This window comes from Cuculus canorus, chromosome 1 (assembly GCF_017976375.1).
Source record: "Cuculus canorus isolate bCucCan1 chromosome 1, bCucCan1.pri, whole genome shotgun sequence".
Taxonomy (NCBI): domain Eukaryota; kingdom Metazoa; phylum Chordata; class Aves; order Cuculiformes; family Cuculidae; genus Cuculus; species Cuculus canorus.
Window position 1 is genome coordinate 132,163,174 of NC_071401.1, and position 140,222 is coordinate 132,303,395.

At 42.2% G+C, this 140,222-nt stretch overlaps 8 protein-coding genes across 10 annotated transcripts; 4 read left to right on the plus strand and 4 right to left on the minus strand.

The window, feature by feature from the left end:
* The first annotated feature begins 1,323 nt into the window (after nucleotides 1-1,323).
* YBX3 (Y-box binding protein 3) lies at nucleotides 1,324-27,929 on the plus strand. The gene is made up of 9 exons (XM_054069124.1): nucleotides 1,324-1,616; nucleotides 5,929-5,992; nucleotides 7,472-7,505; nucleotides 12,421-12,510; nucleotides 13,192-13,314; nucleotides 19,033-19,127; nucleotides 26,051-26,222; nucleotides 26,872-26,972; nucleotides 27,386-27,929. Exons 1-8 carry the CDS (start codon nucleotides 1,406-1,408, stop codon nucleotides 26,935-26,937), a joined length of 855 nt encoding a protein of 284 aa, XP_053925099.1. The 5' UTR covers nucleotides 1,324-1,405; the 3' UTR covers nucleotides 26,938-26,972; nucleotides 27,386-27,929.
* Nucleotides 27,930-33,086: 5,157 nt separating this feature from the next.
* On the minus strand, nucleotides 33,087-34,314 carry SYCE3 (synaptonemal complex central element protein 3). The gene is made up of 2 exons (XM_009562462.2): nucleotides 34,206-34,314; nucleotides 33,087-33,256 (listed from the first exon to the last, which is right to left on the minus strand). Exons 1-2 carry the CDS (start codon nucleotides 34,312-34,314, stop codon nucleotides 33,087-33,089), a joined length of 279 nt encoding a protein of 92 aa, XP_009560757.2.
* Nucleotides 34,315-35,975: 1,661 nt separating this feature from the next.
* On the plus strand, nucleotides 35,976-59,359 carry STYK1 (serine/threonine/tyrosine kinase 1). 3 transcript variants are annotated; one of them, XM_054056461.1, is made up of 11 exons: nucleotides 35,976-36,111; nucleotides 42,035-42,437; nucleotides 50,449-50,553; nucleotides 51,057-51,197; nucleotides 52,164-52,412; nucleotides 52,691-52,872; nucleotides 54,588-54,671; nucleotides 54,928-55,136; nucleotides 55,382-55,422; nucleotides 55,689-55,785; nucleotides 56,192-59,359. In XM_054056461.1, the coding sequence occupies exons 3-11, from the start codon at nucleotides 50,487-50,489 to the stop codon at nucleotides 56,394-56,396; spliced, it is 1,275 nt and encodes a 424-aa protein (XP_053912436.1). In that variant the 5' UTR covers nucleotides 35,976-36,111; nucleotides 42,035-42,437; nucleotides 50,449-50,486; the 3' UTR covers nucleotides 56,397-59,359. The 3 variants fall into 3 exon arrangements, with proteins under 3 accessions (XP_053912436.1, XP_009560728.2, XP_053912435.1); XM_009562433.2 differs by having other exon boundaries at nucleotides 35,978-36,111; nucleotides 41,900-42,437; XM_054056460.1 differs by lacking the exon at nucleotides 35,976-36,111 and adding an exon at nucleotides 36,316-36,333 and having other exon boundaries at nucleotides 41,900-42,437.
* A 23,088-nt stretch (nucleotides 59,360-82,447) lies between these two features.
* Nucleotides 82,448-91,454, minus strand: LOC104060625 (gamma-aminobutyric acid receptor-associated protein-like 1). The gene is made up of 4 exons (XM_009562434.2): nucleotides 91,261-91,454; nucleotides 87,552-87,630; nucleotides 86,456-86,574; nucleotides 82,448-85,018 (listed from the first exon to the last, which is right to left on the minus strand). Exons 1-4 carry the CDS (start codon nucleotides 91,348-91,350, stop codon nucleotides 84,953-84,955), a joined length of 354 nt encoding a protein of 117 aa, XP_009560729.1. The 5' UTR covers nucleotides 91,351-91,454; the 3' UTR covers nucleotides 82,448-84,952.
* A 7,058-nt stretch (nucleotides 91,455-98,512) lies between these two features.
* On the minus strand, nucleotides 98,513-104,751 carry TMEM52B (transmembrane protein 52B). The gene is made up of 5 exons (XM_009562435.2): nucleotides 104,242-104,751; nucleotides 103,555-103,598; nucleotides 102,631-102,669; nucleotides 101,509-101,675; nucleotides 98,513-101,078 (listed from the first exon to the last, which is right to left on the minus strand). The coding sequence occupies exons 1-5, from the start codon at nucleotides 104,287-104,289 to the stop codon at nucleotides 100,828-100,830; spliced, it is 549 nt and encodes a 182-aa protein (XP_009560730.2). The 5' UTR covers nucleotides 104,290-104,751; the 3' UTR covers nucleotides 98,513-100,827.
* Nucleotides 104,752-109,266: 4,515 nt separating this feature from the next.
* Nucleotides 109,267-113,182, plus strand: LOC128851859 (C-type lectin domain family 7 member A-like). The gene is given in 7 exon segments (XM_054063952.1): nucleotides 109,267-109,388; nucleotides 110,739-110,845; nucleotides 110,848-110,967; nucleotides 111,280-111,439; nucleotides 111,604-111,619; nucleotides 111,920-112,038; nucleotides 112,318-113,182. Coding segments are annotated over 7 exon segments (807 nt in total). The 3' UTR covers nucleotides 112,481-113,182.
* A 4,993-nt stretch (nucleotides 113,183-118,175) lies between these two features.
* On the minus strand, nucleotides 118,176-127,474 carry LOC104060652 (natural killer cells antigen CD94). Its single transcript, XM_009562463.2, has 6 exons — nucleotides 127,209-127,474; nucleotides 124,655-124,753; nucleotides 122,947-123,033; nucleotides 122,508-122,662; nucleotides 120,610-120,722; nucleotides 118,176-120,288 (listed from the first exon to the last, which is right to left on the minus strand). Exons 1-6 carry the CDS (start codon nucleotides 127,333-127,335, stop codon nucleotides 120,168-120,170), a joined length of 702 nt encoding a protein of 233 aa, XP_009560758.1. The 5' UTR covers nucleotides 127,336-127,474; the 3' UTR covers nucleotides 118,176-120,167.
* Nucleotides 127,475-132,378: 4,904 nt separating this feature from the next.
* On the plus strand, nucleotides 132,379-134,401 carry LOC128850980 (histone H2A-beta, sperm-like). Its single transcript, XM_054056786.1, has one exon. It carries the CDS (start codon nucleotides 133,798-133,800, stop codon nucleotides 134,299-134,301), a length of 504 nt encoding a protein of 167 aa, XP_053912761.1. The 5' UTR covers nucleotides 132,379-133,797; the 3' UTR covers nucleotides 134,302-134,401.
* Nucleotides 134,402-140,222: the final 5,821 nt, after the last annotated feature.

Genomic DNA, 140,222 nt, shown 5'->3' on the forward strand with positions numbered 1-140,222 from the left:
CACACAGGCACATTCCCATGCCAAGCTCTGACCACCTCACACAGGTGTGGGCGTGCAAAGCACTGCATGAAAGCTGTGTTCACGCACATGGGGACTGGTGGGCAGCTCAGGCCTCTCAGGCTCCTGTGCGTCGTTTTGCCAGGGCGTACAGATATATCTATACGTCCCCACAGTGACAGGCCTATGCATAGGAGTACGCCTGTGCACACACACACAAAGCCCCGACCCCAGCTCTGCTCCTGCCACAGATGCGGATGTGCATGCACATGTGGCGCTCTGTCCTGTGCCCCACACACATACACACAGTGCTGTATACACACAAGCACATACATATCTGCACAGACATGCATGCACAAATGGCTAGAGTGCATGCATGCATGCATCCATATACCCATCCATCCATCCATGCATCTATGCATTCATTCATCCATTCATCCATCCACTTACCCAGCCACTCGCCTCTCATGCCATGCTCAGCTGGACCGAGCCTCCATGGCCCCAGTGCCACCATCCCATGCATGTACACGCAGTCTTGTATATACACAGAGGCACAGATATATCTGCACAAATATGTAGGGTACATCCACACATGCATCCATCCATGCACGCACCCATATATCCATCCACGCATCCACCCGTTCATGCATGCATCCATGCGTCCATTCATCCATCTATGCATCCACCCATGCACCCATGCATCCATCCATTCACGCATACATGCATGCATACATGAATCCATATGTCCAAACATCCATCCATCCATCCACACATCCATCCATCCACACATCCATGCACACATACATGCATGCATCCATCTATGCTTCCGTTCATTCACCCACCTATGCATTCATCCATCCATCCACCCACCCATGCACGCATACATGCATCCATGTGTCCATTCATCCATCTATGCATCCACCCATGCATGCACATCCATCCATTCACACATACATGCACGCATACATGCATCCACACGTCCAAACACTCATTCATCCATGCACCCACCCATGCACGCATGCATCCATCCATTCACACATACATGCATCTGCCCCTTCCTTCCTTCCTTCCTTCCTTCCTTCCTTCCTTCCTTCCTTCCTTCCTTCCTTCCTTCCTTCCTTCCTTCCTTCCTTCCTTCCTTCCTTCCTTCCTTCCTTCCTTCCTTCCTTCCTTCCTTCCTTCCTTCCCCCGCCTCTCTCGCCTCGCCTCGCCCCGCTCCGCCGGGCTGCCCCCCCCCCCCCCCCCCCCGCTCTGCCGCGTCCCCTTTAAATGCGAACGGGGCGGTGCGCTGCCCGGCGCCGGCCCCCGCTGACTGTGTTAAAACTTCGGCGGGGCCATTTTGGGGGCAGTAAGACCCAGCCGCGGGCCCGAAGGAGACGCACCCGCCCTTCCATCCTGCCCAGGCACCATGAGCGAGGCGGCGGAGACCAGCACCGCCACCACGGCCACCATCTCTGCCACCACCACCTCTGCCACCACCACCACCGCGGCAGCAGCAGCAGCACCCGCCGCCCCGGACACCAACGCTAAAAGCCCCACCATCTCCGCGGATGCAGGAGAAGCCGCAGCCGGTGCTGCTGCTGCTTCCACCGCGCCCGAGACGGAGAAGAAAGTGCTGGGTGAGTGCAGAGCATCCCCGGGATGGGGGGCGCCTGTGGTGGGAGGGGATGGAGGAGAGGTGGGGGGCGATGGATGGAGCACATGGCCACCGCCCAGCCTGGCTGCTTCCAATTCCCCCGCCGCGCTGTGAGTCAGGCTGTGCCTCCTCCTCCCTGGACGGGGGGAGCCCAGAGGCTCGGAGTTGGCACCTGTGTGCGGTAGCCACTGCCCCGCACGGACCCGGAGAAGCTCCCGGGGCCGCGGGAGCTTGTCCGGGTCCATGCGGGGATAATAAAGCGTGGGAATGCATCCATGTTTATGGATTCGCGTCCTGCTGGGGCATCTCCTTTGGGAACAGGGTGCTGGTCGACCTTCCGTGCCCCTCGTTAATCATAAAGTCTTGGCACATCTTCTCCGTGAATAAAAAAAAAAAAAAAAAATGCTGCCGGAACGCCGCTAGGATCGTGTTTTGCTTTAGTTTCCACTCTGTCAAAATGCTGAGTGGCCATCGCGGTGCTCAAGCCCAGTGCGTAGCTCGCGGCTTTTTGTTGTGGTTAAATGGGATCAGACTCTTAAAAGGGCAGATTTCAGACTTTGCTTCTGCTTTTTATGGCCGCGTGGCTTTAGGAGGTTGGGAAGGAAAAGCTGGGGCTGGCTTCATTACTCCGCTCTACTAGCGCGGAGTCCTGAACTTCACTAAGGAAAGACAGCGTCTTCTCTTCTATCTTGTAGCAGGCAGAGGAGCTGGGTAGAGGATTTCTCTGGAGCTGAGGTAGGAAGGATTCTAGTAAAACGTCACAAGGAGCACGAGCAGCAGGTCGAGAGAGGTGGTTCTGCCCCTCTGCTCTGCTTTCTTGAGACCTCACCTGGAGTATGGTGTTCAGTTCTGGAGTCCTCAGCACAGGAAGTACGTGGACCTGTTAGAGTCTACAGGAGGCCATGAAGATGATTAGAGGGCGGGAGCACCTCCCATATGAGGACAGGCTGAGATAGTTGGGCTTGTTCAGCCTGGAGAGGAAAAGGCTTCGTGGGAGAACTTTATAGCAGCACTCGAGTACTGAAAGGGGCTACAGGAAAGCTGAGGAGGGGCTCCTTTTCCGGGAGCACAGTGACAGGTCCAAGGGGTAATGGGTTTAAGCTGAACGAGGGGAGATTAGGTTAGACATTAGGAAGAAGCTTTTTACTGTGTGGTGGTGAGGCACTTGCACACATTGCCCAGAGAAGTAGTGGAAGCCCCATCCCCGGAGGTGTTCAAGGCCAGGTTTGATCAACCTCATGTAGTGGAAGGTGTCTCTGCTGATGGCAGGGGGTTGGAACTAGATGATCTACTTGGAACTAGATACCTTCCAACCCAAACCATTTTATGAGAACAGAAATGGGAGCTATGGTTTATGTGGTTTCCCCCTTTCCTGGTATCTGATTCATCAGTAGTCAGTGAAGACACACCCATATCTGTTATTATGTCTGTCTGGTTCTTGCCTTAACATGGCTTGCTTCATTCTTGGTAATGGTTTAATCTTGTTCACCTCTTGCTATTGCTTGAAGAACGGGGGAGGGAGTGAAGGCACAAGAGCCTTTCCTGGTCTAGCAGGAAAAAGAAAGTCACCATGGTGATGGTTCTGCATGCTGGCCTTATTGTTAGACAAAGTTAGAAGGAGTTGTGAGAAAAATGATCATTGAAAATAGTACTTGAAAATGGACTTGCATTCAAGTCCACCTTAAATGTCCCTGTTAATGATCTTGTAATTATGTTCACTTGAGTCTTGTCTTATGAAGGTCCCATTAGAAGCGAGGTTTGAGGATTGCCCAGGGCATCCAAATGTCTGACTTCTAGGAATAAGAGTAAAGGTTAGTCAACTTTTTTTCTGTTTTGGTCACAGGAGGCCTTGACTTTCCTTGTTAGAACTAGTGAAAAGATATTTTGTCATGGGTGTCATGGGTGGGAGTGGCTGATGATTGTTTCCTCTGATGACATCAGAGTATAGTGTCTTGTAGAAATATGTGGGCTTTCACTTTGTGATGGTATGGGTATCATCACATCCACTACCTTCTCTGTCTCATCAGTAAAACTGGTTATGATGGTTTCCTCTGGGCTTGTCTTCCTCCTTGCCCGATCTCCTTGCTGTGACAGCTCAGGCTTAACAGTGGCCGCTCCATGGCATGTGTAATGGCATGGCACATTTGGTGTAATGCTATTGTGATTGACGATCTTCCTTCCACAGTGATGATTACAGAGACTGTAAGAGTGATCTGGATAGGGAATGGTATTTCCTTGGAACACTGTCTTAGGGAATATATTGGAAAATCCTCTGGCAGCTTGTGTAAAAGGAGTGCTGTTGCTCTGAAGCTGTGTGTGGACTTCATTTATCAGCAGTCTGCTGGACATGTGGAGTGAGTTTTGACTACCTCTCCTTCCACCATCTTTGACTCCTGAGAGATTTTTTTGGGCTTGCTAGGTTTCTCATCCTTTTCCTAACCTGATTGAAGCAGGCCAACAGATTCAATTGCTCTTTTGAGGGGGAAGGAAAGGATGGTGGTGAGGGAATCGGTGGTATTAGGCTTGTTTCTTAAGGCAGGCTAAAAACTTGTATGTGCCACTGGCACCTGCTTCAGTGCTTTTTAACACCCCTCTTCTTACCCTGTTATTTATCTTAGTGCGGTGAGCTCTTGCATGTAGCCAGTACCTTTGTGGGAGCAATAAGAATCTGTACCTAGTTATGTCCCCAAAGCCTTCACCTATCAATGTGAAGGCTGTTATTGTTACTGAATCGGTACTAGGCAGTGAAACCTTGGGGTCTGACCTTTTGTAAACAAGATTCCTTGGAATGGATGCTGTAGTAGTTAGACAGCCCTTTTCTCTAATAACTGTCTCAGTCTTAACATTGTTTTACTTCTTTTAAATAAGAACACTTTCTGCTAAAAAGTTGTATTAAAGAAAATGAAAACCTTCTTAAAGCGCAATGGGAAATGGCCTGTTATTACTTTCAATAACAGCAACCATACTACAGTGGACTGCTGTCAATGAACACTCCTATTTCAGCTTTGTATTCAGGAGACGAGGAAGAGGTTGTTTTGTCAGAGGGGTATACAAGAATAGTAAGACTGTGAGACTAAAGGTCTGTCTAGCTCTGTCATCTCCTAGTGGATGTTTAGGCAAGAATGTAGTTGTAGAGCATATGATAGTAACGATTATTGAATCACTTAATGGTTTGGGTCCAACTCCCCTGCTATGGGCAGGGACACCGTACACTAGATCTGCGATGTGGTCTTTTTGCCTCAAGAAGACTGGCTTGGACTTTTTAACTGGAGACTGTATCTAGACTCTTTCCCTTTTAATTGCCTCTTGGGTTTCTCTCCACCCCTCAAACACGTCAGATTTTTAGCAAGCAGTCATATGTTGGCGACTAGACCCTTTTCAAATAAGCACTATGTAGACTGCTTAGATAGCTGTGGTCGTGCTGTGTAATAAGTAGCATCTGTTAAAGTCTAGAGTCCCGAATTCTCACTTTACTACAGGCTTAAAAAGTATAAGTTTGTGGTCTCCACCCAGTTGCCACGAGGGAAGGAGAGGTTGAACTACCTCTGTCACAGAGTTCCTCCCACATGTTCCTATGTGTTGGAGGAACAGGTTTTGCCGGATCCTATAAGACACTGCAGTATGGCTTCTAAGAAAGATGATGTTTTGGTGTTGTGTGAGACAGTACCTTGTCTTGATCTAGAAGCTTTGTAATGTAAAGTTGCTCTGTTTGTAGATAGTAAATCATGGATCATCTCTAGGAGCAGGAATATAAGAAGAACAACATCTTGCAGTGTCTTGCTTGGTTAGGGTGATGTTGACAATGCAAGTGATGTGCTACAAGGATGTGCTGCTTCTCCACTTGAGAGTTGCATGGCTTCCTTGGTCAGTCCTAATTTCCAAGGAAGAAAGAAAGGATGAGTCTGAGTGAAAGGACACTTTCAAACAGCTTTCTAATATGTTTTGTATCTAGCTACTAAGCTGAAGGGAACTGATGAATGGCTATGGGATTTTTTGGCTTCACTGCTCATTTCTGGGATAAGAAATTTAAAAAGAAGGGATGGTTGGCCAGTTCTGAAAATAAAGCTGGACTTCGTTATAAATGCTGTGTGGTAAATTCCTGGCTGAAGGAACAGCAAGTTAAAGCACTGCTTCCTGCTACTGTGTTAGTGTAAACTGAAGCAGAGATGATGGTAATACTTAGAGAGGGAACAGAGTAGGTCTGGTTGTGACTTCATGTGCAGGTATAAAAGTATTTTTGTAACATTCTTGTACTTCATTGTGTTAGAGTAACAATTCTAACTTCTTCTTCCCAGCCACCAAGGTTCTTGGAACAGTCAAGTGGTTCAATGTCAGAAATGGATATGGCTTTATCAACAGGTATGTTTAAATTATGATAGTCATATTTATACTGTACAAAGACTCACAGTACAGATAATGTTCCATACATTTAGTAATTGGAACAGAGACCAAGGACCTGACTACAAGTTCATGCCGTTGATAGCCAGATTTGACCAGGCTTTCAACAAACTCTGCTATAATCTCAGGGGACCTTCCATTTCTTACTTCCGCTCCTTGCGACCACTTCCCTTAAGTTTTGTGTATATGGGGAGAAAAGAGAGGGTGAAATTTGTTCTGCAACTTGTTTCTCATCTTTGAATAATCATAAACTATAAAACCGTGATTGTAATGAGCTGTACATTCTTTCATGACTGCCTTCCTTTTTTAAAGGTGGGAAATACTTCTGGATAAAAATTCAAGTGTTAACCAATTGGTAAACATACCTATCATAAATGCACGTTGAGTTTCTCAGGTATCATCTGACTGAAGATATTCCAGGCCCAGGTTCACAGAAATTCTATCTTTGTTTCTTCTCCTCTGAATGTGCCTCTGAATGGCATCGTTAAACCAAGTAGCTGTAAGTGATATGGATCACAGACTAACCTTAGATGCATAAGACCCATGCTCCCATGTTACTAGAGGAAACTCTGTTTTTTAAGACTGAAATACTTGTGGGGGTTGAGGGGCTTAAATGTCTTCTGTGCTTGATTAAAAACAAAGAAAATCTTGAATTGGGAAGTACGCTTAAAGTTTTTCTTAGCAGTTGATGCAAGAGCCTCCAGCTGCATTTGGTGTAATAACTTGTTAGCCTTCTTGTTAAACTGAAGTCTGTTATTACTGTAGTTCAGCATAACCAGTTTTGGATTATGCATTATCTTCACAAACCCTGACTCACTTGTTCCCTCTGCAGAGACGGAATTGAGTGAATGTATGGCCCAATCCAGGCTCTTTGTTTGGGAACACAGAACTAAGGTCTTGGGCTTGTCTTCGTGCTTTGTATGTAAAAGCCTGAACTGGCTGGCCTAATCCAGTCTGGGTTCCCCTCCAGTGGATCTCCTAACACCTCTTGTGCATGGTTGCCTTGAGTTTCACTGAAAGGAGAGCTCTATTAACAGCTGTGGCCAGTCCTGTTGATAGTCTTGCTTGACCTCTGGAGTAACAGCTCAGGTTGCAGCCCCTGTGGAGGTCTTTTTGGGGAGTGGAATAGTGAAAGGCAAGCAGTCCAGTCATTAGCCCTGTCCTGTGTCAAAATAAAATATTGAATGTTTGCCAGAAGATGACAGGGAACATCCCCTTGACCCCCACCCTTCTTAAGAGGGGGGTGTCCTTTCTGCTGTCAGGTATATACGATCCTGGAAATTCAAAGTAGAATCTTGGTAGCATAAGCTTGCACAGAATGTATGGAATCCAGGAGATGTACCACAGAGTGGGGGAAGGAGGGTTTCAGTTGTGAAGTCAGGGATTTCTATTTAAGTCTCTTAGTCTAAACTCTTATGACTTCTCACTTTCTTTTCACAGAAATGATACTAAAGAAGATGTATTTGTTCATCAGGTAAGACAGCAGTAACTGTACTTAGAGATGTGCACTATGATAGACTTCTAATGCAACTTCCTGGAATAGCCACCCAACCTTGTCCTGGCTTCTCCTTAGAATACTTAACTGCAAAGACTTTCAATAGAGATATATGTTGAAACTTTCAGGGGGAAGTATCAGGCTGTTTTCCCTCTCTCTAGAGTTATAACTGAATGAGAAGCTGTTGTAACCCTTCATGTTTTCTTTTGTATGCTCTGATTTGAACACTAAGGGTTTTCTTTGTGTGTTTTTGTTTTCATTTTGGTTGTCACTTTCCTGGGGGGAAGTGGCTCTTCTATTTTATAACAAATAGCTTGCTACTTGTTGTCTGTCCTTTCCCTCCTCTCCCTGCCCCCCCTAACTTCCTTATGTTCCTTGTGCCTCCTGTTTTTTCCTACCGTCTTTGTTTGCAAGTCTGTTCTGCCTGCCCTCCCTGGTATTGGAGAGAAAGTGATCTAGTCTGGCCCTTGACCAGCCTGGATTGCTGTCAGCTGTTGCTGCATGAGGCAGCTGCACTTCGGAAGAAGAGGAGGAAGGCTGTGTGCCAAGTGTGCCCAAGCAGAGAAAGGTTGCCCAGTGGCTTGTCATTGGTTAACTCTCCTTGAGCTGTCAGTAGGCTGTTCTAAGTTTATACTGCAACTCTTAGGTTGCAGGCAACTAATGGGAAGATGGAGGCTGCTGTCTCCATGCAATGTAAACCGATTAGTTGGCTTAGAACTGGTTTTGCATCATCTGACACTCTTACTTCACCAGAAAATGAGATACTGCCCCTGTAGCTTGTCACATATGAAATGTCCAGAGGCGCATGTGATCCTTAAAAGCACAAGTTTTCTCTGGCATAAGTTAAAGTATTTCCATCAAATGTAACCAGGAAACTGAGTTCATCACAGAGGATGATATGTGCATATGCAGCTGTGTTAAACATGCTGGTTGGTGTTGAGAGTTTAGTTCCTGTGGCTTCATGACTAAATAGCTTGTGATAATTGTTTCTCTGGGTCAAGAGGTATAGGCTGATTAACCATAAATGAGTAAAGCTAGGGGGGAATAAGTCTAGTACTTGCAATGAGTGAAGATGATATTGAGAAGTGTGTAGAACACATTCCTGACTCAGTTAGCAAACTTGGAGCAAGAGCTCTCACTGCATGTATTGACTTGTAATGGTCACTCCTTCCTTATTGGCAGAGTGCTGTGTGTGTGCTGATAGATGCTGCCTCTGCAGCTTGATAGGAATGTGTCTGGAGAAAGGTTGGAAGAGTTCTAGTAGCAGAAGCATGTTCTGGATAGGCAGCGCTATAGCAGTGCCTTGAAGATGAATGAGGTCTCCTTGAGACCTGTGAGAAGGTATTCTGGAAAACGGTTGTACTGATGACAGAGATAAGAACAACATCAATCCATATAGGGAAAGCTGCCTCTGTGGGGACTCTTAAGAGTGAAGGGCCACAGCAAGCTAATGTTAACTCTCCTGATTTTTTTTCTTTCCTTTGCCTGTGGAGAAGACTACTCACCTAAATGTAAACTGGAAGGGGAGGGGACTGTATTTCCAATCTCCTGTGGCTGGAATGCCCTCAGAGTGAGCACTTAGTAAAACTGGCTTGGCATTTCAGAAATGCCACATCACATGAAAGTGTGCATCTGATTAACCCTGTGGGTGGGCAGTGCATGGCAGAGTAGATGGTTCCAGCATCTGGCATGGGTTGGTTGCAGTTAGATGTTCTTCAGCTCTTCCCATCTGAAGCTGTTCCTGTGTGTGAATGTGCTTTTTCTGGAGTTCCTCCCTGAGTGCTTGGCTTGGCAGGGCCAGCGGATGGGACCTGCCCAGTGAGGGCGGCAAATCCCCTGTGTAAGCAAACATCCTGCTGCTAGTTCCCTTTCCATGGTTAGTGCTGGTTCTGCCCCTCCTCCCTGTGCCTGTTCTGGGAGGGGCTGGATTACATGCCTAATCCCTTCAGAATAAGGCTGACCTAGTTGAATAGATACAGCCTCCTCCCTGCCTCCGCAGCAAGCTCCCAGCAGGGAGGGAACAGGCTGATCTCCTGATTGGAATGGGGGTTAACGCTCTCTGTGTCTGGCTATTGGATGCTATTTATAAACCTAGTACAGATTAAAATGCTTTTCTCCTTAGGGCATGCATGGCTTGCTTTGAATTAACCCTTTGTCTTGTGAGGGACTCAAGCAGTGTTTCAGGGAAGGGAAATTCTTCACTTGCTTTGTCTTGCTTGCACCCTTGCCCAGTTGGTTCATGCAAGGTGCTTTCTAGGGCACTGTCTGTTAGAGGTGGTGTGAACAATAGGGATAGATCCGCCTTGTAGGGTGAGTGTCTGAGGTGGGGAACGAAGGGTCTTGCAATTTAACACTATTAAAAGTGTCACTAACCAGGGAAGTCTGATTTAGTTAGGCATAGCTTGAATCAACAGTCTGTAAGGAGGAGGTAGTATCTTCTGTTGCACGTCTGTCTCTTTCTTCACTGGATTATATTGATTGTACTTGGCCTGGTGTATGTGCACCAGTAACTGGTGTAATAAATCTTGGCTATTGCTATGACAGGGCTGGATGTGCCCATGATGTCATATAAGAACTCTTCCAAACAAAGTATTGAAATACCTCTGAAGACTCTTACAGCTGTCTGTTCATCAGTGTCCCCTTGGGAAAAGAAAGGCTCTGTGTTAATTGTTGAGTGCTGTCTGTGTTAGCACAAAACATTTGTCTTCTGAATTAAAGAAGCTGAAGCCTGCAGGATGCTGGTGAACAGTAATGGGGATGATAATGTTTTCTCCCCTCTGGATATACAGAGTAAAAGTCTTTTCATCAAGCTTAGAGCTTAGGCTTGTTAGAGGTTTATTTCAGCAATGTTTACCTGCAGCTGAAGTAGTAAGTAGTAAAGCCATATAGAGTTTGGTCTGAATTCTATGACTTACTCAAAACTGTTCCTGGTTGCATTTTAAAACAGATTGCAGCCTCTGTCTCCTTTTGGCAGGTTATTAATTTGCAAGTATGGATTTTTGAAGTTTCTGTCCATAAATCTGGAACAGAACATGTGGAATCCTGTTGAATTAATCTTCCATCACCCTTCTTGGAGGATGTTTGAGGAGCTTAAGTAGCTTTAAGTACACTCTCTGCTGAAAAGATATGAGGTAGCCTTTTTTTCCTCTGCACTTAAAAGGAAGGGGAAGGAGTTTGAAATAGTTTGACATCTCAGTCATATGCAAAGCGAAAGTCTTATGAGTTTGTCAGTTGTGTCAGTACAAGTAGCAGTGACAGAATTAAACCCTTAATCTGAGTGATGATAATTATTTTAGTATTAGTATATAGCATTTACAGAAAAACTAGTACTTCCAGCTGATTTTGGAGACGGGGCAGTTACACTAATAGATCAGCAGAGAGCAAACAAAGCTGTCTCAGCTGATAGTGGGAGTCTGTTTGCTGAGGCAATTCCCAGAGGAATTCAATTGAGCAACTCATTCTCTTCCTGTAATAAAAAAAGAAAAACAACGAACCTCTTGGGTTGTTTTTGCTTTGGTATCAATAATATGTACATTCTTATATTCTTCCTTAAGCTATTCAGGGACACTGCAGGGTACAGGGAAAGATGTGGCTAGATCTGTGGCTGGAAGGACACGCTGGCCTGTTGCCTGAAACACAAAAGGGACTGTATTCTGCAACAACGAGAATACTTTTCCTAAACTGGTCAAGCTCAACTTTAGACTGATTAGAACTTTCCTTCAGTGGGAATTGTTTTAGGCTATTGTTGACTGAACTAATATAGTTGCCACACACGGGCAGCAACTCAACTGACTTTCATTCTGCCTGTTTTTCTTGAACTACCGATACGACAACTGTCTCTTCTGTTTCTATCCTGCTTCCTATTTCTTAAGCCAGACTTGTGCCCCATGTTTTCTTGTGTGCTTGTATCAACTGGATCTGCACCTGCCTCCTTCATGCTAACAACATATACTTGTATCGGGAAACTTAAAGTGAATTGGTATTTAATAATGTAGGAACATTAAAAGTAAAAAGCTGGGTCCTAGATTGGCTTGTATAGTGTGTGTGTTTGGTGTTTGGTTGGGTTTTTTCCCTCCCCCTGCATCATCCAGACTGTGAACCCTTAACTAATGAACAGAGAGTCTTACTAACTGCCTTTTGTGGGACCCTAGAATACTCCACAATGAAAGGCATCTGTAGTTGACTGGGTGAAAATCATTCCAGGAGGTTTCAGTGTTCCTCTCTGAGAAGGTTTTCAGTTGGTTTTGATCCAAAGCCAAGTTGTTAATAGTATTTTGGGGTCTCAACTAGGAGATGACTGTGATTGTCCATTCTGGTACTACTCCTCTGTTCTTCAGGGACTCACGTAAGTTTTGTAGTACAGTGCTTGGGTAGAATGCTTATTTGTTACACCAGGGTTATAAGAATTCTTCTCTGTTACTGTGAGTTGCAATGATAACTTGTAGCTAATCCCATCTTCTACAAAAATGCTTCTGGTCTTAAGATCTCTGGAGATGGTCTATAGGTCTTATAATGACTGAAAGCATGGATCATACTTGTTGCTAGAGCTTCCTGGATACAGCTTGCAGGAGATCAACAACTCTCTGTGCACTGTTCATACAGAAATATATAATTATCTGGATATTTAGTAGACTTGACAGGGGATCCTGAGGGAACAGCTGATCTGTAGACTTGAGTACTGAGAAATGAGTAAACCTTGACTGAGTATTGCAGAGCCTGTGCGATAAGAGTATTTGAAACGTCTATGTATTTGAAATATCGTAGTGTGGCAACTGATGTGGTATTAGAATTGAGATCGTAGCAGAATACTGTCCTTCCGTCATCTACTGGTCTGTGAATGTGTAAGATGAATAAGATAAACTAATGTGTTTTTCTTTATCTTCTTTCTTTAAAGACGGCAATAAAGAAAAACAATCCACGGAAATATCTGCGCAGCGTTGGTGATGGAGAGACTGTAGAATTTGATGTGGTCGAGGGAGAGAAGGTGAGAGGTTATGGAGCCTTAAGGATGTGGTCCAATAGTTAACATGGCTCTAGTAATGAGTAACATGGAGCTTTAGCTGGCTTAGCATCTGGTTGTTTTGTCTGCTGTGTTAATCCCTGGAGTGGGTGGCATTCATACAGCTTTCCTGTGGTAGATCTGTTTTTTAAAGGCTTCATTATGAAGTGCTTCCAGACATACACCAAAACTCTGCTTTAACTACATCCCAGTGCTCCTAGAACTTGTGATTATTTACTTAATAGAGCATTTGAAACTTGCAGTCTGCCCAGTAAGCATTAAGTGATGCATGTATTGCCCTGAAGAACTTGTCTTGGAGTCTGGCAGCTTAACTGTAAGAACACTCAAGTTCTTTGTCCTTCTACTTTCTCAAAAAGTTTTTGACTTTTTTTCTGAGCTTTTTTAATTTTTTTTTTAATTAATTGTTTGCTACTTCCTTTTTTTTTTCTCTGAACTGTCTGGCTGAAGTGGGTCTTTACTGTTGTGTTATAGGGTTGAAAATGACAGACCTGATTTTCCACTCCTTTAAGAAAGGAGTCTCTGTAGCTTGGAACTGATGCAAACAAGCCTCTTTGTCTGATCTTCAGTCTACTCCCTTTCCTTTCTTCTTCCACCTGGTGGTTCTTTTCTCACACCATTCTGGCTTACTTTCTTTTGGCCTTTCAGGGTGCAGAAGCAGCTAATGTCACTGGTCCAGATGGAGTCCCTGTAGAAGGCAGCCGCTATGCTGCAGACCGGCGCCGCTATCGACGTGGCTATTTCGGCCGACGCCGTGGACCTCCTCGAAGTGTGAGTTTAGCCTTTTTTAGTGGTGGTCATTCTACCTCCTCAGCAGTCTTATAACCCCCTCAGGAGAGAACTACAGGTTCAGCACTGGCATATAGTAAAACTGTCATTGCTTAACTACGTTGTGAGCGTTCTTAGTAATAGTCAGGGTTCCTCCAGCACATCATTGATGTTGATACAGATATTTTCTATCATTGGGTGTCCTGTAGGTCCTTCCTTAGCATGTCTTTCTGGAATGTTAGAAGCATGTTTTTGGGTATTAATAGTGTCTGTTTGAAGTGTAAACACAAAGGAGTGAGACACTTAAGTCATTCACCATGCCCTTTAGCTGAAGCAAGGGGAAGTATTTATACTGCCTTAAGTAATACTACCTTAATTTGGAAGGGCTACTTGGAGAACCAGATTTGTTTAGAAGTTTGTCACTTTCGTATGGCATGGTCGTAGTTTGACCAACTAGATGAAACCTCCATATATCATCCCTTCATAGGCCTCTGCCTACAGCAGTACAGTGTGAAGGTAATGTAATTTTATCTTTAAATGAACTGTGCACCACTGTTTGTAACATCTGCCAGCCTTCCTAAGCAGCTTTACTGCAAGTTTTTGCAGAAGAAGTATGAAGTACATGGCTCTGACTGTAGCAGTTTTGACTCCTTATGCACGTCATGCTTGTGCTAACCTGGTGACTGGAATGAACCAAGAAACTGGAGCGTGCAGCAGGCTTGACTGTCTTTCCTTTAATAGTTGAACCTGTGTTCATCACTTGCAGGAATGTATGAATGATCCAATTATGAGAGCCTTGGTGGTAGTCTCACCCAAGCACCATAACTCTCATCTTGTTCTACAGACTTGACAGCATGGAAGCAAACAGAACAAGTGTTGTCAAGTGCTTTCTTAAAGCCTAGCTGCTCGTGCTAGCAATCATGAGGTCTTTTCTTTAATCTGCTGGACACCACTGAGCCTTAAACACGTCAAAAGTGTTCTTTCCAAGTCCCTTGGAGACTGCTAGAATTCGGTGCTAGTAATTGATGGCTTATTACTGAGTGTGTCTTTGTTTTTGTGGTGATACTGTTTGCAGCTTCAGCTTTTGTGCCAAGTGGCAAAGAACTAGGATGCCTGGTTTTGTTCAGGTTTTTGAAGTTTCCGGTCTTATGTTAGCTCATTCGCCAACTCTACTACAGTGTTGATTCCACTTGCTATCCTGAGATTAAAGTCTTCCTCAATGGTCTTTAGTCAGAGTGAATGCTTTAGCTGATAGTATTGGTGTTGTGTTGGAGCTGCTCCGGATTTTAAATGAGCAGACATGCCAAGGCTTAGACAACACTGTACTGCTGAGTATGGAGAGCAGCTGTTTCATTCTAATTGAATGATAATGTGAGACCTATCTTGGACATGGGAGACCTTCAGTCTCAGGGGACTTGTGCTAGGAAGTGTTTTCATGGATGCCTAATGCATGCTCATGCAGCTAAAAATCAGACTTGCATATGATGCTTTAACACACTTGGATCCTGGTACTTGAAGATGTTCCTTGAAGGGGAACAAATTGTGATGTTGCACTGTTCCTTTTGGCTTGCTTAGCTGAGTCCTTGGATTGATTTGGTGTGGGTATCAGACCTTTGCTGTTGTGACTGATGCCTGGTGTCCTGTGAAGTCATCTCTCACTTTATAACCTAAAATATATTGCTCTTTCTCTGGGATCACGGGCTCCAGAAGAACTGCAGGTATTCAAACATTGTGAATAATTTACAAAAGGACGTGAACCTGGGTGTTTGATTACCACCGTTCATGAGGTTTGGCCCTTTTCTTTAGCTTGTAGAGCGTCTTCTGAATGTCTGGCCTTCCCATCAATGGATTGACTGTTTGTCTGGATTTCATGGAATTGCAGAGTGGTTTGAGTTGGAAGGAACCTCAGACTATCCAGTTCCAACTCCACTGCAATGGACAAGAATTCCTGCTAGATCAGGTTACTCAAAGCTCCACCCAGCCTGGCCTTTAATGACACCAGGGATGGGTTATCCACAGCTCCTCTGGGCAGCCTGTTCCAGTGTTTCACCACCTTTGTCATAAACAATTTCTCCCCTGCATCTAGCATAAATCTACCCTCTTTTAGTTTAAAACAGTTACTCTTTGTCCTATTGCAACAGGTTCTGCTAAAAACCTTGTCCCCACCTTTATCAGTCATCTTTACATATTGAAAGGCTGCAGGTAAGGTCTTCATGAAGCCTATCTTCTCCAGGCCGAACAATCCCAGCTCTCAGCCTTTCCTCATAGGAGAAGTTTTCCATCCCTGTAATCATCTTGGACATCCTGTGGATCCATTCCAACAGGTCCATGTCTTTCTGGTGCCGAGGGTTCCAGAGCTGGACTCAGGACTCCAGGTGGTCTGATGAGAGCACAGCATAAGGGCAGAATTGCCTCCTTTGACCTGCTGGCCTTCTGGGCTGTGAGTGCATGTCGGCCCATGCTGAGCTTTTTATCCACTAGTACCCCAAGTCCTTGGCAGGGCTGCTCTCAATCACTTCATTTTCCAGCCTATATTGATAGCCTGTATTGCCCCAACCAAGATGCAGGGCCTCAGTATCATGATTTGGTTTGGTATCATCTATTAAAATTAAGTGTAAATTCTGTTCCATGCAAGGGTGATGGTGACCTTAAGTATCATTCCCTTAGCATGCCACTCTAACAGGTAGCAAAGTGAACTCCATGGTTGCTATTACCTTTCAAAGATGGTGCTGGCCAGGCGGTGACATTGGCTAGCTCCTTCTGTGCTATCAAATGTGTCCTGTATAGTCTCAGACTTATGTGTAAGACTTGTTTAAGTGATATTTCCCTTTCATCTTCTAGCACAGTCAGGAGCTCCTAGTGCAGGCACAGCTCATGTTCTGCTACGCCTGCTGAATTTTCTGTGTGTTTCAGTGGACCTTAAGTGTGTTCTGCACTAGTTTGAGGTGCAACTAGTTGTACTGGGCCTTCTTGCCTGCCTGTTAGTTGTCTGAACAAGTCAAAGCTCCCCTTCAAGGATGTCTTTGCGGGACTGTCCCTGGAGCTGTCCTAGTGTAGGTCAGGGAAACAGCTAAAACTTGTCCAGATATTCTTGTCACTTCCTTTTTGCTTGCTGTGATACATGAATTGACCTAATCTTTTGTTAAAAGATACTATACTGAGTTGGAAGGTTCCTGTGGAGGAGGTTGAGTGAACAGGATCATGTGTGTGCTAGACATGGTGTGGTGCTTTTAAGAGTGTGAATAAAGCTTTCTTAATAAATGAATCTAATACATTTGCTATTGCTATAGTCAAACAAGACCTTAAGGCTCAAGTTTTGTTTTCTGGTCAAATTGCATCTGTTTCAGTGACTTCTAGCAGTATTCTGGAGCCACGCTTGACTTCTGGCTGGTAGACCTAGGTCCTTTGACAGGGATATTAATGTAATGTGTTAATTGATTTTTTTTTTTTTTGTAATACTATAGAAGATGCAGGAAATTATCAGGACTTCTGGGGTAAGCAATTTGGTTGCTTTGCTGCTCGGTTTTCAACTGATTGTTTAAGCCAAACCCATTTAAAATACTGACATAGCAACATTCAGTTCAAGATGAATAGGATAATGTTTGTATTGTTTCAGAGCAATGCTTTATCAGGTTTAGTCATCCTTTCACTACAGGAGATGGAGTCTTTTATCTGAGATTCCAATGCAGGCCTCTGTAGGGAGGAGTGGGCTTGAGCTGTGCCATTAAAAACATGTAGAAATTCAATACTGATTTTGGAGAGCTGTGAATGTGATGCTGATCATAAAGCACTACAGGAGAGCTTTGGCTGATTAAAATACTGCTGTGTGCCCTTCCCTACAGTTGGCTGGCTGATGCCTTGTTAGCTTCTGGCATTGTCCCTCAGACAAGATCTTCTAGGTCTTTGTGGTTCTGTAACTGTGGTGTTGCGCTGCTAGAACCGAGCACTGGTTCCACACATGCTTGCTTGAAAATCCTGGAGAAGTGGTGCTTAGGCTGAAGCACATTCAGGATTGCTTTAGCTTTGCTTCTTGTCTTCCCTTCAACATGTTGCTGCACTTTTCGCCTGTTCCTGAGCTTTGCCAGTACTCGCATCAGGAAGAGAGTAACAGCAGGAGCAGCATTAAGTCCTTCCTTCATAAAAGGCAAATTCTGAGACCTCTGAATCACTATTGCCATGCATAATTCTACTGCTGGTGTTGCTCACCTTACTCTGAGACACTTCTGACCACCCATCATGGGTATATTAAACTGTAAGGCTATGTATTACCAAACATCTTGATATAAACATGACAGATTGGTGTTGCAGGATAGGTATAAGTAGTGTAATGTTGCTGTAAACTAGTAAGTGTAACTTCCCTTTTTTGAGTATCTCAAATACTTCTCAAATACTATCTCAATTACATCTTCTGATCTCAGGGATCAGATGCTACTTGTAACTACACGCTTAGTCAGTGGGAGTTCCTTTTCATATTTAGTTATCCTGATCAGTTTTAAACATGAGAGAACAAAACAGTGTTATTTATGATTATGGATTTTTTAATCGAATTGATTTCTGTGCTCACCTCAGCAGCTGATCCTGTCATGTTGTTCAGAATAGCTGGAATAGCCATCTTTAGGTACAGCATGTGAAATATTCCAATTGCCTTTAGGCTATGCCTTTGTGTTTCTTGGAAAGCTACAAAAACATTTGAAATCCTTAATGCATTTGGTGGGTATTTTACTGTGTTGTGAGGAGAAGATTGCCCAGGTTGGTGAGTAAGGTTCGTTCAGTTCCTTAAGATTTCTTGTTACAATCTACAACACTCCAACCTTTCTAACTGTTAATCATCATGTTATCGTAGCTAAGGAAAAGTTCACTGCCCATGCAGTTACTAGTGATTGCCAGTTAAAATGGAGTAAAATATGATGGCGATGGTTAAAATAACTGTGTGGAGTTTGAAGGAGACCTGTCAGACTTAGGTCTGAAGGCTGTCAAGAAGCAATAATTATTGTTTCCTGCTGGATCCGAACCAGAAGACGTGGAAAAGGAAGCCCATATCTTGTTAAAGCCCTCTTTGTAAAGGGAAGAGTAGTTTAAAAAAAAAAAAAAAACCACCAACAAAAAACCTCAAAACAAAGCACAAACCAAAAAAAAAAAACAACAAAATACCAAAACTGAAATACAGCTTTATCAGCTTTATCAGTGAACGACTAAAGGGGAAAGATGACCACTTTGTGTCTGGAAAGCTGAAAATGTTGGGTAAAGCAGAGTATTTGACATGTTTTTCTACCTTTAAATTTCTTGGTTTTGTGGGAGTTCTCTGTGAAATGGGGCTTTGTGTAGAATGTCTTTTGATTAGCTTTCAAAATTCAGAAGTAAAGTGTCTCAATCAATAGCACTCTTTCCATAACATGCTTAACACAATGTGTGCTGTGTGTTGAAGTGTCTCCATACGCAATGGAGGTTCTCTGCCTTTCTTGACAGACAGATGGGGAGGTATTGGCAGGTGGCTTAGTCTGTTACTGTGAGGAGCAAGGGCAGCATTATTCCTCTTGTTCTGTCCTACTTTTATCTTTGCCCAAATTGAAACCTTCTGAGTATCTGCTGTTTACCTCATATCTGTGTGTTTCTGTACTGATATGCTGGTTTTGAACTTGTATTCATATCCTTGGGCTTAGTATACTGCCCGTTAAGTAAGAACATTTCATCTTTGACTTCTCTCTTTTCTTTTGATTGTAGGGTGGTGAGGGAGAGATCAAAGATGGGGTTGCGGAAGGAGGACAACTTAATCAACAAGTCCATAGGAATCCTACTTATCGTCCCCGCTATCGCAGGTTTGTTCTATTTGGTCATTGTTATATTTCAATGCTCTTGTGATCTATGTAGGTTTCACAAAGGTGAGGAAGCTGTATTCCTTGGTATTAATGTGTGTGCAAATAAGGACAATGAGAAGTACTTTAATTACAGGGAGAAACGTGGGCCACAGGAGTTGTCTGATGTGCTTATATGTTGCTTGGAGCTAGGAGGAGGTCAAGAAAGGGCAAAGAATTCTTTGCATCCTGTTACTTCTCACAACTCAGCACCATACTGAAGTGAGTTTTGGAGGATCTGGTCTTCCCAGCTGAACTCTTATGCTTTTCTCAAGTAATGAATCCAAATCGCCCTTGATCTGGACAGGTGGGACAACCATCTGCAGGGATAGGGTGTGCTTTGACTGTGGTCAGTAGCTTGCAGTTCAGCACAGGACTAGTAGCTTCTGCACATCCAGCTCAGTCTGACCTGTTATGTAGGCTTGGTTTTAAGCACTGGTGCTACTTGTAGGTACAGACAAAAGCCTGTAGTTCAGTAACGTGTCTTATCTGTTACAGATCATTAGGTTCTGTTGTAGTGTTACAGTTACCTTGTAGTGTCCTGGACTGGTGGAGAAATTGCTGTCAGTCAGAACTTAAACTCTGAGTTCTGTGAGGGCTTCCAAAGAGAAAGTAACAAAATAGGATTATTAGTTATTCTTGCTAGAACTTTTGGGGAATGGGAATGCTAAAGAGTCTGGAGAGCTTCCATAATGTGATAAAATTCATCAAAATTATTGAAGGGGAAAAAGTGTGTGAATGGTGGAAGTAGCTGAGGACTCTGAGACTGGGAGAAGAGACAAATAAAGACAGGTTTTAGAGGTCCTCAGAATAATAAGTGGCATGGGAAGAATGGATGCATTTTTTTGTTGTGTTCCTTTTTTTCCCCTGTAATTACACTGTGAGGAGCCTTCAAATTAAGGGAGTGGGGCACATGCTGAAAAGCAGGGAGGTTTATAGAACTGTCCAGGTTGAAAGGGAACTCAAAAAATAATCTAGCTGAGCCTTTTGTGGGAAGGGGAGGCTAGGTAATATTGTCTAGCACCTTGTCCAGTTGCATCTTAAAAATCTTCAGTGATGGGGACTCTGCCACGTTCCTGGAGAGTCTTTTCCAGTAAATTATTGTTCTCACTGTAAATCTTTCTTATATCAAGACAGAACCTCTCCTAGTGCTACATGTACCTGTTGCACCTTCTCTTCTCTTGTGAAGAGAGAGCCTCTGTCTTCTTTGTATTTGCCTTTTAAGTACTGGAATACTGTGAGTTCCATCCCACAAGCCTTTTCAGTCCCAGCTCCTTCAGACTTTTCTTGTAGGGCTGGTTCTTCAGCCCTTTTATTATGGCTCTCTTGACTATATGCCATCTGTATATCTCTTTCTGAATTGCAGGGACCAGAACTGGACACTGCACTCTACCCAGCACTTATCAGTACACACCTAGAGTGGGATCATAAAATCATAGAATGGTTTAAATTGGAAGGGACCTTAAAGATCATCCAGTTCCAACCTCCCTGCCCTGGATCAGGAGGCACATCCCAAACATCCCACTAGATCAGGATGCTCAAGGCCCCATCCAACCTGGCCTTGAACACTTCCAGGGATGGGGCATCCACAGCTTCCCTGGGCAACCTGTGTTAGTGCCTCACTACTCTCATCGTAAAGAATTTCCTTCTAAGGTCTAGTCTAAGTCTGCCCCTCTCCAATTTAAAGCCATTCCCCTCTGTCCTATGACTCCATGCCCCTAGTAAAAAGTCCCTCCCCAGCTTTCCTGTAGCCTTTTCAGGTAACGGAAGGTTGCTGTAAGATCTCCTCGGAGCCTTCTCTTCTCCAGGCTGAACAACCCCAACTCTCTCTGCCTGTCCTCATAGCAGGAGTGCTCCCTCAACCTGCTGGCCATGCTGCTTTTGATGCAGCCCAGGATATGGTTGGCCTTCTGTGCTGTGAGCACACATTACTGACTCACCTTGAGCTCCTCATCAGTCAGTACCCCCAGGTCCTCTACAGGACTACTCTTAATCACACCATCCCCTATACTGTATTGAAACTGCAAATTGCCCAGGTGTAGGACCCTGCACTTGGCCTTATCGAGCCTCATGAGGTTTGCACAGGCCCACTTCTCCAGCTTGTCCAGATCCCTCTGGGTGATATCCTGTCCTTCTGGTGTGGCAACTGCACCACTCAGCTTGGCGTCATCTACAAACTTGCTGAGGGTGCACTCGATCTCACTGTCTGTATCATTGATGAAGATACTCAGCAGCACTGGTCCCAGTACAGACCCCCTCAGGGATACCACTTGTCGCAGATCTCTATCTGGACATCGAGCCGTTGACCACTACGCTCTGGATATGATCATCCAACCAATTTTTTATCCACTGAACAGTGCACCCATCAAATCCATGTCTCTGCAATTTAGAGAGAAGGATGTTGTGGGGGACCATGTCAAAGGCTTTACAGAAGTCCAGACAGATCACATTCCTTGGTTTTCCCGTGTCTGCTGCTGTGGTTGCCCCATCATAAAAAGCCACTGGGTTGGTCATACAGGACTTGATTAGTGGCAGCCAGCATGGCTTCACCAGGGGCACCTCCCCATCCTCCATGTGCTTTAGCATAGCTTCTATGATCTGTTCCATGATGTTTCCAGGCACAGAGGTGAGACTGACAGGTCAGTAGTTTCCAGGGTCTTCTTTTCTACCCTTTTTAAAAATGGGCACAACGTTACCCTTCTAGTCACCAGGCACTTCTCCTGATTGCCAGGACTTTTCAAATCTTATGGAGAGAGCTTGGCAACCACATCAACCAATTCCCTCAGGACTCTGGTATGTGTCTCATCAGATCCCATACTTATATGTGTTCAGGTTCCTCAGGTGGTCATGAAACTGATGCCCCTCTACAGTGGGAGGTGTTTTACTGCCCCTCATCTCCATCTTGTTATCTGACCCAGGAGGGGTGAAGGATAGTGGTTGTCAGTGAAGACTGAGGCAAAAAAGTTGAGTTCCTCTGCCTTCTTGTCTGTCAATATGAGGTCACTGTTTTCATCTCAGTGTGGCTATGCTTTCTTTAACCTTCCTTTTCCGATCAACGTACCTATAGAAGCCCTTCTTGTTGGTCTTCACTTCCTTTGCCAAGGTCAGCTCTAGCTGCGCCTTGGCCTTCCTGCCCCCATCCCTACACAGCCAGACAGCGTCCCTATACTCTTCTCAGGTTACCTGTCCCTGCTTGCTCTGCCTGTGCAATTCCTTCTTCTTGAGTTCGACCAGCAGGTCTTGACTCAGCCACACTGGTGTCTTCCCTTCCCTGTCTGACTTCCTATATCTGGGGACTGAGCACTCTTGTGCCTCATGGAAAGCATCCTTAAATATTTTCCAGCTCTGTTCTGCTCCTTTCTCACAGGGTGTCCTACTGACTAGCTCCTTGAAGAGCTGAAAGTCTGCTTTCCTGAAGTTTAGGGTCCTGTCTGTACCCTTTGCCTATTCCATATCCCTCAGGACCTTGAACTCCATCAGCATGTGATCACTGCAGCCCTGTCTGCCTTCGATTTTGATGTCACTGATGAGCTCCCTTGTATTGGTGATCATCAGGTCCAGTATTGCATCGCCTTGGCTGGGGGTGGCTATTAGTTGGGTTAAGAAATTATCTTTGTGCTCGAGGACTCTGCTGGATTGCTTTACAGCTTGCTGTGCTACTTTTCCAGCATGTGTCAGCGTGGTTGAGGTCCCCGAGTAGGATGAGAACTTGAGAGCATGAAGCCTCCTGTAGCTGGAGGAAGAAGGCTTCATCGGCTGGCTGTCCTTGACCAGGTGGCCTGTAGTATACAACAAGGTTCCTGTTGGTTCCTTGGTCATTTATTCTAACCCACAAGCTTTCAGCCTGTTCATGGCTACTCTTCAATGACAGCTCTTCACATTCTATCCCTTTCCTGAGATAGAGGGCAATGCCTCCACCCCTCCTACCCAGTCTGTCCCTTCTGAACAGTCTGCAGCCATCAATAGCCACACTCCAGTCATGGAATTTGTCCCACCAAGTATCAATGATGGCAACCAGATCATAGCTTCGTAGTAGCACAGTAGCTTCCAGCTCCATTTGTTACGCAAGATTTCAGTGTTTGTGCAGAGGCACTTCAGCCAGGCTGTTGGCCACATTGGCGCCTTAGTGAGAGACCCTGTATTTCCCTTAAGGTGTTCTGTAGAAGTTTCATTCCTGGCACCTGCTGCCTCAGGAGCGTCTCTCCTGCCCATCGCAGCAGGACAACCGTGCTGTGGCATCCCTACTGTGCCCTGGGGCAGCAGGTGGAGGGCCCATACCAGCACCCCATCCCTCCAGCCATTGTGTGTCCTCCCACTTCTTGTCACAGGCAAGCCTGAGATTATCCCCCTCCCACTTTGCATCCAGTTTAAAGCCTTATCAATGAGTCTTGCAAGCTCCTGAGCCGACCCTCTCCCCCTTTGAGAAAGGTGGCTCCCATCTGATACCTGTGAACCTGGTGCTGTGTAGGTTATCCCATTGTCAAAAAACAATGGATGTTCTCAGGCAGCCAGGGATCTGATGTGCCTTTGCTGCAGCAACATGCTGGCTCGTGCTCGGGTTGCTGACTCGGGTTATTAAGCACACAGCAGATCGCTGGAGCTTTTTGCCATAGGATGTTGGCAATGTTAAAAGCTTGCATGAGCTCTGGGGAGACTGGTCAAATAATAACCACTTTTGTGATATCTCTAAATGGGTGAACTCTGTCTCGCTCAGGAAATCCCCAGCATGGAAAACAATTGGAGACTGAGAAGACTTTGCCCTTAATTTTTCCCTAGGGATCCATAGAACTGGGGAATGGATGCTTGAAGCCCCAGTAGGCTATTCTTAGAGTCTTAGTAAGATCACTTGGAGTTCACATGAACACTGCTTTCCAGTGGGATATGTGGAGTAAGCTGACGAGTCATCTATGTTAGTCATACTTTAAACTGGACAGTGTAGGATTGTTTCCTTCATTTTCCAGCATTAGTTCTGACACAATCAATCCAGCTTCCAGCCTCTACACCAAGGGAACAATTCCATAGCTGAGGAATTTGGTACAGTTAAAACTATCAGCATAAAACTGTCTGACTGCCATATCTTCTGAGAGGTTGCATCACTTTTAATTCCTTTAAGTGGAAAAGCTTCTTCACATTCTTGACTTGTTGTGCCTTGTTTTATCGTGGAGTGACAGGCTAAATAAAACACTGGATTATTTTCAGTGGTGTTCTTAGTAAAGCATTGTGGTACAGTCCCCCACAGCATCCTTATGTCTAAATTGGATACATCCATATCTCAGGTGTGATGGGTGGTCTGCTCAGTGGATGAGGAATTGGTTGGATGGTTGCATCGAGAGGGTAGTGGTCAACAGATGAATGTCCTGGTGGAGATTGGTGGCAAGCAGTGTCCCTCAGCTGCCTGTGTTGGGACCAGTGCTGTTCAGTTCTTCATCAATTACACAGACAGTGGGATTGAGTGCACCATCAGCAAACTTGCAGACAGCACCAAACTAAGCGCTGTGGTTGCCAATTGTGAGGGATGGAATGCCATCCAGAGGGACCTGGACAAGCTTCAGAACTAGGTCTATGTCAACATCCTGAGGTTCAACAAGGGCAAGTGCAAGGTCCTGTGCCTGGGTCAGGACAATCCCTGATATCAGTACAGACTGAAAGGTGAGGGGCTTGGGGAGTGCTGATTGATGAAAAGCTGAGCATGAACTCACAGCCCAGAAAACTAGCTGCATCAAAACTGTGGCCAGCAGGTCCAGGGAGGTGATTCTGCCCTTTATGCTGTGCTCTCATAAGACCCCACTTGGAATCCTTAGCACAGGAAAGACATACACCTGTTGGAGTGGGTCCACAGGATGTCCAAGAAGGTGATCAGAGGGCTGAACACCTCTCCTATGAAGAAAGGCTGAGAGTTGGTGTTTTTCACCCTGGAGGAGAGAAGGCTCTGGGGAGACGTTATTGCAACCTTTCAATACTTAAAGGGGGCTGATAAGAAATATGGGGACAAGCTTTTTAGCAGGGCCTGTTGCAATATTATAGGGAGGAGTGGTTTTAAACTAAGAGGGTAGGTTTAGGCTAGATGGAAAGAAGACATTTTTTTGAGGGTGGTAAAACACTGGAATAGGGGCACCCATCACCACTGTGGGCAACGATTCCTGGAAACATTGAAGGTCAGGTTGGATGAGGCTATAAGATACCTAATCTTGTTGAAGCTGTCCCTGCTTATTGCCTTCCACCTCTACTCTGAGCTCTTCTGTCTGTGCATGTTTGTTAAAGGTAAAAACCCTCTTATCTAGATTGCAGGAAATAGGGTGATACTGCTGCTGCTTGTAGGGATCTAAGCAGAATAAATTTTGATTCTTGAAAGTCTTCATTAGCACTTGGAAGTCAGGAATAGCACCGTACCAAGCACAGTGAGGCGCCTGAGCTTTTATATCCCTTGTGGGTGAATCACAAGGTGGATAACTTACTTCCCCATGGCAAACATAAGGCGGAGGAAAGATCCAGGTATAACTTACAGGTGGAATTGTAGTTCTTGGGGATCGCACCATTAATTATGAAGAGGACTGGACTGGCATATAGCTGGCAAGGCAAGCTTGGGAGAGTCAGTCAGTATGGCGTCCAATGGCTTGTTTCTTCTAGCCAGCAGCTCTACAACAGACAGTAGAATATGCTGATGTAGATTTAGCAGTGAAGAGACACCCAGACTGCTTCTCTAACTGAATGAAGTGGGTCTTTCTCTTTCAGCTGTATTCCAGATAAACTCCAAAGCGGTGCTTTGCTAGCATTCAAAATTGTTACAGGTAGTTAGAGACAGAGAGATTTTAGCTGGGCTAATATTATAGTAGTTTAATTTTCTTGGGCTTCTGTCATACTTAATGCATATTTCTTCCTTGCTTCAGAGGTCCTCCACGTCCACGCCCTGCCCCAGTGGCTGGAGAGGCTGAAAACAAAGAGAACCATCATGAGGCCAATGCTATGAGTCAACAGCCGCTTCGCCGTGGCTATAGGCGCCCATACAACTACCGGCGTCGACCTCGTCCACCCAATGCTCCAGCTCAGGATGGGAAGGAGGTAAGCATGGTCCTGGCAAACTCTGGTAGAGACTGGGTTTTGATGGAGTGAATGCTCAAGACTTTCTGTCCTGTAGGGATTTTAACAAGTATATTGTTGGTGTGCTGAAAGAATCTGATGGCAAAGTCCAAACTGGTGGTGCTTGAAGGTAGCTAGTTTCATTGCCTGCTTCTTGTGAACTTTGAGAAAAAGCATCCTGTCTTAAATGGAACCACCAGCAGCATAGGCGTTGCCTCTGGATAGTAGTTAATTGGGGTTGGACTGCAACAGATATTTTTGAAATGGAGAGAAGTAATTGTGCTTTCTAGCTTCCTCAAACCTTCAGTCTTTATGTAGTATGAAAGATAAATTTGAAAGCTCAGGGTCCATTTCCTGAACTGCTTGATACAGGTGATTTCAGGGAACTGTTTGTAAACACAGATTTTACTTTCCTGAGGAAAGAGTTTCTCATTCTATATCTGCGTGAGGTGTTCCCCTGACAGAGAATGCCGTATAATACTTAGTTTAGCATATTTCCTTTTGTTAATATCGTCTGAGGATCCAGCTTCCTCAATTATTTTAAAACCTGGGTTATGCTGGCCCTGCCACTGAGCAAAGGAAAAGTCTGGAGATCAGTCTTTGCCTATAATGAAAGTTTATTGTGTCTCAGACAAAGGTTACTGAAATGCCTGCTGAAAACCCTGCTCCAGTGACCGAGCAGAGTGGTGCTGAGTAATGTCCGGCTCCCCAGGCACCTTTACCATCCCTCAGGTAAGGACTAATTCCTGTTTTCCAGCTAAAGCAGTGTTGTGTATACTTTTTGGGCTCTGGCCATGTCCCCTTATGCATTGGCCAGATATTTGTGATAACTTCTGAGAATGCAAACCTTAGGCAAATCAAGGAACTGCTTGCTGCTTACTCCTCTTTCTCTACTCTACCTCTGTATTTGTCACGAAGTAAATTTTTGCTTTATCAGCCTGATTTTTCAGGAGGATATATCTGGTCTATATAGCATCTTCTGTGTTTTGCTTTAGGAAGATAATGTACTCTCAGCTTACAGACAGGATAAACCAGTCATGCTTATCCTGTCTGTTAAGGATAAGTTCCTCTCCACCTGACATTTCGCTTCTTGAACAGGAAAATGAAACTTAAACTGCATTTTTTTAAATGTGGCTTTTCAACAGGTGTCTTAAATACAACTCAAAAGTAACACCAAAGAAACACACAAGCAATAAATTTTCAACAGTGATGCTGAAAGCAAAGATTTGAAACATCGTAACTTAAAAGAAAAAAGATATACCAGCAGCTGAGATCCACGGAACGCCTGCAAGTTGATGCATGAAGAGAGAAAAAGAGAGCGAGATTCAGAAAGAGCAACCTCCCCAGTTTCAACAGCAACTGTGGGTGTTTGGGTTTGGTTTTTTTTTTTTGAATTTCACTGTTTCGCTAGTATTGAATTTGAATTTTTGAATTTTTCAATTTTTTTTTTTGGTATCAAACTGATAAGGGAAAAAAACCCAACCAAAGAACTGAAATTGAAATCAGATGCTTTTTTTATTGGATGCTGGTGCTAAACCTCCCAAGTGTGATGAGGTTTTTTTTTTCTGTGCCAGTCCTGTACACTGCAGGACGTGGGGAGGAGAAACCGCTTTCCTTGGTAAGATCTATTTGAAACTGTGCAGCATGGATGACGTTCCTCACAAATAAAAGTGATTTCAACTACTAAAATCTGGTTTAGTGTGTTTGTTCGTGTTTACCCTCTAAAATCCTTCCTAATTTTAATCTTACCGCTTCAGCACTTATTTGTGAGAATGAGAGCTGCCTCTCTGTTGAATGATGTATCTTGTCCAAAGTTGTGTGCAAGAATGTGGCTAGGTTAGGTAGATCAACTTTAATTTAAAGTAACTTCTGCAAAGAAATTGTACAACAGAGTTATAACCTACACTGTTCTCTCTGCTTTTCTGGCTGAAGTGGCATTAATGGTTAGGTGTTTCTTTTATGATCTTGTGGCAGGAGTGTTAGGAATTTGGAGTGGGTTACTAGGATATTATTTTCCCCATCCATTTTGCTAGGCTTCTGTTTTCTGTAAATGGCAGAATCTGAGCTTTGAGACTCCTCTGCTCAAAAAGATGAAGAGTGCTTAGTAACTGCTCCTTTATTCTTTTCCAAATAATGGCAAATAATTAGCCTCTCTACTTTTCCTTACTTGAAACCAGTGAAATCTTTGTACCTGTATCATCTTGTTTTAGTGAGCAAAGTACTTAACTTTACCAATGTGTATTTTGAATGTTCCTCCCTAAAACTTGGCTGTCTTGCACATGTTATCTGTCTACTTCCATCTGTTCAATATGGGTGTGTTTCTTCATTTATCTTGCTGTGTTCTTAGTTCACTAGTTCAACATTCCTCCTGGTCCTGTCTAACAGTGCTGTTATCCAAACCTTAATGTATTTGTTACCTTAAAACATCTCTTTCTGTTCTTAGCTATGCAACCTTTACCCAGCCTTTACTGAATAACATTTTGGGTAAAACTCCTTGGTCTAGAGCAATGCTAACTGTTCACGTGTAGGACTCAATGAGAGCAGAGATTCTTGGTAGGTGCTTTTTGTTCTTGTCTCCTCTGGCTTCTCTGTTCTTGCACGCTAATAAATGTACGAGGTTCTCTAGAAATGAAGAACAGGAGTGTAGGGGGTAATTGTGCTCCAAAGCTTCTGGGAAGGTGGGGAATTGCCTTGGCTAGGGACAGTAGGGTAAGTTTGTGGCAAACTGTGGTAGGTATTTCCTGCTTGTTTTTGCAATGAATTCGGAAGTCTTATTAAGAGATGTAAAACAGGCTTGGCTCTGGAAGGAAGTTGCTTCTGACTCCCTTAAGTATAAACACTGCAGCATTCCTTGCAAGCTCATGTAGTGTAACCTGCTATTGCAGCACTGGATCACTTACCCAGCAGTTACAATATTACATTGATTATAGGAAGGATTACTGTGAGGCTTAGTTTTGCATCAAATCTAGTAAGCTGTGGACTGGGAAAGTTGTTGAGGTGGCCAATGTTATTCTAACATTTTTCCTTGTAAAATGAAGAGTATGGCTGTTGTCACAAAAAAAAATCTAATAAGCTCAAGAAGACTTATGGACCTTTTTCAAATTCTTAAGTAGGTTAATCAGTCATAGATTTTTAGACTTGTTGAGAACTAAATCTTTTTGGGCTGATTAGGGCAAGCTTTGCTGTAATATAAACAGATGTAAGATAGTATTGAAAAGTAACTACAGTATAAAAACTACTTGAGCTGCCTTCAGTTGTTTAAAATCGGGTGTCTTTTCTCTTAAGTGAGGTTTGACAGGCCAAATAGAATTTTTTTTTTTTACTCTCTGCAGAAACTAGATGCAAGTAGTACCCTAGTGTCTTGCTTTTTTGTTACTTCAGTCCTGCCTTTATGATAAGAAGCTACATATTATACTTAGTAATAAGTCCCATCTCTTTCTTGGGAAGAAACTGTTAATGGAAACTAAACAGTGTAAAGAATCCAGGCAGTTGTGATGAGTGCAGTAGCACCTGAGCTACTAGGAAAAGAGGCCACAGGACACCTTACACACTTATGTGTTATAGGAAAGATAGATGTTTACATTCAGAAGAGCAATGTGGTTTGAACTACTGGCATTGCAGGTTGTTTGGATCAGACAACATATGACTCTTGGGTAGTTTGTGCTTAGACATCCAACTCTTGCCTTGCAGATAGGTTAAGTACATAACTTGGATCACTAAATGTTGTTGTGATAAGGACAGTAAAAGCATTGTAGTGTTAAACACCAGAGCATCTATCACTCTTAAGAGGTGATTAAGGGTCAAGACTGTAACCTCTTTGCTAAGCTTCACTCACTTGTTCATTAAAGCTGATATCAACAGTGGAAAGAAGACTTGGCCTATTTATTCATGTAAAATGAAACAGGGTCAATAAAGATTCCAGTACCTGTGCAGGTATCAGCAGAACAGTAGAGGAAAAAAAAAACAAAACAAAAACAACAAAACAACAACAACAAAAAAAAAACTGAAAAAAAACCAAACCCAAAACATTTCAACTGGTCTATGACATGCTTATTAAGTGTTACTTAAGCAGTTAAGAAATCAGTAACTGAGGAGACAGAATTCCTTACTGCTGTGATTGGGAATACAGGTTGGCAGTACGGCGGTGCCAACTTCTCTTGCTTCTGTAGCTGTTTTGCAGAAGCGTGCTTTGCCTTAAATGCAGTACAGGTAGCACTTGTGATCTGAACCTGTACAGCAGTTACTCACCGAAGTGGAGTTTGCTGAGAGTGAACATAAAGCTAAGCTGCTGCTGCTGCTTTTCGTTACAGGAACCTTCATTGGTGGGTGATTAAGACCCAGAAATCCAGGTTACTGTTACAGTTTGAAGTTATGTAGGCACTAGATGGGGCTGTCTCTCCACATTCGTTGTGCGTTACCTGGTTTCTGTTGCAAGGCTAAATCATGTAGCTGGACTGAAGTGTGGTAGGTGATGAGATGCATTAAACGAAACTAAAAGAAGAAAACCAACTTAAAATAAACATGAATTATTTTAATATTAAAGGAAAAGTATAATAGTCTTGCTGTACATTATTTTAAGGAACTTGTGCTGTTCCTATGCTGGTGCACATCCCTAACTCTCCTCTGGTAATCATCACACAGCTGGGAAGAAAATCCTGAGGAGAAAGAGGCAGACACGGTATACTTAGCCAGCCAGATTCCCTAGTACGTGCTGTGCTTCCAGCCGCAATCTGTGGTTCTGTCTCTCCAACTTCTGTCACTACCACTCGTCACCAGTAGGTGTTTGTGGTCACGTGTGAGAAAAAGGGTGGCAGAGATGATGGATGTTCACAGGTATTCCGCAACACCCCTCCTGCAAGCTCATCCTGTCACTTCACAACAGTGTAACCACCTGCCTGTGAGAATAAATCGGTGCCCTGTGGTTAATAGCCTATTGTTTGTTTGCTTTTGGATGAGGAGGAAATTAACACGTTCTTAATGCTTTCTGTTCATGGTGCTGTAATGCCTTCTGCCTTGGTGGCTATACAGAAAAAATAATCCATTTTCCAAAATTCAGGAAGGAAAAGTTGTAAAGTGATGAGACTTAAGGACTGAAAAAAAATGTTACCAGATGCCTCCTCTCCTTACAGTCTCTGATTGTGGCCTTTTGCTCTGGAGAAATACAATATTCTGTGAGACTCGCTTATTGCAGCCTTTCAATCACTGGAAATAGGATTCAACCTCACATAAAAAGATACAGTTTCACTGAATGACACATTTAATTACTTGGAAGCTTAGAGTATTCTCTGTTCTTAGTGGGACTCTGATTCAAACCAAATGTGTCTGTTTTTTTTTTTGTTCAACACTGGCCACTTGGTTTAAATGGAAACTGAGCTTTCTGGAAAATCTACAGTCAACTTATACTTAGCACTTTATAGCCAAAATGCCACACAAAATCACAAAATTCAGTACATTCCTACACAAGCTGTTAAACACAGTGCCCCTTCAAAGTGTTCAGTTTTTAAAACACTGAAAAAATGAAGACAATGTAATCCTAGATACCAAAGTGACAACATGCCATAATCAAAGTGAAGTTTTCTCATGCTGCTCTGTCGTTTTGCCCTCCCTGGGCTAGAATGAAGACCTACCTGCTGGAAAATGAAAAGCAGATTTCAAAGCTTATGTTCTTAATCATTTCTGTCTCTAGAAACTCTTGGTAGCAATAAAAAAAAAAAGTGAAATTACGCACACGTGTTTCCCTTCAGAAGGATAAACATTCTGAATTGAGATCGATTAGTCTCGAGAGAATACTAAGTCTAAAACTTAGCATACTTATGACAGATCATTGAGATGTGATCTAAATCATTAAATGCCTCTTCAGAGGAGCTGGAGATGCTCTTATTTGCTACATAGTGCTGACTTTCTAAAGAGACTGCTTTAAATGACAGGGAAGTTCCTTCTCAAAACTTGCACTGACTTCTATCTAATTTATTGTATTTTCCCTTCCATTTATGCATTAACTGCAAGCCACAAGGCAATGCTTTTAATCTATATATTGACTACAATAGAAAAGTAATTTTGTTTTTCTCCTTTTTTAATATTGCGCAGTAGGAACAAAGCAAGTTTTATGACTTGGTTAATTTGGTTTCTGCGGCAATCCCACAGAATACACCACACACATTGCAGTCTATAATGGCAAACAATTTTTTCTTAAACTAGGCATGCTACCTTCAGGGGGTTTGAGAATAATAATCTTTCTGGGAGAACCAGTCCAAAGAAATGGATAAAATCCAAGGAAACAAAATGAAACAACTACATATGAGCTATCTGAATAATAAAATTCTGTAACTGAACAGCTAGTTGGCAATCCAACACCAAACTAACCCAATCTGTCTGCAACTCTCCAATGTCACCTGTTTTTCATTTGGAAAAAAACCCAATTTCTCAATTTTTGTTGAAAAGTATGTGCTGGTGCAATCCCAATATGATGGGCCACTGAACACACACCCACTCCCCTTTGTTCAGGTGTCAAAGAATTCCGTGTATATTGACAATTAAGTGAGTATGAGCTTCCAGGAAGAAAGACACAGAAAGCATGTAAGTTGTGTATGTACACACACAACAAGAATTACCAATGAATGTAATAAAAATAGACACAGTTACATTTTACCTTCAACAATATAAATACATAAATATATGTATAATCTCATTATAATTCTTCCATAGGTGTGTACACATAAATAGTTCTTAGCAAGATGAAAGCCAAACCATTTCCCATAACATTTGTGAAACCCCCATGCCTGGAGAACAAAAAGACTGGCCTGATTTTTTGAAGGATGTAGTTCTGCCAGCATGACTTAATTACATTTATCCCTTTTTTTGCTCTTCACCTTCAGATTCCGTTAGCACCTCTTGCCATTTCTTCTTTATCTCTTCTTTGCAACTCAGGAAGGCATCTTCCAAATGCCTTATGGAGTTGGCCAGGTCTGGGTTGGTACGCAGGACTACCATGTCATATGCCATCCAGGCTGCCTGCACTACAAACCCAACAGATGGTGCTAAGCCAGGAATTTTGGCTAAATAAATCAACAGTAGATTCACCAAACAAATGAAGGACATGAATTATTATTGGTTCAGATCTTATTTCAGAGAATGTAAATTACAAAAAGATAGGTGCTTTTACCTAAAAATTACAACAAAATGGGTAATAAAAAAGTTCAATCAAAGAACCCTCTCAACAGGCCAGTTACAGTTAGGAGGCCTGTGTTTGGTGAAAGGCAGTAAGATCAAGGAGGCAGCAGGACAGAGATCAAAGGTTTTAAGAACAATTTAAATAATTAAATTGATTTCAAAATAATGAGTATCTAGTAAAGCAAATAGTTTTAGCACTTATTTCATACTTTCCCTTTTGTTTCACCATAAATTGACTGTACTTTTCTCAATGGCAGTTGTAAATTGTGTTTAATTACAAGTAGCTTAATTAACAATTTCCTTCTAGTCTTGTTAGTTGCACATGGTTTCTGATAGAATTTTTGGAGAACATGGAGAGGAATATGCAGTTCTTTCCACACACACAGGACTAAGATTAAATTTGCAGACAAGTCTTTATTCTAGCTGGGGTATTAAAGCCCCCACGCACTGACTTGAAGGTACTACTTATCCCACCATTTTTCACAATTAAATCTCATTTTATGTACTATATTTTAACAGTTAATAATTAAATATCTTAGAATTATTTCTGTTTTCTACCACCACTTTGAACTGAGCATCCACCACCTATTAGTTTTCGCTTCTGAGCTACCTCAGACCTCCTAGAGTATTTGCATGCTTTCTCCCAATTATAAACATTAGGGCATTAGTTGATGGTGATTATTTCCACTTACATTTCTAGCACACAGAAGTTTACAGTGATAAATATAAATAATAAATCTTCAATGCCTTCACTCTAGTAGACAAATCCGTGTCATTCTTGATAAAGACCTATACCTGTTAGTTTTTCCATTTCCTCCAGAAGTTTTTCTAAGTCCCTGTTCAGGTCCTCTACCACCTTTAGCATGTTATCATAATTTTCTTCCTGAGGTTCTGATTCAGCCATCTACAAGGAAAACAGGAATTTCATGCTTTATTTTACTTTGAAGTGGTTGAATTGCACAGTTAAGAGGAAGTAACTGTCATATAAGTTTTTAAAAAACAATATGCATCTAAATGTTCAATTTACAGGTGAATTTACTAACAATGTGACCTTAAAGTTACTGCATACTACTTTCAATTTATTTTGAAATTAACTTAACTAGAACAAATCACATTCAAATATGCCGTGTTTGTAGCAAATAAAGCTTTTGTGTTAGTAATAGATCACTGCGCTGAACACTTCATTAGAAAATTTCATGTGTTATCCTGTTGCAGTTGTCCTTAAGCTTCTTTCCCAAATACTCTGATGTAGGGCAATTCTGAATTTTCGAAGTTAGTTGTAAAATCCCATTTGTATTCCGTATTTCACACATGCATGCTACCACTGTGTAACTACATACACTAAGTTCTGTCACCATATTATAGGGTGCAGCTAAGTGCTTGTGGTTTCCTAACCTTGCTTAAGCTGAGGCAGTAAAATTTCAGGAAGTAAAAATGCTTGGGGCAAAAAACCAATGCAATTAGAAGTTTCAAAACCTCGTTATTAAGTAATTGGTTAATTACAATTATTAACCAATTGGTTAATATCAATACCAATTACTTTAAATCAATACCAAATTAACCAAATCAATTAACCAAATGTAGTTAATATCAAAGTTATGAAATATCTAATTGGACATCTTAATTGCATACCAAAAATAGTATCAAGCACACATCCTTGCCTTTTGCCTACCAAACATACAGCCTGGCCTTTAATTTCCTTTCCTGAATACCACCGGTGTATGGGACAAAACTATGAGGAAGGAGCCCAAAGAGCTTCGCTGTATGCATGCAGCCATCATGCAGCTGGCATAGCTTTAGCCGGCTCTCCTTTTTTTAACAGATGATTTCTCAAACTCAGTGGCTATCAATTTTACATTTCTTATTGCCAATAAATGTGGAGGGAATGACGGGATTTCTTTACAGCACAAGGAATGCAAGGACTTATAACCCCTCTACAGCATTTCTAAAGGAATGCAAGGATATATAACACCTTTACAGTGTTTTTTTTAAAGGAATACAGGGATTTATGGCGCCTTTACAGCGTTTTTAAGGGAATGCAAGGATTTGTAATGCCTTTACAGCATTTTTTAAAGGAATGCAAGGATTTATAACACATTACAGCATTTTTAAAGGAATGAAAGGATTTATAATGTCTTTACAGCAATTCTAAAGGAACGCAAGGATTTAGAACGCCTTTACAGCGTTTTTAATGGAATAGAAGGATTTATATTGCCTTTACAGCGTTTCTAAAGGAACAGGCGGCTTTATAATGCCTTTTCAGCGTTCTTAAGGGAACACGGATTTGTAACGCCTTTACAGAGCTTTTAAAGCAACGCCGAGCCCCGTGACGACCCTAGGCGTTCCGGGGTTCGTTCATGGTTCCCCCAGGTGAGCCTTTACCCCGCAGGCCCGAACAAGCCCAATCTCGCCCAGACACCGCAGCCCTGAGGGGCACCCGCCAGCAGGGGCAGAGAGCGGAGCGGGCGGGGACGGGAAACGCTAAAACCGGCGCTCTGGCCTCCCGCACCTCCCCCCTCGCCTCGTCCCGCCCACTCTGCCGCCGGGCTGGCGGAGCCGATTGATTCTGTGTTTCGCGAAAACAAGTGCTTGTGCGCGAGGCCGGTGAAGGCGGAAGGGCTGGTTTGCCAGCGCTCCCGAGCTCAGCTCTGCCCGGGTCCCTCCCGGCCGCGGTGCCTACACGGAGGCTGCAGAACAGGAGGTAACCCCGTCCCCTGATCGCAGCCCCCCAGGACAAGGAGTGCCTACTGCTACAAGAAGTGGAATAGTTTTAATTTAAGCTAAAGGAGAGTTCAGTTGCACCCAAGTAATTGTTTGGGGTTTTTTTAAAAGTTAGGTAGAATATCTCTCTGATAGCATGCCTTTTTTTTTTATTTTTTCTTCAGTCATTGTTTCTCCAGCCAATGTTCGCTGTTTGGAGATGGTAATGTCTTGTGTTCAGTGTGGTCTGTGCTGAGCAGAGGTGTCTGCTCCTGTGATGCCCTCTTTTTGCAGCTTTTTCGTCTCTCAAATGCAAGGTCAGGCAGAGCTGGCTGCAGAGCTCCAATCAGGGAGAGATTTGGCTGTTGTGAAGTTCATAGCAACATGCTAATCAGTCCTTGGAAAGTAATGGAGTACGCATAAGATTTCTGGGAGAATTTGTCCACATACATGTAAGTGGGAAATCTGTCCCAGCTCTTGTCTCGCTGCACAGAATGGATGGAGATCGCTCCTTCGTATTGACCAGCCCTGATAAAGGATGCTTGCTTTCTAAAACTCCAAAATGAGCCTTAGAAAGTTTACTTGCTGGCATCTTCAGTATCACCCTTGCCCTCCAGCAGGCTGTGTCACAACCTGTTGTTTCGGGAATTGGTCTGAAAGTAACCCAAAAATTACATCTTGAGCCCAAAGTAGTGGGTGATGATTCTGCTGCTTTTCTTTGAGGGTTCATCTCCCTGCATGCATGATGGAGAGGGACTCCATAGTGACAAGACAAGCAGCGACAGATTTAAAACTAGAAGAGATGAGTTTTGGATTGGATATAAGGAAGAAATTCTTAAACTAGAAGACACATGGTTTAGATTGTGTATAAGGAAGAAATTCTTTACCGTGAGGGTGATGAGACACTGGTACAGGTTGGCCAGAGAGGTTGTAGATGCCCCGTCACTGGAAGTGTTCAAGGTCAGGTTGGATGAAGCTCTTGAGCAACCTGATGTAGTGGAAGGTGTCCTTGTCCATGGCATTGATATTTCAAGACTTTCCTAACCCAAACTGTGATTCTGTGGGAAACTGTTATTTAGCAAAATGTGCTGTGATTCTATGATCTTTGTCTTCATGTAAAAAAAAAAAAACAACCCAAACAGAGAAGTTGTAAGTTTGGCAGTTCGTAAGAGTAGGCAAAGAAGGGTTAGAATTTTTCTCATGACTGGGCAACAAGACTCAAAGTTTGTCAAGAGTTTGTTGATAGTAGGATTGGTGAGAACCAAGTATCTTCTCTGAATTGTTCATGCCCCAGACTGTGTACCATTCCAGATCAACATCCAAATCTTAAATAGTTTGGGCTGTCTCTTGATCTCCTCTATCAGACACACAAACTCATACTTCATCCTGTTTTTAAGTGATTGAGTACACTACTATTCTTAATATGCACGAACCTTACTATCTTGCTATCACCACTCATTTCACTGCCAACTGAGGAGCTGGTTTGAAGATGGCAGTCCACCTTCAAAACAAACAAAATGAAGTATTTACTCACCCAAGTTATATCAGTGCTGCAGAATTTATCACAGAACATTGTGTTGCTAAAGTTTTGTGGGAGTTCAAAAGCAGTTGAACAAAATCCTTCAAGGTGTATGAAAGAAAAAGTCATGTTTGACTAAATAAATCTTGAACCACGGGCTGCTGGAGGCTTGGGGAATGTTAAGGGAAGCATCATTCTATGTTGTTAAGAGTCTTTCATTTCGCTAGGCACTTTCACTGCCAGCTGCCTGAGGCATAGTATTAGGCTGATGGACCCGTGGTTTGAGGTGACACAGTCATTTTCTCACGTAATACCCAGCTCCTAAATTCTGTGCCTTTAAGCTGTCTCTCAGGTGGTGCCTTCTGCTGTACCTGTGTGATTATGTGGTTAGAAGGCTGATTCTTGGTCTAGAGGTTTTTTTTGTTGATACTGGTCCATTACTGTATGAAAACCTGGGCAGGAAATACCATGTGTTTATCCATGTAATTCCAATAGCTTAGCAGCCACTATGCTACTGCATAATAATAAATGTGTTAAAATTAATTTCCAGTGACACTGGCAGACAGGAGCATGTTTTGTTACAACATATCTTGGCTTATTTGTGATTCTTCTCTACTGTAATTAAGACGTAGCAATATGTTTGAGGGTGAACTACAGATGTAAAAATTATATTATTAAATAGAATAGTTCTCAAATACACTTCTATGTAACGGTGTTACAGGTCTTGGTGATAACATACAGTTGTGACTCAAACCACAGAATTAGTCCAACATATGTACTTTCAAGTTCTAAGGTCTCTGTGGGCATCCATTCCAGGGATTAGCTGGCTTCTCTGCTTCTTTTTGTGTGAAGCCCCATGATTTACTCCATACTGAAACTGGATGTTTCAGCTCTGTTCACCATTTTCTAGGTTTTGCCAAGAGGAGCTGTTGGGTTCTCACTGAAAAATGTGAACAGTGTAAAAACATGGTAGCAAAGAGCAGGAACTCAAAAGGAAAGGATATATTTAACAAAAAGAATATAAGAAACTGAAAGAGAAAAGCTAAATGTAACAGAGTAGTATACAGACATATTGTGCTCAGGATAAAGCACTTGGGAACTTGACAGAGTGGAACTGAATGCATGTGATATGTGCCGCATCTGACTTGCAGTCTAACAGTTCATCTGTCAACCCTGGAGTTCTGGGAGATCCTGTGGCCAAGCTACCTAGTCACGCTGTTGATAAGTACTGATTTGAGGACCCCCAAAAAGCTGCCATTCAGGGAAGTTATTTCTTTGAAGAAGAGGAAGACAGTGGAAATTAGCCCAAATGCATGACATCTAACTTCTGACATTTGAGCAAAACGTGTCGGTCAGGAACTAGGTTACCGTTTATAGCTGTGATGTCGATGTTAGGGAGAGAAGATTTTAGTATTTCAGTCACTTTACAGAAGTTCTTATGACATTGTATTACTTAGACAGAGAACACAGAGCAACCAGTTTCATTCAGGTGTGTTGAATGAATCCCAGTTTCTGCACCGGGAAAATCTGCAAAAGAAACCAAAGGGGAAAATAGTGCTGTAGCCTACCTTCAGGATTTTTCCTGAGCATCTGGTTTGATAAGGCAGGGCTGATCAGGCCAGTGTATGCATGAAACAGTGCAAATGAAATTTCCATTTAGATTTAAGAAAGGGGCTGGGTATGATAAGGTTTGGCAGGAATGGGGGCGGAAAAGGCTGCTATTGGATGTGCCCAGCTCTGAGTAGAGGAAGTGCTAGCAATTTCCTGGACCTTCACCTGGCTGAAGAAGATTGATGCATAGTCATTCTATTTATTTCATTTCCATAAGAAGATTTTTTTTTTTTTTATTTCCCTTTCATGTAATGCTAGCCCCTCCTAGCCTTCATTCCTTTGGAAATTTTAAATAACAAAAACCTCGGAGATGAACTGAACATTGCACTAGAATTAACATTTTCAAGAAAAATCCAAATATTAATAAACAAATGAGTTGTTCTCAAGTCAGAAGACCTGCCATCTTGAGAGGCAAAGCTCATGAGGCAGAGCAGAGACCTGGGATAATGATGGAAATTTCTTTCACTTCTGGATCATCTGTTCTGATTCTTACTTTGTTCTGTGAGCTGGCTTGCGGAAACAAAAGAGCAGATACTGAGCCTTTCAAACTTTGTGAGCTTAGGCTGACCAAAAGATCAGCCACAGCCCATCAGCTGTAAGCCACAGTTTAAAATCTTACATTAGGATGTGAAAGTAAGTCAGAGACCTCACTAAGTTATTGCAGGAGAAGTGAATAGCACAGTGACATTTAAGAAGGGATACTTTAATCTGAAGCTCGCCTTTATCTGGCCTTGCAGCAGTTGCTTGGAGTATACTTACCTTCTGGAAGTTGAACTGCAAAATTAGCACCTTTGTTAACAATCCAGCAGACAGGACAAAGACTGATTGTTTTGTGGTTCAATTGCTGCGTAGTCCCAGAAATGCATATTGAGGCCACTAGGCAGCTGTGTGTAGTTTGGATGGTTGCTGCATGTGCTATAGCTGTCATGGAAATAAAGAGGACAATTTTCTAAATAAAACCACCAGTCTGGTGTGTTTCAGTGTGCCTAATCATGCTTGCTTAATGAAAAAACAGAGAGAAGGACAGAGGCATTTAAACAGGCAGCATATTCTTCAGGGATGTGCACACGATAGAAGCCTCATACCAGAAGTTTGTTTTTCATAGGACAAAACATGTCAATAAATGACTGCTGTCCCTTAACTAAACTGGGGGAGGGGCTTGTGGATCACTAAGGAAGATTAGATAGTCTGAGACCTGAACTCTGAACCATAAAACATCTTCTCCAACCAGTCAGACTGGGAGCACAGCTGAAAGATTGACTGAGGAAACTAAAAGCAGCAGCAGTTACTGCTTTTACATATGCATACCTTTAATATTAACCATTTGCTTGGTTTGGGGCTGTAGAAACTGAAAGAAGGAGTGAAAGGAAGAAGATTGTAAATTACCACATTTTTAATCATGAATCTGAGTAGGTTCCCTCAGGCCCTCTTGGGGAAGATGCCTGTGGAAAGTAACACACTGCAGTAAAGAGCTTATTTTTATGAGTAACTGTCCCTTGAATTTCAGACAGTTTTTAATGGGAAATGAGGTATAGGACATATCCTCTACACTTTCCTGGAGAAAATACTGCAGAGAGTGAATGCAAATTAGTACCAGAATAAGAGGAAAACTGAAACCAGAGTCTGAGCCTACGCTCTGCAGCTGTAGTGATCTTTCTAACTCAAGAAAATTTTCAGTCTAGAAGATGTCTGTTCTGGTTTCTCAGAGGATGGAAGTCCACATCACAGAGCTGTTGCACTAATACTATTTTGCCCACTTCTGCCAGTCTCAATAGAGAGATCAAGCAATGAAGAAAATCATTCCTGTTTTTCACTGTTTTGCACAAAAAGACAGTAAATGCCAGCTGGAAGAATAATCCCAGAGAGAAATTTAGGATCTGCTGGTGTACAAATGTGTTGACATGCAGTTTCTGTTATGGGTAAACTAATTATTGTATTTCAGTAAGTAAAGCTATTGTCTTTACCGCAACTAAAATTTTCGCACAACAAAATTACATATGCAGCACAAAAATGTTAACAGGAGTAAGTAAGTTTTGCTCAAACTGTTGGCAGAAATCACACCACCTCCTACATCTTCACAAAGCCACCTGTGTCCTGTTGTTGACTGTGAAATGAACTTTGCCTCTCAGCCATAGGTTTTATGTTGTTTCCTCTTGTAATACAACTACCTCCTACTTACATAAAGTGGGTAAGCAAATAATCTTGTACAGATTTATACAACCGGGATTCAGGAATCTAGAACTCTTAACAAATTTTTCCAGTGATGAGGGAAGGCAGGCCAACAGCTGAGACTTGCCAACACTGGCGACATAGGAAGAAAGTCCCCAGAACTAAAATGTTGTGTAAATGAGATGCATTGAAGATTGCACCTCAGCAGAGAACAATAGTGACCCCAAGGGCATCACAGCATGAAAAAGTCACAGGGCAAGTTCAAGAATATTATGCAGTCCAACAGTAATTGCCAGGGCCAGTTCTGGATTGGACTGGTGGGACAAAAGGGTAAGGGAGAGCTGATGGCTGGGCTAGAAAGTTCTGGCAGAATGCATGGACACAAGGGATATGAACGAGCAAGTCAGAATGTGAAAAAAGCCTGCATTGCTGCTGGCTGTTGTGACATGTTTTTGTATTGCTAATCTTTTCTCTCTGTCTTCATTTGCAGATTGTGTTCTGGATAGAAAGCTTTTTCAGTGTCTGGAGTCTTCAGGGTTTTGTACAGATTTTCTGTTCCAAGAACCCTTTATTTCTAAATGTGAACCTGTAATCTGAAGTGTATGATTTCTGTTTGTTACATTAGCCTGTGCCTCGATCTGCGTTTGCCTGCCTTTGAAATTACGCTTCAAGTCCCCGCCCGAGGACTCTTTGCTTTGCCTGTATGTCATCAGCCAGTGAGCAGCAGGTGTGTGGAAGCCAGGCAGACCCGTTTTACAAGTGTGTGTCTACCTCTCAGCTCATGTGTTGAATATGCACTCAAGCGATCTCCCTCGGGAGACAGCTGAGAAGACCTTGAGGAGTAAAGCACTGAAGCTGGGAAGGTCTGGGGTAGGAATATAAGTGAGAAGGATCTTAGTCATAAGAATTACCACCACAGAAGGTAACCATTGACGTTACCAGGAGTGACCTCAGACAAACCGGGAACCATCAGCGGGTGAGCTTCAGGAAGAGACAACCGCAGGGCAAGAGAAGTGGTGTTAATTCAGGTAAGTGGGAGAAAACACTGCTGGAAGATTAATTAATGAATATTTACTTTATTAAAAAGACTTCTATTAACATAAATGTGACCTGAACTAGGATACAACTGCACCATAATGTCTGTATGTCTGTGTACATATGTATATACATCTGTGCATGTACTTACCGATTGTGTTGAAGTCATAGTGATTTCTGTGATCCTAATGGTATTGGGGTTTGAGAAAAAAAATAGAGAGATATGTCCTCTACATGCAGGCTGATTTAAAAAAAATAACTTCTAGGCACGTTTTAAACAGGAAGGAAATAACAAAAGAAATAAATTTAGTGTAAAACTAGACTCAGTTCACTGAAACAGTGCAGGGGGATTTATCCATGTGTGTATAAATATGTTCAGTATTTGGTCAAGTAATACATGTCTAGATTCAAAACTAATTAACATCTAAATTCCATCACTGTCGCTTGATTGTAAGGAAGCTAACTCTAATCCAAAGTACTGCATATATCTAGATTTTTCTATGTGTTTACCTGTGTACACAGCTTCAGATCAGTTTCCTTGTGGCTGTGCATTTATGAAAGCAGATTTGCTTTCCATTTCTTAAGCCATCATGCAGCAATGTGATATCATGCAGTACTTTTAGTACGCAGTGTTTTTTACAAGAGCTTCATGTACGCACGGTCCTTTGAAAAACTCCCTCATTCATCTTTTGCCCTGCCACAGCTTTTGCTGTCACAGTTTTTCAGAATATCTGTGTTGAGTTTCTGCTAGAGTTTGATACAGGCTTACTACTGGCAGTTACCACCAAAATCAAAAGTCTGTCAGTAAAAAAGAGACAGAATGGCTGATGTTTTCGAAACTAGTGTGTGATTTTGACTACACAAAAAGTCATACCTAAGAGTATGCTCTTGAGAGTTTGGCCTCTAGACTTTTCGTATTCTGGACAGTCTCCTCACTAAGGGCTTCTGGTTAATGTACTCGTGACTTCTTTGTTTTAATTATTTTAACTTATATTTTGTGGATTTTGTTTTCAGACTTTCACACTCAGACTTCTTCAAGCTGCACAAATAAATTAATTTTTGAGAGGTGATCTGAGTTTAAGCAAAACGCAGCAACATGAGAACTTGCATATCTCCACTGATACAGTGCCAGTTCATACAAACCTTTTTAACATAAAAGGACAGCAGTGTAGAGTTATCTTGACTGATATTTCTCAATGGAGACTTTGCCTATTTTTTCTGGTCCCTTGAAAAGGAGCTAAGTTTGCCCTAAGTAATTCACCAGGTCAAATAGCCGCATGAACCTCATTATTTGCCATTTTCTTCATGGTCTAGCTCTTCGGAAGTGGTCAGCCTAATTTTCTTTCACTCCTTCAGTAGCAGCTAGCCTAGGTTTGATGTTCAGGTATTCCTTCTAATTTTGAACAAAGAGAAAATCTTGAGTGACTGTACATGATTTTTTGGAATGCTTTTTTTTTTTTCACAAATGTTGCACCTGCCAGCTGTTGCAAAAGTGAGTTAGGGTACCAAATCTTTATAGCTGAGACATTATTACAGCCAGTACAGCAAGCCACAGGATATTATCAGTAATCCTTGTTCAGGACAGAAGTGAAGTGGCTCTGGTATGTTGTAACCTGGGTTGATTGGTTAGAATTTCCCGTGCTACACAGTTGGAGATGCTGCTTGGTAACCCACAGGTGCCTTACAGTGAGAGATTAGATGACCCAATGGCCCAGGGAAACCTTGCAAAGATGTCATGATTTGCCAGGCCATTGGAAATAGTCACTAAGGTCTACCGAAGGCAGAAGAGACAGGATATGTATCAAACAAATGGAGACCTTTTTGCAGAAATATGTTCTGATGGTACTAAGTTGTTAGGTTTGAGACCTGTGGGACTTGTTTTTTATTTGTTTTGGATGCTGACTTTAGTAAAACAGTAGACATCAGAGAAATCTGTTTTGCTGTTTGCTTTTCCGTGATGTTCTTCTCCCTCTTCTCTCCCATTCAATGTCCACAACTGCTCAGCTGTCCGGTGCCCAAACACCATAGTTTCTCTGCTGTTTTGGTTCCTGCAATTCCCTGGTAGCTCCCTTCCCTGTCAGCTGCACAACCATGGCAGTGTGCTTGTGCATAAATGTTGCTTAAGCCTTGACTGGTGGCCATGTTCAAAGGTCATATGAAAGAGGAAGAAAATAATAAAAGCAGTACAGAAATGGTGACTGCAAAAGCTTGAGAGTTTATTTCTGCAGTTGTAAGAAATTAAATAGAAGGCATCATGGTTAAAGGATTTATTTTGTCTTATCAGTCAGGCAGCATGTTGGACTGAAGCAAATAACTACTCAGGTGTTCTTTATGTACCTGTAGTCATAGTATAGTTGGTCCTTACAATTGGTGTATAAAAATACCTGTAAGAATATTTTTATAATATTTTATAATATGCAATTAATGTAGGCTAGGAAGTCTGGAGAAATAATGATATTAATTTCCATATCATCTCATAGCACAGTTTAAAATCTAATCTTGGATCTAATGAAGATCCAAATGAGTCTTAGCCTTTGTTTTTATCATACTTAATTAATTAAATCATCTGTTTCTTTAGACAAAATAGCTAATCTCAAATCAAGGATTTACACATTTGCACTGATGGTGGGAATTGGTTAGTTCCCAAGTCAGACATGTTCACTGGCAAAAGTGTGTATTTACCATGAATATGTAAAACATCTTATTTTCCTGAACATGGCAGGAGCAAACAGCACGCAGCTTCTGTGTGTACAGTTCTCAAGCCTTCTGTTCCCATATATTCCATGGACACTTAAGACTTTATATTTCTCTTTCTTTTCAGTCTTCACCACAATGTTTGTCCCCCAGGCTTCTTGACTCATGTCCTGGTACTTTAAATTGAACCTGATGAGAAAAGTCCATAAAATGTGAGAGGAGATTGATTATTTCAGAGCAGGTCACCTTTCTGATCTGGTTTATCACATGGCCATGTGAATGCTTCTGGTTAGACAAAGGGGACATTATGCATGTGGAAATGAGTGACAGGGGACTGGAAAAATCATAGTAGGGCTTATGCTGGCACACAGTGCCTGTGGATCTGTGCTGACATAGGGAATGGTTTCACACAGCTTTAGATGAATTAGCCATTCACCACCCTGGCTAGTGGGAGATCCATTTTCCCCATTTTTGCTTCTGGATGTGTGTTCCTGCCACTTCCTCGAGCCTGCCCTTGCACCTGTTGAATTGATTGGTGAACAAATACTGCTCACTAAAATGGCCGGAAATTACCATGGCAAAAGAATGGTGCATTTTTCCTGCTAGATTAGTGGTTTGAATAAGTTTACCGTGCGATTAGTTGCACTACTGGGAGGTAAACAAGGAGTAGGAAGAGGGCAGAGAGGAGATACTGCCTTCCTTTGGCATTGGTGAGCACTTAATTCAGCTCTGCTGCATTAACAAAACCATGTTCACATTCAGTATTGGGGCTTCCTGAACTGGTTAGAGCAGCCTCCACAATTGCCGCCTTTCAGCTCCTTGTCCCTGTCCTTATGCTGTCCTCTATGCCTTGTCTAAATCGGCAAGACAGCAGAAGAGTTTAGTGAACAAACATGGCTGAAAACAGAACACGTTTTTCTCCAGTGTTCATCCTGTTGGCAAACATCCTCCGAGGAGCAGTAAATGTCAGTGCAGGCAGATATGGGGGCTAATTAGCCTGGCACTGTCACCAGGCTGTGAAACTGCTGCATCACGGGCAATTCACCAAGTAGCCTGCTAGTAGCAATTTGAACATTCTGTTCACTGTAGGGTTGCTTCTGCTAAGGTTTTGCGTTGTAGCTTTCATTGTCTAAAAGCAGCTGCTTCTGGTATTTCTAGATACCATGATCTGCATTGTATATTTAGCTTGGATACGGGGCTTTGGATTCAGATATTAGTCAAATCATGGTTGCAGTCTGCTTGGAAGTGTGAAGTATCTGAATGCTGTTAATAACACATTGAGCGTTGCCCTCTAGGCCACTGTATCTGTGTCGATTCATATTCATTACCCTCTGCCTTAACATGTCTCCAAGCCTGCCACCTCCTGATCTCTAGTCAGGGGAACAAATACTTTTTCAAATCTCATTTGCCAAGACCTTCACAGCTCTTTGTTGCTCCCATTCAGTCTGTCATGTTGAGAAGCTTTGTTTTAGAAAAGCTGATTTGCTTTATGGTCACTGTTATCAAAGAGGAGGTGTCTTTCAGGAAGGCTTCAGAGTCTGGAACTGAGTGGGAACACACCTTTACCTTGAGCCTTGGTGTTTTGAAGAAAGAGTAGCCCAGTATTGTGGTCATTACCTATTGTGTTTGATTTTTGTCTTGAAACACCAACTAGTTTTCTTAAATAAGGTGTTAAGTCATGTTGATGTGCTGCACAGTAGAGGACTTGATGAAAAAAGATGCATGTTCAAGAGAAAAAGGAAAGTCTCAGGTTTTATTTAAACAATGAAAATAATGAATTTCATTTGAAGGAGGAGGAAATCAGAATAATCTGAAAGATTAGATCAGCCCAGGCAAGGAGAGCAAACTATTGATGCAAATATGTTTTTGTAAGTAAACAATAAAGAGAAATTAATTCCAGTGAGTGGATTTCAGTGGATATAAAGAAGTAGTAAAAGAAACAGTGGTATAGCTAAGCTGACATTTGCTTGCGATTGCACAACTTGTCCATTGAAAATTCTAAACTGGAGTAACATAGGATTCGTTCGCCTGTGCTTATGACCTATACAGCACTGGTCTTGCTGCAGCATAATACACGGATAAGGAAAATAAGAATACCAGTGAGGTACAGGGTTTGAACCTCTTAAGATATTTTTGTCCCCCTTATCCTGGCTTAAAACTGGAAAACTGTCTTCATATAATACAGTAGGTAGTTGAGCATTGCCAATATGCTTTATGCTATGTGATGAGTATGCAACCACACACTGAAGATGTCAGTTCCACATGACCTCCATGTGTGCCTTACTGGTATACTGCAAGAAATGTTTATTAAAAGAATAAAGTGAGATCTCTGGATTTCTGAGCTACCACTCCTGTTGTGAGGATGGAAATCTAGGAACTGCAATGTTACTGTTAGACAAGTAAGCTGCAGAAAGGGTTAAGTATGAGAATTCATTTGGTCTCCGGTGGCAAGTAGCGCTAGTGCAACCTCGTATCCTGCTTTCTGAGTTTTGCAAAAGGATAGATGCATAGAGTGTAAATGGACTTGTTTAAACAGACTTTTCCATGGTAACAGCTGTGCTGCTTCGTAACCAATAGCAAAAAATGGGACTGTCAGTGTAAATAAAGCGCCATCCTAATGCAAGATTTTAAACTGTGGTTTATAGCTGATAGGCTGTGGCTGATCTTTTGGTCAGCCTAAGCCCACAGAGGATGAAAGGCTCAGCATCTGCTCATTTGCTTCTACAAGCCAGCCATTAATCGTCAAATGGATAAGAATCAAAACAGATGGTTTAGAAGTGAAAGAAATTCCCATCATTATCCCAGGTCTCTTCTCTGCCACATGAACTTCTCCTCTCAAGATGACAGGTCTTCTGACTTGAGAACAACTCATTTGCCTACTTAATATTTGGCTAGGGGACCAATATAGACATGGTTGCTGCATCAAAGCTTTTTCCCAGGGTTCTATGTGACTGAATGAGTGTGTTTCTGCATAAGTACAAGTTGCTTTGCATGCTCTTATATGTGCCTGTGCATGCATGTCATTTAAATGTAAGTGTGCATTTCTAGTGAGCATCTGTACAGAGCAAAGCCATTAGCTAGTGTTAAGGTGGAGCTTGGACTGTCTATGACTCAGATTATATAACATGATTGCTTGCTAATGGTCCTTAAGTCTATTTTCATGTGATGCCAACATGTCTGTTCATATGTGTCTTTCATATCTGTCCGTACTTGTGAGTGAATGAAGCTAGGAATGTTCCTCTTGTGGTGATAGCAGTGTATTTGTGTGTATGAGTTATAGACAAGATAGATTTTCTTAGTGATCTTGCTTTCAGAGTATGCCTGAAAAGCTTGGTGCTGTTGCTGTATTATTGCTCCTTTGACTGGGTTCATGTTGTAGTCACACTCTGAAACCAGGTGAATTTGCTAGTATATTAAGTATCAAAGGAAATAAGAAATAAAACAGACTCTTTGTGATATCTTACAGTCCATACATGCTCTATTTTCTTCTTTTTGCTGCCTCTGTTGTGCTATTGATAAGGCATAATTCTACACATTAATTTTAAGCATGAGAACAAACTCCGTTTAGTGTTTCATCCATCACCAACTTCCATAAAACCATATTAATAACAGTAAGAATGCCATTTATCGTTTTTATTGTTATTAACATTTGCTGTTGGGGTTAATTGCCTTGAACTCATAGCTGAAAATAAATTAAATTCTTACAGGACAGAAGTCCCAATGCCTATAAAAAGTTCTAGATAATACTGCTTATGAAGCTGCTAAGTCTTACATTCTTGGCAATGTTTGTAAGGAACAGTGGCTAAATGTATGTATCTTGTCTTTCTGCCGGTCATCACTATTTAGCACATTAATGTTTGCAATTTAGAAATAGTAGTTGAGGTCCTCTGCTAACGTAACTCCGTGCAGCACCACAAAGTCTATTCCTATCTTATGACTTCAGTCGTCAGTAAAAACAGTCCACCTAGTGTAGCAGTGAGGCATCTTCTAAAAGGCTTATGTGTTCTCCATAGAATAAACAAAAAGACATACACCAATTTGAATTGAAATACAAATATCCACAGGGGTAATCTCACTTGATAATGCAGAACAGCTGAAATTCTACATCAGGGACACGTAGAACACAGAGACACTGACATATTCTGATGATTCTAGGCCTGTCTGAGCAGGGTTGTGCACACGACAAAAACACTTAAACAATCAAAATGTTTCATAGGTGTATAGCACATGCTAAGGGATTAGGCTAGTAACAGCTGAAGGGTGCATGCTTTCACAGACTATGACTTTTCAACTGCAAATGCAATCCAGATATGCTTCAGGTTGGTTATAGATCTGGCAGTGTTAAGGAGTCGGTACCAGAGAGCCCTAATGACAAGACTTTTTTTCTCCTTGTCTTTGGGGAACAATAGTAGGAATTGTGGTAGGGGTTATTGTCAAGAATGACAGATATTTTGTATGCCTACTGCTGATCTTTCATTTATTAGGGACCAGAAGATTAAAGGCTGAGCCATTCTGGCATGCAAGAAGCATGTTATGTAGAAGTGCATTAGCTATATTGTCTATTCTTTAAATATAATTAAGTTTAAGGCTGTGAATTTTTGTGTGTATACCAGCCTTTATGCCTAAGTGTTCCCGATTGTTTGTGAAGCACTGTAGAGCAAGTTGAATGTTAATTTCTCTCTGATCATGCAGTCATTCATTGGATTTGATAGTGGATATCCTGTATCGTTCCCTAAGCCTCAAAGTCCAGAGGAGTGTGTCCAGAGAAGAGCAATGAAGCTGGTGAGGGGGCTGGAGAACAAGTCTTACAAGGAGCGGCTGAGAGAGCCGGGGTTGTTTAGCCTGGAGAAGAGGAGGCTGAGGGGAGACCTTATTACTCTCTACAACTACCTGAAAGGAGGTTGTGGAGAGGAGGGAGCTGGCCTCTTCTCCCAAGTGACAGACGGCAGGACAAGGGGGAATGGCCCGAAGCTCCACCAGGGGAGGTTCAGGCTGGATATCAGAAAAAAATTTTTCACGGAAAGAGTCATCGGGCACTGGAACAGGCTGCCCAGGGAGATGGTTGAGTCACCTTCTCTGGAGGTGTTTAAGGAATGGGTGGATGAAGTGCTTAGGGGCATGGTTTAGGGAGTGTTAGGAATGGTTGGACTCAATGATCCAGTGTGTCCTTTCCAACCTGGTGATTCTATGATTCTACGATTGTATCATTCACACAGCCACTGATCAGAAGGGGTAGAAAACACCATATTCAGCTCACTTGTTGCTTCTTCCTTCTGATAAATCTCATTAATATTCTTTGTGTCTGTGCAGAAGACAGAGGTTGGAGAACCATTTGGTTGTAATTGAACATGACAAGGGATGCAAAAAGATTCACGCGTATGCTCCTGGAATGCAACAGCAATGACAAGCTATGTGGTAAGATTCACAGATTCCTTTAAGTAATAAGATTTCACATGCTGAGCAAGACCAGATGACCTTGTCACATTTTCTTTAAAATGCTCCATATAATTTTAATGGAAGAAACTGAACCTATAATTGCGCGTATATTTGCTGTGGCATGACAATATTCAGCCTTTCCCATCTTCCTCCTTTCCCTCCACCCGGGCCAGCTTTATTTCCCTGGTAGATGATAGACACGGCTACAGTTCCTAGCCTTGGCATTACGGCATCTGAATAAGTGACTGTAAGTGCAGGAGTCCCACTGGTTTCATGCAGATTAGATGCTCCACACCTTTGAAAAACAGGTTGGCAGCACTAACAGTGTTTAGTTGCTATTCTGAGGAGCAGAGGATAGATACACATGCTTTTGGGGTTGAAAATTACTGAAATGTGTTATCACTACTTTGTTATACAGAACCAATGTGCATCAGGCTGTGCTGCTTATTCTTTTGCTTCCTATTTTCTTTTGCTGCTGATAGTTGTGCGTGAATATCAAACGGAAGTGATTGTTGTCCCAGTTATCCTTGTGGGGTTTTTTGTCATCGTGCTTACTGTGATACTTTGGCTACACTGTCGAGGCTTGCGAGCAAAGCAAGAGCAATCATCATCTGGAGAGCAAGGTAAAAAAAAGTATTTCAACCAGAGGAAAGAGTGTTGGTTTCGGTGGCCAGAAGTCAAACCCATTTCCCCATTGCTTGAGCTGTTAGGCAATAGCATCTATGAAGAGCCTTAGTGGTATTCGGCAATCTGGTGAACATTAGGAATACCAGGAACCCTGATTTACCCCACTTGCAGTAGTAAGAGAGGAATCTGTAATACAGGTGGGTCTGAGAAAACCTAGAGCAACATACCATATAGGCTTATTAATGTCCTATGGTAACATCAATTGCTAGCTGCAGAGTGTGTGTATTTAACAGCCTTCTAGATGTTACTGCAAAGAGAATTGCACTGGGATAATTATGAATGACAGTCATTTTGGTATAGATCATATAGTTAATCCATTTTCTATACTTTCATTTAAGAAATTTAATTTCAAGCTGCTGTCTCCCACTTGCTATGGGGACAGCAGAAAATAGAACAGGGACTGGTGGGGGGGTAGGAAAACATTTGTTAATACTGCTGTGTGGAAATGAAAATCCAATTCTGAACCAATTTTGGGATTGTAGAGGAAAAAGCCTCTTCAGCCTATATAAATAAAAATAATTAGGAAAAGAGACAGGGCCTTTGTGGGAACACCCTGTGCATGTCACTTTCATAACAACTGGTAGCTGGTGATGAAAGAAAATGGTTGTTGCTTCAGCACATGGGAATTCAGTACAAATGCATCTTATCTAGAAAGTTTACATAGTTAAATATAGTAGACATCTTGAGACTCGTTCCGCTTTTTCATCAAATAGAGTGGGACAAAGATTCCTTTACCTCTTCAAGAGGCAGGATAAGTAAGATACAATAACAGTTCTGTACTTTGGTCTAATTTCCAAAACAGTATGGTGTAAAAATCAAAGAGGATAAAAGATGAGCATTGCCACCTACTACAAGACTTCATCTGTCTGCCTTTATGCGTCACATGTATTTGTTTCTGTCAGTGAAAGACAAGAATCAGCAAGAATCCAGCTCAGCAGAGGACCACTATATCCAGCTGAGTGAGGCATCTGTGGAGAGTCTGCTAAATTCTGCATCCTTGACTCTGAAAGAACTGGAGATACCACGAGAGAAACTCTCACAAGGCACTTTGCAGCTCGTAAAACGTGGCCGCTATGGGAACATCTACAGAGCACAATTGGAAACTGGGAACCCTAGGAAGACTAAGACTGTAGTATTGAAAACCTTACAAGGTAAAGCACAAGGCCAGGATCCACTTTCATACAGTTCTCTGTATCAAAGACATGATACTGGATAGAACTTTGCATTCATTACTGGGCAAGAACAAGCTGTGTTCAGTATCATGTTCGTTAGTCGTAATGGTGTTTTGGTAGGAGTGTCTCAGTAGGACTAAAGAAGATTGCCATTCATGTTAATTTTAAAAGCTACTCACCTTGTTATTTGCTGCCTCCGTTTTTTTTTATTTTGTTTGGTTTGGGGTTGGTTTTGTGGTTCTCTTTTGCTCTTTCAGACATGGCTAGTTCTCAGGAAGTAGAGAATTTCCTGGGAAGAATTAAATTCCATCAAAATCTTGGCCATCATGAGAACTTGGTTGAACTACTTGGATGCTGTGTAGACCAGTTCCCACTTTATATGATCATGGAAGATGCGTCACTTGGTGACCTGCTGACATTTCTATGGACATGTCGGAAGGTGAGTCAAAAGAAGTGATGGCAGAATGTCTTCTTAAATTCCTTAGGTACACATCTATCCATAACTCATAGCCCATAAGTCACAGATGATTCTTTTTGTCTCTCAATGCATCCATCTATATCAGTCTAAACTATTTCCACCCCCAAAGAAGTCTTACACAAGTCTGAACTGAAATAGAATCAGTGAATTTCTTGATTGATACAATATAGTTTGCAGAAGCTGACCTACTTTTTTAAAGCAAAGTCCTACTTTGCAGACCGTTAGAGTGAGAGTTGATACAGCTACCTGAATTTCTAAAAAGTTTCAAATAATATCCTACTCCAAATGCTTTTAAGAAAACACAGCAGTTTCAGAACAAGGGAGAAGGTCATTAAATGACAACTAATTGATTAAAATACAGGAAACGGAGCATAAAAGTGAATGGATGGTACTTTCACAGAGAAGTTTGGCTGGTATCTACGATTGGACCTTGTGCTATTCCTGCATGTATCAACATAGAGATGTATAGCATAGAAAATGGGATGACAGTGAGATGATAAAGTTTGCCAATGATACCAGTTAGTAAAGGCAAGGGCTCACCATGAGGAGTTATAGAAGGATTTCCAAGACTGAGAGACTGGCCAATAAAAAGGACAAATTTAATTCACTAAAATGAAAATGGTGAAAATTAAATGATGCGCATATAGAAAAGTAATCCTATCTTCATGTATGTAATGATGGCCTTATATTCACCCACTGATGATGAGTACTGAAATCATGGCCCTGATTGTATGAAAATATACAGTCTGATGAAAATGGTAACTCAAGCCAAAAAAGAAACCACATGTAGGTGTTAATAAGAAAGGCATAGAAATAAAACTCTGCCATGTCACTATATAAATCCATTATTCTTCTACATCTGGAACACTAAATACAGAGATTGCTTGCTGTCTTGTTCAGCAGAAGGACAAGGTGATAGCAAATATAGGCAGTAAGTGCCATGCTCGAAAGAAACGAATACACGCGGTTCTTCATGAATTGGAGAGTTGACTAAAGGAATTCCTTGCCACTGACTGCTGTGGATTTTGAAACTTTACATGGATTCAAGACAAGAGCAAATACATTCATGGACCTTAACCTGTCAAAGGTTACTAAACATGTTGAAACCATAACCTTCTCAGGAAGTCCTTAATCTGAAAATAGTTGGGGGCTGGGAAAACTACACAGTAAGCATTGTGTGCTAATCCTATTCTCTTTCTCTTATCTGGGTGTCCCCTAGGGTCACTGTTACAGGCAGGGCAGTAAGGGAGATAGACTGCTAGTCTCATACATCATAACCATTCATGTGTTATAGATGTGCTTTTCTACTTATCATTCTAATTTATAATAGCTCTTTCATTCATCTGTATGGATTGTCATTCTCCACTGTCATTCTGCCCATTTCTGTCTGACCTGTTCAACTCTTCTCCACCTTTCTATTTACCCACCAGTTGTCTCTAGTGTACTTGTCTTTTGCAGCACTCCATCCATCCATCCATCCATCCATCCATCCATCCATCCATCCACATCACCCATCCAGGTATCCTTATATTTCAGGCAATTTATGACCAAGTGTGAAATTAGCTGGTGGAGCATAAGATTAGATTGTACCCATTTTATTAGATTAGAAGGAAATGTTCCCAGTACCCTACAGCTAAGGTATTTGTTTGATCCAAGGTCTGCTCTTTTGTTTCTAGGATGTAATGACAATGGATGGTATCCCATATGACCTTACAGAGAGGCAAGTATACAAAGTCGGACAGCAAGTTGCAGCAGCTCTGGTAAGTCAACTCACATTCATTGCATTTTTCCTTTCTTGCTGGATTACAACACAAGTCTTCCTGGTGGCCTAAATTTTCTTGTCCTAAGCGCTGAGGATGTGCTTTGTTAAAACAAAGTCAAATTTGCTTGCATTATTTTGGTGAGCATACACTTCTATTCCACAGCATGGAAGACAGGCATAAATTAAGTGAAAATTTATATCAATTAAAATTCCTTTTAAAATGACCATGGTGTCTTTCTTTCCTGACTCTTCAGGCTTATCTTGAACAGAAGAAGTTGTTCCATGGTGACATTGCTGCCAGGAATGTTCTCCTTCATCACAACTTCACTGCTAAGCTCTGTGGTTTGGGTCTGGCCTATGAAACTCTCACATATGGTGCCAACTCAGTCACACAGACTGTGCCAGTCAAGTGGCAGGCTCCAGAGCAGCTCTTGAAGAAATCCCCCAGCATCAAGGCAGACATGTATGATCTGATTTTTGGACTAAAAGTTCATCTGTCTGTCAGGCTTGTCCCTTTCACTCCTGTATGTATCATGTCATGTCCTGAAGTTCACAGTGAAACAACACTATTCTCAGCATAATGCTCCACTTTATAGCTCATACCTTCTCTTCTTATTTCTGCAAGTCATGCCTCCTTATTTGTATCTATTAAATTAGCCAGCCAGAATGTAAACTTAACATCACTTTGTTTCCTTTTTTTTTTGGCAGATGGTCTTTTGGAATTCTATTGTATGAAATGATTACATTAGGTAAGAAGATTTAATGATAATAAAAAATATGTAAGGAAGCAGCAAGTTAGCAAGACCCAAAGCCTCAAATTTCAGGATGTAAAGTTGGACCATTTAAATAAGCACCCTCTTTTTTTTTCTGCTTACAAAGTCCTGACAACTCCTTTTAGACGTCTTGTCAGTGTGAATTGTAGTAGGGGAAGGATAGGCTTTGGTAGTGAAGGAAAGCATTCTTCTACAGAAGTGGTTATCTGCAAGCATTACCTTAATTTCTTTTGCCTTTCCAGGTGCTCCACCATATCCTGAGGTGCCACCTTCTGACATTTTATCATACCTGCAGAGACAGAACATTATGAAGCAGCCTTCAAGCTGCCAACAAGCCATGTAAGCCACTTGCTTTATAGACAATTGAACCTGAGATCTGCAGAGCTAAATGGAAGTAAAACTGATGAAACTAGATCACAAAGTAGATCTCTAAGTGTATTTCCTTCAATATTCAGAGGCTTTTTCTTCCATAAGAATTCCTAGTTGCTGTTTCAAAAGGGAATCCCAAACACTCTTTTTCCCTTTTCCTATACTCACAGTTGACATAATTGCAAACAACTGCATGCCTCTATCCTCACACATTATTATGTGGTTATGAACTTCAAGGAGTCATAGAAAGAACTTTACGTGAAGCAGAAAAAAGTGGAGGTCTCCAGACATTTTAAATATGAGATGACTTGACTGTATTAAAAGTTTGTGTTGGTGCTTTTCATTCTCAGTGCCTCTTTACTTCTCCATCTTACAGGTACAACATCATGAAGTCCTGCTGGCAGTGGAATGCAACTAACCGACCTTCTCCTGCAGACCTGATCCAATCCCTACAAAGAGCTATGAAGACCAGCAATGACCGTGCTGTACTGCAGGTGCCTGAGCTAGTGGTGCCTGAACTCTATGCTAGTGTTGCTGGTATTCATGTGCACAGTCTAGTAAGTGAATACACTATACTGTGAAGGACCTTTTCACTCCTGGTAAAGGAGAAGTCTCTGAGTTTGCCCTTTTTAGACACTTGGCAAGCTCAGAATGGGATGTGTATGCTGAGAGGGATCCCTTTGTTTTTCGAACACGTTATATTTATCAGATCTCTCCTCCATTCCTGAAACAAACTATTATCATTACTATTTTTAAATCAACCTATTGATACCACTCTGCTAGTGGTGATTTGAAAGCAAAGTGGGTTTAGTAAGCTGTCAAAAATGTCATGAGAAACCTGAGTGTATTGGGTTTGCATGGTAAGGTTTTGGTAGTGGGATGGATACTCTGTAAAGGTGCCAGAAGATCACCACACATCTGATAGAAACAGTTCCAGATGGCTCCAAGAGGGACCCACCACTGACTGAAGAGAAGTCCATTAGCCATGTTGGTAGAATCTCTGTGAGAACATATTTTAAAAATGTTAAAAGATACTGTGCAACAGTAGCCAGAAGAAAAGAGTCAAAATATGTGAGAGGAACAACTCTGCAGACACCAAGGTCAGTGAAGGAGAGGGAGAAGGTGTTCCAGGCACCAGCGAAGAGATTCCCCTGCAGCCCCTGGTGAAACCATGGTGAAGCAGGCTGTTCCCCTGCAGCTTGTTGAGGTTAATGGTGGAGCAGCTATCCACCTGCAGCCTGTGGAGGGCTCCATGTCAGAGATGGTGGATGCCCAAAGAAGGCTGTGACCATGTGGAGAGTCCATGCTGGAGCAGCTCCTGGCAGGACTGTTACCTCATGAAGTGAGGAGCCCATGCTGAAGCAGCTTTGCTGGCAGGACTTGTGACGCCGTGGGAGACCCACAATGGAGCAGTCTGTTCCTGAAGGACCACACCTTGTGGAAAGGACCCATGCCAGGGCAGTCTGTGAAGAACTACACCCCATGGAAAGGACCCACATTGGAGAAGTTCATGGAAGGTTATCTTCCATGGGAGGGACCCTACACTGGAGCAGGGGAAGAGCATGAGCAAGGAATGGCAGAGGCAATGTGTGATGAACTGACTGCAACAGCCATTCCCTGTCCTTCTATGCTGCTTTGGGGTGAGGAGGTAGAGAAAACTGGGAGTGAAGCAGAGCCCAAGAAGAACTGAGGAGTGGAGAGAGTGTGTTTTAAGATTTAATTTTATTTCTTATTACCCTGGTCTGGCTTTTGATTGGCAATAAGTTATTCATTTCTGTAAATTGACTGTTTTCCCCGTGACTGGAATTAGTGAGTGATCTTTCTGTGTCCTTATCTCAACCCACGAGCTTCCCCATCATATTTTCTCTTTCTGGTCCAATTAAGAAGGGGGAGTGATTGAGTGCCTTTGTGGACACCTGGCAGCCCACCAAGGTCAACACACCACACAGAGGTTTCTGGAAATCTCTCCCCATCCTTTCTCTCCCAGGAATCTGCATCAGTTGGGTATTCCAAAGAGGAGGTGTCCTGGAGAATATGCTATGATGCACAGCCCTTTAGGAGAAAGTGTACAGAGTAGAGAATACAAATGGGTAGCTTCCTGTCCATTCACTAAGGATCTATTCAAGACCTCTGTGTACTTGACTTTTAAGTGTTCAATAAATGTCTGGTATTTCTCCAGCACCTGGTACTCTAGCTTCCCATGGGAGAATGGGTACTGTATTTAGAAACAAACAAACAGACAAACAAACAAACAAACAACCTGCATATCTGTGGGTGTAGAAGTTGTTACATTAATGTAAAACATCTTTCATGTAGAGGATACCTTTCCAGTAGTGGCTTTTGGATCAAGCAAGCACTCCAAGACCAAAAGCATATTATCTCATCCTTCTCTCAGGAAATCTCTACAGACATGAAGTTCTCGGAGATTGTCCTTAACCAACCATTCCATTGAGCAGAGCATGCCATTTTTCATATGCTTATCTTTTGAGTTGCTAAATGCTGGGTTGATTATTTTAGTTTTTTGGGAACACCTATCCATGGTTATAACAGCTACTGTGAAAACAGTATGGAAATGTTGCGTACACCAAATAAGAAAGGTCAATCTACCTTAAAAGTAACATGATGGGAACAAGCATGCGTAGTGACATCATTGTGTGATTATAGTAAGAACATACTATAGCCTGTATTTACCTCTGTGATGACACTTTTACTACATGACTTGGACAGTAAGGATCTGGATATTGGGCATTACCTGCCCTATGACAAGTGTGGTAGTGTAGCATTTGGTGAATACTGTGGTGATAACAGAGTACTTCAAGGTCTCACAGATAACTTCGGTAATTGTATGGAGGCTGTAAGTTTGTGCCCAGTGAGCTGAATATGAACTCAAGATATGAACTGAAGAATCAGCTTAAAATAATAGTACGAGAAATTTTATGTATGTAGTTTTCTTGTAAGCCGTTTATATGCCATGCATTGATCAGTTGATGCATTTTAACATGAAATTCAGATTTGTTTCCACTACGGATTTCAATGACTAGGGTTGTTGCACTGGTGACTTATGTTAGTGCACATGATTTGACTGTTCAGGTTGTCAGTGTTATTGTGAGGTTTTTGCACACAATTCAGTAATGCCTTTGCTAAGGACATAGGCACTACTTCACCCCTAGGACAGATGAGGGGTCAAAGTCCCAGTGGAAATACACCCGTATATCTTCAGTGCCTGCCTGGAGCAGAGACGTGGCTCTTCAACCAAAAAAAGTGCTTGTTCAGTACTAGTATTTTATAGTATAAGGTGCACAAAGCTTATCTGAAAATATATGGGCATTGATTTCAATGAATATACAAACTTTTTAAACAATCAGAGGCACTTGAAGCTGTGAATATTTTTCCTTCATTTCAAAATAAGCAGAACCCATCTGTGAAACAAGTTTTCTTCTCTGCCTTCTACTATTTGTGATTCCTACGTTAACAATGCCTTGTATTTTTTCCTCTAATTATTTTTGCACTGTGAACAATAAAGTTTCTTTTAAGAAAAGTAAGAAATGCACATTAAAGGCATATTTGTACTGTTCTGTGTGAAGAGTGGATTCACTCAATACCCCTCCAATTAGTGTGACCCTTGTACGTGTTTGAAGGGCATAGTGACCTACTAAAGGCCAATTGCAGTCAGATTCATTAGGTTTTAGTCTTTTATGTAGTTGACTCCCTTTCAGAAAAAGTTGCAGGCCTGCAGTGTCCAAACAAGGGCAAAATGAGATGTGTTAGCTATGCAGGTTGCAAGGCTGAATAAAGATGCCAAAAAAAGCTAAATGATAGCTCTTCTAAATGAAAATATTTACCCTAAAGGAAGCCTTCAACCATTACCTTAGCTATTAAAACTAAAAGGAGCTTAAATTCTATTTTCAAGCAAAATTTAATGGGCTTCTTCCAACAACAGTGTTAGTAAGTTTTCTGTTCTAAATACAAAATAATGTGAATGGGATGGTGGGTCTTGCTAAATCACTTGGGCTTTATAAGAAACTGTGTTTCCATGCAGAAACAAAAGTATGCTTTGGCAGTTCATGTGACACCCATATGTACCAGAACACTGCAAACTGTTGCAAGAGTGCTCAGTTAGCTTTCTCTCTTTTCTTATGGTGGTGACTAATTGCCACATTAATATCCATGCTCACTATTGGCATAAATCTGGCTTGAAGAACTAAAACAGCTTCTTCTACAAATGTTAAAACAGGTATGTATAACACCGTCCTCTTTTCTCTCCCTTTCTTGAAAACAGATGTGAACACCTGGTCGATTTAAGTCAAATTCATAATTACCAGTCAGCCAATATTATTTTTTTTGTGAATGAATTCTTCATGAAAAAAACATATGCTTGGTTCAAGCCTTCCACCCAAGAACACAATATTCTCAAAGATCTTGCTGGTGAAAGGTGGGTGTGTTTCAGATGTGTAATACAATCTCAGAACCATGAAGAGCATCTCTAGTCCTTCTGCAGACCCGATGAATAACCTACAGTGATTCCTAGGGAGCTTTGTTAAATGGAGAGATAAATGGGACAAATGTATCACTGTTCTCAAAGCTCCCTATCCTGTTACAGTGCAGAAAGCAGTGTTCTGGTTTACACGAATCCTCATTTTGTTTCTCTTATCAAAGCTTTTATCAAGGGAATCTATGGGGATTCAGGATGCTGAGCACCTCACAGCCACTAACAAAAGATCTGCTTTAGTTCCATTGAGAACAAATCTGTGCCAAGACCTTGCTTATGATTTTTTCCACAGAAAGATATTTTCCTGCTATATGATAAGGTCTAAGTTTCATTTCCTTACAATTAAGTGGCTTGATGCTCAATGTGAGCATTATTGTTCTTGCTCAACTGTCCTTTCTCCAGACTAGCTTGTATAGGCTTGGGAAGTGACTGAATCTAAATCAGATTAAGTTTTATAATGACGTAAAAGAAGTTACACTCGTAGAGTAACCTAGTTTTACTACACTTTGTGCTAATTAAAGTAGTCTATATAGAAATCTTTTCCAGATGACAGTCTTCATTCATGCACAGATCTGAATTTTTAGGATCAGTGCAGACTTGAATTCCTCCTTAGTGAAACCACTGAGATCTTGATGAAAATTTTTCACAGTTGTATTGTGGAGAAGCATGTATTTTCAATGAAAGACATTTCTTATTTGTTTAATTGGAATATCTTATCCCCATGAAAAATGTTGACTTTTTGTTATTACATTAAAATTTTCCCCAAGATGGCAGGCCCTCTGTATAACTCATTCAGTCCCTGCTGGCTTAGTGTGAAGCAGAGGAGCCACAATTCCCACAGAACTCACAGAATGGCCTTTGCACCTGGACTTTACCTCTCTGATAGGCACCTCTTCTATCTGATAATTTGCCATCATCAAAAGCACGAGCTTCCTGTTTCTTTGAAACAAGCATTTTACTTCCCACATAGTGATGCCCTAAGGCTTGGAGTATGAATCTGGAAGCTTTTTTAGAACACGAGAAGAAGAATTCCTCCATCTGGAACAAAAGCAGACAAGCAATACAGCTGTTACTTTGCTGTCTCCTGTATATTTGAAGCTGTGACAGGGCGAACCTGTACCTGAGCAGATCAGATCTGCTGAGAGGTAGCAAGTATTGGGCTCAGCATCATCTGTTTCACCTCTCTACTGCTCAGAGAGTGAGTTTACCCAGCCTCGCTTCTGACAGAACAAAGAAGAACCAGTTTAGCACCACAGCATGTAAATCATATACACCTGAGTATTTATTTGACTAGCATTGAATCCACCTACTTATACAGGACTGGACACTTAAAAACAAGTGGATTGTTTCGCTATACTTCTGAACTGTAGATGTAGCATATCTTTTGCTACAGGTAAAGGTTTCTCTCTGCCACCTGCTTCTTCAGCCATTTGATCATCTTTTCAGTAAGAACCTGAACTAAAAGCAACAGCTTTCTTAAGAATAAGGAATTTCTGTCCTGGGCATGCAGAGAATAAAAAAAGAAACGTTAGAGACCAAAAAGTGACAGCAGACAGGATGGACTGATACTAAATATTCATGGTACAATTTGGCTTCAACATGCTTGGAATTTCCTGAAACCACAGATAAGCTATTATTTTTCTAAGAGTTATTTTTGAACACTCTAGGCTCCATAAATCTTTTTCTTGCTACAGTGAGCATGTAGCAAAGGATTCTCATTTAGACACACGGGAGAGAGATATTGCAGTACTGTCATTTGCTCTCTGTTCTCACAGATTTGCTTTGAGGGCTGTGATTTAGTCATGAGGATGTAAGAGTGCATTTGTTTATGCTGCCTCCTACCGCTTGTGGTTTTATTTATAGCAGGTACTGCCCTATCAAGAAATACCAATAATTCACAAACATGCCCCTCCTAAAATCTGCAAGACATATAGAAGTGCTATTTTTTTCACATCGGTTAGACTCATATTTACAGAATGCTTAATGATTCTTTCTACCTATGACAAAAGGAAGAAATGGCCTGAGGTTTTCCTCTTTCCTCATTTTTAAACAGCCCCAGCTGTCATCCACTTCTGCAAGTGGCATTTTACTTCTGCAGCTTTGTGTTTTACAGTAGAAGTGTTGCTCTTCTCTTCCATGTCAGCATAGCTTCACACAGAGCACATTATAACCGTAGCTTGGAAGTTATTTGCTTATTTACCTTGCAAGCTTATTTCCAGCTTTTCACCAGCAGTTTATATCCAGTTTACTTTCCCCTGCTGCCATCACCCTGCATATTTTGCTCTTTGTATCTGCTGGAACAGCCCTTGCTGTCAGAGCTGCTCTGAGGTGACATCCTAGTAACAAAGATCAGTAAGGCTTCACCACAGAAGTCATGCTCAGTAACGCAAGGGAAGTTTCTCAGGTGTCAGACCAAACAGATGTAAAAAAATCGTTATTATGGGGTTATGGGCACTTTCACGTCACACAGGTTCATAAAGGATGCCAGCATGGTTTCTGGTATAAGACACAGGAAGCAATGTGACAAAACAGCCTTGTCACGCAGTCTGCAGTGTTTGCCCTCATTTCCCTACAGTTGCTGCAGTTGGTTGTAAGGCAGGATTGACTGGCCTTATCACGTCTGCCTTCTGGTAGTATACCTTAAAATTAGAATTAGTGCTATGATGCAAGATGAGGACTTGACTGTGCATCTGATTTAGTTTAGATGCAACTGTGAATCTAAATACAGCAGAAACATCTCCATACATATAGCCGATTCATAAATTTCAGATAACAGTAGGAGCTGTATTATCTTCTAATATGCTTTGAGCCTTCAGATGAAGCCTGTCACATTTGAACTTCTGCAAGAATTGAGCTATTCCTGTTTCTCCTTCTGGTTTGTCCCACATAGATACTGATTCAGTGGAGCATTTTCTAATGGATGGTTTGGGCCACTGGTAAATTTCTGCTCTGTGTACAAAACTGATAACTCATATGCAAAACTTTAAATTGCCAGTTTGGTGATGCTCATATAAATGTTTCTTTTGTGCCTTACAGCTTGCTATTCAGCACTTTTTCCAAATGTCAATGAATGCTCTCTTGGTTTCCTTATAAATTGTTTTGGATTATAATAATGTATCTCAAATTCCATCAGCTGTAGAAATTATTTCTGTTCGGGATGCTGTACTTCCCTTTGGTGGGTTCCTCCCTCCTCCCATTTTGCCCTTGGAAGTTTATTTCCATTCCTTTTTTTCTTACAATTCTCCCCTGCAAAACTCATTCCCAAGAATCTCATTTGAGCACGTAGCAAGTTAGCCTGAGCTGCCATCACTGACTTTTAGCAACAGTGACTTGAGTACTATATCAAACCCATGTTTGTTTTGATATCATGCACAAATTACAGTAATTCTGAATTTGCATGGCATGAGCAATCCTATGGAGTGTAATGGAGTTATTCAATACCCAGCAAGACAGCTGGATTTCATACAGCTTCTCAGTAATCCAAGAACTTTTAAATAAGACTCATGTACAAAACATACCAGGCAAGCAAAGACGACTGATAAACAAGCTTAGTGTAGTCGATGACTGGACTTATACATGTTAAAGTAATTACATATTGTTGGAATTTGTTGCAAAAAAGAAGTGAAGGAAGAAGGCTTGAAGGTCTTATCCTCTGGAGAGGTGGTTAAAATAGACTAAACACATAAAGGCTGATCAGAAAAGCTTTAAAAGTTTGTAGGGCAGGTTTAACTACTATTTTTAAAATACTGTCTGGAGCCAAAACTTGTGCTTGCAAGCCTCATTCTGCGTGGCAGTAGCTTTTCTGTTCAAAGGTTGTAAAAGTTGCTAGATACAGCTAATGTCTGCAGAGAAAGAGTGGACTTTAGCCAATGTAGGTGCCCTTAGTCAAGTGAAACCAGGACAGGAGATCAGAGTATTTTCTTGAAGATATGCATACAACATGAAAGATGTGGATGGCTATGGGTGACTTCAGATCTGTAATGCCAGCATAGTTTTGGAGTCTGATTCAGGACAGATAGAGATCAGGTAAATAAAGAATGTCTGGAAGACAAAGTGACATTAAATCATTTGGGAGACACAACAAGTAGGTATCTAGTTTTTCAGGCCAAGTGATAAACTGGAGTTGGGGAATGCTTCCTGAATGCCTGTCATGTCTTATCCACTATGGCTTTACTGCTCTCTTAGAAGTGCTGATAATCCGGTATGATCCCCTGTTGCAAATTACTGCCTATTCTTGATGGTTTAATGGCTTCTGACCTAGCCTTTGTTGTGGTAAGTGACAGGATACACCTCAGTTACGAATAATTTGTTCAGAAAATCATTACTTAAATCTCGCTGTGCTGCATAGCTGCTATATAGCCTCTCTTCAATTAACTTTGATGGTTGCTGCTTTGTAGGTTATAAGCTTCCTGCTGTGTGGTTGAGCTATAGATGAGCAGCCAGTAAGCAGGAGATAAAGAAATGCAGTGTGGAAAGTACAAACATGGTGTTTTCTTCCATATGCTTCCGTATGTTTAGAGTGAATCTGACATGGATGCAATTGGTATGAGAAATACCGTGCTGTGTCAGACAAGGCAACAAAGTCTTGAAGCGCTGGATCTTAGTAAGGATGACACGTCTCTAGATAATGCATCTCATATAGTCTCCTTTAAATCTGAACCACAAATTGTTGGACTCCAGCTGTCCCAACAGTCTCATAACTCACGGATCTTCCTTCTTACTTCCCTCTTGGGTTTGATAAATGTTTCTTATTCAGCTCTGATATTTTTCCTCTTCCTGTTGGAGGCACAGCCTTAAAGTTCATTCTGGACTTGTTTCTGACCTCTTAAGACTGTCTGAGCTTGCAGATCATGAAGTGTGAGGGGGGAGGCTTAGGCTTAGCCTTCACTGGCAAGTGAGTGCCTGGGTAAGCTTTATTTAAGCTGGAAGCTCTTCTCCCCTGCTGCTGTTCTATGCAGCAGGGCTGGATGCTTTTTTGAGGTGTCCTGTCTTAGAGATTCCTGTCTGTGGATTGATAATACCTCTATTACGGTATTTATGGTTGTTGTCTTGTCAGACATGGAAGCATGCATGGGAAGTGTCCCAGCCCATGCACAGACATACAGCTCTCGTGTCTCCGCGTTCCCGGCAGGCAGCCAGCTTCCTAAAGGCTGCCTCTAGGCATGTCCTGCTTTATCACTTGGTACATTGCATTCACAGAAATTGCTCCTTTCCAATTATTTCTGTTCAACTCTGACTGCCAATTTCCATCTTGAGGTGTAAATTTAAAAAGAAAAATGGGAAATGGGAAACTTATCTTTTCGCCATATATGGATTAACTTGGGCCAAACAAAAATCTCTTCCAAGAAAACCGACTCACTTCACCCTCTCCTTCCTGTTTTTGCCCTTTGCTTCATTTGTAATAAATACTACAATCAGACTTTGGGAAACACAGCAGACCTGTGGCATGAGGAATCAGTGTTTAATAGTGCCAGGCTCGAGTCACAACACTACTAACAAGGCATGTTATGAAATATTTAGCATGTTCTTTAGATTAGAATTTAAATTGGTGTACATGGGTCAAAAAACGATTTCTGCCCAAGCTCTAAATGTAAAGTTTTTCTTCTTGGGGTGGCTTTTGGTAGAAGTAAAGATGTCAGTGTCCAGCGTTTAAAAACTCTCAAAGAAGAAGTGAAGAGCACAGGTGAGATTAAAGAAGTTGAGGAGATGTTGATGGCAGAGGAAGAAGCTAATGTGGCTTCTTGATGCCATAGGATGACCCTTGGCTCCATCTAGCACCTCCCAAAGGTGCCAGATCTGCTTATCAGGAAGCTTGTTGTTCACATGCTGTGTGATATTAAGATGATATCAGAAGATCGAGCCCTGTCGCAAGGCCCATGCTGTGCTTTTCTTCCTGCTTTCTGCTAGTCACTGTGGACTTATGATGGTGCCAGGGAGGATTGCTGGAAGACAGGCAGACTGGAATCAGGTCTGTATTTTGGTTACAGATGATGAAATCAGGATCAAATTTGTCTTTTAAGCCATGTTGGCATCATTTTGGCAGAAGCTGGGGCCTGAAATAAAGCGCTATTTGTGAAAATAAAGGAGTGGTGATGCCTGGTGATTGCTTCCTGTCCAGTCTCATCATTCAGGCTGGCATAGTTTGACTGTACATGCTGAGCTACTCCAGATGACTGTGGCTTGCGGGCATCTGTCAGTTTTGTTTGAAGTGGGATTGCTCAGTGTTTGCCTTGTACTTGACAGAAGCAAGACTCATGGCAGATAGTCCTGCTATTATATCCTACCCCCAATGTAATTTTGGTGGATGTCCCCAGGCTGTAGTCTTCTTGCAGCACCAGTTGCCCACTTCTGACCTTCAATTATATCTTCTTTTTTCTTCTCCAGAGAACAGGTCTAGGAAAATGTAAGGGATGAAATAGTGAGAAGGTTGCTTTTCTTCACTTAAGACTTGGAGTTCTGTAGAATGCGGTCGAAGGTTTGTCTTGAGACCAGGCAAGAATGTCTGGTATTCTCATTTGTCATGTAGTCGCATTTGTCTTGACACATCATTTGTGTCTTTCTATGGACACATGTACTCGAAATCTTCATGCTTGAGTTAATGGTAGGCAGAGGATGCCTGTGGTTACAGCAGTTCATTATTCAAACTAAAATGAAAATCCTAAAATGAGAAATAGAAAATCATGGGAAGACAAACACAGAACTTCACATCAATATTTATATGGCTTCTGCTAGCAGCTGTAGTGTGAGCATATTTTGAAAATTCTTGATTACCAGCTGTTTTTCCATCCCATACCTGCATGTTTCACATTTTTCAATACAGGATGAAGGATGATGTGATTCAGAGCAGCCCTGCAGAGAAAGACTTGGGGGTGCTGGTTGATGTGAAGCTCGACATGAGCCGGCAACATGCGCTCTCAGTCCAGAAAGCCTTCCGTGTCCAGGGCTGCATCAAAAGAAGTCTGGCCAGCAGGTTAAGGGAGGTGATTCCGCCCCTCTGCTCCGCTCTTGTGAGACCCCACCTGGAGTATTGTGTCCAGTTTGGAATCCTCAATACAAGAAGGATATGGAACTGTTGGAATAGGTCCAGAGGAGGGCTACAAGGATGATCAGAAGGCTGGAGTACCTCCCATATGAAGACAGGCTGAGAGGGTTGGGGTTGTTCAGCCTGGAGAAGAGAAGGCTCCAGAGAGACCTTATGACTTTCCAGACCATGAAGGGGCTACGTGAAAGCTGGGGAGGGACTTTTTACAAGGACATGGACTGATAGGATGAGAGGAAATGGCCTCAAATTCAAAGGGGGAAGATTCAGACTAGACATTAGGAAGAATTTCTTCATGCTGAGGGTGGTGAGCCACTGGAACAGATTGCCCAGGGAAGTTGTGGCTGCTCCATCCCTGGAGGTGTTCAAGGCAAGGTTGGATGGGGCCTTGAGCAGCGTGATCTAGTGGGAGGTGTCTCTGCCCATGGCAGAGGGTTAGAACTGGGTGATCTTTAAGGTCCCTTCCAATCCAAACCATTCTATGATTCCATGAAAACACTGTGGGAAGAATTTCAGGTGTGGTAGGAGAGTCATAAATGTAAAGGCAGCAAGTGTGCTTCACAGGGCTTCTCACAGAGGGGTTAGCAGCCAGAGACACTTCATTGGATGCCATGAGGCACTAAGGTCACAATGCTGTGTAGTGGGTTAGAGCTGCTGTCCTTGAATCTCACAGTCATGATAAGAGCCAATTACTCTGACAATTATAACCTTAGACCTCTGGCTTTACAACAACCAGAGCAAGAGCATATACACTCAGTCTCAGGACATGGGATCACTGAAAGAACAAATGCACTGAAAAATGATAATTTTTCAAGAGGATGACTTTGATTCTGAGAACAGATCTTCCACACCCACTTCATTACCTGAGCATCAGGTGGGTAAAACAGTTTCCTCGTACTCTATCATTAAAACTTCAATGGTACAATTTCTGGTGCCTCCCAGAGACAGAGGCACTCCCCCACCACAGGTCACGAAGATGACTACAAATTTTAACACAGAACAGCTAAGACAAGTGTCTTTAGAGTACCATGAAAAGCCGAATGAATATTGGATAGAAATATTCTAGAGAAGAGAAATAAGAAAATCCTCCACTTGCTTTCCTGATCCTACTATTGGGAAACAGAGAAAATCCTGATTTCCAGCCCAGGGAGTTCTGCTGGTCTGTCCCAAGTGGCTGAGATTTTTTTAATTAAGACTACTGGAAACCCTTGTATACCATTAATAATAACAGATTTTATTCTGCCTCTTTACAAAGCCCAGCTGTCCCTCTATAAAGCTGTGCCTGGAGTTTTTTGATGGCCCACCAATTAGTGGCTTTTCGTCTTTGTCACTGCCTCTATTATTTCTTGGGCATCAAGTTTGCATCTCTGTGGATTTCTGTTTAAACATTTTCTCCTTATTATCCTGTTCGCATTGAAAGGGTCCTTGACTGGATAACCTTAATGAAGCCAAGGTTTTCGCCTTCTGCGTAGCCATACAACAGGTTTATTCTGGAATACTTAATGCTCTCTGCCCTAAGGTCTCCAAATCCCTTAAGTGGAAGAGCAAAAAAAATCCCTTGTGGGACAGGACATTTCCCTCATTAGAGATGGGAAATAGAGGCCAAATTGAGACCCAAGAGTAAGATTGAGTAACTGAAAGTCTTATGGTGAGCTCTGGGCACAGCAAGCCCTGCTGCCAGACCTTTTGTGTTCCAGGATGGGTATGCCCTGATATGAGGTCATGAAGTCCAGCCGCAGTGAGTCTCCTGCCTCTAAAGCTGTGAGGTATTCTTCCTGCTGCCAAAATAGGAATCCCTCTCTAATGTACTTGCTTTCCCATGTCTCCCACAGGATCCTGTCCAACGTCCCTTTATAGAACCATGCTCTTCTCCTGGAAGGTGACATCCATGATTCCAGCTGTGAAGTCCCTGACCCACGGATCTGCAAGAAATCTCTTCAGTGACCTCTATGAACCTTGTGTTGGGACGTGTCCTTTGGAGCCCTGTGCCAAGACTTCATCCCTGTGAAAGTGACCCAAGAAGCTTCTCTAAAAGAGTTCCTGGCTGAGCTCCTTGCTGCTGTGACACCTGCCATAATCTGAAGAATGCATGCAGCTGCAGCCAAAGCCCTGGCATAAGCAGCTGCAAAAGGTCTGAGTAGTGATCCTAGATTCATTCAGGATCCCACTGTTGATGTTCATATTCCTAGCCTTCGGCTAGTGACAGGCAGTCTCCAAAGTGAAAGAGAAGGGGAAGGAGAGATTTCTCTAAGTCTCTCTAAGTCATTTTCAGAGGTACTTGAGCACCGTCAAGGGAATGCTGGCACTGCAAATCTTAGGGAGAGATGGGATTGTAATCTGGAAGCCTATGCAAACTCTGGGTTAATTTATCTCTCTTGTGAATATTGGTGACATGCACCAAGGCTGAAAGCTAGCTTTTTGCGAGTGCTTGGATCAGATGATATCCAGAGCTCCCTTCTAACCTAAATGCTTCTGTGGTTTATATTTTGCACAAACTGTAACAAGATCCCAGCCCGTGTACTAATCTACAAGAGTGAGAAACCAAGTGATCTAATAGAGGTTCACGAGATGCCTCTCATAACGAGAGAATTCAACAAATTACATCAATATGAAGGATGAAAAAATGATGATGTTATTTATATGTATTGACCAAATAGCATTTGCTGTAGTGTAAATACTTAGCGCAGAGATAGTATGCAGAGTATACATCAAATTCAGGTTCAGTAAATACTTTTCACCAGGAAGATCCTAGGTATTGAAAAGCAAGAAATGAAAACTAGCACAAAATAAGACAAAACAAATATGAACTTGGAGTAGGATTTTTCACAGTAATTTGTATTAGTTTTTCTGTACCTCATGTAGACAGAACTTTTTAAGACTTTTGTAAAAGTGACTTCGTAAGGATGTGGATTTTTATAAGACACTTTTTCCACTGATATCAATGAGGCCGTATTTCCTTCAGAGTCTCTTTGTTGAATTTTTTTTCTGTCTAGGAGGCTTTGAGAATCATTAGTTCAGTCAGAAAATCTGGGTTCTGGTGTGGACTCAGGGTCCCTTCCCTGGGATCTAGTCACCCTGAGAGGCAGTTTATTTCCTCACAGTACTGAAAGCTGCTAACATTTCATTTTCCCTGCAAAGAAGTCAGTGTTTCCAAGATTAGAGAGTTTCAGGGGTGGCAACGCATTCTTGTTCTACCCATGAGCTGTTAGCAGAGAAAATCTCTGCAGAGTGCTATAGCGGAAATGTGGGGATGATGATATCCGGGGCACTGTTATCAAGTAGCTATTCCACCACCCAAAGCAGCAACCTAAGGAGGTGAGAAGGGCATGTGACACCACCAGTCCTGGTGTTTTCTGATTTTATTTGGAAGGTGGGGATAGACAGGAGATTGAAAGTTGCTACATATCATGTAGGGCTGGGAGCTTAGGCATAGCTAGAGGGTTAAGTGAAAACGTGAGAGGAACCATAACTAGATTTCTGTATATCAAAGGGGTATTTGAAGACTAAATCCTTGTTTCAGGATGCCCAGAGCACTCCTTATACAGACTTTGTATTACCTTTAAGTGACAAGGAGTCTAGAAATCTCTCCAATGCAGTTCTCAGTCCCAGACCTACATGCACTGGTGCCATACAATATGCAGTCTCTGCTGGTGATATGCTGAAGTGCCATAGATTACAAGACAGGAAGGTAAACCAGAGATGGGAGAGGCAGTAAGACTGGTCTGCCACCCCACCCCTGCTGCAGCAAGCTCTGTCAAGGGGACCCTGCTGAGAAGAGGGTAGATGGCACTTTCCCTGCAGCTAACTGGACTTGCTTAGCTTCCAGAAGGCGGGATGGGGCAGGAAGGGCATTACACAGCAACAGGGAGCCCTGAAGCCAGAGCAGAGCAAGGTGATCTCTGAGTGAGCACATCTGAGGGCACCCAGAGAAGCAAATGAAGGCCCATTTCTTTTTGTGCTCTTTATGGTAAGATTCAGATTTCAAACAAAGCAGGACAACAAAGGACAGCAGGCTGGCTTTGGAACAGGAGACCTTTATTCCTTATACGTAAGCTGTAGCTTTGCAAAGTACTCATACTGATATCCTTATGAGTATTTTAAAATTTTCAGCAGCCATTACAGCAATCTTCCAGGGTGTTTTATGCCTTACAGTAAAGAAATATCTGCAGCTTCAGTCCTACACTACATGCTGCAACTCACTCTCCAATGAGGGAGCTCTTCTGTGATCATGCTTATTGTATGCATAAAAAAGGAGTTTATTTTAAAAACCCAATCAGTTTAGAATCAATTAATAAATAAATTGTGTATATTACTCATTTGTGCTCATTTGTTTGCTTTAATAGCTATTCACTTTGAGTCATAATACCTAACGCAGCATGTGAAAAAAACAGCAGAGAGGCTTCAAATACCTTTTGCTAAACACCATTTTTGTCTGTATTTCTTCCTAGCAGAACGTAGAGACAATCAGGCAGGATTCTTGGCATATAAATTCTCATCTGGGTATTTTTTCAATCCCTGAGGAGTGGTCTCCTGTTTAATATGTATGACGGCACCTCATGAATATACAAGTCTTTTCTCGGCAAACGAAATTTCTGCTCTGTTCTCCCTGTAGAGTCTGAGGAATGAAAGGAATGTGTTTGGGCTACTTTTGCAGAATATATCACTTGTGACTTTTTCATAATCAACTATTAGATAGACAAACTATACTGACAGCATTGGAGGGGCTGTAAGTTGTCTGCGCTCTGGAATGAAAACCAGTGTTTACACATTCTAAGACAAAAATAAATATTTTACCATAGCCTCTCTTGAAAGCACTGTGCATTGCTGAGCTGCTCCACTGGTTGTCAGAGGGATGGGTCGAGGGAAGGTTATGGCTGTGCCTGAAACAGTGTATGGCCCTCAGTCCCTGGCGCTTCAGAGGCCACAGAGATCAAAATGCATTTTAAGAAAGTAGCGGTGTGAGAAAAATGGTGCTATATAGAGAAAAAGTGCTCCCAACCCATGGAAGAGTGGGCCACAGAAGAGGATTTACACAAATTTGGTTCATTTGGTTTCTAAAGCAGTTGCATGCTATTGGTACAAGAATTGTGCTGCTACAGACATGCAGGAGATGGGAAATTGGTCCGCCACTCGCTTGTTATTTGTAATTTTGCAAGATTGACATCTAAACCCTGATATTTTTTGACAATTATCCATTCAAGCATTGTGCCATCTGACAATGTCTCCTTATGACTGACTTAGTGGAAACCTTGTTAGCTTTCTGTTCTATGCTGCCTGCAGTGTGTTAAATGCCTAAAAGGGGCTGAATTTTTCTTAGAGTATTTGATAAAATTTGAAGCAGTCTTGCTGTGTACATAATGTCAGGAAAAAATATCCTGGCTAGGAAAAAAAGTTTGGATAATCTGATTCTTTTTTTAAGAACTACTGCCTGTATTCTGTTTTGTTTAACAGTACTAATCACAAAGGCAGAAGAGAAATTTTCACTGTGGTCTGACTTCTTTGGACCACCTGTGATAGTTAATGCTATGCAGACATGTCCACTGAAGGGGTAGTTGCTTGGAAATGTAGGGAAGGATGCTCTCAGGAGCTGTTCACAGCCATCTGTTAATAATCTGCTACATTTTTCAGTGGTTTTTAATGGATGAGGTTTTGAGAGCTGTGAACACCCTGATACGGTGATATATGTCAGAACCAGCCAAGTGTCTCATATCTGCTGCATTGCTGGCCAAGAAGATCTGTCAGGAAATATCAGTTCAATCAGAACATGTTTTTTTTTCATCTAGTTTCCAGTTTCCTTTCTAAATTTTGCATTTCCCAGCTGGGTTCACTGACAACACAAAACCAAAGTCACAGCAACCATGCTTTATATCTTTCAAGCTAACTGCCCTGAAGTGGGATCTATCGAGTCTAAGCTCCAATATCAATCACCTTTCAACATCATTTTCCAGCCCAATATATGCAATGATCACTGAAATGAGAAGTGAAGCGGAGTGGCACAATCCATAAGCTGCAGCATTCATAGTGGACACCTGCAGAAAACCACCACAAAGCTTTCTTGGGTTCACTTTGATTCCCACTAAGAAAGAAAGGATTTTGGTTTTGCTGAACTTTGGAGAGGAGAAGCTTTTCTGCCTGGAAACAAAACAGTTTGGGTATTGGATGGGCAAAATATCCATTTATTTCACTACTCATGGTTCTAGTTTGGGGTGCAACTTTCAAGTTGATTTTCAGCTGAGAACTTGTCAGAGTAGGTGTCATTTTATCCATCTATTTTGGAAAGAAGAAGAAAGTATCATATGCATAAAATAACCTTGGCTTATCAGCCTCCTACAGGAGCACATGTGAATGAGGACCATTCTGCCGGATCTGGCAGTTCTTAGCACTTTGAACCTTTAAAATATGCTTGGCAACAGTAATTAACTAACAGTAAGTAATTTATTTGAAATAAATTTCAAATTAAACATAATATTTCTGCAGATTAGTAGTTTGACATTTTTAATTAATTTCTTTTTTTTTTCTTCATCTTGTTCAGCAGAAGGCTAAAATCATTCCCTTTTAATTTTTTTATTACTCCTTAACCGGATTCTTGTCAGTTGTCTCAAACAATGTACACAGATGAGTCAGACATGCTAATTAATTCTGTTGTTCTGGTTTTGTTTGCAAATTTTATTGAAATGAGATCATTATGAAATCTGTTAATATCTCCTTTTAAAAAATTAAATTGAATAATATTTAATAATAATGCACAGGTTTGGCAGAAGAGATTCTTAACTATTTTGAAGCAAATGTATCTGATTTTGTTAAAAAAGTGTTAGAGTCTCCAGGATGAAAAAAAAAAAAGTAGCTTGGAATAGTCTTTAATATAAAGAAAACCTGATTTTTATCAAATTACTTGTTCTTACACTGGAGAAGCAGAGATTACAGACAAGAGAAGATGTTATTGTCAGTTGCCCCTGTGCAATCTGTAATCTCAGTGCCATAAATACCTCCTAGAGCAGAATCTTGTTCCTGCTTTTGGATGCAGAGTCTGCTCTCATAGAAATCAAACTGAAGTTTTACAGTAATGCCAGTAGAAGCAGGATCAAGCATCTAATATTTTTCTTCCAGCATAAGTCATTTATGTCTCCTTTAATGCTCTTTCCTATCCTTTAGAGACTCATTGCTACTTCTTGCCCCAGAGGAGTTTATTAGTTACTGTGACTGGTACCTAGCTGGAAGGATAAGCCTGTTCTCCTTTACACTGCAATCCCAGAAGAGTCCAGCTTCGGTTACAGCCTCTGAACTTCACAGCAGTGCAACCTACCTAATGTGGTGGTCTCCAGTCCTGCACATTACTGAATCTGTCCTAACATTATCTGTCCTAATATTACTGAATTTGCCCCATCAGATGATGTTATAATCTCTGTTCTAAAATTCAGAGACTCAAAACTCCCATACTTCATCAAGTAGATAAATAAATATCTTACATAAACAGTGGGGTACTTGAATTATTTGACTAAAACTTGAGTTTTTAATAGAAAATTCTTGTATCAATTGTCTGAAAGTGGAAAATTGTAATAGCTGGGAGGTGTCTGTCTCACACTGGTTTAGACAAGTTCACGTTATCTCTTTTCTGTACTTTTTAAGAGTTACTACAAAACTCTTCATAAAATGTGCTACCCCCAAACTGTAGCCAGCAGATATAATTTTCCCCTGTTATTTCATTATATAATTTAGTTTTCCATTTTTCTGCTTTTAAAACTCCCACACTACATATGGCTTATATCTTTCATATTTCCAATCAAAACCCATGACATTTGGAGACAAAATAATTTTCAAACTAAGCTTATGAATAACAGTAAATTATCTTCAGTATTTGTTAAAGTCGATGGGTCTATGAAAGTGCTGACCCAATTCTAGCAGATAGAATCTCCCCACCTTCTGCTTAAGAGACCAAAGTTTATTATGTTTCTTCTACTCTGTAGCTGCTGGTTTACCATTGTTTTCTGCAGCTCAAGGAACAGCCGCCTTTCCATAGATGGATGACCATTTTAGTATTGATCTCTGTAGACTGCTTGAGAGCCTTCAGAATTGGAGGCTGGGCTTGCCATGTGGTGAAACTTGCCCCAAACTGTCACTTAAAATGAGACCCGGACTACTTTGCCAGCTTTAGCACTTCACATGATTCTGATATATACTGGGAGAAACAAAGAAAGCACAAATAGCTCTTACAGGGAAAGCTCACACAAAGCTCTGAGCTACATATGCCCTGTTCCAAACAATGCAAGTACGCAACAGAAATAAATAAGAAGCACAGAGGAATTCTTTAACAACTTTACATCTTTCTAACACATTCGTGATCCCCAAAAAGACTGTAATTTGGCTCAACACTTGGAGAAAGCTAAAGCATCCTGGGCTGACCTGAAAATGAGGTAATTGGTAACTTACCAGACATCTCAGGTAAGCAGTAATAAAGAGTGAAAACAATTGTCGCTGAGGGAAGGAACCACATCCCCAGTATGCAGCATCATGCAGATCTTGAGCTGGAACTGTAAAACCTGGGTCATCAGGCAGGATTTGGGCAATTCACCAGCTGGAGTAATTGCACTTGTCATGGCCAAAGCTGTCTCACTTGGGGAATTTTATTTAATTTTATTTATTGCCAACTAGCACAAACTTTAGATTACGGTTTTGGATGTTGAGGAAAAAAAAAGTAAATGAGTAAATAAAGATTTAGGGAAGCACCTTTCCCCACCGCCTGCCCCAGCTCGACATCAGTCAAACACCATTCACAACCCTTCTTGGTTGAAGAACAACTTCCCTTGTTCTTGTCATACATTACAGTGATGCCATAGGCAGTGCAGGAGGCTGAGTACGTAACAGACTTTCTCTGCTCAGTCGTGCTTTTCACTCATTTTCCTCTGCTTTGGTATGGGTAACCCACAAGCCACAGTCCCTCATGGGTGTCCCTGCTCTAGCACAGAGCTTCTCCTTACAAAAGTGCTCCTCCAGCCATGTCCTCAGCAATGTCTTTTTCCATGTGTCTTCTCATGTGTATCAACCTGTGTGTGGATGCCACTCTTTCTGACACATTTCTAAGCTAGAAATTGCCAGCCACTTGCTAATATAGCTAATGGACACCTTTAGAAAATAAATCTCAGACCTCTGGTAACTAAGTGGTGTTCTTTTCTTGTGGCTACCTGACCCTAAATTATCCAGCTTGCTCTCCTTTTCAAATTGTTTCTTTATTGTCTCTTCCAAGAATATGCTGCTAGATCAGGTGGCATGCTCAGATCCATTCTAGGAGGCAGGGTCTGAACAAGAATCCTTTTCAGGGAGGTACTTTTGGGGAGAGTTTTGAATTTTGGACTACCTAACACCAACTGAAGAAAGAGGGGAAAATATCCATTCTGTGGGAGCAACCCAGCTGTAGTGCCCCAGTCAAGAGAAGTGTCAGTGTGCTACAGCAAATTGCATCTCATACTACCTGGGATGTACTACTTGATCGTGTTTTTTGCTTTTTGGTAAACACAAGAATGTTTCAGTAGAAGAATATGCTAAAATACGCTATAAGAATATGTAAAATACGTACCTACCTTACCAACTTTTTGATTTTTTCCTGAGCTCAGAAATTGGTGCAAATATGCACTGGATTCTGCCTTCTGGAATAGTCAAAGTTTTAGTAAAAGTTATTTTTATCTGTGACTGATTTCTTCAGGACATCTTCAAGGCAAATTCAGCTGAAAACATTTATAACAAACAAAGATATCTCAGTCACCACAGGGATCTTAACTTAATGTCACTTCTCCATTTTATTAGGTAGCCATAGGGCCTTCGGTCTCTAAAACTGGACAAGTGCTTTCTCATCATCTGAGGCCAGGACAGTGTATGACATTTTTCACTAACAGTGAAGCACTATGACACTCATTTCCATAACATCCATAGCAAATGCATAGATTTTAAAATGGTTTTGGTTTGTGGGTTTGGGGTTTTTTTGGCAGTCAGGAAATGCTATCTCAAAAGGATCATATTTCCAGAGGTGTTTTATATTTATTTAGATAACTACACCTGCATATAGCTATGTCTTTTTAAACTCATCAAGATTTCTTTCTGCTTTGTCATGTGACTATGTCTTTAAACATACTACAAAACAGAACATCACTGAACATCTGAGGCTACAGTGTTGTTCATTTCAGCATTTTCAAGACTGAGTGAAACTTCAGCCCTGAAGATCTGATTAATAAATGACTACCATTTTTTCAGCCCTCTAAACCATTTGAATCTTTTTGCAAATGTTATGAAACATTTTCATAATAGAATAGAAGAGTGGATACTAAATAGTTGTAAGTTGCCAGATAATCCAACAAAACGCAAATGGCAAGAAGAAAATGCACATTTTTTTTTCCAGGCTTGCACTGTGATTTGTTTTTTGTTCCAGAGAAAGAAGGCACTGATAAATGTATCAATGAGCTTTGAAGAGAGCTGTTGCTCAAAGACAATTCAGCAGTGTTTCCTTGGCAGTACGTCAAGAGTAGGAGCTACCTTCTTGTTGCCAATTCTGGCAAAGAAATCAGGGTTTTTCTAGTCTGCAAATGGCAGAACATCAAAATGTTACAATGCTGTGTTCAAGATATTGAGAAAGATAATACAGAATCCACATTTCAAGGTTTACTGTGTAATGAATACAATCTTGCTATTAGAGGTGCTAGAGACCAGGGAGAACATTTTTTTTTTTTTTTAACTCTGATTCTAATTCATTATGTGGCCTTAAGGTAAGTCAGTCCGCATCTCCACACCTCATTTTGCCCAGCAGTAGAGAGACAATAAGAGCTACGCCACTGGATGGCTAAGTGGCTTGTTTTTGAAAGGACCCAGCGGCTTGTTTTTGAAAGTTCTGAGACTGTCATACAGAACTTCTTATATAAATGTGAAGTAACAAAATGCAAACTAAGGAAATATGATCAGGCTTGTCACTGCTCATTTTCTGCTGCATGCCTCTTGGAACAAATGAACTGTGAGTGAGACCTGAACTATTCCGTTGTTACATCTGAACAACCACTGTAAAATGAAAAAAGTACTTTTTTTTTAAAGAATCTAATGTGTATCAGCATCTTCTCCATCTTTTTTACACACATTCTTACATACTGCATTGCAGCTTGACTCCTACCTTTCTTGGCTCTCATTCTAAAATGCTTATTTTGCCCATTGTCCTCTAGTTGTTCTCTCCTGAATATTTGACTCTATTGTCCTTCATATCAGCATGGTGATACCAGGTCTTTAACTATACGCTAATTTTGCTGTTGGGTTCTAGAGGGCTTAGAGCAATAGCTCTTAAGAAAAAGGAACATCTCTGTGGTAACTCTTCACTCCCTCAATATGCCACAGATTTCCTGCGTGATGTCAGAAAAAGTCATTTAACCCATCCCGCACCCCGGTCCCCTCACTGTCAAAGAGGTTAAATGATAGCACTGACAGGGACCTCAGATGATGACTGTAACGACTATGCACAAAAGGACTAGATAGAGAGAAAGGAAAGTAAATATAATAACCATGGCTTCACCAGATTCTAAACTTTGTGAATGAGCCTTACATGCAACTGCTGGCTGTGATAGCAGCCTGAATGCACATGTACCTGCTGGAGCCACCACACACCTGATCTAGGAGTAGCTTTTTCTGCAATACCTTTGGCATTGGTTTAAACTCTTATCTTTTCACTCCTGCCTTGGAGCCACTGTTTTATTCCAGTGCTGGACTTCCCATGCAATGCTGCCAGGCTCCCTGATATCCTGCAGCACTTTCATTAATCTGTTCTTGCTCTCCTCTCACACCTTGATCTGTCCGTCTGTTAACTTCATTTGCACTCCATAAACAGCTGATACTGCAGTTTTAGCTCCCCCCTTTTCTTCCAATCCAGTCCTAGGCAGAAGGGTCCTGCTTTTCAAGGCTCTTATTTCACTTTCAGCTGCAAGGACAGAAGGAAGAGGGATCACTGTTTCCTCACCTCTGAAATACAGTTGAAGGCAGTGGGTTCCTTTCCTCCAAGATTTTGTATGACTTGATGCTTTCTTGGTCTCCGTGGGTGTAAACTGCAACACTTTTTCGGAGCACTCAAGGTTCCTTTTTCACTCCTACTTTTACCGTTGCAAACTTTCCTGTAATCACCTGAAGCCCATGACTGTGTATTATTTACTCTGTGTATTTTTTCCACCCAGTGTGTTTCCCTATTGATTTCCTCTATTGACTTTCACTTCTCAGTGGCCATATTTTCAACATGGTTGTTGGCTCCAGTTGCAATGAACACATTAGCATGCAACGTATGTTTGTCTGTCATCCTAAGGCCTGGGTAAAATCCAGTGTGCACAGGTGTGTATTTTGCAGTACTTCTTTATTGAGTGGCTGTACTCCAGGGCTGTGAAGAGTCATATTTGATGTATGCATGCATCTTCTTTTTTCTTTCCTTCCCACAGTGTTTTTCATAGATGTTATCCATGTGGGGAGTTGAATTACATTCTAAGTGTACAGTGTGTAACATTCTCTCTGTTACATCCCTTCTGCTTATATGTGCTACAGGTGAATACCATTGGACTGGAAAGTTTTGCATATTTGCTGTTACACAAGCCTTAGTATAGGCTTATTGTTGCATATTTTGACAGTGTACCATAGGTATGCATGCAAATTGATTGTGGTGTGGGGTACAACTGAAGACACAGAGTGGATTTTGACATGGTTGTGTCCAGTACAGCATGTGAAGGTGTACGTGTGTTTAATGCGGCGTGAGGTATGGCAGAAAAGGTGTGTGTGTATGTACAGGTGTGTCTGGGTTGAGCATGGTGGGGTATTTCCAGTATAAGGGGTAGGATATAAGAGCAGATCAGTTTTTCCTTCAGCTAATAATCCAGTACCTTAATGCAGTTCCAGCAATGCCCTTGCTTGAAAATGGAGATCTTTATTTTCTCTTGCTGCGTCCATATATTACAATTAATAGCATTTATTATCAATTTTTAATACCAAAGATCAGTACAATGTCCAGATGACACTAGCCAGAGTGCAAAATCAGGGAGAATCAGACCCTTATTTTACAGAAAGGTGCTGCTATACCCAGCTTTTTCAGGAGAAAAATAACTAATTCCCACACATAGCCAGGCATGAGCTGTGATCTGGGACACATGCAAGCTTCCAGGAGTACAAATACTATGGGACTTGCAACATCCTCCCAAGGACTGGCAGTGCAAGCTGGGGCAGCTGCTGTTTGTGATCAGCTGTGCTCTGTCTGGGTCAGTCCTGTGAGTGCCCTGGCAGCAGTGACCTCTCTAGTCACGCTCTGTGGCCTATCCTGGGGGAGTGTTTATCCAAGACTGAGAGATATGAATGAGCTGGAGTTTCTCCCTCTGGTAGTCTTATTTCTATTTTAATCAGTGTTTCTTTCATCTTGGACACGACTGCTTTATGGAAGTGGAAACATCAGTCTTTAGCATAATTTAGGACCTCACAGTGATGTTGTGAGGCCCTAATGCCCCAGACCATATTAAGTACTCTCCACTTCAGGAGAACGTTTTCTTCCAAAGCGAACATCAGGATGACTGGAGAGAGAATCCCCGGTGCAGTGATAGTTACCAAAACAGTACTAATCACTTAATCGCTCTTAACCAGCTGAGCCCCTCATTTTCCTGCAGGCCTTGCTCCAATCGCATTTCCATAACCCACAGAATAAAGGTAACAGCCTTTGAGCACAGGCTAAAATTTCCCATATGGACCACGCAAATCATATTAATCAAATGTGCCCGCCTGCAGTTTCTCTCAGTGATGGCACTGGCACATGTATACAGAGCAGTGTGGCACTACAAACATCACTGATACACCTAGGAAACTGATTTTCCTAGGTAAGGAGCAATGGGAGCGGCCTGCTTGTATATGGATACAACCTCAAAGCTGTTTTCTAATTGAGCCAGCAGACAATACCACAACCTAGGCAGCAAAATGTGCTCTGTGTTTGAAGCTGAAAACCAAATTATTTCAGCTGATATCATGTAAGCTTTTAGCTGACCTCTGCCCATCTGGCTGTAGTCCCAGCACCCTTCTCCTATACAGAGGGCCCTTGTTTTAGTCACGATGGTGGATACGAGCACAGTTCAGACAGTGCAGGACGAATTACTGCCTCTCAGCATCAGAAACAAAAGCTCAGACTGTGGCTCCACCCCATCTGCAGTGGAGAGGAGATCTATTAGTCCTAGCAAGTTTTATTCCTGTGAACTTCAGTGCCTTAACTCTTGACTTCAGCACCCCAAGCAACTCTTGCTCAGAGACAGCACAGCAGTGCAGGAGCTGATGGTCATTCTGCTGCTCCAGCCAGCGGCACCACACAGGCCCGCGGGCGACAAACAGGAGTGAGCAGGCAGGAGAAGCGTCACAACTCTTGCTGCTTTCCCAGATGACATCCCTTTCTTCCTCATGTGCTGCCAGTACCCAGTGTGGTGTTATGGGATGAGCAAATGGCACCTGCTGGTCTCCTCAGTTCCCAGCAAGACTCCTTCCATCTCAGCACACAAATATCTGCAAGGAAAAGCAGCCCAGATCTGCCACTACTGCGGGCTTACTTTTAATGAGTTCTAAGATTTCCTTATCTCTGCTTTTACTATCTGTAAAGGATCCAGAGGCACTGAGCGGCACCCCAGGAGCCTCTGGCACACCTTCTGCCCACAGCTGGGAGTCCCACCTCAGCCTGAGGCTCATCCTGGTGACAAGAATCCTATCTGCAGGTTAGGGTCAGGACCAGGACCAGTGATGGTGGGGCTGTGGGGACAGCATTGGGCTAGGGCTGGGTTCCATGGTCCTGGCTTCGCTGGGCAAGGCATGGCTGGGGGCTGGGACTGTTCAGGGCCTTAAAATGTTAGAGAAAGCCTCATTGGTGGCATGGAAAGACACGGGGGTGGGTGTGGGTGGGTGGGTGTGTGTCAGTCAATATAACCAAACAAAGGAGAAATGTTGCTTGTCCTGGTAGACAGGACAGAGGAAATCACTACTTTTCCCCAGAAAAGAGGCAAGAAGTTCTGACAAAGCTGTTCCCTTCATTTACAAGCACCTACGTGTGGAGAAATGCTATAGTCACCCATTTTGGACCATGTCTGTGATTTTCAAATGCGTCTTTATTGACTGGTTGATTTAGCTCAAGTAATATGAACTTTATTTTACAGGAACCTGCAGCTAACCAACACAAAAAAGAATTACCATCATTACCTTGTATGATACCGGACTAGTGCAAAAACAGAAGTAAATGCCACAATCCAGTTAAAAGAACCACAAAATAACTAAACTAAAACTGTTAATTCTACAGGTAACAAATGGTTGAGCTTAGTCCCACACATGTCACTTACAGACCCAGCAGCAGGAGGGGAGGGGATATCTTAACACAAAACCAAGCACCCCATATGCTCTTTCTTTCCCGAGTGTACCTAAGCACAGGCTCATTTGAGGCAATATAGAACCACGTGCTTGGCAGCACACAAGTGAGCTAGTGGGACACCGGCACACCATCTGTTTGCGTCTTGTCTTTTAGTCTAGAAAGTCTTCTGGGGCTGTTCTGTGCTTATGAACACACAGAGCTTCCTAAACCAAGAGACTGATGTGGATTTGCACCCAAAGGACATGAAAAGAGCCTGGTAATTGGAAGAGAGTCAGCCAAAAAGATAGAACTGAGCAGTGCAGGCAGAAACTGAAGCAATGTAGGTTGGCAGTAGGTGCAACTCATCCAAACATATTTATTCCAGATGAATACATGATGGAACGGAAAACCTGAAGTTCAGGATGAAAAACTGCCACACTAAGCTCCCTTCACTGGCGTTCATACAGTTCTGCCAGTGCCTCCCACTTCACACTCCCAGCCTGCTCTTCTGCCTTGTGTGTCGCTGTGGAACAATAGTCTGAGAAGGCTGAAACCGGATTTCCAGTCTCTTACAATCAGAGGAGCATTAATTTTGATTTCACATTCCCAAGGAATGCAGGGAACTGGAATCTAACTTCATGTAGATAGAGCAAACACCTTCAACTTATTTTGGAAGCAGCCTGTCTTCATCTGTCTTGTCTTTTCCTCCCTCTTGGTTCCTTTCTTAAATGTAGGAATGTTCACAGTAATTCAGGTCCAGTTCTCTGTTTTTTAGATAAACCCCCTGAATTTTCCTGAGAGTCAGCTCACTCCCCAGACCTCATCCCTTCATCAGAGTTATGGCAGTTATGGGAATATCTGCTCTTTGCGCCGCTGGGAAGAAACTACTTTGGCATGACGGCATAAAGCTTGCAAAGGACAGCATCTGTATGGAACCTTTCTAAGAACAACACTAGCTTAAAACAAAATAATTTAAAAAAAAAATCTACAGAGAATCTATATTTCAAGTCTCAAAGCTCTTCAGAAAGTCTCTTGTGGTAAAGAGTGGCACTGCTGTCTAATCACAAAAAAACAGTAAAACACAGTGTGAACGACTGATTTCTTCCGCTTGTGCATGTGGTCCAAGGGTTGTACAGGGATGAGACATGGAAGGGAGGGCTAATCTCACAGGATTTCTGCCATCTTAAAATCTGCAGAAGACTGGTGCAAGGACAATGCTGATAGATAATTTTCTGTGTTGACAAATCACAAGACCATTAGTAGTTAGTTGCCCTAATGCACAGCAAAGAAGACTAAAGTTAGGTAGCAAGAAAAGCTCTCTTACTTGTAGGCTAGCTAGGAACTCAACAGACAATCTCAGCAACCTCCAGAATCTGCCTCAGTGAAGTTTACCAAGAACAAGTTTGATAAGCAGCCATGGTGAAAATTTGGCATACGCAGTCCTGCCTCAGAACTGGAGTGGACTAGTCATTCCCTTGAGGCCCTTTCTAGCCCTGTGCTTACGAGTTTATCAATAGACTTCACTGAAAAACACAAGAGAGTAGTATCTAATATTTTTGTTCAGCACTTGCAATTAAAGCAACAAAGGAAAAAAATGATTCTTCCTTCTTTTACCCAACCTTCACGTTTCACAGCTGAGGAGTTCCCAGCCCTCAGAGTTAGCCTTTCTAATACTGAAGGAAGCAACAGGAAATACAATACTCTTGGAATGCTTCACAGGTAGCAGCTGGAGTGAAGACTGTCAGCACAGGACAGTGTTGTGTCAGCAGAGTGAAGTACTTCACAACACACCAAATGCTCCTAAGAGTGCAGCCGATGCCATGGGCAGGGCGTGACAAGGTCAGTGTACAATATACGGCATGCCTTCTTCATCCAATGAAAGGGTTACACCAAAAGGGCCATCGTGCCCAGACGCTTTCCTAGAATTCCACCACACTAGCTTGCCTAGCAGCCTCCATTACTAGCTAACTACTTCCAGCTGTGGCAAGAGAAGAACTACGAACAGTGGTCTCCCCATCCCTCAGCACAGAATCCCTTGTTAACCTTTCAAAAACCATCTCCCTAACCTCCCTCCCCTCAATTTAAAAAATAATGGTTATAATTAATGCATGGAAGGTGATGGCATTGTGCATGTGGTTCACTTCCAGTTCTCCTCCCCTTTTCTCAGGCATTCTCCTTCTTCCTCCTCAACGTCCCCCCCACAAATCCATTTCATCAGTCCATCTCGCCTGCATGCCTGGGGGGCTGGTGCTCACTTGCCATAGACACTCTCATCACTGTAGGCCACATAGAGAAAATAGTCCTCCTCATGGTTATCCTGCAAGGGGAGAAGGAAAAAAAGTAACAAACCAAAGTCCTGTAAGTCATTACATGTAGAAAAATGCAACCAAGAATTCATTACAACAACAAGGGGGCATAACCACTTTTCCACTGCTTCTCCCTCTCCACACCAAAGGCTTTGCTTCCTCACACTGAAGAGAGTGTATAACAACTCCCTGTCTACGGCCACGGCTCTACTTCTAACTTCAGGCATGTTACATTTCTGGAAACAGTGAATGTACTTGAAGAGACAGAGCCTGAGTGCACTGCAAATGCAATAGAAAAAGCTCTGACTGTTGCTGGCTGCACAGCAGAATCCCAGCACTGGTATGGACTTCAAATCAAAAGGAAGACTTGGAAGGTTTTAATGAGTCAAAATCACCTCTCAGTATTTCAGTATTTGGTAAATGTGGTTATATTTGTTGTTTTCCAGAACACTTTGACAAGTGGCTGTATTTCTAGTCCTGTCTTACCTATGGGCAGTAAAGCTGAGATGTTAAATGATTACAACGGCACAAAATGTCCACAGAGCATTAGGAACTTGATCTCAGTCCTTGACAGTTAAAACATACCTTCCTCCTACCTATGCAGATCTGGAAAACTCTCTGCATGTGTGAATTTTATATTATCTTCATCGTTGTGCTTACACATTGCCCAGTTACTGTTAAAAAGTGATAGGTCAAATAAGGCTTGCAGCACCATACTGGAGCTCTCGTATTCAAACACACTAACACAGCTGAATGAGAAATCAAAGAGAAATCAATCCAGGCTACAAACCCGCCATGATATAATGGCTATATAATTGAGGAACATTCCTGTGATGGGCACAGAACAGGCCTTTAAGGTCAATCAAACAACACTAGTCAGTAGAAACACTGGGCAGCAATATTCACAGTGCCCTACAAGATCCTCCCATACGCAGTGCAAGCTATAAAAGAGTAATTCCGAACAAAGAATAAGTGTTCCTTGACAATGCATCTATAGACATTTGGTTGCCCAGTGATATCGTGTTCTTTTACTGTCTAAAAGGAAATCTCTTTTATATAAACAAGAAAGCCAGCAGCTATGTTCTGCCCTCCACCCCAGACACAGTGATTCCTTTGAAATGCCTGTGGTTTATTTCAATACTTTGTTAAAGCAGTAGGACCAACATATCACTGCTGGGGCAATTATTAATCACCTGATATGACAGCACTTTCAGCTAGCAAGCAAACAATTAAAATGAGGAGGCTTCCTGGACTCCTCCTTAGAACTGCAGGATGGAACTTCCCTAAGCAGATGATTGAATACAACCCAGGCCAAGGGCGTCTCTACTTAGGCATCTGTGACCCAGCTGCACTCACTGTCAGCTGAGTAATGCGCAATTGTCCATCAGTAAGGATAAGCATTCTTCCAGACACTCCAACAAAAGGAGAAAGAGATGGGTTAGGCTTACCTCATACAGCTGGCCCATGGTAGCACTGGTGGGAGGGATGGTATTATTGACAAAGAAGAACAGGGCATCTTCTGGCCTCAGGTGGATCCGCTTTCGGATTAAGAAGTAGAATTGGCCAACTGAAGAGGAACAGAGGAGAATGCTCTAGATGCAGAAAGAACGCTTTGGTTTGGTTTGTTGGTTGGTTGTTTTTTACCTTAACCATGGTTGTTTTGTTTTGGTGCTGGTAGTGACATGCTGCACGTAAAAAGTAGTGAAAAACGTACAATGCAGGGTAAAAAGGTGTAACTTCATGACTGTAACCACAATGGCAGCAATCCACTCAGAGCTGGCAGCTTCTCAGGTACAGGCCTCAGGTCATGTACCCTCTAAATTCATATTCCACCCACTATGGTATGAAGTGCTCTACTGTGGGGATGGGTGAGGAGATTTCTAACTAGCTTAATCTTTAATCCTATAGATCAATTATACCTTAGAGAATTTAGCCTTGGTGTAAATGGTCATATCATTCCTGAAAACAAATTCTTTACTATTTGCTTGAGCTATGTTGCACAAGAAAGTGTTCCACAGTTCATTACGTACTGCAAGAAAAAGAAATACTGTTCCTTTAACTCATTCACGTTCTCAAATGAAAACAAATGTAATCACACACCAAAGGGCCAGGAACATTCCAAAGAGGAACTTCGTAGTCATGATTCCAATCACAGGGGTGGAAAACAATGTGACTATTTCAAGAACCTGTCTCTTCCTGCAACAAGGATACAACCTCTGGCAACTGCAGTTAGGTCATCGTTGACCAATGATTATGCTACTGCCTATGATACACAATTCAGTCATTTTCATCATGGCCAGAAGTCAGCTGTGACACATGCATGTTAGCTAAGTCAGTGGGATACCTCAGAAGACCTTAGATAGCTCTGCATGTTGTAATCCAGGCAGTAAAGTACATAAATATAACAAGGGCAGCCAGGTAACCTGGGGTAATGGTGAGATGTTGATCCTGCCTGGATATTTGCTTGGTGCTGATCGTAGGGTAAATAGCACTTCTGAGATTCCCCCACCGAAAATCAGGAAGAAAGGAGGTAGACTCTGTTACCTGTGAGGTCGGAAGGCACAAGATACTTCCTTTTGTCTAGGTCGGGTACTCTGGCTTTTGGTGCTTTTTCCACAATTACCTGGAGAGAGCGAGAGTGAGAGAAAGCAAGAGATCAACCCCTGAGTATCATACAAGATGGACCAAAACGTATCAGTGGAAAAGAATTTTACCCTTTAAGAGAGGTGGTGATACGAGGCCCTTAGAAATTTATCTAGCCTACAATAAATACACATTAAAGACCAGATAAGTGAGAAGATGACTTCAAACGCCTGGCAACAGCTATGCTGGCAGTCCAATAGCTATGCTGGCAGTCCAAGACTGCAGCAGTAAGCACAGTAAGTGAAAAATGGAGACTGGAACAGACATAAAAATAAACCATAATAGCGGGGAAACAAAAAACCAGGTCACCTTGATGGTCCCAATCCAGGTTAATTTTGTATGAAGGAGCTGTCAGGAGCCTAATATGTGAACACAATAAGTATCACGAGTCAGTTGTTTCCAGGTTACAGTTCCAAACTGCCTAGCACAAAATCAGTGCTACTCCCAGTAGTCTCACACTCTAATTTCTACATTTACCAATACCAGGTGCTCTAGAATGAAGTAGGGAATTAAAGAGAAACTACGGCTCATTGGGAAATGTTTGGGTTTTAATCCTCAGTTCTTCATTAGTTATCTTCTACTCTGAAATTCATCTTCCCTACCGCATATAGTAATGGACATTTCCTTATGCATATAAATATCTGATAATTAAAAAACAGGCTACCATCTGGGCAACTGGATCCACCTTTGACACACAATACTAATCCTTATTATATTCTTATGTCATTATGACATATAAAAATATGAAGCTCAGCAGCTTTAAGGTCAAACAGAGAAGGAGATCTTGAGCTACAGGAAAATTTTTCTTAGCAGACCTAGGCAAGATGTTTATTTCATATGCAGGAAGTATTCCAAAGTGACCTCAGCTCTCTCCATGAAAAGCCTTGGAAACCTTTCCAAAGGTTGGCTGTATGTTTCCATGGAACAACTGGGCTTCTGCAGAAAAAAACTGCAGGCAGCTTTTAGTTTGTTTGTTTGTTTGCTTTCTTGTGTGATACATATTTTTGAGCTGATGAGAGATATATTACATGGTGTTCAATTTATGCAACTTGCTGTTCTGCGGAAGCCATTCTGACCACCTAAACAAGATGCTGGATTTTCTGGACCTCGTCAACTTTTAAATTCCATTAGACTCTATAATTGTAAATACTTTATGTGAGACATTGTGAGACTCGTTTCTAAGGTCTCCATGTTCCCTCAGTACTTCGGCAATACAAATTCTGTTGTGTAACAGAAAAGGCTGAACTGCTGTGGACTAAGCCTTCTTTGGGACAAAATGGTATTGTCACATCAGTGAGAGAGGATGCCAGAGAAAAAAGTTAGCATGATGAGCTTGGGGTATTTAGCCTGGAGAAAGTGCCATGCTAAGGAAGTATCTGCAAAGCATGTCATACCATAGAGATGCTAGCTTGCACATCTCTTCGCTGTGTTCCATTTGAATGTTGCCAACAGAGCCAAAACCCTTAAAAAGTCCAAGTGCGTTTTAAAAAATAGAAACATGGTCATTTCTGCTACTTCAAGAACTTCAAGCACCTCAATTAGTATGTACAAAGCATTCAAGCTCTTTCAGACAGTTTGTAGTAGAACATGCATTTCCATACAAGATGTACTTTCTAAGTGCTAGGAGGGGAGGGCAGTTCCACAATCTCACTGAACAGGTGCAGGCTGAACAGCAATGGCACTTGCCACATTTTTTTAATCCACACATTCAACAAGGCAATATCTTAACACAATAAACTGCCCTCAATTAAAAAAATTTACTGACAAGCAGAACTGCTAGGAAGCAGCACTGATGTGACCACCCTGACTCAAAAGGGAGGCTTGTGACTTGGTCATTAGACAATAAAAAAAAAGAAGTCAAGCCTCTGAGGAAGAGGTGAGAGTGCTGGGGCTTCTAAAACCCTAGGAAGGATTTAAATCAGATCACCACTGAGCTTAAGAGATTCCCTTCTTGCAAAGAGGCAGGGAAGGAATGGAAGAACTCTACTAGTCTGTTTGCCCAATAACACAGGTCTCTTTTGGAGCACCAAACCCTTCACACACACAAGCAAACCTACGAAGAAATGCAAAGGGCAGATAAGGATTATCTGTATGTCTGTTGTTGCCGGGTGGTGCCTGTGGTAATGTGGGACCATGCCAACAGTATAATCTGAGCAGAATGCTGAGACGTATCAGGGCACTGCAGTGTAGGCAGCCAAACGGACGTCATCTTCAAGGATCCTGCTGTCGGGAAGGGCAGAGACAGAAGTAATATAAAGAACAGTTATCTGCTGCATTTATTTGCTCCGCAGGCAGCTCTGACAACAGACTACCCCTGACAATTCACATGTGGGCCTTGCCAAGCGCTGCTTTCATTTATCCTTAATGACAGGACACCTTGTTACTCCATTCCTGGCTTTCCCTATAAAGATCTGCCAATGTCCCCCTATCTTGACCTCTCTTACCTCTTGACAGACTGGGTTTGTCTTCCAGACACAACTATTGTGATCTGCTGTACAATCTGCCATGTTAATCCTTGGTTTACAGATTGTCTCACTCCTGACCTACGGAGCCCTCTGTGGTCCTCATCTTAAAACACAGACCCACACAGATTAACTGACTTGCTGCATGCTCAACCTCCTACACTGTGCCAGGGCTCCCCAAAACACCTAGGACAAACGCACCCAAATATTGACTTCCAGAAGCTTTTCCAAGCCCACTTAGGGGCCACTCCCAAAATAAACAATAACAATATATATATATATATATATATATAAAATAAAATAGTGTCAGCCTGCAGGGCGAATATGATGCAACTGTTCCCTCTTGTCCTTAGCTTTACAGGGGAGTTGAAATTATTTTGCACACAGTACCCCTGGGCAGTAAATCTAGGACAGACCTCTCCACTGGGAATGGAAAGAACATTTGCAAAACGTTTATTAAAAACGACCTTCCTCTCCTCCCCTAAATTACAATAAATTTGATTTGTCATTTCTGGTTTTTTTCCAATTATTATTAAGAATTATCAAAGCTAGGCGTTTTCCACAGGCATTTCAATGGGACCTAAGGATGAGGAAGTAAAGTTTAGCTAGATGATGACCTTGTTTTCTGAGTGACGGTTTTTTTTCACAGGATGATTAAACAGGAGGGCAGAAAGACTGAGAAGTATCATTTTTCCCTTATGCAAAGGTAAACAACACAGCAAGACTGTATTGAAAAGATAGGTCAAAAGAAAGAAAAATAGGATCAGGCAGTACGAGGCGACGCGGATACAGACTCCGCTTCCCACGAAGAGCAACCGGCTTAACCCACTCATTGTTCTCCTCCATTTTCCCAAGGCTGATGGTAAGCTCCATCCCCACCCCCAGCCCCACGCACGCAGGCTGCCAGGAAAAAGCTTTCGCAGATTTTTCTCCTGCCGGGTTCCTGCAGATCCCAGCGAGCAGAGTGCGCGACACCCGCATCACCCATCGCCGCGGGCTGAACAGCACCCTGGAGCGAGGATCGGATCGGATCCAGAGAGTAATCATCCCTACGAATCCCGCGGATCAGAAAATAAAAGAACAGGTAGCCGGCAAGGACAACAAAGAGCGCGGCGCTCTGCCAGCCAAGCCGGGCGCTCCGCACTCACAGGGACTCTGTCGGGGTATTTCTTCCTGATTTTCTCCCCTTCTTTTTTCCTGTACTCGAACGGGTGGTCTTCCTTGTACTGGAACTTCATGCTGCCGCGCTATCGCCTTCGCTCCCTCGGGATGCGGCTCCCTCCGCTCCGGCCAGGCGCGCAGCGAACCCCTGCACTCCCCGCACGGAGCCGCGCGAACCGGCGTCACCGCGCCCCGCCCACCGGCGTCACCGCGGCCCGGGCGGGGCTGAGCGCGCCGCAGGGAGGGGGGGGGGCTGCTGGGGCGGGGGTCATTGCGAGGGAAGGCGTGAGATGAAGCGAAATGGAATAATAACATAAACCAAAATCAAATGGAACAAAATCAAATGAAATAAAATAACATGACAAAATAAAATAATAACAAAATTAAAACAAAATAAATGAAATAAACCAAAATGAAATAAAATTACAAAAAGGAAAGGAAAGGAAAGGAAAGGAAAGGAAAGGAAAGGAAAGGAAAGGAAAGGAAAGGAAAGGAAAGGAAAGGAAAGGAAAGGAAAGGGGAAAGGATAACAAAATAAAATAATAACAAAATTAAACAAAGTTAAAACAACAAAATAAAATAACAAAATAAAATAATGAAATGAAGTAAAATAAAATAAAATAGCCTGTAGTAATAGGATGAGGAGAATGGCTATAAATAGGAGAGGAGATTTAGACTAGACATTAGGAAGAAATTCTTCATGGTGAGGGTGGTGAGGCACTGGCACAGGTTGCCCAGGGAAAATGTGAATGGCCCATCCCTGGAGATGTTCAAGGCCAGGTTGGATGGGGCCTTGGGCAGCCCGGTCTCGCAGGGGGGTTGGAACTGGATGGGCTTTGAGGTCCTTTCCAACCCAAACCATTCTATGATTCTAAAATAAAATAAAAACTAAACTACACTAAACTGAACTAAACTAAACTAAACTAAACTAAACTAAAATAAAATAAAATAAAATAAAATAAAATAAAATAAAATAAAATAAAATAAAATAAAATAAAACAAATAATAAGAAAGGAAAAGTAGCATTTTTTTTAAAAAAGGACAGCCATATAAAAACACGGTCGAGCCACCCCTTGTGGCTCAGGGCTATGGGCACAGCATGGCAGATGCACAATCCTGCAGGACTGTGTTGGGCAGTGCTCAGGGAGGCTCAGAGTGCAGCGCTCGCTGTATCCCTGTGAGGCTTGAGTGCTTCTGCTTCCTTCTGTTCGTCTAAAAAGGGCGTAATGACTATGAGATGCTAGACAAAACCATTGCTGTTTTCTGTGACTGTCCCTGTCACTACTGGATCTGGGTGATTGCCCTGTTTCCAACATCTTAGTTGAAAAACAAGGGGCTGAAAGTGTGTCACATAATGTGCCAGACCAGATGCACATTACAAATAGCAGGCGGTAAAAGGGAACTGTTGGCAAACAAGCCAAAATAGCCGGCCAATTTTAGCCCAGTTACTCAGCTGATACATACTTGGAATATCTTTATTTTTTTTTCTAGGAGTAGCTGGGCTCACTACTATTTACTGACCAGCAAAAGAGAAGGTACTAATGCCGGATAAGCCGGCACAAAAATTAATTACTGGTACCCTGGGGACAATGAATGTGACCAGCAGGGTGAGGGAGGGGATTCAGCCCCTCTGCTCTTGTGACACTTCACCTAGAGCCCTGTATTCAGTTTTGGAGTTCTCAGCACAGGAAGGACATGGATTGGTTGGAGTCAGTCGGGAGGAGGGCCACAAAGATGATCAGAGGGCTGGAGCACCTCCCATATGAGGACAGACTGAGATAGTTGGACTTGTTCAGCCTGGAGAAGAGAAGGCTCTGGGGAGACCTTATAGTAACCTTCCAGTACTGAAAGGGGGATACAGGAAAGCTGGGGAGGGGCATGGAAAGAGAGGACAAGAGGTACTGGTTTTAAGCTGGAAGAGGGGACATTTAGATTAGATATTAGGGAGAAAATCTTTCCTGTGAGGCTGGTGAGGCACTGGAACCAATTGCCAAGGGAGGCTGTGGATGCCCCATCCCTAGAGGTGTTCGAGACTAGGTTGGATGAGGCTTCAAGCAACATGATCGTGTTGAAGGTGTCCCTGCCCATGGCAAGGGGGTTGGAACTGGATGATCTTTAAAGTGCCTTCCGACCCAAACCATTCTATGAGTCTATGTTTCTATGGACTGGAATGTATCAAATGATACTTTCATTGCATGCTTCGTCCAGGCAAGTAGAACTTCTCCAAGGAGGTACTAGTTGCAGTAGCAGGGGATGACTGGGACAGCAAGCTGCCTCAGATGCATGAAGTGACACTCCAGGACTGTACCAGTGGCAGAGATGAGAAGACCAAGGATTCCTATATCTGATGCAACCCAGTGCCAATGTATTGACTCAGAATAAACAAGGGTAGGACAAGATTTTGTTGCTGTTTTGCTGGCACTGTGCTTCTACAATATGGTTAAAGTTGAAAAAACCCAGACTATAGCAGAGAGTCAGCTTGAATCCTGACAAAATCGAAGAGCAAGCTGGATGGCCCTTAATGATAAAAATCTGTGGTCTTTTTCTCAAAGTACTCAGGTAAATCCTTTAGGTTGCCCCAGGAAACTCACAGGAGTGGTGGCTTTATCTCTCTATATTGATATGAACACCTGAGTTGCTCACAGGGTAGGACTCACATCAACACCAGGGGAAGGAAAAGCCTATTACAAATCCTCATGGCAGTTCCAAAGTGTTAACCTGTGCCATCTGCCTTCTAGAGAGCTGTTTCATATACTGGACACCATCCACTCTTTCATGCTGCTTCTTCAACTCACAGTCTCTTTGGTAATGTCCCCTCTCCAAGCCCTGGTGTATAGTGATCTCTCATCCTGAACATCAGCAGGAAAGATATGGAGGAAATGCATTCGCTTAGTTACAGATATGCACAGATGGTGGCAGCTCACAGATAATCTTGACTGTTACAGGAGTGTAAGTGAGCGTGGGATAGAAATCTCTAACCCTAATGCTACACTTAGAGTGGATGCATGTACAGCTGAGCCTGTCACTTTAAACTGCCTTTGTGGTCAGTGGCAATAAAGAGGCATGTTAGGGTGGGATTTTTCTCACCTGAATCATGACATCTACTTTTGGATGGCCTTGATGTTCCTCCAAGAACTCTAGCAGGTGCTTTAGTGTCTAAGCTTTTAGCACTTGGTATGGGGTAGTGTGACCTCCTGCTCAATGGTCAGCTACAACTGTGCATGCTGGAATCTTTTAAGGATAAAGCAGCCCACAGTGGGAATAGCATGGACCAGTGTGTCCCAGCCTGCACTAGCTCACATGCTTAACATTTGTAAAAGAAGCATCATCAACTGGTTTCTGTTTGTCCTCGGACATGTGAACATTTCCCTGTGGTTGCAGGTAGCGACAGAGGATCTCAGAAGTGTGAGTCAGAAGAAAAGTATTATTTTTGTACAGTGCCACGGGGAATAGCCTAGACTGAAGGAATCTAAGGGTTTAGACCTGGGGAAAATTCTGGGTTTATGGCATTGCATCTTTCTGTAATACATGTGTTCAGCTTCCTAACTGCCTGCAGCATAGCAGTTGCTAAAAGGTATTGAAGCAGTTGTTAGATTGTATTGAAGGTCTGTAGTGATGCAGATGCCTCCTCTGCAAGAACAAAAGAGAGGAAGTTTTCTAGCCTGTTTCACCCAGGACACCAACACACTGGCAATTTTAACTGTCTGATATCAAACTCATGTTGTCCTGTAAATTGGTTTTTTCATCTATAGGACTATACACAAGGGAGCTAAGCTAGCATCTAGTTTGAATTTGACAAAAGTTCCAGGATTCATCCCTGGCCTGATGCAAAGACGTGGCCTGTGGCTGTACTGCTAAGTGACTTCTCCTCCCCCAGCAAATCCCACACGAGGATCACAGATCTCCTTACTGAACTCTTTTTGCCCTGATGATGCAGCCCTTGATGTGCAGCCACAAGCCTCGCTCCTCCCACTTCTCTGCTTCCTCCCCGTCACGTACTGAATTCCCAGCCCTCTACTCCAGCTCAGTAATAACAGTAACATCACAACAGCAGGCAGGAAGATGATGCATGCAGAAGCAGTGACAAACAGCTAACCATCTGACTATTCCTGTTCCTATTAAAATGTCAACCCATGAGCATGTGACAAACCCCATATTCTGGGTCTGCGTGCTAGAGGGAGGAACTAGAAAGGGGGTAGGCTGGTTTTCCTACCCTGGACTGCAAGCACAAAGTGATCCACAGAGTGTCAAAACAATGTACTCTTCCTTAACCGAGAGTGTCAGAATAGTGCTGAGCATGTAGTGTGTTGCTGTGTCTGCACCTCACGTAGGCAGAGGTTCACTCTAAAAGGGATTCCCCAAGCATTGCCAGTGCTGTAGCTGCAGAAGCAGGAGATAAAAATATTTACACAGAATCTGGGGCTGGGGGTTGCAGCCTGTGCTGTACCACATAGTGCTCAAAAGGCACTGTTAGGAGCTTTGCAGTGCGCTACTGTGGCATGAAGCTCATTTAGGTATATCTACACAACTGGCTAAAATTCTGTGAATTAAGGGTAAAAATATCCATTATTTGCTCTGTGTTTCTTGGAGATATCATCTAGGTGGATATCTCTTGGGAACCCCTTGGAACTACTGTTTCACTACTTGTAACTTTGGATTCCCTTGGATATTTTTCACTATACCTGTCTTTGGCTATCTATACCTTTATAGGCTGACTTTTTCCTTATTTTTTTTAATTTTTTTTTTTTATATCTTTAGTGCGGTTTCAGCATATCAAAACTTCTTGTTAGAAAATGTCTACTTTGTAGTCGGATTGGTGACTAAATCACAGCGGGCATACCTGAAGTTACCTGTGATTCTGCTCTGTTTGATGTCCATCCATGGCACGTGGATAATTCTTCAGTCCTTGCCTGGCATCTCTCCCACACCATTTGTCACTGGTCACCAGTTTCACTTGACACTGGATCTATAGCAGCTTCAGAGCCAGCACCAGCACATTGGCCTTGGGTGAGCGGGCTGGGTTAGTCACTCCCAGCAAACAATGGTTAATTATGTAGATGTTTTCCTTTCCTCTAGGAAATGGTGCTGTGTAGTTTATGCTAAACTGCTGCCTCACTGCTCTGTTTTCTGAAGCTTCTTATTTTTTGCAAAAAAGCTGCTCATTCCACCCAAAATTATTGCATGGCCCAGGATCAGAAAAAGTTGCTTAAATTAATACAAGTGATCTTATAAGGAGATTAAGGAAAATATGTTGTTGCATGGTGAAAGGCAGCACTACAGGACAAAAAAACCCCGGATCTGAATAACACAAGTGTGAGATCCCTTTGTCCCAGCCGAGGGTTTGGAGTGGCCTGTTGGGGATGGGTATCAGTGTTACATGCAGTCCTGTGAAAACAAAGGAGCAACACAGCAGTGGGGCCAGTGGGCTGTTTCTCCTTATGTGTTTCCAGCCCAAATTACTCCATGTGTAGGCTAAAAGTAGCCAGTGGAGAGTGGTTGTTCTTTTTCCTTCAATATGACTTGTCTTATGCTTGCTTGGGTCCTACCCTTTTCCCAGTGTTTGGTCAAGTGTTGACTGAACAAGCGAGCTGAAGCAGAGCCAAGGGTCAGTGACTTGGTTATGATATGGTTCTCTTCAGTACTTTATACATATATTTCCGCATCTACAGATGGAATACTAAGGCTTGTCTGATGCGTAGGTAGTGTGACAACATTGGTAAAGTCTGTAAAGTGCATGGGGATCTTTGGATGCAGATACTTAATTATTCATAGCTAAAGAAAATTGCTTTCGATGGTATTGTTTCCCTTGCTGTGCAGGATATTGAAGTGCTCTGCAGAACTTAGCTACTCCAGTGCAGCCACCTTGACACCAGTGGCTGTACACAATGGCTAAGCTAACCCTGAAATTATTTAATGATTAACAGAAACTTCTTATTTATTTTTCAATGTATGTTATTCTGTATTTGTAAGCAATTCATGTCCTCATTGCTCTTAAGCATATGGAAAATAGTTGCTACATGAATATTTATTTAAATGTTGCATGAAAGTATTATTTATTTATATTTAATAATATATAATATTTAATTTTCAGTCTGAAAGTGTAGAAGATTTCAAAGGGCTTATTGGCCAATATAATACAACCCACAAAGTGTATCCAATGTCCAGACTCAACAGTGAGATGGAATCATCGCTACTGGAATAAAAAAAATTCGAGCTAAAACCAGCAAATTGTTGTCCCAAGTGGCATTTTATCTCTGTAATTAAAATTATTTTATGGGTTGTAGTCTTGCTTTGTGACAAAGTACATGTGATCTTTATTGACTCTGTCCTCATTTTTGGATTGTGAGGAGAGAATATCTTTGAATCATGCAGATCTGAGGGCAAGAGTGAAGTGTTGTAGTCACTGACACCTCCTCTTTATTTTCACATACAACCTTCCACAGTTAAATCCAGAGTCTGTAGCTCTGCTTCTAATTTTTATTTGGATTAATCTGATGTTTTATCATGTCCTGTGGGCTCTGGGTGCTTATCTAAAGTCAATTTGTTTAGAAACAATCCCCGAGCAAGTGACATTTTATCTATCATTATTATTACTTGAAATAGTTTTGATATCTTGCCAGTAAAAAAACCTTGAGGGCACCTCCTCTAGCACCTAACAACTAAAAGTGAGATAAGCAAAGAAGGGTGTGAGCACATGGGAAGGCATAGGAAAGTTAAGCAATACTGGTTCTGATCGAAGTAAAAAATGCTGAAAACAGCAGGTAATTCCTATCTCTGGGTACAAGTGACCTGTGACTTTTCCCCTTGAAACTGAGAGAGGAGATAGCAGAGGCAATTTGATGCAGAGGAGGGGAAAATTAAGAATTTTTAGACTTCCTTTTATATTTCACATCTTAGAAAAAAAGTCCAGTGTAAATATTATTGCAAATTATTAAAAAGTGCACATTGCTGTTTCGCAAGGCTGGATTGCTGCCCCGTGGAGCAGGGCTGCCACCTCGCGTTAAATGCACTCGGAGGAGGAGGAAAGGGGTGGGGGCGGCGGAGGAACAGTGTGTTCCCCGCTGGAAATGATGGCAAAGGCTTTCAGGACATTGCTGGGCTTGGTAGTGCTTGGCTCCTGTTCAGCAGATGTAAATGTCTCTGCTGGCTCCAGGCATTTACTGCGGAGTAAACAAGAGCCTTCCAGGAAATGTTTTGCGGCTTAATAGAGAAGCCAGGCTTGAACTGGACTTCAGAAAGTGGCTGATGAAATAGGTCTCTAATAGATGTCCTACAACCATTGTTATTATTATTTCAAGTGTACTTGTGCGGAAGACACATAACTTTGCATGCCATTTATTTATTTACTCCATTCCAGTTTATCACTGATTAATGGTACAGTTAGGTAGTAGCTAGGCAGTTCAGGAAGAAGTTTGTGACCTAGGAAATCAAGACGATCATTAAATTCCCTTGGATACAAAATTCCCATGACTGGATAAGGTTTGGGAGACCATTGAAGGTGTTTCGGTCATTCAGTTCTGCTTATGCTATCCCTGAAGCTGTATTACCAACTTTCTCTAAAATTCTCCATGGCTGTCGTCTCAACAGCAGTTACATTGATTAACATATTTGGGGACCTGGTCCGTGCTCTCCTTATACATAAAATAACCATATTCTCTGTATTTTCTCAGAAGTATTGTGAAGATCAGCATATTAAGGACAGTGAGAATTTGGGTACTCCAGCAGAAAGTTCCATGCAAGCACTTCATAAACATATGATAACCGTGACCTATGCAATCATGTCAATATTAATGTATACATGCAATTCATTCGTGACTGTTTATCATCTGGTATTTGATGTCCTTCTGCTTTAGTGCTTCCAGTTGCTGAATCTGGGGCAGAGACCACCATAGTGTTGTGATTCAACAATCAACTTTTCTGAAGGCTAAGTGCAAGGCCCTGCACCTGGGTTGGGACAATCACAAACACAGTTACCGGCTGGGCAGAGAATGGATTAAGAGTAGCCAATACTGGGCTGCATCAGAAGAAGAGTGAGCTGCAGGTCGAGGGAGGGGATTCTCCCCATCTACTCCATTCTTGTGAGACCTCGTCTGGAGTCCTGCTTTCAATTCTGGAGTTCTCAGCACAGGAAGGACATCATGGATCTGTTAGAGTGAGTCCAGAGAAGGCCACAAAGATGATCATGGGGCTGAAGCACCTCCCCTATGAGGACAGGCTGAGAGAATTTGGCTTGTTCAACCTAGAGAAGAGAAGGCTCCAGGGAGACCTTATAGCAGCCTTCCAGTACCTGAAAGGGCCTACAGGAAAGCTGGAGAGGACAACAGGTACCTATTTTAAGCTGAAAGAGGGGAGATTTAGATGAGGAAGAATTGTTTTACTGTGAGGCTGGTGAGACACTGGCACAGGTTGTCCAGAGAAGTCACGGAAGCCTCATCCCTGAAGACATTGGATGAAGATTGGCCAGGCTGGATGAAGCTTCGAGTAGCCTGATCTAGTGGAAGGTGTCCCTGCCCATGGCAAAGGGTTGGAACTAGATGATCTGTAAGGTCCCTTCCAACCCAACCCATTCTGTGATTCTATGATTGTATGATTCATGACTACCTAGTCCAAGAAAATATTTTACAGATGGTCCATAACTCGTTCATCCAAAGAGTTTGATTACTATTTCTGGATGATTCAACAGAAAGACCCACAGATTATTTCTGTTTGAGAAATATCTTAACTATTTTAAATTATCTTATTTATTTGATCTGGTTTTGAAAGCAACATTAGGAATAATTAATAATTGATAAAATATGAATGCAACTAAATTATGATTGAACTTTACTTCAGGGGTGATGTTCTTGCTCCTCCCCTTGTTTGATCTATTAATGCATATATAATTCCTTAATTCAAATGGAAGAACTTGTGGCTACTAGTTCAGAGTTGCTATTTCCTCTCAGAGTAGGAGAGGAAACAGTATTCAGAACTGATCTGTATTCATTCTGCATATCCTGTAGGGAATTTAGGGCACTATATTGAACATACTATCAAGTGTGTGCTATCTTTTGTTTACATGCAGACTGTGTTTCTACAGAGCTCCTTTTTTCTTTCTTTTTTTTTTTTTAACTTTACTGTAAATGGTTGGCACTTTCAAAAGAAGTTTGATGCTATTATTAGGTATTAAGATCTTCTCACATGGCTGCATTCTTCCTGTTGTGAAAAGCTCTTTTCCATACCCAGGAAGCTTAGGTTGGAGCCAAGAAGAGTGAGACAGCATTTGCAAGCTCCCTGCAGGTCGCTAGCCTGCAAAGCGGCTCAACACCTTGATCCTGCTGACTGCTTTTTTGTGCAAGGGGTGAAACTAGTGATGGGTGTGTGTAATAAATGGACATAGGGAAGGCCAGTTGTCAATTATCTAAAGGAGATCTGCTGGATCTGAAACTATTTCAGTCTCTTTTTTTCCCCTTTTCAGTAGATTAAGGAGGTTAATCTGATATTCCTAATCCTTCTCAGAAGAATTAGTCTCTTCACGTAACTATTCTGTATTATTTGCCATTCCATAAAAACAAACACTAGTGCCCTGGGAGGGCTGGCTGGGCATCTCTGCCCTCAGCAGAGGCCTGCAGCTTTTCCTCTGGCACTGGGTCCAGGTCTGGCACTTTCTGTCCCACCTTGGCGACTGTGAACCTGCTCATACGCAGAGCTTCTTCGTAGACTGGTGGAGTGTCTGATGCTGGGAGGGGCGGTGTTCCCTGTGCAGCGTTATGGGAGTGCGCCACTGCTAATATCCTCCTGGCAGCAGGCCCAAACACAGAATGGAGAGCTGAAAGGAAGGAGACAAAAGCCTTTTGCTTCATCCTGAAAGCAGCCCGCGATTAGAGAACAAGTATATCTGCAACACACAGGCTTTTCTCTCCCCACAGCCTGAATGTTTTCCTTTTCCTGCCCCTTCATCTTCCATAAAAGGAGAGGGGGCTGAAACCCCACCAGCAGTGTCCCACAATTACTCCTTCCTCAAATGCCAGAGTCCCATAGCCACCCTAATTTCAGCCAAACGTATCTCACGGCTGATTCATCATCTGGCTGCTTGTGGTACATGAAGCTTGGGGAGCACTTTAATTTCTACCATGTATAGATGCCACTTTCCCCATAAACTCTGCCAGCCTTGAGGTGCCATAATCTGGGCTTTTTATAGTGCAGCCCCTCACATCGATCTGTGCTGAGGTCCCCAGCCTCTGTCGGAGCCAACTCACAGGTAATAGTGCTCTGGAGGGTGCTGTCATGATCAAAAGCAATGACGGTGACCTCGTAGGGCTGAGGGCCTGATTCCTCCCCTGTCTGTCGGCAATGAAAACAACACCTCATACAGATGGAAACCAGGCCACACAGGAGCAGCAGCCCACCAATCACCACCACCAGCCTGGAATGGGAGAGGAAACAGGATTAACACAGAAGGACTTTGTTTGCAGGGGACATTTTAAAGTCTGTCCCTGCTTGAAGTAGGGCTAAACTGAAAGTGAGACATGGTCTTTCAGAACCTCATCCAGCAGAGTTTGGACAGTTGGAGATTCGTGTCCCTTCCAGGCATCTGATGCACTGCTGCACCACCCTTGGGGGAAGGATATTTTCCTTCTGTCTAATCAGAATTTCCGTGGATGAAGCTTAGCCAGCTGCCTCAGGTCCTTCCATGAGGCACCTCTGAGAAGGCTCTAACTCTATCTTCTCTCTAGTTCCACCTAAGGTAGTGGAAAACAGCACTTAGGTTGCCTCCTTAGCCTCCTCCAGGCTAAACAAACCTGGTCCTTTTGGCCCCTCTTCATACATCATGTTCTCTGGATCCCTGACCATTTTATTGTCTCTCCAGTGGACTTGCTCCAGTTTTTCAACATCTCTCTTGTACTGAGGGACCAAGGCTGCACTAAAACTGGACTACATAATCAAGACATGTTCTCATGAGTGACAAGCATAGAGGAAAAATCATATCTCTCAATCTACTGGCTATATGTTTGTTAATGCAGCTTGTAGATGTTAAACAACTACCATCCTTTTTATTCTCATCCTTTTGAGAATTACTAAAGAATTAGACTGAAATTACTTTAAAAATGAGCCTTTAGAAAGTTGTATTGTGTCATGAATGCTTTTTAATATTGTTCATCTAACTAAATTAATATATGGAGTAAAAGAGGAGACTGGCAAGTCAACATTTGTTAAAGTTGATGCAATAGTTAGGGGTTGCCTTGCTACTGTAGAGCATTTGAGTGTCCCAAAGGAAAGTAGAGGTGGTGTGTCATTTAAGCAGGTCACATTTAATCCCACTCTCTGCTACTGGCATTGTCCAGTGATGTAGGTACTTAGGTAAACATATGTCATCTTACCAGATATACCACAAACGGTCCCACGGTGTGCCTGAACAGCTAAAGAGAAGATGATACAACATTTAGTTAGTCACAGAATGGAAGGAAGATAAGAATAAATGGGAAGATTCCTACTGTAGCCTCTTCCAGCTCCCCTCATGCTCCTCAATTACACTCCAGCTTCTAAACAGCACAAAGATTAGGAACTCACTGTGCTTCATGGAGGAGACATTTGTCCAGCCTCATCAATCTCCATGTTAGCTGAGTTTTTCTCCTTTGTCTTTATTTCTTTATTGTTCCCCTGATATTTGTGCTTGTGTAATTCTGTCTGTAAAACTTAGAGATTTCCATCATGTTACAATTTACGAACTTCCCTTCTTTTACACATTTTTTTCACAATTGTATCTGCCCAACCCTGTTATTTTTTGCGTTCTTTTTTCTGACATTCTCTTTGATTTCTTTCTGGGCCTGAGAGTAAATCCTGGATGCTGTGTTTTGTGTTCCTTTAGTTTTAGTTAGTAGACCTGCCTGTGCATTTTAAAAGACATTATTTTCGTCAAAAAATAGAATACTGTAAGGCAATTTTTCACATTTGTTTCATCTCAATTTCTGTTATTCTCACAAATGACATCACCAAGAAGAATATTCACCAAAGCACTCTATTTCAAATCATTTCTCAAGATCAATTCCAGATTTATAATGCCAGTCAATTGAAATTACACCATAAATCTCTTAACCATTACTGTTACCCAAATAGGTGATAGGAATAGTACCACATGATCAGTATATTGAATGGATAATAAATAATACCCTTCATATTCAAAGCAATGGAATTTTTACATGAGTTTTCAATAGTCATAATAAAGTAAATATTTCTACTATTTATCTATCTACTATTGCCCTTCATTGTCTTCTTAAAACAGTGCAAGATCAACAAATACTCACAGTTCAGGGTTGAGGCAGCCTTCCTCACCTCTCACTTGGGGGAACTAGAAGGAAAAAAACAAGTAAGACACACCTAGAGTGAATTAAGTCTTTGTCATATGCAACTTTTTTCTCTGTCACCTGGACTATTACCAGTCTGATTCTAGTACGGTGACTTACTGTTACCTGTCTTCTGTTGTTTCCATCATATATTCTGTTGTAGATTTAAAGTTACTATGATATCAACTGCATTGTTTCATATCTTAACTTCCCCTAATCATGAAAATCCTACTTAGCACTGTTTCCAACAAAGATCCTGATGTACTTTCATCCTTACCACAGGTTTCCCGCTCTCACCCACAAGCTGCGTTATGCTACAGATGTAGATTCTTCTCCACACTTAAATATTAAGAACCTTTAAATGTCCTACTTTGTATTATATCCACACTGACTTGAACTCTGCTCTGTCCCTCTAGCAGTCCTACCCTTCTCATTCGTTTTCCTTGGGTGCCCTAACCTCTGTGTTACCATCCTTGGAACAGCAGTGAATATTCTTTCTCTTTCACATATCTGCCTTTTATATGCCCAGTTCTTTCTAATATCAGGAATTTTTTTGTGACTGTCAGTAGCTAATGCCCCTCCATCTTTCCAAGGTAACTCCATAGTTGAGGAGAGACTCTATAAAAAGGAACCTGAGATGTGACTTACCCATAAGAAACATGCTAAAACACAGCAGATCATGACTGGGCTTTGCATCCCCGGAGAGTGGTTCTGTGGCCTTGGTGTCTCAAGCTGCTTGATGTCTTTTTGTCCTTTCTAATTTTAATTCATCTTTATCAGTCCACTGATCAGGAGGAGCAGATGCCTTGTTGTGTGTTGAATCCAATCTCTTCTTCCTACTATACCTGTTTCTGTCCTCCTCTGGATCTATCCTTCTCTGCCCTTCATGTTTTTGCTTTTTTGTCTTTCCCTCTTCGTCACTGGTAATTCCTGTTTGTTTCTGCCTGTCTTCTTTTGTTTTTCCCTTGGTCTGCTTCTCTCCCTCTTTTGAAAGGATCTCTTGAAGTCTTCCGGTCAGATCAGGAGAAAAGCGGTGGCTACAAGTTCCTGCTTTAGATGTTGAATTAGTTTGGTGAAGGGCATCATGAGATCTCTGCAGACCTGACCCTTCTGGTCTGTGAGCAGAAAGGGTCTCTGAGTTTGTTCATTCCCAATTACTTCTCTCCCCGCCCCTACCCGGAGGGGAGTGGGTTGAAGGTCATGTTATTGACCTGTTCAAATGGAGTTTGGATTCCTCTCCCTCCTCCAGGACCTTCTCTGCTTCTGCAGTCACACTGTCTGTAGACTTTAGCCATATGACCAAAATCCACAGTGCATCTTATAAATGAGACGTTCATGCTGAAGTGAGTTTGCAATATAATAATTATATATACCGTTTTACATATACCTAGCTATATGTATATGTATATGTGTATGTATAGGAATGCAACATATGTATACGTATATATGCGTATATATGCATGTGCAACACCTCTCATATCTCCCATTTTAAGGCTCTACAACCATCCCTCTTACTTGGTAGTCTTCTGCCGTGTCAGTCCATCAGCTGACATTATATGGCCAAGAAAGTCCACCGCAAATACTTTGCATCACAGGGCATAAATGTTGATTCTCCTATCCTTGATACTGTTTGTCCTGCAGGTAGTTAAAGTAGTAAGTTCAGTTGAATGACCCAAGACTTTCTCTGTCTTGTAGAACTGCTTTAAATTTCTGTTACTGCTCGTGGCTATTCAGAATATTATTACATGCATATAATTGTGTTCACCTTCTCTTTCTCTTTTGAATAGCTGCAACAGAAAAAATGCTTGGCAGTAATGTGTTACTATTTGCGTTTGGGAACCACCTGTGACTGGTGCATAAATATATGTTAAGGGCAGGATAGCAACCAGAGAAACTTGTTGCCCCATGTTGCAATCACAATGCATTCACATTAAACTGGTGAATCATTAGCCTTCGTGATGCAAATTAGAGTTGCGGAGCAGAACCAATGGATTCATGCATATAATGTATTCTCCTAAGGCAGGCTAAAAACCATTTACCATCCTCTAATTAGAAAAGTAGTGGTGCAGTATAAACATGCCTTAACACGAGTTTCTTTATATATCTGTCTTTAGACATGTATCTATGTATGTATGTATGTATGTATGTATGTATGTATCTATCTATCTATCTACCCACTTACCTACCTACCTACCCACCCATCCATCTCTCCATCTCTCCAATGATCCATCCGTCCTAGTTTACTACTGGAATAAGTTTTCTGAGTTTTGGAGGGCAAATAAGAAACATTAACACATGTGCTGCTTGAGCTTTATTTACAAGTGAATTGACCAGTATTCTTTTAATCATTTTCTTCTTAAATCCACTTGTGTATTATACGGGTTTTAGAAGAAAAATTCCAGTGGAAGTGTATGTACATCTTTTAAAACTAGTGTGATTCAATGTGGAAAAGAAGTGTAAATAACCAGTGTTTTTCAGGGGATTTTTATTATCAGTGTGATAATTTAATAGATTATCACTTGATTTTTAAACTGAAATTCAATCTCATGAGAATTTTATCAACTGGATCAAGCTGGAGAAATATCAGAAAAAGTGATAAAAAAATTCTCTAAAGAAAAAGCAGCAGTGTGACATGAAACAGTGACCCCTCCAAAAGCGTATCATAATTCACTCTTGCTGAAACTTCGTGATCATTCTTTTGCTATTTCTATGGCATTGCCACTAATGCCACACTTACAGCAATCCACCTACAGCCCTGCTAGGCCATCATCCAACAATGGTTTGAATTTCTACATGTTTCCCTGGCATTTTCCCTCAATTATCTCAATACTTTATTTTTCTTTGGGTTTTTTGTTATATTGAGATGACTCTGTCTTTCATATTTCCCCCTTGCCTCCTTTCAAAAATTTTTGAAGTGGTCAGACTCTTACAGAACTGCTAAAACAAATAAAAATATAATATAACTGATTTTTCTCTTAGAATCAAAGAATGGTTTGGGTTGGAAGTGACCTTAAAGGTCATGCAGTTCCAACCCTCCTGCCATGGGCAGGGGCAACCTCTTCCCTTCTCTTCTCTTCTCTTCTCTTCTCTTCTCTTCTCTTCTCTTCTCTTCTCTTCTCTTCTCTTCTCTTCTCTTCTCTTCTCTTCTCTTCTCTTCTCTTCTCTTTTCTCTTCTCTTCTCTCTCCCTCCCTCTCCTCTCCCCTCCCCTCCTCTCCTCTCCTCTCCTCTCCTCTCCTCTCCTCTCCTCTCCTCTCCTCTCCTCTCCTCTCCTCTCCTCTCCTCTCCTCTCCTCTCCTCTCCTCTCCTCTCCTCTCCTCTCCTCTCCTCTCCTCTCCTCTCCTCTCCTCTCCTCTCCTCTCCTCTCCTCTCCTCTCCTCTCCTCTCCTCTCGTCTCCTCTCCTCTCCTCTCCTCTCCTCTCCTCTCCTCTCCTCTCCTCTCCTCTCCTCTCCTCTCCTCTCCTCTCCTCTCCTCTCCTCTCCTCTCCTCTCCTCTCCTCTCCTCTCCTCTCCTCTCCTCTCCTCTCCTCTTTCTTCCCCAACTCTCAGCCTGTCCATATAGGGGAGGTACTTCAGCCCTCTGATCATCTCTGTGGCCTCCTCACTCCAACTGATCCATGTCCTTCCTGTGCTGAGGACTCTAGAACTGAACACAGGACTCCAGGTGAGGCATCATGAGAGCAGAGTAGTGGGAGGGAATCACCTCCCTCACCTTGCTGGTTACACTTCACTTTGATGCAGCCTAGGATATGGTTTGTTCTCCGTTCTTTGCAATTGCTTAAAATCTAAGGGTCCATTCCATAGTCAGCTATGTGATTTGAACATATCCTTCCTTGGATGCCAGAGAAAGCAGATTGTGGTGTGGACAGGAAATGCTTTTGTCCTCTCTGTTTCCTTGTTCTGATTGTATCGAGGGGTATGTGTCAAGCCTGTTCTAACTTTAATTTCCTAGGTGGTATCATCCTAATTGGGAGTAAAGCTTCTTAACGAGCTGAAAAATGCTATGGTACTACTCTTAGAAGTTGTTGAGAAATTGTTAAGAAGTCCATGAGAAGGAGTATTGTATTAGTCATACCCAACACTTCCCCATGGCCATTTTGGAATATAAAATATGGAACCATATTTGGGGCTCACAAGGACCCTGGATGCTTCTGTGGTGTAGCAAGACCTTCTCAAAGCTTTCATGTATTTTATTGCTTGTAAAACAAAACCAGATAATTTTTGTATAAACTGCACGTAAAGTGGTAGAAAATTTCCCTCTCAAATTCCATCTCTTTCCACTGAGGACAGAAGGGTTGTTACCTGCCCTTGACATAAAATTTGACAAAGGATTGAAAAGCAGCAGCTGATTACAGACAGGATAAGACACTCCTTGAAATTAACACTTATTGGTCTGTATGTGTCAGCACACATGCTGGAGTCTAAGTCACTGCACTTAAATTTCCACTCTAAGATAAAAGTCTAGGAATGCCTTTTGCCCTGTATGCAGGGAGCTTTAGTCACCTGCAGCCTGGGTTTAGCAGAGGCTGGCAGAGCCCCTGGTAAGATACGGTGCTACCTGCTACTTCATCCGTGTTCCTGAGTTAACAGTTGGTGAGGCCAGCAGTGCTTGGGGTTGCAAACCATAAAAAATAAAACTGAAAGTTCAGGTCTCATTCTTATTATTTTGCCAGCTGACCTAGAAATATTAGGAAACGTAGCACCAGTTAAGTTTCTCCATCTTATTCCTAGCACTCAAAGTTCAAGAGAGCATGATGTAGACACTCATGCTGACAGATGACACCTTCCTGGATGCAGTGACTGCCCTACTGCCATGGCATGCTGCTGTGATCTATTAATGACTCTTGCTAAAAGGCAGAGATTATCATGTGTGCTTTTTCCTGGACTGGTTTCAGGCTAGAGCTAGCTGAGGAGCACAGCGTACTCTGATACATGAATTTTCTACCCAGACTCCCCATTAGTTCAGTAGATTTCTTCAGATCATTCCCTTTCACAGTGCAGACATACTTGGAACGGCAGCTGGGAAACCTGGATTAATTTCTTTGTGTCTTTGGAATAGGGAAAGGCAGCAACAAGTCTATGCACTACTCTGTTAGGAAAAGTGTGATGTGCTTACAAGCAATGATCAAAGAGGCTCAATATGATTCTCACTTCATTTTACCCTCAGTCCTCCTGTGCCACTTGAGAAACTGAGGAGCCTTTTTGGCTGAATTTACTGACTGTTAATCACTGTATAATAAAACCAGCAAGCTAACCCCCTGGTGCTGAAAAGCTTCAAGGAATTGTTTGGACTTAATACAAAATTAATTTCATTTCCTCTTCACCTCTCCCCTTCCTTCTTTTTGTTTCTGCAGACAGAATGTACTGCCAAAATGGGTAACTCCACGCATCCGCTCCATGAACCGAGGACTGTGAAGTGTTCGTGCCTCATTGTATTTTTGGACGCATAGGAGATTTAAATACTTTTCCAGAACCCTGCTGCATGTAAACAACCCCCAGTACCACTGTGTCATGAAATCCTTCACTATGAGCCAAAAATCCCTTCTGACTTTTACATGAATCACTCTGTTAACTCCTAATGACACTGCCCACTCCTTTGATCGCAGCCAGAATTTTATCCCTCTTTCTCCTGTGAGATCAACCAAACTTTGAATTCTCCTGTAACCTCGACAGAAATGACGGAAGAAATAACATATGCAGACCTGAGGTTCATGACATTGGAAAAATCCCAGGACCGGGAGCTCCAGAGTGACAGAGTGAAAGGTATTGGCAGTGCCAGGGGGCAGTTCTCTCCAAGGCAAACTGTCATCTTGGAGAACATTCTTTTACATGACATTCAGAGGAGGATGTCAGCTACCAAGAAACATCTTGGCTTCTAGGAGCCCTTTGGACTCAAATCTTCTAAGAAATTGGTGGGAAGAAAGAAAAAAGGCAGGAAATGAAAAAGAATGGAAGGGTGGAGAATGTGGAAAAACTGTTTAGATTTGAAAGGAGAGATATAATTAAGTTTGTGGGATGCAGTTATGTAAAAATAAACTTGTTAGATATTAAGTGTCAGCTCCTGAAAGTTAGTGAAGCAATGTGCCTAAGGGGCAAAAGTCTTTCAGCTTTACTTGTTTAAACCTGACTAATCGAATGAAGTAAATGCTCAGGAAAAGAAAACATATTCTCTAAAGGGAAGGAATAGACAGACAAATAACTTTTTGTACTTAAAAATGGTAAGAATTATGCTACACAGGTTAACAGGAGAATGCATTAATGCTATAGAATCCCTCCATGTGAAAGGTAGTAGTAAAGCAAAGAGGTGTTATGTTCCAGCCTGACTGAATGTCTGGAGATTAGTTTGATAGATTTGATAATAATATCATAGATTAAGGAACTCTTCCTCAAGGAAATTTCCCCTTACTGGTTGGCTAGTGATTATTGTTCTTGCTTTTTGAGGAGTCCTTGAGTTTTATACTTGGAGCCTGAAGCTGAACTCGCAGTAATGTAGTAGAGTTCTTCTCAACTCTTTGGTTAAAGAGTTAGGAACACAGGGGATAAAAGGCAGAAATAACGTAGGTGGGTGTGCCAGTTATTTCTGTTGGTGACTTGAACAAAAGTATTTCTGTGGAAATTTTACACTGGAGTGTAGTAAAAGTCTTAAACTGGAAGCAATCCTTTCCTCTGTGTGTTGGTGCTCTGTGTGAATTTACGCCGGTGTTTGCACCTGCCCATATTGCAAGAATGGATGTGTGCACTTCCAAGTGTGAGACTGCACTTGTCTTCTACTGCAGGTGTGAGGTCTTGTTCAGGTGTGTCTACCCTAAGTTCAGATAATTTTACAGGGACCTGACTTTCGTTGGTGACTGAGGTTATTTTCTGAAAAAGTGAATTCATTCCTGATTTGGCAGATTAGACACTCAAAAATAAAAATACCTCAATACCTCACTGCATATGAAAATTTCAGCTGTGTTGTAAGCACAAATATTTCCTTGTTGTTCTTTCCCAATGTGTGAAATATTGCACTATTCAGCTTATTTGTCCAATTCATTTTCTCTTAAAATCTCCTAGCTAAGCTAATCTCCTTGGCTTGCTCATTTCCCAACCCCTAGCTCCTGAGGAGGAGTGGCCACGATCAAACAACAGGACAGTTTTCATAGTGTAGTACCATATATTGGCTTGAAACGCAGCAGTTCAGTGGCAGACTACCGGTCATGTTGTCTGTGGTAGGAGCTGCAAATGCAAAAATGAGAAGTTTCTGTTCTTGCTGCTTTCTTTCTTTTCGTCTGTCCCAGATTCCTCCAGTCCATCTTCCTGTTGGCGACTGGCTACAGTGGCTCTTGGGGTCTTCTGCCTAAGTTCAGTGATAGCTGCAGGACTTTTGGCTGCCCGGTCTAAGTATGGTCACAAAAGGGGTGCTCAGATTTCAGTGTGAACAACCAGAAGTCTAGGAAATCAGTTAAGGAGAAGGATTAGCCTAGGGGATTAACGATGCAAAAAATGTGTCCTTTGCTCAAAGTCTCCCCACTGAAAAGATCCCCCAGACTTTGAAGTCAGGATATAGTATGTCAAAAACTGTGTGTGGGTCAAGTGTGTTCAGTCATGGGGAGGAACATGTGTCTTTGGTAAGTTTATTCAGGTTGCATTGAGCAGTTTAGTGTTAATATTAATGGCATAATTTCTTTCTTGTTTCACTGTGATTAAGGTCATCCTGGTCTGCCACCATGTGCATGAAAGGGATGAAAATTTCACCCTACAAAAGGCAATTATGGAAAGCCTCGGCCAGCAGCTGGACCTCCTTCAAGCTCAGAATTTGAACTTGACAGAGACTGTAAAGCAACTGGCCACTTCCAAAGGTACACAGAGGTGAGAAGATGGTGGTTCTATCCGCCACAGTTTGGGGTTTTTTTCTGTCAACAATATTGGAAGGAAAAATCAAAATCTCTAAAATTGTCCTGAATTATTTTTTAAAAATTAATTTCAACCAAGTAAACTAAAGGGCTGAATTACCATTTTGATAATGTTTTAAGTATCAGTCTTTCTGAAGTATCCTCTTTCCATTTTTGTAGTGGAACTTTTTTATAACCTAAACCAAACACTTTAATTCAGAAAATACCTTTATGATTATTTTTTTTAAATGTATTTTACTATGTAAATTTATTGATGCTACAATTCCCTCTGAGTGCCAGGAGTAGGAGGCACTGCCCAGATTCACTTGTGTAACAAAGTCTGTTACACACAGGTGCAAGCATCTCACTTTTATTTGCCTCTCTTCTTTTCAAATCATAGGCTATTATGACTGAAGCAGGGATGTGCTTCGCAGATCTTGCATTTATTTCTGTATAGGACTTCACAATGCGATCAGCACAGTCTTACAGTTCTTACTCTTTCTGAATTGGGCTGTCTCGCAGTGGAACTGAGGGGCCTTGGCTGTGGAAGGATGGATCAGCTTTCTCCCCTGAACTGTAAGTCACTGCACAGATTGGAGCAGACCACATCAAGGTGTATTTGTTATGAGACAGAAGCAGCAACCTTTAACCACAACTCAGTAATGGGCTGTCTCCTGTCTGTTGGCAAGCAGGCAAGGTGACCCACCACTCACTTGCTTATCAACCTAGGCAAGCCCCCTTCAGAGACCTTGTGTTCTGTTGTGGGTCAAATGAGTAACAGCAGCTGGGAATTATTGTATCAGCCTGTGACTTTTTTCCATTGGATAATGTATGTCTATGCTACTTTTCCCCCAGGTTTCAGATCCAACGAGCCAGCTCAAGTTCTCTCCAACAATGTGTGTGCCTTCAAGGTGTGAACATAGACACCGCACGGTGTGGCGAGTACAAATACTACATTGGTGAGAGAGTGGTGGACCTTGCAGTGGTCCAGCAAGTGAGCTACTCAGACAGGCACTAGTGTGCAGAGCTCTGCAGAAAGCCCTGTCTTGGGATATGTGGGGGTGACTTCTGCTCTGGGGTCTGTGACAGGGAGTCTGAGCTCAGGTTAATGTAACATCAGGGATAATCTAAGCTTAATTTGGCCTCTGGTGATGCATGTCAGTCAGACTCCTCTTGGGCTTTTTCTTCAGCAAATTCATTCCTCTTTCTTCCTTCTGCCCTTGCATTCTCATGTAACCACTTCTATCCGCTTATGATAAGTTCCTTTCTAAGTGAAACGTAATTAAGTATATGATTCCAGAACTCTATTTCAAAAATTCATATCTATCTCTCAGAAACAGGAATCAATGACTCTTTGTAAGAACAACACATCACATTTTCAAAATCTGTTGGGCATTTTCAGATTTAAGCTCCCAATTTACACCACATTTCCAAATATTTGATTTAATTGTACTCCCAGCCTACTGATAACTAGAAAGTGCAACACAATCAGAGACTGCATTAACGGACAAATAAAAATATTTATAATTCTCCTTGTTAGAGTGAAAAGCTTTCAAATGGGTATGTATGGGCTCAGAAAACAGAAGGCAAATCCAGAACATATCTTAAGAAGAGTCAGCAATATTTAATGCCCGGGAATGGCAGTATAGCTGCTAGTGGATTGTTCTGCTGCATCAGGCATCAGGGGGAAACGTGCATCCCTGTAAGACATCTGTCTTGATAGTCATCCATGTCCCATGTGATCCAGTTCTTTGATTTCTCAAATCCATTTTCCATTCTGTTGCAGAATTTCATAACTGGAATAAATATTGCTGCTACTGACCTTTTCTGTAGTGTGTCTTTTTAGTAAGTCACTGTGCACAGTAGGCTTCACAACCACCAAATACAGGGCCTTTAATAATGCAAAGCTTCCTGCTGCTTCACTGCTAATAGGAGGCTGTTTAAAGAGAAGCCTGCATGAAAGAGAGCGTCTCTCTTCTATGGCACTAGTAAAAGATAGAGATCTTTGAAATATCTCAGAAACAGTCAAGTGTATCTTTAGGACTTTTGTTCCTGTGTGTATTTTGTACTAATTTGAGCCATTCAGTGAAAACTTAACTGTAAGTTGGCCAAGACCAAGGTATTTAGGCAAGAATCTAATTATGTTTATTTCAGACATAAAGCTGTGCATCTGAGGTATGCAGTAGCAACAGCTGACAATTGTGCTCTGTCTCTCACTAAATAAGTTTTTAGCAATATGGCAATTATATTAATTGTGGATATTAAGAATTAAAATAGAGGAGCGGGGACAACAGAGAGTGTCTTGCCAGACAGATATCTCTTAGTCTGGATATGCTACATCTTCTAAGTCTAAGCATGGGGCCTCGGTAGCTTTGGAGATACCACCTGGGATCCCAGCGCTGGCTGATCTACAGGGGATGCAGGCATCAAGGGAGAGGGAGGCCATACAGGGCTGTTGTTCTAATACATGCAGGGCGTGGGAGGACCCATCTTATAACCCTTGATAATACAAGAGGATCTTAAGAGATCATACCATGAGGAAGCAGGAGAGCTGTCACGGAGGGGCCTAGTATGAGGAGCCAGTGAAAAGCTGAGGCAGTGAGCAAAACTGATATGAGGGAACGTTGTGATGGGCATAGGGTCAGTGGACCAGTGAGGGGAGCAATCATTGATTATAGCAGTCTGGTTGAGGGAAAAGTGTTGCATGTGAGAAGCACTGGTATTACTGACTGTTGCTGGGAGGAAAATGCTGCAGAAAAATGAAGGAAGGAATTGTTCAATGAAAGTCTGCTGCTCTGTACTGTGTTTGGGAGAAAAATCCTTTAGACTGTCTTTTCCCGCTGTCAGGGCATGAAGCATTTGTCCCTGTGGCTGGCTGCTGAATGTTCAGGAACTTATAAAACAAGGAGTAAGTTCCTAGTCCTCATTACTATCCGGATTTTTTTTTTTCACTTTATACCACGTCATCATGCCTCAATGACTCATAATTACAACTGCTACATGATAAGCCAAGCTGCATAGAACAGAAGAGTATGCAGCATCCAGTAATTGCCCTGAGATGTGCAGTGTACCTGTTACTCTGATATTTAAGTAATATCTAACCCTGAATTTCCTTAGTTCTTGTGTTTTGGCTTAAACAAGGAGTGAAAAATTTGGCCTTATACATAAGATGATCACTTAAAATACAATACAATAATTATTTTAATAGATTTCATATCTTTTGTTATACAAGGTTAAAATGTCCAGAACTTTAAAGCAATGCAGAACTAAGCAATTTCATGCACACACTTTCTGTGCTTTACCCTTTCCCACAGCCAACTACACACGTCAGACCATCTTCTAAATCACTCTGTGCTTCCTTTATGCAATTCTTCTTAAGTCCCTTCAAAATGTCCTCTTCAAAAATCTTTCTCAGGTTGCCTATCGTTAAACAAGTTGGTTCACAGGAGTCTATTCTGTGCTGCCATGTAAAGGGAATATTCTCGGTAAGCAATGAGTTAGAGAAACAGTCTTTTCACTTAGCTCAGCAAGTCATGTTAACCATCACATTTTGCACAGCTACTTGTGAAGTCTGGTCCTTCAAAAGGAGCCTTCAGCTCACAAGCCATTCTCAGTGTTTCTTGGCAAATAATTTCCCTACGTGAGTATTCATCTCAGTAGACCTACCAAACTCATGAATATTTTTCTTCATAGGGCCTATGTGTTTTAAAGACAAATTGTTCCACTCACTTAGTTTTCTTACATTTCATCTTACATTTCAGCTGTTTCATATTGACACATAGCTGCACAAGTAGCTCATTTCTCAGGAAACACAGCCTTAAATGGAATGTCACAGCTTTATTGTTTAATAAGTTTTCTTCTCTGCATTGTCATGCAGACAGAGAACCACCTGCATCACAAAAACTTAAACAAAACCAAGCAGGGAAAAAGTTTTGCAGCAAGATCCCAATACTCATAATTAGAAGAGAAAATAGATGCATCTCTGATTTCATGTAAAGTCACAACCTCGCCAAATATATATTATCATTTCTCAAGTTGCTCAGCCGCATGTTACACGGGGTAACGACTGCTGAGAGGACTAGGAAGAAAGGGGAGCAGCAGTGATTTTTTGAATGTATCACAGTAAATGCAGATGCATTTTGGGTGCTTTGAGTGAAATATTTAACTTTCCTAAGGTTTTCACTTTTGTTTAAAATAAGCGTTCATGTCCTAGACATGAGAGATGTTCAAGAAAGGTTGTTTTCTGTGCACTTGGAATTCTGCGGACGGAGTCAGGATTTGGGGAATCAGCATTTAAACCTATGCATTCAAGCTTGTTTAGTCTAATCTTTTGCCTTCTCTCTAATCTTTGATTCTCTTTCCACCACCATCTCATCCCTAACCTTCTTGGATAGTAGAACCAGTTTTAATGCTAGAAGAAGAAGTAAAAAGGGAAACATTACTCATTCTCCAGTTCTCTGGTTAAAGTCATGTGTGAACTTCTCTGTTTGCTAAATTAAGATTCCCATCCTTTAAATTTTGCGAAAGAAACTAGTGATTTTACATTTGAAAACTAAAACGCGGAGCTTGTCTAAATGTTTCCAGAGAAGCTCACTTTTATTTTTGTTTCAGAAAATCAGAGTCAGTGGTTTGCAGTCACACGTATGCCCACTGTCTTGAAAATTTAGCTACCCTCCCTGCTCCTCAGCGTTCTAGAGGTCCACCAGTAAACTGAGCAAGAAGAAACACTCACTCCTCCTGTAGGTGGGTTGCCCTTTTGTTTTGTTTTGTTTTGTTTTGTTTTGTAAGAAAAACATTCAGAGTTGTGAAATATTCTTTGGCAGAGAAAGCCATATAAGCCTGATTAAACAATCAGCAGCAAAGCCAGTATTTCCTCCCTATTCAATGTCTCCTCTATTTTATTCCTCTCTCATTCTTTAGATTTAGTGGGCTTTTAGTTAGAATAACGTAGCTAGTAACAGTGGGCACCTGAAACAAACAGACTCAAGTGACATATGGAATTGGAGAACTCATTTGGAATATGCTTAAATGCCCAAGATGCCCAGGTGGCCTTTGTCGGTAAAACATTTCCTGGAGATAGACAGTCAAATGACTGTGCTGAAGTAATATTTGTTGTTATTTATAATGTCAAATTCAACTGAAAGCCTTTCATAGCCTGAATTGTGGTGCAGATATTTAATAAGAATTGTGTAGCTGGAAACCAATATTTTTTAGGGGAAAGTAAATAAATAATTAACATCAACTTGCCCATGTTACCATGGCAGAAGACTTATGCTCTTAAAAATTCTGCGTTTTGAAGTATAGTGTTACAACTCAAGGAAAGGGAGCAGTTTCTTCTACTGTAAAAGTAAGGCTGTATCACAAATACAACACATTCATAGATCTAGATGTGTCATTGTTAAATACAGTGGTTCCAGTTGCATCTGTATGCAAAATGCATACAGAAATATGCATCAAATTTCTAGTGGACATAATATATTAACTGCCACAACAATGCATCAGAATCTCTTTTCCAATTTGTCTTCTCAACTCAATTTTGCAACGTGATTATCTCAAACAGAGTTACTTAGACTTAGAAAATTGTCCATTATAAAAGACAATTAATATATAATACTAAAAATATGTAGTTTCCTATACATCAGAAAGTTCAGTTCCCCTCACAGCAAATAATACTTTTCTGAATACATAGCATTCCAGCTACCAGTGCAGTCATTCATGCCACACATCCAACCTTTCATTAGATGCATTAGGTAAAGGGATGGACATATTCTGTGCTAGCTGAAGGCTAAAGCACCTCAGATGACATTCTTGGAAAAATCCAGTCATTGTTCCCACTATTCATCACTGCAATGGTGACTATGACAATAGCATACTGTTTATTAAAACTCATTTAACACAGACTTCTGGGCATTCTTGAAAGATCATATTATTGCATGTAAAGGAAAAGCATTGATATCTGGAAGTGAAATGTGAATATATATGAAATTCTTATACTATAGTGAGTCAAGGATGAGGATGCTGAGTGATGTTTCATTGCCAAGCAGTGAACAACGGAGCTGTATGTCATTGAGGAATATTTGCCTTGGAGTTTTAGAGGAACATAGAATAACCGAAAGTGAATGTGCTGAAAAGTGGGCTGGAAATAGTTAAGAGTATTTGAAGGTTAGCATACCTTTACAAACAAAGGTGAGGGAAGGCTTATCGTGTATGCAAGGTCAAGTGGACTAAAGGGACAGCTGTGGTAGAAATAGATATACACGATATTCCAGTCAGCGTGACCAGAAGTGGTCCCACAGGCCTTTGGACTTCTGATTTCTTTGGCTATTAGTGATGCTTATGATTGTCAGCATTGCTAAGGTAGAGATTTCTGAACTAGAACAATGAAACTAGTATTTCATTGTTCTTCTTACTAGATACTTCTTACTGTTGGGTCTTTTTATCTGCAAAGGCTTTCTGTCTCTTTTCCATTTTTGTGTTTGTGTGAATACACTAGGAAGAAAGAATGTACTTCACTCTGCATTTGTAGTAAACATTATCTTACACCCCTTCTTCAAAAAATCTGAACATCAAAATCTTCTTTCTCTTTCAGTTCTTTATCTGCTGATATTTTTTTTATAGGTCAGCTGGACTGCTGCAGTCTCATAGATCCAGTAATAGTTCTCACAACAAATCTCACTGGGAACTCTTGACTTATGATAAAACAGGTATGCACAGCTTTACTTGGAGGACAAATCAATCCTAGAAAGAAACCTCACACCATCTTGTTAAAAACTCTCATGTACAGAATTTTTTGAAATATCATAAAGCTTTTTTGAACAATCACGTATTATTACAAAATTTGCTTAGTCATTTTGAATTTTATAAAGATCTATACAAAATATTGAAGAACATAAGCACTCACGTAATTCAATTCCAAAGGATCTTTCTCCCACCTGCCCCTTCGGCTCAACGATGTAAAAAACATATGGAGCCTCATCAAAGCTAAAAATAGCACTAGTCCCTCACTAGTGGTTACGTCACTCCTACCATTGCTTTATGAAGTGTTATTTTGGGTCTGGAAATTGAAAGGCAGTGGTCTGCTGGAACAGAGCCCAGATAATTTTTCCCAAGGTATACCAGCTGTGGGAACTGTTAAGAGCACACATTTCTGAGAAGGTGCTGGAGAATTTTCACCCCAAGAAGGTTCTCCAGATCCTGAACAGGAACTCTCATATTACCACCTAAAGTGATCATTTCATACAGAACAGAATAGGAATTCAGTTTTTTCCTCATGGTTAGTAAAGGAGAGTAAGCTGCTGAGAAGTTACAGAAAAATTTAGAAAGTGAGAAACAGACTAGATAATACTTTCTTTAGCAACTCAAATTCTCTGCACCACCCAACTACAAGAGGAGCACATTTTTTTTTTTTTTGCAAAGCTCAACTCACGGCTTGCTGGCTCTTTCTGGACGGTGCTGTGCACTCTCCCCTTTATGCTCTGGAAGTTCTTTTATCCAGAGAACATAGGGTGTATTAAAGTCATGATATCAAGGGAAAAAATTCTGAAAGGCTGGCAAGACATCTGCTGCCTCAGATGTTTCATATGAGTGAAGGTTTATTTAATTTAACACAAAACAAATACAAAACCTGACCAAGCGAAGGCAGGGGCAGAGTGAATGACCATGCTCCAGTGATGAAATGATACCAGCTGAAAGATCCTGTTAAGGGTAGAATATATTGTCAGAAAGACCAGGCAGACTTAGAGCGACGTGAATCTGCAGGATTCTCACATGAATTGTGCAGCTGGAAGATTAGAGATGCATGAACTAGTGTAAATGTTTTGGTAATACAGGATGCATAGTGTGCACCTTGGGCTTCAGAGATCTCAGTGTGGATATAATATAAGAGCTTAAGTAAGATCTGTGACAATGGATTCTACATCAGTCTGAGTACTGATTGTGTGCAGCTCTGAATGGAGCATATAATTATTATCCTCTTTGTTATTTCCATAGCAATTAATGTTGTGATAACACTGAAGTTATCCAGGTAATGTTTTAATCCAACCACAACACTTGACTCTGCTTTTCACAGAGATTGCTTCCAGGGATTCCCTGTAGTCTTCTCACAAATATCCTTTTTCTCCTATAAATATTAATGAATTTTTGCAAAGATTTTTATGTGTAAATAGAGACTTGTATTCTTTCTATATCCCTGCAAACAGGGGAACAGTTGGAAGAATATATTTAGGAAAGAAGGCATGCCTAGGCAAACTGCTCTGGAAGATGATTCTATATGGGCAGTAGTTGGTGTGCACAGTAAGTAATTCAATGAGTAAAATCATCAAGGATGCATTTGAACTGCTTTATGACTGGCAGATCTTAGCATAAAATGCTGACGGAAGCTCAAGAATGTAGATCAATGAGAGTGCGTGGTTGTCAACCTAGAGAGTCACACAAGAATCATTGCTTGACTGTAGCTAATTCTTTTAAGTTGCTTCATAGGCTTGCAGTTTTCAGCTTCACAGTTCTTTTTCCTTTCACTGCTTTGTGAGCCCGAGTAGGAAAATGCAGACAAAGAGATTCGATCTCTAATGACCTGTTCTTTTGAGTCACCATTCTGAGAATACTGTGTGATAAACAAACAGAAATAAAAATATATTTTAAACTTCCAGTTCCAAAAGCTGATGCCTCACAGTGGCAGATCCCACGGCCCTCCTTGAAGTGCTTCCTTAGGTGAAATGAACAGTCACTTTCTCACAGATCCAGAATTGCTTTGTTGAACAGGAGGGGCTAGCATAAATAATCCGTCCATATAAGGAGGCACAGAAGATGTTGTCATATAGCATAACCCTAGAAGATTAAAACATATAGATTAATGATGTCCTGGAGAAATCATGTGATCTATATTTGGACCTTTTGTAATCATACAGATCTGCCACTGGAGTGTGGAGTGATTTCCCCCTTGGAGCTATTTTATTTGTGCTAAGTGGTCCTTTTGGGTCTGGTGCATGTGGTCAAGATGTACTTTTCCATCCACAGTTTCTTATACAGGACATGGATTTGGAACTCCATTGGAGATATATGGGAAACTAAGAGGAAGCATAAAGAGTCTCATAATTTACTGGGGCCCATTAGATAGAACCACACTGGTCCTAAGTTATGAAGACTTACCAACTTGTCTCCTCTTTTGAAAAAGCTGTTCCATCCTCCCAGTACCAGCTGCTCCTTTCAGATATGTATGATAATCCAACCCAGTAAAACTTTGAATCCTGTGGCAAGGAAACCTGGAGGAATGAGAAAATCATCACAACAATATTTCAAAAATAACACCTAATTACCTGTATATTCCAGTCGTGAAGGTTCTGCAATGAAAGGAGATAACACTCAATAGCAGAGTAACCTGTTGTCCGTGCTTGTTTTCCATGAGGCAGTGTTGACTACTCTGATTATAGGATTATTTAAATACCACAGTACTGAATTGTCACAAGACAAATATACCCTGGCTCTGCAAGAATACCGCTTTTTAAGAAACAAACCAACCAAAGAAAAAAGAAGCTTTATCTGATCTGCCTCTAGTTACCTACATTTCCTTTAGATGTCTGTAGTTTAGATGTAGATATGGGAGTGTCATTTAAGCCTCAGACAGAGCCAGCAGAGATCTGGCCAACCAATCCAGTAAAGCCTGAAAAATGATTCGTCTCACCCAGTGGGAGTGCTACTGAGCGGTGACTGTGTTGGCTAGATCTCCCACTGAGTGTGACAGAGCCTGAGGAAGCAGCTTAGCTTAGCACTAAATTTGCAGACTGCTAACACAGTAGATACCTGAAGTTAATTGAGATGAATCCCAGCCTAGAGGGCAGAGCCTGTTGCCTAAATACACTTTTTGAGATTCTACAGCCTGTCCAAGGTTTTCACATATGGCTGACATACAACACCCAGTACCGTTGGGAGAATTGTGCCTTGCTGAGGCATCATTTGAAGGTCAAAGAGAATACCTTCAGGCATCTCACATAGCCATAGAAACCTATGTTTAGGCACCACCAGAACGATTCCCTAGGTGTCTAAGTCCTACCTAAGAGGTTCCTCAGAATCTCAGTCTGTTCAGATCTTCCAGATACTCTATTCCTGATGAGTAGAATGTTTAGGGACTTATCCAAAATTTAAAATCCACAGCTGGCTTAGACTGGTCTAACTGCAGCCTGGCTGAAGTTGCATATGACAAATATGGAAGAAAAAGCAAATACCCAGACGTGGAATCAAATTGTCCAGGGATTTATACAGCATACCAAAAGCACCTCTTGAATTTGGCATTGAAGGTGTGGTGTTCTTTAAAAAAGAAATCCAAACCTCCAGCCTTTATGCCTTAAAACAAAAAAAGTTGAGAATCACATTCTGAAAATAATTCCATCCAGAAAAATGAGACATTCTCAGGGAAACTTGTTTCCTTTTAGAAGTCTTATGTAGCAAAAAGAAAATAAGGTTATATGGGTCTTGGTAGGCTTAATAGATGTTGAAAAAGAGATTCCTAGATATGTGTATACAAAAAGGGAAAATATGGACCTGACAGGAAATTACAGATTTTTCCTTAGTCGGCAAAAAAACCCCCAATAAATAAGACTACTTAAAATTACTAATTCTCTATAACTTTTACAGCCACTTAGCACTGCAGCATGCTAATGATTGATAGTGCCATGATGAATTGGTCGCTCTCTAGATCTCATGTAGGTTTGATTCTTGATCCCTCAGTAATGAAAACTCATACTCTGTGTGCTAGGGTCTCTCCTTCGTGTTGATAACAAGCAATTTTGTGAAAACCTAAGTGTTAGCTAATTAAGGTACTTTATACAATGCCTTCTTCTGTTTCTCATAACATAAAATTTAATTATTTTTCACAGCATGCAAATTAGAAAGCGTTGCAAATCATGACAGTTTTCTGACTTGCAGGAAGGCTACTTGACCCAGAGAAAATTAAGTATACACATCATAAATGAACAAATTATTTTCTGGCAGCAAGATTGCTGGAAGTTAAAGTACATGACATAAAGAAATGCATAAGGTTAAGACTGTACCATCTTTTCTTTGTCTTTCAGCACAAGAAGAGTGGAGTTTCTTGAGAAACAGAATTCCTGGCTTTCCTTCCATGTCTTCTTCTGCTTTGAAATGTAGAAGCAGCTGTCAGCTCCACTGTTTCGCCAGCTCGCTGGGCAGAGATCACATTTTGTTTCTAGAAATCAGAGAGATTATTATGCAGACCTGTGAGGAATACAAGGGCTTTAGCTACAAGCTTGACTGAAGAAGGAAGTTTAAAGGTAGCCATGAATCAGCTGAGCTCTTGAGGGGAGGCAAATTTTTGTGTGTTAGTGTACACATATTAACACCTCAAATACTACCACAGTTAAAAACAGACACTGACTGATCAGATGTTTTTCGTATGATTTTACAGTCTCTCAGTCAATGGGCTTTGAAAGGGAGGTGATTTGTTTTTAATTACACTTTAACTACATTTACCATTTTTCTCCTTCCCTTCAAAACACAAGGCTTCCCTCATTTCTTGCAGCTTCTTTCCATCCTCAGGATCCTTGGATACCTGAAAAACTGAAGGCCATTAAAGCGCTTAACAAAGCTTGTTTTTAAAAATTTGTAGCTTTTGGCATTCTTCTCTTTTTAACTGTTCCATTTGTACATCTACCATTTTGTGTATGTCATCTACACTTGGTTCCTTTTTCAAAAGAAGGGATGGGATGGGATGGGATGGGATGGGATGGGATGGGATGGGATGGGATGGGAGAGAGGAGAGGAGAGGAGAGGAGAGGAGAGGAGAGGAGAGGAGAGGAGAGGAGAGGAGAGGAGAGGAGAGGAGAGGAGAGGAGAGGAGAGGAGAGGAGAGGAGAGGAGAGGAGAGGAGAGGAGAGGAGAGGAGAGGAGAGGAGAGGAGAGGAGAGGAGAGGAGAGGAACTTTGGCGAAATGCTAAATAATCGTAACTGGATTTAATAGTTTTCTACAATTACTTGAAGGACAGTTACAAGGATGAGGGAGCAAAACTCCACTGGACAGTAGCAAGTGATGTGACAGCAGGCAACAGCAACAAATAGAGGCTTGAGTGATTCAGGATGGACACCTGGAATAGGTATTCACCAGGAGGGTTGTGCAACACTAGAAGAGGTCACCTAGGGAGATTGCTGTCCTTGAAGATTTTCAATGTTGCAGATTATTTTATCAAGGGTTGATGACAGTCCAACTTTGAGTGGTGGGGAGGAAAGAGGGGTGTCAGGTGTGTAACCTGCAGAATTGCCACTGATACCGTGGACTGCCTTGAGTGCTTGTCCTGAGCATTTGCAACTGCTTCCACCCTGCCAAAATGAAGCCGGAGACTCTCTGTCTCTGCTCCCAAATGTAATATGTCATCACCCTTCGTTGTTAATTCAAATGTTGCTATGGAAAATCTGCTGTAATCGTTGGGCAAATGCACCAGTCACAATGCTTCGATTCCAAGACTGCCTTCCCTGCAAAAAGTTTGCAATCCAAGAAAAAGAGGGAACTATAACTGTGAAATATTCCGATAACAATCACAAGAGGGCACCGTTGTCCAGATAGTGTGGGTAGAGAGGCGAGCTTTTAGCTGCGAAAACGGAGCATGTCAGAAATGAAAACTAGAGTTACAGCTTAAAGTTTGGGTAAGGGTTAAGCTTAGGGGAATAGGTTAGGATTGGGGTTAGTGTTAAATTAAGGTTAGGGTCATTACGACCAGGGTTAGGCATTAGATGTCAGAATTACTTTTATGCACCGGGTTATGGTTCAGGATTAGGGTTGCAGTTAGGTTTAGGGTTTAGTATTATGCTCAGGTATAGTTTAGCTTTAGAGTTAGTGTCACATAAGGTCAGGATTAAAGTTAGGGGATTAGGGACAGGATTTGGCTAGGGTTAAGTTTAGGAGTTACTTTCAGGGTTAGAAGTAGTTGGGTTTAAGTATTGCATTGGGATTAATGTAACCCTTAGGGGCAAGGTAACTATAAGTGCAGGTATTAGTGATCCCAAGTGACCTGCACTGATACTTAGTTTTGGGGGTAGTTCTGTGGGAGATCTGTACTGTTGCCCTTCTTGCCGTATTATTTCCATTGAAGGAACAGGGACACCAGGGACAGTCTGCAGGGGGAGAAGCAGCTGTACATCTGGAATTCACTCCCACAGCAGCAGTTCTGGACAGCATGGTACTTACACAGGGCCAGCAGAGCTATCAGCCCAGTCAGCAGCACCAGGCACAAAGCGAGGAAAGCAAACGCCACTGGCCGCCATACAGAAGATGAGGCAGAAGCTCCTGCAACAAGCAAAACCCCATTCAGCAAAACCATCAGCATCTCTCCTCACCACACAGTTGTATTTCCTCTTCTATGACAACACTAGTCCACCTATAGCCCCTCTGCAGAGCCCTTTTTTCTTGCTGCAGTTTTTTATTCACTGTTCTGAATTTCCTGCAGTAATTTTGAGAATATTTATTAACTGAGGTTCTAGTGTTTTAGAGTAAATTTTTTCAAGAAACTAGCTAACTGATTAGATTTTGCAGTTCCCTCAGTCCTAGAGATAATAAAACTATCTCTAACACCTCTTCATTGTGAAAAGGAAAAATTACTATCTAGGTTTGGATAATTAATTCTGGAATCTGTGACTAGGATTTCTAAATGATTGCAATGTCTAAGCATTAAACTGTGTAACTTTCTTCAGGTTCATTCTCTGAATTTCCATTGTAGTTCAATCTCTAATCAAGGATATAGTTCTGCAGAATTTTATAGCAGAGTATCCCTGGATTAAAATATATATTTTTTCATATACATGCATTTTCCCTTTTGGGAATCAGTGCTCTGCAATTTTCTGTAATACCCTTTCAGACCTATTTAGAGCCATCAGGCTAATTGAAAATTTTACACACATCAAGTATTTTACTTGAGTGCAATGAATCTGAGTAAGCACCTCCATGGAACTAACCTTCTATTAGGTGAGAAGAATCTCCCTCCAGAGGTGCCCGAAAATCCAGATAGACTTGGCAACTAAATCTTATATAGCCAGAGTTGAGGAACATAACCCTAAGCCTTATCAATTATTTGAAGAGAGCATGGATGACACCACATTGAGATGGTGACTGACATGCAGGACAGTAGGGCTTCTTCTTAAAATGACCTAAAAGTCCTAGGAATGAGCTGAAGTACAACAACACAACAAAAGGCAAATGTGAAGTCTGGCACCAGTAATAGTACAACTCTATGCACCAGCACAGGTAGAAGACTGACAGGCTAGAAAGCAGCTATGTTTCAGGGTCCTGGTGGACAAGTTGAATGTGAATCCTCAAGTGTGCCCTGTGGCAGCAAAAGCTGACCAGCACTGGACTGCATTGACAAGACTTCAAGGTTGGGAGAAATGACTATTCTACTCTATTTGACAGTCAGGAAGCCACAGCTAGCGTACTGTGTCCAGTGCTGAGTTCAAGAGAGATGTCAGCTAACTGCAGAGAGTCCAGCAGAGGAACACTGAGTTGGTCAGGGACCTATAGAGAGGCCAAAGGACCTGGGCTTGTTCAGCCTACAGTAGAGGATGCTAAGGGGTGACCTAATTTCTGTTCTCCACTACCTAAAAGGACTTTGTAGATGGAGCAGACTCTTCTCACAGAGGCACAGTGAAAGAATGCACTGTAACAGTCACATGTTGTATCAGGGAAACTTCTGATTAGATGCCAGGAAAAAGAATTCTTCCCCTACTGCACTGCAACAAGTGCCCAGGAAGGTAGGGAGATCTTTATCCCTAGTGCTTTCTAAAACTCAAGTGGACAAGACCCTGAGCAACTTGATCAGACTTTAGAGCTAGCCTCTTTGAGCAAAAGATTTGGAAAAGATGAACTATAGAGGTCCCTCCCAATCTAATTTTGTCAGAAGTCTATCTACTTTACATTTCTATGTGCATATTAAAATGCCATTTTAAGAGTTTTCTGAGCTTTCCAACCTGTTTCTTTCCATGAAGCTCTGCCCCTAGATCACACTCCCTTACGTAGTATTTTGTCCTTGGTTTTCTTGTTGCTGCCTCTTAACAGTTTCTCATCCATCACTCTCAGTGGCTAGCCTTAGATATTTTCCAGACAGCACAAGAGGGATGTTGATTTAGTCTTCTTCTACTCTACCCAACCTGCAACTAACAGCAATGGTATTTATTTCACACGAAAGTCACATGGTAAGTATTTGAACAGCAGCAACAGTGCTCAAGTCATCATTGTATGGTCTCAGGCATTCCATGGACAATCACTACCTTAGTTAACATTCAGGTTGTTTATAGAAAAACAAGGTAAAATATATGCTTCTGTCAGAGCCTATTAAGACTGATAAACGGGCAGTTTTCTAATCCCCACAGCTGAGGAAATTTCTTCCATTTCCAAGACTTGTATTATTTAACAAAACTATAGTGCCTTCCTCTCTTTTACTGCCCTGCAGTAAATAAAGAGTCCTACCAAAATGAAAAGAAATTACATACAAAGGTGGAGTCTGTCCTCTGTGTTGAAGTAAATGGAAAAAATAATTGAATAAAGACAGGCTTCAGTAAAAAAACCATTTGTGATCATAAACAATAGCACACAAGATTCCATCATGATTATTCCTTCTGCTGTTTCTATGAACATTTATCTAAGAATGCACTATAAAGTTAAGAGAGCTTCTAAAGCAATCAACATAAACCTGCAAATTTTAAGTTATGCTCTGATTTAGACAGAAAAGCTGATTTCCATCTGTACTTACTGTCTACAGTAATACAACTGTATGGAGCCTCAAATACAGAACGTTTTCTGCTGCTAGAATATCCAGAGGTAATAATTGAAGCTGAAGGTCGTAAATTTAAAGCAGTGTAGCCTTCCTCATCCTCCATCTCCAACTCGTCACACTTCTTTCCTGCAATAGCAGTACTTTGTGAGTAGGGGCACACTGCAGCCAGAACAGTTCTGAAGTGATGGGACTTGTTCACATTTCAGCATTTCCAGCGAAACCACGGAGGAAGCTGGCTCTGTTCTGATTACTGTGTCATAGTAAAAATGTAGTACATTGAAAGCCCATTAAGGAGTTAAAGTGGCTCTGTCAAGGACGGGTGTTTTCTTCCTGAATGTGAAGATCGGGAGTCCTGGTTCCTGGCTGGACCCCGACTATCTCATTTAACCATCCAACTGATCTGACCCTGTAAATACAGCAACCAAAAAAGGATTTTCTACCTGCTTACTCTGTTCAGTTTTGGGCCCCTCACTACAAGAAGGACATTGAAGTCCCGGTGTGTGTCCAGAGGAGGACAACGAGGCTGGAGAACAAATCTTACGAGAGGTGGCTGAAGGAAATGGGGTTGCCTGGCCTAGAGAAAAGGAGGCTGAGGGGAGACCTTATCACTGTCAACAACTGCCTGAAAGGAGGTTGTGGTGAGTGAGTGTTGGTCTCTTGTCTCAAATAACAAGTGATAGGACAAGGGGGAATGGTCTCAAGTTGCACCAGAGGAGGTTCAGATTGGATATTAGGAAGACTTTCTGCACCAAAAGGGTTATGGGGCAGTGAACAGACTGCACAGGAAGGTGGTTGAGTCGCCATCCCTGGAGGTATTTGAAAGACAGGTAGATGAAGTGCTTAGGGATATGATTTAGTAGTGGACAGGTATGGTTGGAGTTGATTATCTCAAAGGTCTTTTTCAACCTACTGATTCCGTGATTCTATGATTCCTTGAAATGAGATGCTCCAGAAATAGTTGCTATTTTCAGTTAAGGTATGAAAGATATCTGTTCGTGTGTTAGGGCACAAATGCAACACATCAGCCACACTGAAAGAAATGAGCTGCATTTCCATATAATGTTATGAAATTAATTATAAAGAAATTATTTTACAAAAAATAAATAATCACTGAAATAAATGCTAGAAGGGGAAAAGCTGAGCTGAAAGGATGATGAGGCCAGGAGCAGGGTGAGAGTCACACAACCTTTCAGTCTTTATCAGAGAAAGACCAGACTACCCTGACGACCTCTCTGCTGTTGCACCATATGCAGACACCACTGTGCAGAAGTGGCTTGTCCATCCTCATTCTCCATCTCTAGCTCTCTGCAGTGCCTCGCTCCACTGTTGAGTAGCAGTTCTTAAACATCTTCAGTGACCGAGTCTCCTTAACCCAGACATGATGAGTCACATTGTGGTAAAGGGGTGAGTCAGAAGGAAATTGAAAGAGAGGAATTTTTTGTGATGGGTGTTCCTCCACTTGTGTATAAAGTTCAGTCACCCATTTGTAAAATAATACTGGCAGACTGCAAATACACTGTAATGACTGCTATTTTTCCTGTCGCTCTGTGTAGATGATTGATAGATCTTTTCAGAGCAGGAATATCTCTGGCTGCCTGAATTTTTTGCATTATATTTTACCCACATGTAAAGAGACAGCCCGAGGAAAAAGTTAGGAGTAAAGGGTGCTTACAAAGTTAGGAGTAAAGGGTGCTTACATTCAGTTTTGTTACATGGACAGGCACACAAAGATTAGCGTTCATTGGATATTTGTGGTGTATCCATAACATACTCATAAAAAGCTCATGCTAAATATGGTGCAAAAATCCTTGTCTATCAGGCTAGAAAACTGTATGTTAGTGAAAAACCAGCTTTTCTGCAGAGAACTAGGAATCAAGTATATCTATGCTACTGAATTTGGTTGCAGATTTTCATTACAGTAACCTCTTCAGTCTTAGCAACAACTTCTCAAGTATGTAATAAATCTCTTTTGGGAAGATTTTTCTCCAACCTGAATTTACTTCCAGAAGGAAAATAGGAGGTAAAATAATTTTCTTGTATTATTTTACTAGCTCTGATTTCAATAAACAGTCTTAATTGTATCACAGGTTTTGTTTGAATCACTTTAAAACAGATTCTACTGCAAGAACAGACGTAATGAAAGTGTGAAAATGACGTTTCACCACCACACTCTGTTCTTGTAAGAATCTGGAGCAAGAAAAAATTTCTTGTTTTTTCAGACCTTCTCACTAAGGTGAGAAGTTTGAATCTGCATTTGAACACAGCCCATGTATAAGTGTTGTCAGCAGACTGGACAAACCCACTGTGTTTGTTAAACAGAATATGACCTTTCAAACTGCAATAGCTAGAGCTTATGACTGGGGACTGTGGAGGAAGTGGATTTTAGACAGAGGAAGCACACTGTTATATGGAACCATGTTTAGAAAAATGCCACCTCAGCCAATACACAAACAGTACACTTCTATGCCTCTTTCCTTGTAAAGAAAAGCTCCTTTCAATGGAAAAGGTATACAGTCAGCCAAAGCTTCCTTAAGCCCTACCTGATTACAACAACACCAAGGTATGTCCTTTGCCAGTTTCTACCTTGATGGACAAGCACTTGAATGTCTGGTAGGACATTGGATGCCTCCTCTCTTTCTTCTTTGGGGTGGTCCCTTCCCTTCCCTTCCCTTCCCTTCCCTTCCCTTCCCTTCCCTTCCCTTCCCTTCCCTTCCCTTCCCTTCCCTTCCCTTCCCTTCCCTTCCCTTCCCTTCCCTTCCCTTCCCTTCCCTTCCCTTCCCTTCCCTTCCCTTCCCTTCCCTTCCCTTCCCTTCCCTTCCCTTCCCTTCCCTTCCCTTCCCTTCCCTTCCCTTCCCTTCCCTTCCCTTCCCTTCCCTTCCCTTCCCTTCCCTTCCCTTCCCTTCCCTTCCCTTCCCCTCCCTATCTAGCACTATCAAAGCGGAATTCAATCCATCCTTAGTCAGTACAGCAAGACTGAGGACACAGTTTTTAGGACAACAGAAATCTGCAGCCAGAGCAAGCAGTGAACTTCCTACTCCACCCCTTTCCAGCTTCCTTCCATGTTGTGCATGTGTCATTCGTAAAACATGTTTGTAAATATCTAAAATATTCTATCAGCTTTGTGCACAAATTCTGGAGCTTCTAAAAGTTCCACTCTCCATACACTCTTAGGCACCAAGTTAAAGGATTTCAATTTTCAGAGGCTCTTCATTGACTTAAAGAGGCAAGCCAGCACCCAGCACCTCTGAAAGCTTTACTTTCATATTGGCATTAAGAAATTTCATGCTTATTATAATATGTTATTTGACTATTGCTCTAGACAATCAAACCCAATAATCATTTAAGAGAAAACACATATAAGATCTACAATAAAGAAAGATAAGTCTCTAACAGAAAACCTATATAATCATCCTGTGGTAGTATGACTATTTGCCAGCTGAGAAATGCTGTCTCTTCTCCATTTCAAATCTGACTCTTATACAGAGTGAGAAAACTTTTGGCTGTTCGAACTTTTAAAAATAGCACAAATATGAGAATTTAAATGTTTGTTTATTCTAAGCAGCTGTTGTGCCGCATCTCAAAATGCATTGTGAAGACTGTTTGCCAGTTGACAGTGATTAAGGTAAATTCAAGAAAGATTTCTTGGCTGAATTGAAATCATAGAGTGTTTCCTATTTGTTATAAGCAAATACAGCTACAGTTCATTCTTCTGAAAATCTTAAGGAATGGAAAAATCAAATTGCAGTGAAATTCAGTAATGCAAATGTCAAGGCCACATATATGGGAATTTGTAACCAGAACGTTCTGAATCAGAAAAGGCTCAACAACAGAAGGACCTGAGTATTGTAACTTTTCCTCTGAGTTTGAGCAGGAACTAGGAATATACTGTGACTGTTAAGATCTCATATCTGTTACATCGAAAGAAATGTCAAGAGCGGAGGTATTGATATTGCGCTAGTACATGAAGCAATAATGACACCACATGGAGAATAGTCTGCATCATTTTTCTGATCATCAAAATTTAAGAAGGATATAATCTGTTTGGAATAGGTGAAAAGAAGGGCTTTCTGTAGAAACAGGTACATTTTGTAATACTTCAGGAGACTAAATTGTCCTGGATTGTTTATCCTTGCAAGTTAAAGACAAGTAAAACTATTGTAGGAGAGTGCTGGAGGATGCCTGCCCAGGAGTAGAGGATTAGATCCTAGTTTATGAATATTTAAAAGCTGTAAATTAGAACAAAAATTTCTTACACAGGCTAAGTGAAATCCTGTAATAGCTTTCAGATGGGAGTATCCATTATAATTCAACCCTTCATGTAACCTGATCTTACACTTTCATCTTTTCTTTTCGAAAAATAAGCCTTTCCCAAAATACAGGTTGAGGGTCACACATAAGATTAATTAACCAATATTGTGCTCATAAAAACCCATGCAACTCCAAATATCATGGGACAGATCCATTCAACTATAAGGCATTTCTATTTTAAACTAGATCACAAACCCACTATTACAAAAGCAAAACCAGGGAAACAAGGGAACCAAAAGAATCCTCAAAACTGAAAAACCTATAACAATTAGCTGCATCCCTAAATCTCACAGCTTTTCATCTAGGCATGTAATATATCACAGCTGAAGCAACATGTGATATATATATATGTGATATATATATATATTCTGAAGCCTTCTAGAAGATTTAGGGAAGTTAAATATATGTATCAGAGCTTCTGGAATATAATCAGGCCAGCAAAACGGAGTGAATAAGATCAAGTAACTGGCAGTGCATAAGCCATTCTCCTAAAAGTAGACAGAAGAGACTTGTTTCTCCAAACAAGTTACCACACCTCCTAATATACAAGTATTTGTAATGTGTTGTATTTTTTTAGGGACCTTTTCTATGTTATTCAGTTCGAAGAACAAAATAACTGCAGAAAGTGGAATTTGATGCATGTTTCAGAGCAACAGGAGAGAACAAATTTCTGGTTGACTGAGGGTTGAGTCATTTAAGTCAGTAAATCTGTTCAGGACATTATACTTCTTGGAGGAGCAATGAGTTTCTGCAGCTTTGAACAGCTCTTCTTTGAGAAATGAGTTTTTTTGTATTCTCTTTTCACTTCTAAAAGACTGTAACCATACAAGACTGTAGACATGGATGAGGAAATTTCAGAGCAGCACATTTTTCCATTGCATATTTTCCACACTGTCAAAAGATACTGTGAACTTAAGAAACTCCTGTCAGGCATCACCGTATGCAAGGCAGGGGCACACCAAAGGAAGAAGTCAGTTGCCTCAACCTCTCAAGAGGAGGAATATTAAACACTCAGCCTTAAAGAAAGATTGCACGTTGGAACGTCACATTCAAGTGCAAAGAATGCAGAAACTCTTGCCCCACACTGGTGAGGCAAGGGCTGTCCCATTTGCAAGGCTCCTACCAAATCCATCACTATGGTCTAAGGGTGGAGTAAAAGCCCTTGTGATACCATGCTGTGTCTGGGTCATGCCTTGCTGATTTTCAGCAGCAAAGCATAAAGAGCAACTGCCTCTTGCATGCTGTCGGTGGTTTGTTTAAATAGTGACATGTGGCCCTGCACTGCCAGGGAAAAGTCTGTAGAGGGTCCCTAGCTGCATTCCGTGTTTGATCACTTGAGCCCCAGAGCAAAACAAACCTCATTTGCTCTTGTAATTCTGCAGCCTGTTCTGCCAGCTGCTCCTTCAAGTGGCATTCCAGCTGCACCCTATAGCAAGCAGCTGCTTTGGGCCTAGGGCGACAGGCAGGAAAAGGGAAGGCAGGATGGGCCATGTGGGTGGGAAATGTCCTGCCAGACCGAAGATGGATGTCCTCCTCTTGGGGCAGCCAAGCTTTCCAGCCCTCCTTGAACACTGCATAGAAAGTACAATAACGAGTCCATGACATCTTATCACTGTAGCCAGAACACAGGGCCTTTTGTACTGTGTGTTGGACATGTTTCTCCTGGTTAAACAAGGGCACACATCTGCACGTGGGCAGAAGGCTCCGGTGCAGTACCTTCTGAGACGGAGTAGTGTGGCAAATGCTTTTAGTGGTTTAAACTGGTTATGGAATGACAGCCTTCAGATAAGAGTCCCCAGTGGAAATTTGATTGTTGAGGATAAATACTGCTTTATATGGGTGTGCACTTTCCAGCACTTGACTCTGCAATGGGAAAAGGAGCAGAGCTGGGGAGAGAGCTGCTCCCTGAGCTCACCCACAAGGGGCGGAGCCAGCAGGGGTGATGTCATGAGGAGGGAGGTGAGGTCACACAAGAAGTCCTTTCCTGTTGGTCCCTGACACTCCAGGAGAGTCCTTGCTCCTGTTGCCCAGGTGATCAAAGGGCCAGAGCCTGCACAAGGACAGCAGCTGAGCACAAGCACCTCTTCCAAGGAGCCACCTTGCCGCAGACAAGGCTTGGCCAGGCCTAGGCAACCTGATTCCAGAGACAGGAACCAACACCGAGGGCCATCAAGGAAAGCAAAGACAGGCAGAGAAGGCAGACAGGGCACGGGAAGACGTACGGTGCAGAGACCGGCAGGAGCAAGCTGCAAGCAACATGTCTGGAGCAGAGGACAGCTACACGGTGTCAGAGCAGGAGACAGAATCTGAAGCATCATCTTCTGAGGCTCCCTCTGAACGCAGCAAAGCGAAGGTCAAAAGATGCTACTCCTCCCGCTCCTCCCGGGCTGGGCTGCTCTTTCCTGTGAGCCGCGTGGAGAGGCACCTGCGCAGAGGCCACTTTGCTAAGCGCTTTGCAGCCAACGCCCCCGTCTATCTGGCTGCGGTGATGCAGTGTGTGACGCACGAGCTCCTGGATGTGGCTGGCGAGGTTGCCAAGAAGAGCAACCAGCGGCGCATTTCTCCATCACACTTGAAGATGGCGGTGCAAAAGAGCTCCGCACTCAAGAAACTCCTGCAAGACAGCATGCTCAGGCACTGTGGCAGGGCTGTCCTCCAAAGCGAACGCGTGGCCCCACTTTCCAGAAAGAAGATGAGCAAGAAGGGGAAGAGCTCCAGGCCACGGGCTGCACGTGCCTACGCCACAGCTGCTGCCAAGTGAGAAGAAAGCAGAAGCACTTGCCTCCCACCAGCAAGAGAAGGCAAGGACTGTCATGTTTGCAAGGCTCTGGCCAAATCCATCTCTGTCATCTAATGGTATAATAAAAACTTCTGCAATGCCATTTGTGCAGTGAGTTGGATTCATTTCTTCTGGATAAATGAGGGCACAGAGCTGGACATAGGCTTAAAGATCTGTAAAGAGAGGTGGTAGCTCAGTCCTTTGTTAGGAGGGGGGCAGGAACATGCCTGCAGGGCAACTGTCCCTGACAGGCAGCAGCTGCCTCCAGCTCAATTTTGCACTTGGTCTGAAAGCAGCTGGGAGAAGAGGGGATCCATTCCCAAAAGGACGGTCACAGGCTGTGAAGGATGGTGAGGGAGCATGTTTCTGGAAGAGCAAAGGGACCTTCATGTCCTTCTTGCACAGTCCTGAGGGGGAATAGAAGACCACATCTGAAAGACAATTAGGTTTTCTGATGCAGACAGGACCTGGCAGCCATTATTGAGTGGGTATTACAATGAGGGGAATGCTAGTGGGAGTCCCTTTAAAGAGTCAGGTCAGAGCAGGGTCTTCTGAACCTTTTAAGACCTCGTGCTCTCCTTGAGGAAACCAGAAGCAGGCAGAAGCAATGCGGAAGGACCACAAGAACACAGAAAGGACAAGGAAGGCAGCAGTTCAGAGCTGTGAGAAAGCCGCAGCTTCAGCTGCCTGACCGGTAGATTGCAGGTCCCTTACTGTCTGCTAAGCTGTTGCTAGAAACCTCACGTTTTGCTGCTCTACAGTTTGGCCCTGGCCAAGCATATCACTTTCAGGTGGATAAAGGGAGATGACGTGGCTTCTCAATGACTTGGCAGCCTTTTGCACTGTCTCAGTGTGGCCATAAGCCCCACTGATCTAAGCCTGGACCCTGCCTTCCTGGACTGACCTCAAACCTGCATCATGACTGAGGACTTGCCTGACGATTACTGGACAGTGTCTGGACCTGATCACTGACCAGGGACCTGCCCTGGTCACCTTGCTTGGTTACAGCAGGATCAAGCACTTGGCAGCACAGCCATCCCCTCTGCCAGCCAGGTTACTGCTCTTGCCTCCCAGCACCCCATCCCTTGCAGAGCAGCTGGCCCTTGCTGCTCCCTGACAATATGCAACACCTGAGGCACCAGGTCACCAACAAGGGTGGTTTCATCACTGGTGTTCCTGAATCTGGCAGGCTAATAGAGGCAAGGCTGCTGCAGGTCCTTGTGCGCAGGTCCTTGTCCCCAGGGCCAGGCAGTAGGGAAGCTGAGCATGTGTTGTCAATAGGAACACATGCCCATATACACATTACTCTTACCTACCCGTATGCACCATGACACGGATTACCACGAACAGCAAATAGCACTCACAGAAATGTGAGCAGCTCCTGTGGCCTCATCCTTCTCCCATTTCTACCTGATCAGGATGAAAGCTTGTTAGTGGAAATGTGTGTGTGTGTGTGTGTGTGTAAAATATTGATATTTATAATATTTATACACATGTACATTTATTACGTATTTTCATGAATGTGTATTAAAATAAGAATCCATTCAGCAGCTGATCTAGACAGACAGCCTAATCAATAGCTCACCTGGGATCTCCCTGGTCTCCCCACTTTCTGTTGCCTGACAACCTTCCTGAGCTGCAATCCCACTCTGGTTGCTGGTGCTCAGACCTACACACATGCATACACAGACACCCTATGGATTCCCCTAGTAACTGGTCTTAGACAATCTATTCAGTAACTGCTTCCCAGACCACCTGGTCTCCTGGTTTTACACACACTCACAAAAACAACAATAGGTCTCTCCCTTAGCTCATTCAGACCTGCTGCCCTTCCTGGTAGCTGACCAGTCTCTCCTGTTGCTGACTCGGACCTCTTAGTCCCTCCAGTATCTGACTCTCAGACCCTCTGGCCTCTCTGGTAACTAGTCCAGACTTACAGTCATTCCAATGTCTGGCTGTCAAACCTGTTATCCTACTTGACGGCTAGTCCTGTTCAATATTTGCTAGTGAAAACACACTGACATGCACACATCCACGTTCAGATGCTACGCACACTCTTTGGTCTCCCCTGTCATTGGCGTTATCAGAATCATGGCTCCTTCTGACTGAGGGTACCCTTGCCACCGGCTGGCACTCAGACCTCCATACACAGACATACGGAATAGAAAGCCCCTCATCCAGGGAACAGTCAGGAACAGAGTTTAATAAGAAGACAGGAGAGACTGTAGGGACCAGGTGCAGGGCATGGTCAGACAGGTGTATTGACCATGGACCTTCCTATATGAGACCGACTCCTTTTATCCAATTCCACCTCTTCCAGCCCCTTTTATTCCATTTCCCCATCTTTTTTTCCTCCCAGTGGGACTTCATTCCTCCCTTTTTTATTTCTTATTCTTCCCCTAAACATGCTCTTTCTCAAGACCCAGCATCCCCTATTCAGCCCTGTGCCCTCGTTTCTCGTGGCAAAATGAGGGCACAGAGCTCAACACAGGCAGAAAGCTCTGTAAGGGAGGTGGTAGCACAGCCCCTTCTGAGAAGGAGAGCAGGAACATGCTTGGAGGGCAACTGTCCCTGACAGGCAGCAGCTTCCACCAGCTCAGTTTTGCACTTGATTTGAAATCAGCTGGGAGGAGAAGAAGAGATCTGTTCCCAAAATGATGGGCACAGGCTGAGGAGGGACAGTGAGGGTGCATATTTCTGGAAGAGTACAGGGTCCTAGACATTCCTCTTCTGCTGTCCCAACGGATAGGATGGGAGCTGGAGTATGTGCACCCTGTCCTGCCAGGTTTACCCTTTCTGAGGGGGGAGAGCAGGAAAGCACTCGGGCTCATTGCAGCCAGCACCCCACTTCCCAGAGCTGCTAGCCCATGCAAAGCCCAACAGTTGGTGTCTTCCACACCTTTCTTTCCATGGCTCTTGGAGAGCCCTAAGGTGCGTGAGCACACTGCCCACCTTTCTTCTACGTGAAGCACACAGGGTCAGGACCTCTGGTGGGATCTTCCCATTTGGGTGTATCACCACTTGGGACACTGGGAAAGGGAGAATAGCTGCTTTCTGGCACTGGCTCTTATTCATTTTCACTTGTTTTTCCTCTTTATCTCCCCATTATCTCTCTGGATAACCAGTATGTATCCTACACATTTAGACTGGTTAGTTTTCCCTGGAAGTTCAGGTCAGGAGATGGAAGAGGAAGGAAAGGTGCACGTGCCTTAGCAAAGTGTGTTGTCTGGTTTCCATAGGCTAACATATTCCACTCGAACCTGCTACAAACACGTGGCAGAGCTCATTGCAGGATTTTATTAGAAGCTCGAGGCATGAAGCGCTTCGACTCAGCTGAAACGCACTCTTTTTCAATCTCGTTTTACAACCAGAAGTGGTTTCCAGTGGAGACAAGGGGAAAGGCACTTCCATCTCCCACAGTCTTTAAGCCTCTGAGACAACACATGGCACATCAACACATCTCTAAGACACCTGGGAAATGGTCTCAGTGGCACCTCAGACTTCATGTAAACAATGCTGATGTAAATACTGATACTACAGCGAATGTATAGAACAAACAGGTATTTGTGACTAATAACCAATGATCCAGATGCAACAAAGTCACCTGCTGTAATAAAGCACCCCACACCTGGAAACCAGAAAAGGAGCCAAGGATAACCAGCATTTTGGTTCTCTCCTTTCCTGGTGTTGAGGTGTGTAGCAGACTATAACCTGGTCGGAGACAGAGACACAGGACAGCACATCCTTAACTTTAACCCTTATGTTTGAACTGTGTTAAGTAACTGCACTGGAATTCCTGTCTATAAAATGAATTTTTCAAGGGTGACGATCTCTGATCATTTATTTTCAACACAGATTGTTTTCTCCTTTTCTTTATAACAATATTCCATATTGTGACATTGCAAAGGTAGTGGAGGAGGAGACAACAGATGCCATCTCTGAAACTCTCAAAGTCCAGGCCTTGTCACTGCTTACAACATCTTTGCTAATGGCCCTGTGGGCTCAGTGGTTTCAAGTCCTCTCTGCAAGTTTGTCCTCTGTCTCCGTGACATAAGAAAAACAGTGCTCCTTCTTCAGCATGAGGTGAAAGAAGGAAGCAGTCAACTCCAAATGGGTGGAGTTGTTTCCACTACACAGAGCACCATAGCAGAATCTTTAACAATGGGACTGAGCCATGAGTGGGGGACATGGGCACAAGCAAGCTTTGGCAGTACAGAGGGACTCATAGGGACACGTGCCGACCTGCTCTAAACGGTATCAAGCATTTTCAGAGCCTCCAAGGCACATGAAGGGAGTGAAAATGGATGCAAAATTAAGAAACGAAATGAGTGTAGAGAGGAAAATGGGTCAGCAGTGGCATACGGCAGAAGATTAAATGTTTGGGATGAAAGGGGATCCTGGAGCTACAGAGAATTATCACACTCAACATGGGAAAATGGGAGACAATAAAGCCCCATATTTGCTGGGGCAAAACAGTGGAAGATCTAGAGGTGGTGACAGGGAGGAATGCCCTGTGTTATGCCTCTTATGCATAAAGGAATGAAACTGGGCAATTTGTGTCTTTCCAAAAGGGTGACCCTTGTTTCTTGACCCGGATCACAGTTTAGCAATCCCAACCACAGCAACAATTTTTCAGGTTCAGAGTAAAAGCCCAAGATGAACTTTTATTCCTGACAAGCTGTCATTAAAATATATGTGTAGGTGCATTTGTGCACATGCCTGCAAACAGAAGAAGGGTTATATTCATTGTGGACATGAGAGTGGATAGGTCAGGTACAGCAGTGGGAGTCACAGTGAAGGTCTGGAGCTTTCTTCCCCAACTGCATCTGTCGTGCCTGCATTCCTACACTGAAGCAGCCGTGCCAAGAGACCCTTGGGCTGTGGCAGAGGGGGAGAGTGCAGAGCAGGTGGTGCTGGCTGTCCACGGCCAAGGAAGGCAGAGAAGCAGAGGTCATTGTCTGTCCTTATCTTGGAGGGGAATGGTTTGGTTTTGCATTGCGTTTGCTCACATCCCCAGTGCCTTCTCCAAGCAATGTCTGCCAGCCCTGTGCAGCCAGGCCCTAACATCATCATTGTTCAATATCTTTATCAATGACCTGGATGAAGGGATTGAGTGCACCCTTAGTCAGTTCACAGACAACACTAAACTGGGAAGAACTGTCAAACTGCTTAAGGGCAGGGAGGCTCTACAGAGCGGTCTGAACAGGCTGGATTGATGGGCTGAGACCATTGAGACGGAGTTCAACAAGGCCAAGTGCCAAGTCCTGCAGTTGGTACATAAAACCCCTGTGCAGCACTACAGGCATGGGGAAGAGTGGTTAGAAAGCTGCCTGGCAGAGAGGACCTGGAGGTGTTGGTTGACAGCGAACTGAACAGGAACCAGCAGTGTGCCCAGGTGGCCAGGAAGGCCAATAGCATCTTAGCTTTATTAGAAATGGCATGGCCAGCAGGACCAGGAAAGTGACTCTCCCCTCTGTATTCTGCCCTGGTGAGGCCGCATCTTGGATACTGTGTTCAGTTCTGGGCCCCTCACTACAAGAAAGACATTGAAGTCCTGGAGCTTGTCCAGAGAAGAGCAGTGAAGCTGGTGAAGGGGCTGGAGGACAAGTCTTATGAGGAGTGGCTAAGGAACTGGGGTTATTTAACCTGGAGAAGAGGAAGCTGAAAGGAGACCTTATCACTGTCAACAACTACCTGAAACGAAGTTGTGGAGACGTGGGTATTGGTCTCTTTGCCAAAGTGATAGGTGATAGAATGAGAAGAAATGGCTCCAAGTTTACCATCTGAACCAGGGGAAATTCAAATTGGACATTAGGAAAAACTTCTTCACAGAAAGGGTTATCAAGCACTGGAACCGCTTCCCAGGGAGGTGATTGACTGACCATCCCTTGAAGTATTTAAAA

What these genes read in the sequence shown, in the direction of transcription:
- LOC128850980 (XM_054056786.1), top strand. Translation starts at nt 133,798, where the DNA reads ATGTCTGGAGCAGAGGACAGCTACACGGTGTCAGAGCAGGAGACAGAA.
- LOC104060625 (XM_009562434.2), bottom strand. Translation starts at nt 91,350, where the DNA reads ATGAAGTTCCAGTACAAGGAAGACCACCCGTTCGAGTACAGGAAAAAA. An exon ending in AATACCCCGACAGAGTCCCT is followed by an intron (nt 87,631 to 91,260) that starts GTGAGTGCGGAG and finishes CGCTCTCTCCAG; the next exon opens with GTAATTGTGGAAAAAGCACC. An exon ending in CCATGGGCCAGCTGTATGAG is followed by an intron (nt 85,019 to 86,455) that starts GTAAGCCTAACC and finishes CTCCCCTTGCAG; the next exon opens with GATAACCATGAGGAGGACTA.
- STYK1 (XM_054056461.1), top strand. Translation starts at nt 50,487, where the DNA reads ATGACAAGGGATGCAAAAAGATTCACGCGTATGCTCCTGGAATGCAAC. An exon ending in ATCATCATCTGGAGAGCAAG is followed by an intron (nt 51,198 to 52,163) that starts GTAAAAAAAAGT and finishes TGTTTCTGTCAG; the next exon opens with TGAAAGACAAGAATCAGCAA. An exon ending in AGCAAGTTGCAGCAGCTCTG is followed by an intron (nt 54,672 to 54,927) that starts GTAAGTCAACTC and finishes CTGACTCTTCAG; the next exon opens with GCTTATCTTGAACAGAAGAA.
- LOC104060652 (XM_009562463.2), bottom strand. Translation starts at nt 127,335, where the DNA reads ATGGAGGATGAGGAAGGCTACACTGCTTTAAATTTACGACCTTCAGCT. An exon ending in TGAAGGGAAGGAGAAAAATG is followed by an intron (nt 122,663 to 122,946) that starts GTAAATGTAGTT and finishes TCTGATTTCTAG; the next exon opens with AAACAAAATGTGATCTCTGC. An exon ending in TCAAAAGAGGAGACAAGTTG is followed by an intron (nt 120,289 to 120,609) that starts GTAAGTCTTCAT and finishes TTAATCTTCTAG; the next exon opens with GGTTATGCTATATGACAACA.
- TMEM52B (XM_009562435.2), bottom strand. Translation starts at nt 104,289, where the DNA reads ATGCAAAGCCCAGTCATGATCTGCTGTGTTTTAGCATGTTTCTTATGG. An exon ending in GGCTGCCTCAACCCTGAACT is followed by an intron (nt 102,670 to 103,554) that starts GTGAGTATTTGT and finishes TCTTCTCTTTAG; the next exon opens with CTGTTCAGGCACACCGTGGG. An exon ending in CCTCCAGAGCACTATTACCT is followed by an intron (nt 101,079 to 101,508) that starts GTGAGTTGGCTC and finishes CCTTCCTTTCAG; the next exon opens with CTCTCCATTCTGTGTTTGGG.
- YBX3 (XM_054069124.1), top strand. Translation starts at nt 1,406, where the DNA reads ATGAGCGAGGCGGCGGAGACCAGCACCGCCACCACGGCCACCATCTCT. An exon ending in AAGATGTATTTGTTCATCAG is followed by an intron (nt 7,506 to 12,420) that starts GTAAGACAGCAG and finishes CTTTCTTTAAAG; the next exon opens with ACGGCAATAAAGAAAAACAA. An exon ending in CAGCTCAGGATGGGAAGGAG is followed by an intron (nt 26,223 to 26,871) that starts GTAAGCATGGTC and finishes ATTGTGTCTCAG; the next exon opens with ACAAAGGTTACTGAAATGCC.
- SYCE3 (XM_009562462.2), bottom strand. Translation starts at nt 34,314, where the DNA reads ATGGCTGAATCAGAACCTCAGGAAGAAAATTATGATAACATGCTAAAG. An exon ending in GGAAATGGAAAAACTAACAG is followed by an intron (nt 33,257 to 34,205) that starts GTATAGGTCTTT and finishes TTGGGTTTGTAG; the next exon opens with TGCAGGCAGCCTGGATGGCA.